The sequence below is a fragment of the Miscanthus floridulus genome, chromosome 11 (assembly GCF_019320115.1).
Source record: "Miscanthus floridulus cultivar M001 chromosome 11, ASM1932011v1, whole genome shotgun sequence".
NCBI classification, from domain to species: Eukaryota; Viridiplantae; Streptophyta; class Magnoliopsida; order Poales; family Poaceae; genus Miscanthus; species Miscanthus floridulus.
Genome location: NC_089590.1, coordinates 99,812,519 through 99,952,714, shown reverse-complemented (window position 1 = coordinate 99,952,714; position 140,196 = coordinate 99,812,519). Strand labels below are relative to the sequence as shown.

At 45.0% G+C, this 140,196-nt stretch overlaps 11 protein-coding genes and 2 pseudogenes across 18 annotated transcripts; 4 read left to right on the top strand and 9 right to left on the bottom strand.

Moving 5' to 3' along the window:
* Nucleotides 1-40,834: 40,834 nt before the first annotated feature.
* On the bottom strand, nucleotides 40,835-41,649 carry LOC136492546 (uncharacterized). The gene is made up of 3 exons (XM_066488524.1): nucleotides 41,454-41,649; nucleotides 41,083-41,381; nucleotides 40,835-41,041 (listed from the first exon to the last, which is right to left on the bottom strand). The coding sequence occupies exons 1-3, from the start codon at nucleotides 41,647-41,649 to the stop codon at nucleotides 40,835-40,837; spliced, it is 702 nt and encodes a 233-aa protein (XP_066344621.1).
* A 4,174-nt stretch (nucleotides 41,650-45,823) lies between these two features.
* LOC136492545 (uncharacterized) lies at nucleotides 45,824-46,619 on the bottom strand (annotated as a pseudogene).
* A 35-nt stretch (nucleotides 46,620-46,654) lies between these two features.
* On the bottom strand, nucleotides 46,655-47,985 carry LOC136494215 (stem-specific protein TSJT1-like). The gene has a single exon (XM_066490382.1). The coding sequence runs from the start codon at nucleotides 47,850-47,852 to the stop codon at nucleotides 47,055-47,057; it is 798 nt and encodes a 265-aa protein (XP_066346479.1). The 5' UTR covers nucleotides 47,853-47,985; the 3' UTR covers nucleotides 46,655-47,054.
* A 2,597-nt stretch (nucleotides 47,986-50,582) lies between these two features.
* On the bottom strand, nucleotides 50,583-52,266 carry LOC136494213 (protein ALP1-like). Its single transcript, XM_066490381.1, has 2 exons — nucleotides 52,211-52,266; nucleotides 50,583-52,131 (listed from the first exon to the last, which is right to left on the bottom strand). The coding sequence occupies exon 2, from the start codon at nucleotides 52,129-52,131 to the stop codon at nucleotides 50,779-50,781; it is 1,353 nt and encodes a 450-aa protein (XP_066346478.1). The 5' UTR covers nucleotides 52,211-52,266; the 3' UTR covers nucleotides 50,583-50,778.
* A 625-nt stretch (nucleotides 52,267-52,891) lies between these two features.
* Nucleotides 52,892-53,773, bottom strand: LOC136492544 (glutathione S-transferase T3-like; annotated as a pseudogene).
* Nucleotides 53,774-65,503: 11,730 nt separating this feature from the next.
* On the bottom strand, nucleotides 65,504-67,225 carry LOC136494212 (rubisco accumulation factor 1, chloroplastic-like). Of its 2 annotated transcripts, XM_066490380.1 has the most exons (2): nucleotides 66,750-67,225; nucleotides 65,504-66,707 (listed from the first exon to the last, which is right to left on the bottom strand). In XM_066490380.1, the coding sequence occupies exons 1-2, from the start codon at nucleotides 67,182-67,184 to the stop codon at nucleotides 65,790-65,792; spliced, it is 1,353 nt and encodes a 450-aa protein (XP_066346477.1). In that variant the 5' UTR covers nucleotides 67,185-67,225; the 3' UTR covers nucleotides 65,504-65,789. The 2 variants fall into 2 exon arrangements, with proteins under 2 accessions (XP_066346477.1, XP_066346476.1); XM_066490379.1 differs by having other exon boundaries at nucleotides 65,504-67,225.
* Nucleotides 67,226-68,640: 1,415 nt separating this feature from the next.
* On the bottom strand, nucleotides 68,641-70,090 carry LOC136490724 (CBS domain-containing protein CBSX5-like). Its single transcript, XM_066486924.1, has 2 exons — nucleotides 69,627-70,090; nucleotides 68,641-69,526 (listed from the first exon to the last, which is right to left on the bottom strand). Exons 1-2 carry the CDS (start codon nucleotides 69,941-69,943, stop codon nucleotides 68,641-68,643), a joined length of 1,203 nt encoding a protein of 400 aa, XP_066343021.1. The 5' UTR covers nucleotides 69,944-70,090.
* A 6,335-nt stretch (nucleotides 70,091-76,425) lies between these two features.
* Nucleotides 76,426-78,747, top strand: LOC136494211 (E3 ubiquitin-protein ligase AIRP2-like). 2 transcript variants are annotated; one of them, XM_066490378.1, is made up of 6 exons: nucleotides 76,426-76,845; nucleotides 77,233-77,378; nucleotides 77,492-77,558; nucleotides 77,664-77,901; nucleotides 78,206-78,407; nucleotides 78,497-78,747. In XM_066490378.1, exons 2-6 carry the CDS (start codon nucleotides 77,271-77,273, stop codon nucleotides 78,524-78,526), a joined length of 645 nt encoding a protein of 214 aa, XP_066346475.1. In that variant the 5' UTR covers nucleotides 76,426-76,845; nucleotides 77,233-77,270; the 3' UTR covers nucleotides 78,527-78,747. The 2 variants fall into 2 exon arrangements, with proteins under 2 accessions (XP_066346475.1, XP_066346474.1); XM_066490377.1 differs by having other exon boundaries at nucleotides 76,430-76,845; nucleotides 77,228-77,378.
* Nucleotides 78,748-79,492: 745 nt separating this feature from the next.
* Nucleotides 79,493-84,052, bottom strand: LOC136494210 (tetraspanin-19-like). The gene is made up of 6 exons (XM_066490376.1): nucleotides 83,617-84,052; nucleotides 82,459-82,558; nucleotides 81,959-82,039; nucleotides 81,754-81,858; nucleotides 81,102-81,296; nucleotides 79,493-81,009 (listed from the first exon to the last, which is right to left on the bottom strand). The coding sequence occupies exons 1-6, from the start codon at nucleotides 83,781-83,783 to the stop codon at nucleotides 80,998-81,000; spliced, it is 660 nt and encodes a 219-aa protein (XP_066346473.1). The 5' UTR covers nucleotides 83,784-84,052; the 3' UTR covers nucleotides 79,493-80,997.
* Nucleotides 84,053-85,555: 1,503 nt separating this feature from the next.
* LOC136492833 (general transcription and DNA repair factor IIH subunit TFB2-like) lies at nucleotides 85,556-93,648 on the top strand. 4 transcript variants are annotated; one of them, XM_066488884.1, is made up of 17 exons: nucleotides 85,556-86,009; nucleotides 86,444-86,534; nucleotides 86,657-86,797; nucleotides 86,872-87,039; nucleotides 88,147-88,215; nucleotides 88,822-88,915; nucleotides 89,084-89,184; nucleotides 90,162-90,207; nucleotides 90,285-90,344; nucleotides 90,437-90,505; nucleotides 90,888-90,971; nucleotides 91,043-91,126; nucleotides 91,288-91,373; nucleotides 92,361-92,451; nucleotides 92,886-92,966; nucleotides 93,046-93,120; nucleotides 93,233-93,648. In XM_066488884.1, the coding sequence occupies exons 3-17, from the start codon at nucleotides 86,685-86,687 to the stop codon at nucleotides 93,365-93,367; spliced, it is 1,356 nt and encodes a 451-aa protein (XP_066344981.1). In that variant the 5' UTR covers nucleotides 85,556-86,009; nucleotides 86,444-86,534; nucleotides 86,657-86,684; the 3' UTR covers nucleotides 93,368-93,648. The 4 variants fall into 4 exon arrangements, with proteins under 4 accessions (XP_066344981.1, XP_066344980.1, XP_066344979.1 ...); XM_066488883.1 differs by having other exon boundaries at nucleotides 86,431-86,534; XM_066488882.1 differs by having other exon boundaries at nucleotides 85,557-86,009; nucleotides 86,621-86,797.
* A 3,977-nt stretch (nucleotides 93,649-97,625) lies between these two features.
* On the top strand, nucleotides 97,626-106,915 carry LOC136492831 (bystin-like). Of its 3 annotated transcripts, XM_066488877.1 has the most exons (10): nucleotides 97,626-98,133; nucleotides 98,232-98,358; nucleotides 98,544-98,595; nucleotides 98,680-99,007; nucleotides 99,374-99,453; nucleotides 99,536-99,583; nucleotides 99,885-100,031; nucleotides 106,058-106,130; nucleotides 106,232-106,304; nucleotides 106,441-106,915. In XM_066488877.1, the coding sequence occupies exons 1-10, from the start codon at nucleotides 97,756-97,758 to the stop codon at nucleotides 106,518-106,520; spliced, it is 1,386 nt and encodes a 461-aa protein (XP_066344974.1). In that variant the 5' UTR covers nucleotides 97,626-97,755; the 3' UTR covers nucleotides 106,521-106,915. The 3 variants fall into 3 exon arrangements, with proteins under 3 accessions (XP_066344974.1, XP_066344975.1, XP_066344973.1); XM_066488878.1 differs by lacking the exon at nucleotides 99,885-100,031; XM_066488876.1 differs by having other exon boundaries at nucleotides 98,544-99,007.
* Nucleotides 106,916-107,718: 803 nt separating this feature from the next.
* Nucleotides 107,719-110,094, bottom strand: LOC136494345 (uncharacterized). Its single transcript, XM_066490514.1, has 5 exons — nucleotides 109,805-110,094; nucleotides 109,630-109,683; nucleotides 109,231-109,334; nucleotides 108,284-108,322; nucleotides 107,719-108,159 (listed from the first exon to the last, which is right to left on the bottom strand). Exons 1-5 carry the CDS (start codon nucleotides 109,878-109,880, stop codon nucleotides 108,028-108,030), a joined length of 405 nt encoding a protein of 134 aa, XP_066346611.1. The 5' UTR covers nucleotides 109,881-110,094; the 3' UTR covers nucleotides 107,719-108,027.
* A 5,646-nt stretch (nucleotides 110,095-115,740) lies between these two features.
* LOC136492830 (probable allantoinase) lies at nucleotides 115,741-126,334 on the top strand. The gene is made up of 16 exons (XM_066488875.1): nucleotides 115,741-115,927; nucleotides 116,086-116,182; nucleotides 116,364-116,481; nucleotides 116,698-116,771; nucleotides 117,019-117,095; nucleotides 117,188-117,224; nucleotides 117,332-117,417; nucleotides 117,705-117,764; nucleotides 117,844-117,989; nucleotides 118,281-118,407; nucleotides 124,719-124,874; nucleotides 124,973-125,083; nucleotides 125,307-125,417; nucleotides 125,575-125,673; nucleotides 125,775-125,910; nucleotides 126,059-126,334. The coding sequence occupies exons 1-15, from the start codon at nucleotides 115,835-115,837 to the stop codon at nucleotides 125,901-125,903; spliced, it is 1,521 nt and encodes a 506-aa protein (XP_066344972.1). The 5' UTR covers nucleotides 115,741-115,834; the 3' UTR covers nucleotides 125,904-125,910; nucleotides 126,059-126,334.
* The last annotated feature ends 13,862 nt before the right edge of the window (nucleotides 126,335-140,196 follow it).

Below are 140,196 nucleotides of genomic sequence, written 5' to 3'. Positions count from 1 at the left end.
ACCTTGTTTATTCTCTTGTGGGATATTTAGATTAAGTGCTTGTTTAGTTCCCAAAAAGTTTTTCAAAAAGTACTACAGTAGCCATCACATCGAATCTTGCGATACGTGCATGGAACATTAAATATAGACGAAAAAAACTAATTGCACAGGTTGGTTGGAAATTGCGAGACGAACGTTTTAAGCCTAATTAGTCCATGATTGAACACTAATTATCAAATAAAAACGAAAGTGTTACGGTAGCCGAATTCCTAAAATTCACGAACTAAACACGCACTAAGAAAGAGAACAATGTATACAATAGAAAACATTTAACCCCCCTCCCTCCATATTATAAGTAGTTCTGACTTTTTTTTACATCTATTTTGTTATGCATCTAAATGTAATAAATGTTTAGATACATAGTAAATTCTATGTAAAAAATCAAAATATCTTATAATTTAAAAATCAAAAGAGTTGCGAGCGCCACCTGCGCGGGAGAGGCGGGCTTGGCGCGTGGGGAAAAAGACGACATGCGCCTGCTACCTGCGGACGTGGGCTTGAGCACCCCTACGAAGGCCTGGCCGTGGGCACGCTAGGTCGCTAGCCGTGCGTATAGGCGCCAACAACGAGCGTGGGGTTGAGGCCCGGCCGTAGGTGTAGGTGGCGACAACGAGTGCGGAGGAGAGGCCCGGCCGTAGGTGCAGGTGCAGGGAGCCTCCGTGACAAACAGGACAGAGAGAAAGGATAAGGAAGAAGAAAAGAAAAGAAAAAGAATTTGATGAATGTGTCCTTGCATATCGATGATTGATCCTATTTTCAAGTGTAACCAAACACAGAACAAAGATGATCATGTCCCTCACAACCAAACACTAGAGAGACCATTCTATTTCGCAAAACTATGGCAAGAGTGTCCCGTTCTACTTAGTCTCTGAACCAAAACCAACCTAAAATCTAGCATCCTTCTCTTACTTATCATCTGAGTCTCACTATTGGAGTGCATGCTATCGTACTGGCTAGAGTTTCTCGGCTGGGCGCCGGGCACGCACGCCCGGACACCCACGCGCCGCCCAAAACCAAACCCAAGCCGCGCCTGTGGTGACCCATCGCCCATCGGTTCGTTCCACACTCACCCAGCAGGAATGCAGGCCGCGGCCCCGCATCCGGTCGTGGTTGTTTCACAGCGCTGCACATGGCGCTCCCGTTGCGTCCGTGTGTGTTTTGTAATGGACTCCCCCTCGCGCTCAATTCCCAGATATCGCAGCAGCCCACGTTGCGCTCGTGTGTACTAAATACTGTATAATACTTATTCCTCGTTATGGATAGTTTATAACCCGTTCGTTTGATCGTTTATAAGAGAAAAACACTATATCATAACTGATAAGCATGGTTGTTACGATCACGTGAACATGATGCATGTTGGTCACGAATATTCTTCTCCGGACTTTCTCACGTACAACGAGTACTCGTACTCGTATTCGTAATCCCCCGTTTGATCGGAAGGAATTCAAAATGAATGCATAGTATATTCTTATTATATTATATACGGATTCCTCTGACCTCTGTGGCTTCTGAATCTTCGGTAGCCACTGATTGATTGATTTTTCTTCTTCTTCTGTATAATGTGTACTACTGTACAAACGGTGGTTGCATACGCACCAGCGGCGACGACCTGGTGCGTTTTGAACTTTTGATTTGTCCATCCGTGGGCCGTGGCCACGCCCCCGCAAGCGCCAAGCGTGCTCACCAGTCAACGCATGGATGGATACTGACCAGCCAGCTGCCTCCATTCCCCCCCGGCTGATGGATCATAGATGTTTCCTGTGTGTGTAGTATGTTTTTTTTTGTTGACTTGTGACCCTCCCCCGGTCAACTTATTCCTTTTTACTGTGGCGTTCACACGCCCCCTCTCATTGGTCCATCACTCTTCTAAATAAATACTGCCATGTAATACGAAGGATTTGTACTTTTGGGCGTGACCTCATGCTCGCGTCACAGCTTGCCAGGGATGATGTCACGACGAGAAGGGCAGCAGCGTCAAATACTACTGCTCGGTGGGCCCCAACACCAGGGAGATGCCGATGCCGATGTCCGGTGTTTGTTTGTCTTTCTTCAAAAGTTTCTTGACAAGACCCCTTATGAGTTGTTCAATGGGAAGAACCCGAACATCTCATTCTTCTGAGTGTTTGGTTGCAAATGCTACATCTACAAGAAGCGACAACTCCTAGGAAACTTTCAAAGACGTTGTGATATTGATTTTATTGTTGGTTACTCATCAAAGTTCAAAGCATATCGAGTATTTAATCATGCCACCGGCTTGGTTAAAGAAACATATGATGTGGAATTTGATGAATCTAACGACTCCTAAGGAGCATATGAGAATATTGATGATGTAGATGATGAACCATCGAGGGAGGCCATGAAGAACTTTCCGGTTGTAGACATTAAGCCCAAAGATAATGAAGATGATGTTCAAGTGATTGATCCACCCTCTTTATCAAATGTGCCATAAGATGATGATAAAGATGTAAGAGTAGAAAATAAAGATACCCATATCTCTCATGACCAAATGGTGGCACAAGCTCAAGATGTTGATGCTCAACAACCTCCTCTTCAAGTGATTGATAGAAGAAATTCTCCTATACTTCAAGCACATCCACAAGATCTCATCATAGGGAGTTCTTCAAAGGGTGTAATGACTCGGCCACAAAAAATTACTTTCTTTATTGAACATCACTCGTTTGTTTCCTATATTGAGCCTAAGAATGTAGAAGAAGCTCTCCAAGATCCGAATTGGATAAATGCCATGCATTAAGAATTGAACAACTTCACCCGTAATAAAGTTTGGACACTTAAAGAGTGACCACAAGATGTAAGAGTCATTAAAACAAGTGGGTGTTCCACAACAAGCAAGATGATCAAGGCATCGTTGTGAGGAACAAGGCAAGGCTAGTTGTAAATAGGTTCCCTCAAGTTGAAGGGTTGGATTTTAGAGAGATCTTTGCACCGGTTACAAGACTTGAAGCCATTTGTATCCTTCTTGCATATGCATCTCATCATAAAATAAAATTATATCAAATGGATGTTAGAAGTGTATTTTCAAATGGCTTCATAAATAAACCAGCCTATGTTGATCAACCTCCTGGGTTCGAAGATCGTAGATATCATAATCATGTTTTTAGGTTGTCCAAGACGCTATATGGGCTAAAGTAAGCCCCTAGAACTTGGTATGAGCGTTTTCAGAATTTCCTCATTGAAAAGGTATTTATCATTGGGAAGGTCAACACCACACTATTCACAAAGAAGCTTGATAGAGATATCTTCATTTGTCAAGTATATGTTGATGATATCATATTTGGCTCATCAAATGAAGACTATTGCAAAAAGTTTGGTGAATTGATGTCAAAGGAGTTTGAGATGTCTATGATTGGAGAGCTTACATTCTTTCTTGGCTTTCAAGTCAAGCAAATGAGAGAAGAAATTTTCATCTCTCAAGAAGTATACCAAGGATTATCTCAAGAGATTTAAAATGGATGAATGTAAGCCAATCAAGACACCAATGCAATCTAATTGACATCTCGACCTAGATGAGGGAGCTTAAAAGGATCAAGATGCCCAAGAGGGGATATGAATTGGGCTAATTCTAAAATTCTTTGCAATAATTAAACTCTACACTTAGCCCACTTCACTCATTGTGCCTAGAAAGTGTTTCTAATGTTCTACCGCATAAAAGTTTTGCAACCTAAGTTCTAATCCTACTCTAGCATGGCAATTCTATGAATGTAAAGACAAGAATTGAATTGCTCAAAGTAAATGTTTAAAATAAAGAGAGAAGAAGGGACGCGGCGATGTTTTACCGAGGTATCGAAGAGCCGCCACTCCTCACTAGTCCTCGTTGGAGCACCCGCGCAAGGGTGTAGCTCCCCCTTGATCAGCGCAAGGATCAAGTGCTCTCTACGGATTGATTCTTCGACACTCCATCAGGGTGAATCACCCATAACCGCTCACAACTTGAGTTGGGTCATCCACAAGCTCTGCCGAATGATCATCAAACTCCCAATTACCACCAAGCCGTCTAGGTGATGGTGATCACCAAGAGTAACAAGTAAGAACTCTCACTTGACCACAACAAGCGTAATGAGAAGGGTGGATACACACTTGCTACTCTCTTTTCACTAATGAGGCCTCTCTCCTGGATTCTCAAATCTCAATCACCTCAATAGGACCTTGCTCTCCTTAGCACTCTCAAGGGTGTTTCTCAGCTGTTAAAATAAGCAAAACTAATCCCTTGAGTGAATAGAGGAAGTATTTATAACCCCTCATTCAAAATGAACCGTTATGTGCCACTGCAGGGTGATCGGACACTCTGGTCAAGTTGACCAGACGCTTCGGTTAGTTCTCCCCACAACCGAGCAGTTAAGTTGTGACCGGACACTGACCAGCGTCCGGTCAGTACTGACCGGACGTGTCTGGTCATAAAAACTTCTCTCTGGAACCTTACTGATATTGACCGGACTCTGCCACCCAGCGTCTGGTCACTTTGCTGCTCAGCGTCCGGTCAGTAGCCGGAACCTGACCAGCGTCCGGTCAGCACTGATCGGACACGTCCGATTAGGATTCTCCCTCTCTGGAACCTTACTGGAGTTGACCAAACTCTGGCACCCAGCGTCCGATCATATTTCACTAAGCGTCCGATCACAACCAGACGACTTCATCTTAATCAAATGAACTGATCGGACTCTACGCCAGCGTCCGGTCACACCGGAACCAGAGTTCGGTCAGCATTTGACCCTCCATTCACTTCCAACTCGTAATCATATGTGAATAAAGTTTGCTCCAATTAATCTTAGGGCTACTTAGGAGCTACCTAGTGCTAGATTTTACAAGTGTGCACCACACCTAATCCGTTAGACTCACCTAGGTCAAGATACCCATCCATACCCCCCTTAATAGTATGGCCAAAGGAAAAACAAAGTTCTAAACTACTCTAAGTGTCTCTTCAACACCAAACAACACTTAGAACTAGTCCATCCTTAACCTTATCGTCCATCCTTTGAAAATCAAAACGATTTCCATCATAGGGGCATGACAACCATGATTGCCCAATCAATTGCCATTACCATGACCTAACTTAATTGCATCTATAAAACACACGTTAGTCACAATAATCTTGTATTGTCATTAATCATCAAAACCTAACTAGGGGCCTAGATGCTTTTAATCTCCCCCTTTTTGGTGATTGATGACAATACAACCTCGAGTATGTAAAAGAGATGAGGTTTTCAACATGCTTGGTCCATATAAGCTTTTGACAATAAGAACAAAAGAGTTAGGCAAGCTTATATAACCCAAGCCAACATGATGTACTCAATAGATATGAAATAAGTATGAGTACAAGAAATAAAGCTCATTTGCATCAGAGTAAAAACGAGGAAGCAAAGCAAATAAGCATAACCAAGTGACATGACATATATAAAGATCAAAGTAGAGAGCACACATGTCATATATCACATAAATATCAATATCACATAAATATCACGATCACATTAATATCACACATTCATAGTTCAATACATGAAGGTAAACATGAATGCATAATAGAGTATCACACATAAAAAGCCAAATGTAATAGATAAGCTCCCCTAGATATATCGCTCCCCCTAAGTCTATCATACTCGATCCCTCTCCCCCTTTGGCATCAAGCACCAAAACCTAAGGGTCGGTCGATGGGGCTACAGCGGATGAGTCGGGCGCTGAGGTGCGATGAGCGATCTAGAACTATGCAACATCATTATCTAATCCTAAGCTCTGGGCTATATGACCCTCTATCACTGGAAGTGACGCTAAAGCGGTCTAGGTCAGATCTGGGACTCGTGCGGCTTGTGACTCTACAGGTATCACTGAAGCAGGCAGCTCTAATAATGCAACAGAAGAAGGGAGTGTCTCTGTAGTCCTAGTAATAGGAGCAACTATGGAAGGACCAAGGACATGTAGATCTAGCGATGTAGACTGCCCTGTCAACTCACTAAACGTAGCACCAAGGCTCCTAGAGACTAGGGTGTTTGGCACAAGCATCGATGAACTCTGAGCCGGTGTGAAGTCCGTATATAGCGATGTGAACTATGGACCCTAGGCTATCACTGACAAAGCAAACCACTGGGACACCTACTTTATAGGTAAAGCAAACTGGGTAGCTATCTATCCCTAACTCTAAAGCCCACTAGGCTGTACAACTAGAGTCTGTGAAGTGGTGGCAGGCTGGCCGAGCTGAGGTGTAAACTATGGCGGTGGAGCCCCAATAGTAGTCACAACATGCTACATGAATCTAAGTAACTACTATTGCATGAGGAGCTGTTGTTGCTGCATGGCCTACTACTACTACTAGATAGCCTACTGCTGTCGCTGAAACTCGTCCTGTCTAGTCTGAACCTGTGCTAGAGCAGCTGCTGTCTCCTAGGCCTAGCGAGCCTGATCCTGCCTTATCCGCTCAAATATAGCAAATAGAGCGGGGTCTGTCTGTGGTGCCTGTGGTGGAGCTGAGTTGGAGCCACCGGCCTCACTGTCATGTCGCCATGGAGGCATCCGAGGGATATCCGAATAATCATCATCTGAGTTGTCACTGGGGTCGCTCTCGACCATACCCTCCTGCTAAGCATCTAGCTCCTCCTCCTCTGTCACTGTAATGCTCCTGATAGTCTCATCCTGCTAGGCTGCAGTCTTTGGCACCTCTAGTCGACGACGCGACTGGCTAGGTGTCCTCGCTACACTATGGTGAAGCATCTAAGTCATGTTATATGCTGGAAACTCTATAGTAGCATCATAATACTTTGCCAACATCTCAGGAGGCCTCACTGTGACTGCCCTATGAATCAGAAAAGTGATCTAGTGAGCATACGATAGCTGCCTATGACCTCTAAATCCCTCCATAAGTGTATCCTCCATCTCAGAAAGAATGGCATCCCATACATCAAACACTGTCTGCTGCATTAGAGCGTTTAGTAGCCACAACTGAATGTGAGTCAATCCCTTGTGATACCCCATCCTCGGTAGCAGGGTGCTCCTCATGATAGCATCAAGAAATCTAGTTATAGGAGTAAGATCTTTGGGTGTCCTGCTTGACCCCTCGCTGAATGGATCTATGAAGCAAGGTCGAATGAGATCTATGGGAGGCACAAGACCACCGTGCGGGTGTCTAGGAGGCTCTGTGTGTCCATAACAAACCTCGTGAATGCAGATGGGTGACTCCTATAACCAAAGAATCTCTCTAACCCTAAAGCTCATCAGCCTATAGTCATGACCTTAGAATGCAAAGTGAATGAATCTGTGGCCTAGGTCAATCCAAAGTGTAGCATAGAACTCATGAACCCAAGATGGTACATATATATCTATCCATCCAAGTAAATCTGTCAACCCTAGCAAGTAAGAGAGGTGAGGACGGATTTGCTCTCTTGCTGCTACAACAATGGCCTTAATAGAGCATACTCTCTGTGATCTGAATGCAACCCCACTGTTAAGATATGCGTTATAAAAATCCACCTGCAGTGGTGTATAGAAACCCTCTAAAGTATGCTCGTCCCTCCTCAGCGGGAACCAGTCCTTGAACTGAACAAATCTATGCTGCTGCACCTGCTTGGCTGTTGTGGCCCTCAAATCCAGATGAGTTACTAGAGGCAGACCCTGTGGTCTAGGAGGTTGACCCCTCTTCTATGTCTTTGGCCTCAATGTCACCTGGGTACGAGTATGACTAGAGCAGCAAAGCTATGGCTGAGATGCCAACTTTGTCTCCTTAGTCTTCTCTCCCTCTTGTGTCTGCTCAACACCCTCTGACTGCACTGGTGGTTGTGTCTGCTGCTATGGCTCCCCTGAGGCTGAGTCTCCTCCAAAACAACATGATGTCCCTCAAGCATAACAGTCCCAGCTGGATTACCATGACGACACTCAACATGCTCAATGGCTACCCTCTGTGCTAGTGAAAGCTGATCTGTGATCTGGACTCCACTCCAAGCACCTCCTCTCTCTGCACGCTCTGCGGTGGTTGCCACTGCTGCTGCTCTCGCTGTATCAGCATCTGCATACTTCCGCTTCTTCGACGTGATCTTCTTCGTCGCCTTGCCTTTCACATCAGCAGGCAAGCGAGGCAAAGGCCTTGGATCCTCATCACCTGGACCACCTCCGGCATTCTTGACATGAGCCATTGCTGGATCTAAAAAGATCAACTACTACTAACAAGAAACAACTGCCAACTATCTCTTCTGAGGCTTGGCCTCGATCCTTACTCGCGAGCTTGGCTCCGAGTTATCTAACAACTACCAAAGTGATCTCAACAACACCGACTTGCTACACATGATGGAATAGATTAGATATATGAATAATTTCAATATACATCTAGAGATATAAAAACCTAAGAAGCAAGCACTAGATACGAAATTAGAAGCGAGGGCTTGCTACCTGACAAACCGGCGAACCAAAGAGTAAGGAATGGATCACGAAGGACCACCAGGTGGGCAACTTGACATCTAGGGTTAGGGTTGCAGCAATGCGGTGTGGATCGGCCATGGAGGTGCAATGGCGATAGTGGCATGAGCTAGGGCAAGAGCATGTGGTTGTAGGCATGGCGACAGCACTAGAGCAGGGCACGGTGGTGTGGGAGTGCTATGGGCACATGGAGCAGTGGCATGGGTGAGCTGTGGTGGCATGGGCGTGGACGACACGGGCATAACAGTGTGGTAGGCGACAAGGCATGGCTATGTAGCTGCGGAGGCGAGCGTGGTGGCACAAGGGTTATGGCATGACCCATGGGAATAGGAGCTTGACAGCAGGGGCTGCGATGACATGAGTGCGGGCACGGCAAAGTCAATGCGATGGCAGATGGGATGCAGCCTTAGGTCAAGCCTGACGTGGTTATTTGGTGGCCCCTAACGTGATTGAAAAGGAAATGGAGAAGAGTTCAGATCTTGTACGATTTCTACTGACCGGACGCTCCGGTGGCAACGACCGAATGCTACCACCTAGAGTCCAGTCAGCTCCAGAGAGGTCCAAATCCTCTCGAGTCATGACCGGACATATCCAATCACCACTGATCGGACACAGCCAGAGTCCGATCGATCCTTAGATCTTCTTCTTTGCTTGACCAAACATAGGGACGTCATCTGACCGGTCATAGGGAAAGAACTGTTTCAGGATCCGGTCACTCCTTTACAGTAACGGTTCACCTCCTATGAACTGATTGGACACTAGACTTCAGAGTTCGGTGTAGCGTCCAGTCACTCTTTTTCAGCAAATCTTCAAAGTTCCTTCGCGCTACCTGTTTCCAATCAAGTCCTAACTTCAATAAGATCCAAATAAACACTAATTAGGACTGATGTGAGTGAGCTCTCTCAAACCCTCAAAATTTTCAAAGTATTTTGTCTTAGGCTATAATTCTTTTTAAGAAAATAGGCAATAAAAGGGTGATTGAAGAGAAACGACAAAACAACATACATGCATATGCAATGTAATACTTTAAAGTAATTTTAGTTGCTTGTCAAGTTTGATCCAAGGTTAAGCTTCTTCACACGTTTTTTGGTGGTTACATTAACCATGTTAGATAAGCCCTAAATGCATTACCAAAAAGTAAATATGTTGTATATTACAATGCAATGCAATGCAATGCAAGGGACAACACAAGCTCATTTTCTAGTGAAGTTACTAAAATCAAGCACATTGAGCTCATTTCTCAACCAACAAAATATTGCCTCATCTAGCGGTTTAGTGAAGATATCCACCAATTAATCCTTAGTCCTTACACCTTCTAATGATATATCATTCGTAGCAATATGATCTCTAAGAAAGTGATGGCGGATATCTATATGCTTGGTGCGAGAGTGTTGAACTAGATTGTTAGCAAGCTTTACCGCACTCTCATTGTCACACAAAAGTGGTACCTTTTCTAGAACTACACCGTAGTCTAGCAAGGTTTGTTTCAAGTAAAGTATTTGTGCACAACAAGCATATGTGGTAATGTATTCCGCTTTGGCGGTGAACAAAGCCACACTATTTTGCTTCTTGGAGGACCAAGACACAAATGATCTACCAAGCAAATAGCACCTTCTGGATGTGCTTTTCCTATCAACTTTGCAACCGGTATAATCCGAATCAAAATAGCCAACTAATTCAAATCTAGCTCCTTTGAGATACCCAAGGCCAATGCTTGGTGTATGCATAAGGTACCTAAGGATTCTTTTAACGGTAATTAAATGAGCTTCCTTAGAATTAGCTTGAAATCTAGCACACATACACATACTAAACATGATGTTGGGCCTAGATACGGTTAAATATAATAAGCTACCAATCATAGAGTGGTAGAGAGTTTGATCAACTGTTTTACCTCCCTTATCTAGGTTGAGATATCCATTAGATGGCATTGGTGTCTTAATTGGCTTATATTCATCCATATTGAACCTCTTAAGAAGATCCTTGATATATTTTTCTTGAGAGATGAAGATTCCTTCTCTCATTTGCTTGACTTAAAAACCAAGAAAGAATGTAAGCTCTCCAATCATAGACATCTCGAACTCCTTCGACATCAATTCATCAAACTCTTTGCAAGAATCTTTATTTGATGATCCAAAGATGATATCATGAACATATACTTGACAAATGAAGATCTCTCCATCAAGCTTCTTGGTGAATAGTGTGGTGTCGACCTTCCCAATGGTGAAGCCCTTCTCAATGAGGAAATCCCAAAGGCGCTCATACCAAGCTCTTGGGGCTTGCTTAAGTCCATATAGCATATTGGACAACCTATAAACATGATTAGGATATCTAGGGTCTTTAAACTTGGGAGGTTGATCAACATAGACTAGTTCATTAATAAAGCCATTTAAAAATGCACTTTTAACATCTATTTGATATAGTTTCATTTCATGATATGATGCATATGCAAGGAGGATACAAATGGCTTCAAGTCTTGCAACAGGTGCAAAGGTCTCTCCAAAATCCAACCCTTCAACTTGAGAGAACCCCTTTGCAACTAGCCTTACCATGTTCCTCACAACAATGCCTTGATCATCTTGCTTGTTGCGGAACATCCACTTCGTTCTAATGACTCTTGCACCTTATGGTCACTCTTCAAGAGTCCAAACTTCATTACGGGCGAAGTTGTTCAACTTTTCATGCATGATATTTATTCAATCGGAATCTTGAAGAGCTTTTTCTACATTCTTAGGTTCAACACAAGAGACAAAAGAGTGATGTTTAATAAAAGAAGTAAGTTTTTAAGATCGAGCCATTACACCCTTTGATGGACTCCCTATAATGAGATCTTGTGGATGAGCTTGTAGTAGAGGTGAATTTCTTCTATCAACCACTTGAGGGGGAGGTTGTGGAACATCAAAATCTTGTGCTTGTGCCACCATTTGATCATGAGAGACATGAGTATCTTTATTTTCTACTCTCCCATCTTTATCACCATCTTGTGGCACATTTGATGAAGAAGGTGAATTAATCACTTGTACTGCATCTTCATCATCTTGAGGCTTGATGTCTCTAACCGGAATATTCTTCATGGCCTTCCTCAATGGTTTATCACCTACATCATCAAGATTCTCATGTGCTCCTTGGGAGCCATTAGATTTATCAAATTCCATATCATATGTTTCTTCAACCAAGCCGGTGACATGATTAAATACTCTATATGCTTTGGACTTTGATGAGTAACCAACAAGAAAACCAATATCACAATGTCTTTAAAACTTTACTAGGTGTTGCCGCTTCTTATAGATATAGTATTTACAACCAAACACCCTAAAGAAGGAGACGTCCGATTTCTTCACATTAAACAACCCATAAGGTGTCTTGCCAAGAAACTTTTGAAGGAATAGGCGGTTGGATGCATAACATGCGGTGTTGATAGCTTCCGCCCATAAAGGTTTAGGTGTGTTGTACTCATCAAGCATTGTTCTTGCTAGGGTGATAAGTGTCCGGTTCTTTCTCTCAACTACACCATTTTATTGAGGAGTATATGTTGCGGAGACCTCATGCTTGATTCTAACTTCATCATAATAGGCTTTAATGTTTGTGTTGTCAAACTCTTTGCCATTATCACTTCTAATCTTCTTGAGGTTCTCTTCAAACTCATTTTGTGCTCTCTTGACAAACTTCTTGAAGCATGATGCAACTTTGGATTTGTCATGAAGGAAGAACACCCATGCATATCTTGAGTAGTCATCAACAATCACAAGACAATAAAGATTTTCTCCCAAACTCTTGTAAGTTATTGGTCTAAATAAGTCCACGTGAAGGAGCTCTAGCACTCTTGTGGTTGATATGAAAGCTTTTGTAGGATGGATGTTTGCAACTTGTTTGCCGGCTTGACATGCACTACAAAGCTTGTCCTTCTCAAATTTTACATCCTTCAACCCTCTCACCAATTCATTCTTCATAAGCTTCTTGAGTGAACTCATTTCAACATGAGCAAGTCTTCTATGTCATAGCCACCCAAGTGATGTTTTGGTGAATAGGCATGTCTTCAAGTTAGCATCTTCAAAGGTGAAATCCACTAGATATAGGTTGTTGTATCTAAATTCTTTGAATATCACTTGATCATCATCCTTCTTAGATACAACAACTTTCTTCTCGGTAAATAAGCATTAGAAGCCAAGATCACATAATTGTCCAACAGATAGCAAGTTGAAACTCAAGGAAGCAACATATAGCACATTGGAAATAGAGTGATCATTTGATATTGCTACTTTGCCCAATCCTTTGACTTTGCCCTTTGAATTATCTCCAAATGTAATTCTTTCTTGGCCATCTACTTTTTCATCTAGTGAGGTGAACATACGAGGATCACCGGTCATATATTATGTGCAACCACTATCAATTACCCAATGACTTCCACCGGTCTGGTAGTTAACCTACACATAAGAGATCAAGCTTTAGGGACCCAAACTTGTTGAGGGCCCTTGACTTTCTCAACAAGTGACTTTGCTACCCAAATTTTTTTAGGCCTATTCTTGTTGGGAGGTCCTAAGAACATAATTTTCATCTTTCTACTAGAGTCTTTTCTAAGCATGTAATAAGCTTTGAAAGCAAAGGGTCTAGCATGCTTGGGCAAGGGTTGTGGTGGTGGAGTTTGATACTTATAGGCAAAGTGACCTTATTGTCCACACTCAAAACACCTCTTTGGCTTTGGCTTTGACTTGTGTTGTTGTTGTTGAGCTTGAGCCTTCTTCTCTTGATTTGCCAAATATCCAATTCCACTTCTATCCATCTTCATGATGGTGTTCATTAGTAGCTCAGTTTGAAGATGCTTGCCTCTTGTGAACTTGCTCAAGCCAATCTTGAGATATTCTTTCTTCAACTTGAGCTTCTTGTTCTCTTCTTTTAGCTCATCATGATTTTTCTCCATCTTTAGTTTCTTGTTTTCTTCTTTGAGTTTCTCGTTCTCTTCCTTGAGCTTTACATCATAATCATGATCAAGATTCTCTAACATAATGGTGTTTGTGGTTGATAGCTTCTCAAGATCTTTCTTTAGCTTCTCATTCTCATTCTTGAGCCTGACATACTCATCATAGTCATCGGACTCAACCACTTGCTTGCCTTTGCTACTAGAACCTTGCTCAATGCTCTCAATGATTAAATCATCACATGATGTAGCTATATCAATCTTAACATCGTTAGTAGCATCATGTGGCTCATTGGATAAAAACTCATGAGAGATAACAAGTTTATCATGATTAACCTTGAGGTTTGTATATTCTTCTTTTAGCATGTCATAGCTAGTGATGAGCTCTTTATGTATCCCCTCAAGTTTATCATGTTTATCTTTAAGCTCTTTTTTAGAAGATTTGAGCTCCTTGAGTTTGGATGGCGTAGCATCATTTGCTTCTCTAAGCTCGACACTAACCTTTTCCGCTATGTCACATTTATCTAAAAGGGAGTCATTTTTAATCTCAAGCTTTTCATTCTTAGCTCTTGACTTTCTAATGATCTTAGTGTATTGATTTAGCAATTTAACAAGAACAACATATGAAGGTGATTTAAATTCATCATCATCACTATCACTGTCACTATCATCATTGTTAGCATGATCATTGCCACTACTATCATCATCATTTGATACCTTTCGTTCACCCTTGGCCATAAGGCATAGGTGTGTAGAGGATGATGGCGGTGGTGTTGGTGAAGATAATGAAGAGTCAATCACAATAGCGGCCACCTTCTCGTTCTCACTATCATCATCGAATGAGCAACTTGATGAGTCAATGTCTGTGAGACAATCATCGATGATGTATGCCTTCCCATTTTTCTTCTTTTTATGGAAGTCCTTCTTCTTGCTATCTTTCTTCTTGTATGGCTTGTTTTTTCTTCTTCTCATCATTATCTTCATCACTTGAGTCATCTTTCTTGCCCTTGTAATTCTTCTTGTACTTGTCTTTCTTGGGCTTGGGGCATTGATGAGCTAGATGACCAAGTTCTCCACAATTGTAGCAATTTATCTTGGAGATTGGCTTCCTTCTAGTGCTAGTGAAGAATTTCTTTTTCTTGACATCAAACGGCCATTCTTGTTGAGCTTCTTTAGCATCTTGGTGGTTCTTCTTACCATGAGAGCAAGACTTACATCATTAACTTTATCATCATTTGAGCTCTCATACTCAATTCTTGCTTTGCCCTTCTCTTGGCTAGCCTTGAATGCTAAGTCTTTGTCTTTCTTCTTGGTAGAGGATGAGCCATCTTGTGGTGTGATGTGCATGTACATCTCATGAGCATTGATCTTTCCTAAAATTTGAGTTGGTGTAGCAGTGGAAAGATCACCTTAATGAAGCACGGTCATAATATGCCCATATTTGTCAATGGGAGGACACTCAAGATTTTTCTTACAACATCGGATGGTTGCATTTGAGTGAGTCCAAGCCCATTGACTTCCTCTACAAGAACATTCAAACGTGAGTACATTTTATTAGCGCTTTCTTTTAGAAGCATCTCAAAAGAATTAAGCTTTTTCATCACAAGATAGCATTCCTCACGCTCGCTCTTAGTTCCCTCATGGAGCGCACAAATGTCCGACCATAGTGCATGGGCGTCTTTGTGGTTCCTCACCCGGTTAAACACATCTTTGCAAAGGCCTCTAAAGATGGTGTTTCTAGCCTTTGCATTCTATTTTGTGTAAATCACTTCATCGCCTTAAAGGTGCGTGGGATCCTGAGGTTTTGGGAAACCTTGTGAGGCGGCTCTAAGTATTCCAACATCTAGAGCTTCTAAATATGCCTCCATGTGTATTTTCCAATAAGAAAAATCATCTCCCTCAAAGATAGAAGGAGGTCCATCCCTGTGAGACATCTTTCACTAGGCGGTTAAGCCTAAATACATGAGCACGAGGCTCTGATACCAATTAAAAGGATCAAGATGCCCAAGAGGTGTGAATTGGGCTAATTCTAAAATTCTTTACAATAATTAAACCCTACACTTAGCCCACTTCACCTCTTGTGCCTAGAAAGTATTTCTAATGTTCTACTGCATAAAAGTTTTGTAACCTAAGTTCCAATCCTACTCTAGCATGGCAATTCTATAAATGTAAAGACAAGAATTGAATTGCTTAAAATAAATACTTAAAGTAAAGAGAGAAGGAGAAACGTGGCGATATTTTGCTGAGATATTGGAGAGTCGCCACTCCATACTAGTCCTCATTAGAGCACCCACGCAAGGGTGTAGCTCCCCCTTGATCCATGCAAGGATCAAGTGCTCTCTACGGGTTGATTCTTTGATACTCCATCATGGTGAATCACCCACAACCGCTCACAACTTAAGTTGGGTCATCCATAAACTCCGCCGGATGATCACCAAACTCCAAATCACCACTAAGCCATCTAGGTGATGGCGATCACCAAGAGTAACAAGCAAGAACTCTCACTTGACCACAACAAGTCTAATGAGAAGGGTGGATGCACACTTGCTACTCTCTTTTCACTAATGAGGGCTCTCTCTTGGATTCTCAAATCTCAATCACCTCACTAGAACCTTGCTCTCCTTGGCAGTCTCAAGGGTGTTTCTCACTTGTTGAAATGAGCAAAAGTGATCACTTGAGTGAATAGAGGAAGTATTTATAACCCCTTATTCAAAATGAACCGTTATGTGCCACTATGGGTTGACGGATGCTCTGGTTAGTTCTCCCTGCAACCAAACAGTTAAGTTGTGACTGAACACTGACCAGTGTCCGGTTAGCACTGACCGGACGCGTTAGGTCACAAAAACTTCTCTCTAGAACCTTACTGATGTTGACCGGACTCTGGCACCCAGCGTTCGGTCACTTTGCTGCTTAGTGTCCGGTCATTAGCTAGAACCTGACCAGCGTCCAGTCAGCACTGATCGGACACGTCCGATTAGGATTCTCCCTCTCTAGAACCTTACTAGAGTTGACCAGACTCTAGCACCCAGCGTCCGGTCACATTTCACTCAGTGTCCGGTCACAACCAGATGACTTCACCTTGATCAAATGAATTGACCGAACTCTATGTCAGCGTCCAGTCACACCAAAACCAGCGTTCGGTCAGCATTTGACCCTCCATTCACTTCTAACTCGCAATCATATATGAATAAAGTTTGCTCCAATTGATCTTAGGGCTACTTAGGAGCTACCTAGTGCTAGATTTGACAAGTGTGCACCACACCTAACCCACTAGACTCACCTAGGTCAAGCTACCCGTCCATACCCCTTAATAGTACAACAAAAGGAAAAACAAAATCCTAAACTACTCTAAGTGTCTCTTCAACACCAAACGACACTTAGAACTAGTTCATCCTTAACCTTGTCATCCATCCTTTGAAAACTGAAACGATTTCCATCATAGGGGCATGACAACCATAATTACCCAATCAATTGCCATTACCATGACCTAACTTAATTGCATCTGCAAAACACATGTTAGTCACAGTAATCTCGTATTGTCTTTAATCACTGAAACCTAACTAGGGACCTAGATGCTTTCAAAGATAAATTGGTTGATCAAACTCTCTACCATTCTATGATTAGTAGCTTGTTATATTTGACTGCATCTAGGCCCAACATTATATTTAGTGTGTGTATGTGTGCTAGATTTCAAGCTAATCCTAAGGAGGCTCACTTGGTTGCCATTAAAGGAATCCTTAGGTACCTTATGCACACACCAACCATTGGTCTTTGGTATCCCAAAGGAGCTAGATTTTAACTAGTTGGCTGTTCTGATTCGGATTATGCCGGTTGCAAAATTGATATAAAAAGCACATCCGGAGGGTGCCATTTGCTTGGTAGATCACTAGTGTCTTGGACCTCTAAGAAGCAAAATAGTGTGGCCTTGTCCACCGCTGAGATAGAGTACATTGCCACAGGTGCTTGTTGTGCATAAATCCTTTACATGAAGCAAACTCTTCTAGACTATGGTGTAGTTCTAGAAAAGGTACCTCTTTTGTGTGACAATGACAGCGCGGTAAAACTTGCTAATAACCTGGTTCAACACTCTCGCACCAAACACATAGATATCCATCATCACTGTCTTAGAGATCATGTTGCTAAAAATGATATATCACTAGAAGGTGTGAGGATCGATGATCAATTAGCGGATATCTTCACAAAACCACTAGATGATGCTACTTTTTATCGGTTGAGGATTGAGCTCAATGTGCTTGACCTAAGTAACTTTACTAAAAATTAGCTTGTGTTGTCCCTTGCATTGCATTGTAATATAAAACATGTTTAATTTTTAGTAATGCACTTAGGGCTTGTCTAACATGGTTAAGATAACCACCGAAAAACGTGTAAAAAAGCTTAACCTTGGATCAAACCTGACAAGCAACTAGATTTTCTTTCAAGTATTGCATCGCATATGCAAGTGTGTTGCTTTGTCATTTCTTTTTGGTTATTTTTTGAGCATCCGCTGTGTTCGTCAATAAATAGAGAGAGCATTTGAGGCTCCTATTGGTTATAAACCCTATTGAGTTGCCACATGTTGATCCTCGACTCTCTTGTTGCCTATTTTTCTAGAAAGAACTATAGCTGAAGGCAAATTATTTTAAAAAAATTGAGAATTTAAGAGAGGTCTTTCATACCTGTCCCAATTAATATTTATTTGGGCTTTATTGAAGTTGGGACTTAGTTGGGACAAAGCGTCACGAAGAAAGGTAGAGTAAACGTAGCTGAAGAGGGACCAGATGCAAGGACCGGACACACCCATTGCAGCATTCGATTAGTACATCAGGATGAGATACAGTAACTGAAGAAGGAACCAAACGATCAATAGTGTTTCACGCGTGTCTGGTGATAAGATGAAATTCATGTTCGGTCAGTGTGAGATGGAACACAGGATTGATTGGACTCAGCTCTACATCTGGTCATACTCGATGTCTGCAGCATTCTGGAGCTCTTTGTTTGTGATCAGACTCTAGAGGAGTAGCGTCAAGTCTTTTGCGTCAGCGCGTCTAGTCGCAACTATGTTCACGAGCTCTATTTCAAAATCCGACTGATGCGTGGGGGCCACCCTCTTCCTTTTCTCTTAACCGTGCCCATCCTTTTCTCTCTATATGTCGCGCCACCACTACCCTAACCCTAACTGCCGCCATTGTTGCACCTCTCTAGCCACCGTGCTCTCTCTGGTCACCATGCCTCCCTCGTCATGCCCGCACTCGCTGTGCCCACGGACGCGCTACTTTGGTCACCGCGCCAACCATCACTGCTCACGTAACCCTAGCCGCCATGCCTACCACTTCGGCCATCGCATGCCGTTACTAGCTCTAGCCGCCTTATCCGTACACCCATGCACAACACCATCACCATGGCTGCCCGTTCACCCTACGCTCACTCCACCCTTGTGCCCATGTTCTGCCGCATCCCTATTTACCGCGATGACGACAGTCACCACCACCTCCAAGATCCACTACCACCGCGAACCATGGTAACTTAGTGGTCGTGTTCTTGGTGTCTAGAGCTCCATGTCCAGTGTTTCCATGGTTCACTGCCGATTTATCTAGGATCCCTTGACGTGATTGTGTGGTGCCCCAACATGCTCAGTTCTCACCTTTTCACTGGTCCCGGCTATGATCTAAGTGAGTTGGGCAGTGAGGCAGTGGAAGTTGAACAATGATAGATAAACTTAGGGCCAAGCCCACGAGTAAGGATTGAGGCCAAGCCTCAGCTAGTGTCAGTTGGGAAGTGATTCTCAGTGCTAAGGGGAGTCAGTGATAGTTGCCCTTTGTCAGTGGCAGTGGTCATTTGCTCATCAGTTGTGTTCTTTGTAGTGTTAGTTATGGCTCATTGTAGGAATGTCGAGGGTGGCCCCGACGATGATGAGAGGTGTCTGCCTTGCTTGATAGAGTAGGAAAAGGGAAAGGGGCCAAAGAAGATCACTACAAAGAAGAAGTGCAAGAGAGGTGACGTAGAGGCAGAGAGAGCAACAATAGTGGATGCCGCCGCAAAGCATGCTGAGAGAGGTGGCAGAGGCAGTGGTATTCGTATTGGCGATCAATTGTCACCAACTTAGAGGACCGCAGTCGAGCTACTTGAGGCCAGTCTTGGTAGTCCACGTGTGTAAGGTCGAGATGGCGGACTAGAGGGGGTGAATAGTCCTTTCTAAATTTAATCACGTCGGCTAACCAAAACAAATGTGGAATTTAAAATAATCGGTCTAGCCAAGACTATACCCCTCTATTGAAGTTCACAAACACCTTATAAAGATCATAATTAGGCAACAAAGGTGCCAAGCTAGCTAGAGCTCACCTAACCAATTCTAGAAGCAAGGTCGCACAAACCTATACCACTAGTACTTAAAGCAACGAGGGAGCTCCTACACAATTCTAGTAAGTAAAAGCACAAAGCTCCTAAGCTCACTAGCAATACTCAATAATAAGGCAACCAATGCTAAATTAGAGAGCACAAATATTTAGCTACACAAACTAAGCAATGTGACTAACAAGGTTACACAAACTAAATTAGCCACGCAAGGGAGCTACTTCTATGCTACACAAGCAAGAGGGTAACTAGTGAGCTACACAAGCTAACTAATTACAAGAGCAACTATACAAGCACAATGTATATGAAAGTAATTACAAGTTTGTGTAAGGGGATTGTAAACCAACAGAAATACAAGGATGACATGATGATTTTTATCCTAAGGTTCACATGCTTGCCAACACGCTAGTCCCCGTTGAGACAAGCTCCAAGGTTGCTGTCGGTCCTCTTGCTAGTGGTGACCCGCAAGTCACACTCTCCCATGTAGAGTGCCTACCACAAGCTCTAGCATTTGACCCGGCCGAACCACTTGTCGCCCTTCACGTCTTGCTCTACTAGAGTTGCTCTTTGTGGCTCCCACGGGGCAAGCACAATACCCCTCACAAAGCTCTTCTCCAGAGCACCACACAAGCTTCTTGTGGGCTTCGTCGGAGACCACCACCAAGCCATCTAGGAGGTGGCAACCTCTAAGAGTAATAAGCACCACCAGCTTGCAACTCGATCACCTAGTGCCACTCGATGCAATCTCACAATACAACGCACTAGAATCATACTCACTCATAATCGATTCATACTCTTGCAAGTACAAGTGAGTTAGAGGGCATCCAAGCTATCGTCACAAAAAACGTGTCAACATGCAGCAAGCTAGAAGGATCTGCTTGATACAGCAAGGCTAGAGATCCGCTTGGCTTCAACGCAGGACCAGTCGATCCTATGAATTCCCAAAGGCGTGCCAGTCAATTGGACCTATAATTGACAAGGAGAGAAAGTTTATCAGTAATTTAAGGTGAAATATGCTGGTTTTGCCTAGACAGTTCCAAGTGTGCCGCTTTGGAAGCGGCCAAACGGGGAAATCGACTAAATAGCCGATACGAGAAAAAATTAGCTTTTAAGGACTGCGATATTCATGGGTCATGATTGATTTTACAGTAACGAATACAACACACCCATTTATAAGTAACATCATCAGCTAGATAAATATAACCAGTGTAAAGTATTGAGCCAATAAGTTCAACGAGAAAGGATGTAACATGCGAACAGATCGACTGTCTAGTATAAATGGATCTACAAACACTCTGAATCTAATCTGTTACCATCAACAGTGACGTTCGACCAGATTAATGTAGCTATGATGATAACAACAAACTAAAGCCAAAAAATCCATAAAACCATCTATATATTGATAGGTTTCTGAAAGACATGCTACATATGTGAAAGCACAGGCGAATCGGCTGAAATAGCCGATTCCGATAGAAAAAGGGTTACAGCATGTGAACAATCAACTATTTAACATGGACAGGTCTATGAATTCATCAGATCTAACCCATTATCCTTATCAGTGGGGTTCCACCGGATCGATGGCAGCAATAATAAAGATAACAGATTAAACATTTAAAGTAAACAGATCTATTCACATTTAACAGAATCATGAAGACACACCATAAGTGTTAAAGTACAGGTGATCGGCTATTTAGCCGATGCAGGCATAGCAAATAGTCAGGGTCATACCTGGTCAAAAGTAAATCTACCAACTAGCATCCTCTGATCTAAAGTACTAACAGTGGGGATCAACCAGATCATTACATCCATATTAGCGAGTTATAGATCAGATTCAACTAGCTAGTAAACCTTCTCAAGACCAGACATGCCTTAACCATGTACTATTCATGATCAAGATCGAAGTAGAATAGCCGATAAAACATAATCCATCGTTTAAAGTAAGAACCAAGGCAATGTGATAAAATAAACGATGGACTAAAAGGATGTGAGGCCGATCTAGATCGATCTTGATCGGGCGGGTTGATATTGCTGAAACTAATGACAGTAAGAACACCAGCAAGATCGGTAACTTAATAAATCTACTCGAAGGATGCCACCCTTAGGTAGAGCTGATAACTTGACCTTAATCTAATTTAAGCAGTGGAGGTTGAACTTAACCAATGCAGCCGTACTGAGGATCGATAACTAGCTTATACTAGAGCTCACAAGAGGTCAGCCGAACTGATGCAGCCTTACAAACAGAAGTATATGCCATGACGGTACTTGCAAACAAGCCGGAGGTTGGTCGGACCGATGTAGCCCTGCTTGTTGAAGAACTCATCGAGATCTACACTACTAGTCCTAAGGGTTGGCGTAAAGCCAAAAAAGTAACTGGTATTGATTAATTGGATTCCTTTTTTTCCAATAGCCGGGGTCCAATATTTATACCTAGAACCTAAGCATGAATCCTACTCAAGTATGACTCATTATAATCTTTGGTGTAAAGGAAAATATTCCTAACTTAAGATAACTTAGACCCTAATCTTTTCCTTTTTGTAGAGTCCAACATGTCTTTCCCGATGCCAACCGTAGCTCATTGATGTTATCTGCTAATGTCATCCGAAGAGAGCCGATCCCATAGGAAAAATTATGTATTGTGATTTGTGCTAAGACACATGTTGAGCTTTGTTAATTGTGATTTCTGCCATCACACATACATAGTTGTCCTTGTCCTTTCATTGTATTTGTTTCTTAGTTGTGTTATGTACCTCAATCTTTTGATTTGGGTTTACACTTATTGAAATCTGATAATTGTTTATTGTATCTGTTTTATTTCTAACTTGTCAATACATAGAGATGCCTAACACTATATCTTTTCTAAATATTTACATGAGCCTGGAAAGATAGAGGATGAATTTAGCATGGCCCCTATGTCAGTCCTAATGATGAGTGTTAAGAACAACACCCATGTATTTTGTCTTCTGTTTTAGCACACACATGTTTGGGTACTATAAGTGCTAACTTGAAATCAATTTTTTTTTGTTTTCTAGAGTTTAGGAAGCCAGTGATGCAAATTGTCTGCTCTGCATATATTGTTGGTGGTACTGAAGATGTAATAGTAAGTTGGTGGTTCTATCTGTGTAGGTTCTAGTGCAGCCAATCTTTTTATAGACCCTTGAAGACTACTTGTCAGTTCTTCTATGACCAGAAGAAGGTGAGAAACAACTGCAATTTTGTGTTTGGTTGTTTGGTTTTGTGTTGATCACAATTTTGTTGTTCTGAATTATACATTCTTCTTGTATGCAAAACATGGAGGTATCGTCTTGAGGCACAAAGTGTAGTTCACCTATAGATTAACCAAAAGGGTAATGACGGGGTATGTACAACTATTAACCAAAAGGGTAATGGTGAGGTATGTAATACCTGCCCACACCTCTTATTTGTCCTTGTCCTTTCATAGAAAAAAATTGTTTGTCTTGATTTATGCTAACACATATTTGATCTAGACTCTTGTGATCTGCCTTCTAGAAATGGCTGGTGGACCGAGGAGGAATCCACTATCCTTGTGCTAGGTGACATCATCAGTGTGAAGCTTGGGGATATCATTCCAGCTGATGCTCGTCTCCTTTGAAGGGGATCCACTAAAAATTGATCATGTAATGCAAATTAAAGCTGCTCCTCTCTTTGTGAATTAGGTTGATGTTAAATTGAAGTTGGCCATTTCCAGAAGGCAAGCTTCTAATTCTGCTTTGCAGACTTGCTTACTGTTTTCATTGGCAAATTTATGATGTGAGGAAGTAATGCAATATGACCTCTCTAGTTTTGTTCTTCATTATTAAATGTCAAAGGCTTGAGTAGGAAGTAATGCAATTGATATCACTAAACACGATTTTTTTTGTATGAGTTAATAGTCATTTATGCATCTAGTGGTCGTGGTTAACTTTATATAATAGTCACCAACATGTGTATCATCCCCTTTTTACTTGTGATTTGTGCTAGCACACTGTTTGAACACACATCAGTTTTTTGTGATGTCTCTGCTGCTTTTCTATAATTTAGTAAGCTACAGGTTTAGTAAAATCTGCTGTTGTTCAAACCAGACAAATAAAACATTTGGTTACACAATTACAATCACTAACAATGTAATTTACAGCTACTGAGTACTGCGATTTTAGTTCTTAGCATATGCAATTGTAGTTCTAGGCATAATTTAATTTAAGATTGTAACATCCTGTTCATTAAATAAATTACATAAATTAATTAGCCACTGAATTTGATTGCATCCCTCCTTCTGATTGATAAATTTTGCTTTCCATCTATTGATCATCTTTGATTACCGTGTCCTCAGTGTTCTGTTGCTTGGTGATCAATGCTACCATTTGATGTTTTCTTCCTCTTCTTTCTTATTGGCTTCACAGGGGAGCCTACAAAATATTATTAGTTCACATAAATAAGAATTTTTGTATTTGAATCCATATTCTATTTGTATGTACTGAAATTTTATTTGTATGTCCTAAAATTTTTTACCTGCACTGTCTGTGTTATTTATTTTCTTCTTTTCTGCATCCACCATTTTCTTCTTTATTTTTTCTATATGTGTCTTCATTCTGATAGGTTTAGGTGGTCTTTCCTTTCTCTGAATTCTTTTTGGATCATCTATTTTAGTATGTGGATCTCCAGTTTCTGCTGCTATAGTTTCTCCTTCTTCATTTCCTCGCTGGTCATTTTGTGCTTTACCTGTTTGCTGAGCATATAACATTCTATCTAAATTGATTTCCATCTTATCAAATTCTGCCATAAGGTATTCCATGGCTTCCTCATTTTTTGATCCTTTTGAATTCAATATTGTTGACTTCTTGGATAATATGTTGAATCTCAACAATGAGCTTGTTGCAATTGTTTTATCTTGTCTTTCAACATGTACCTTCATATCCTTTTTCTCCACCTATTTAAGAAGTATTTGTCTTGAATTGTGTTGATTTCCTTTTCAATGACTATTTTTAGGATATGAGAGCAGAGTATCCCATCTTTGCTGAATTTTACAAATATGTAGGTCAATTCTTCTTTGCCTTTTGTTAGGTCAGTGTTTACTATATATCTCCTGAACCTATGAACCTCCTCAATCTGGTTACTTTTTTACCACACCTGAAATGTTTTCCCATCTTTGGTTTCCCTATAGTTCAGCCTTGATGTTGCCTTCAGTTGTAGCTGGAACTTTTTGAATATATTTCTGTTGTATAGTTGTTCCTGCTGCTCTATTCTATAGCCGAATATAAATTCCTTTGGCCTTTTTTGCTTGCTATAGTTGTCATCTAGCCTTTCTGCTCGATTTATGGTATCAACAATCCGATTGTACTCTTTCAAAAAGCTAATAATACTATAGGTTGGCCCTACATTATCTTTGAACCTAGCATTTGTTGCCTCACTCCTGGATGTGGTCTGTACGAAAGGCAAGAAGTTATTTTTGTAGTAGACCGGGATAAACCTTTTTCTCATTTCCCATATTTTGGAAAAGTAGTGATTTCCGTGAAGGTTTCTTTCCTCAATCCTTCTCTTCCAATGTCGCTTAAATTCTTCCACTGTTTGACTATTGTTCACTATATATTCGAAGTCTTCATATAGTCCTTCGTTTGCTGCAAACACTTTGACATTCTTATTGTAGCATTTGGTCTTTATGTGGAACAAGGAATTTCTGTGCTTTATGTTTATGAAGACTTGCTCTATTACTGATTTCATCGCCATGTCTTGGTCTAGGATGATCGTTTGAGGGTGTTTTCCTCCCATTGCTTCAAGGAAAGTTTGAAATACCCACTTAAAAGTGTCCACTATCTCATCATGCAGGAAAGCACATCCGAAAAAGCAACTTTGACCATGTCCTATGATTCCAACAAATGGTGCAAAAGGTAGGTTGTATCAATTGGTCATATATGTCGTGTCAAAACTTACACATTCTCCATAATCTGCATAATATTTCATAGAAGAACAGTCTGTCCAGAACAAGTTCTTCACTCTCTTGTCCTCATCTAAATCAAACTTGTAAAAGAAAGATGGATCCTCAGTTTGTTTCTTTCTGAAATAATCTAGTACTTGTGTCATATCTGATCCTTTAACTTCTCTATTTAGCTTTGTCCTATAGTTGATGATATCTTTCTTTTTTATCAGTAGAGCTGTAAGCCCTCCTCTCAGATACGATAGAATAGAAACCATCTTTCTAGTTGGGATATTGTTATCGTTCAAAGTCTTGATAAGTTCTTTTTCCATTTCTATCATATACTTGTGACTAGAAAATAGCTGATCCCTATCTCCAGGGCATAGCTCATGGTTATGCTCCAAATCAAGAGTTTTAATCTTCTATAAACCTCCTTCTTCTTTCACCATCATAACACAAGGACAATCTGACTTCTATTGAACATTTGTTTTTCTTCTCCTTACCGGTTTCTTTCCAATATCCTTGTCTACTTTAGCTTTTCTTGCTCTAAAGACTTTGGTTCCTTTTCTTTTCCTTGACGATTGTATTTCATTATCACTTTGACTACCTCATTATTTCTCTTCTTACTTTGAGTTCTTGTCGTATGTGTTATGGCAACTTGAAATCTGGCTAGGAATGCATAGAAGTTGAAGAAATGGTGAGCATCATCCCTAGTCTTAAATTCCATCGATAGTTGTGTGGTGTAATTGCTGTTGATTGGTGCATTGTTACCTTCAGATGCTGCAACCTGCTCATTTTTTATGAATTATTCAATCTCTTCCTCCGTCAGTTCCTGGCTGCCATTTACATACTCATTATCATATGTTATAGCTGATGTAACATCTGAACTTGTTGGTTCTATTGCTATGATCCTCAAGTCATTTTCTCCCATTGTTGGTTGATCATCTTGATTTTCATGTTGCACCTGTAAATATATCAGCAGCAGTCTTAGTTTCTGAGTAATGTCATTTATAATACAAATATTTTTTTTCAGCGTGGACTGAAATAGTTGAAGAGATCATTTTTTATGTACCTCATCAATGTCCATGTTATTGAATACATCAGTTTGCCAATGATATTGTTGAATTTCAAATCTATCATCATTAGCTATGCTTGTTGTTACTCCATCATCATCAGCGACGATTGCCATTTCTCCATCCTGTTTTTGCAAAGATAAGTTTTACTTTGATGCCAGTGTATATTTGTATTGCTTATAAATGTAGTCAAATTGGCTCAGCTGTTTGTATCTACCTCATATAACATTCTTGACTCTAATATTGACCAGTCAGTTTGTAGTACAAAGATTCTATCCAGATCTTCAAGGCTCATATTCTGTTTTATTTGTTTGATAATGAGAATGATTACCATTTGTAATATAACACAACTAGTTTGACAAGCATATATAATATAGTTTTATCTCATTCCTGTCATTTCTAAGTATCATCTTTGTTAATGATCCTTGCATCTCTTCATGTTGCTGCATAGTTTATAATGAACCATTGAAATTACAGTCCTGTTATGCTAAATTTACATTGCACCTATGTGTGTAATTTGCATATGTCTGAATTATAATTTTTGTATACTGGTATTTATAAATTTTACCTACGTATTCCTGTTAGTCTGATTATCCTCCTGAGAGTTCATCATCTGTTTCAGCATAAGTTCAGTGTAGCCTCCCTGCATTGAAATATATTTTAGTCTAAAAACAACATTTTTATCTTGGCTTTCTTGGGAGGAAGCAATGATTTTGCTCACCTTTTTGTATCTGTAGAAACGGTCAGTGAAACAATTTGTACCTCCAAATACTTGATATGGAGCTGACTGCACTGCCTTCATTGCTTATGTACCATGTGTGTTCATTGATGTTGGATAATCATCAACTCTACTTGTTGTCATATACATACTATTCTACTTCATATAAAAAAAGAGCACCTGGGTACTTATTTTGCTTTTTATCAGATCTTCTTAATTTTTTATTGCATCTATGAAATGTATTTTTTTTACCTCAAGTAATTGATCAAACTAGACTGGTGCTTGTATCAAATGCATTAGGGAACCAAATAAATCCTGCAGCAAAATATAGAATTCAGTAGTTGACATATTTTAATTGTTTATGACTGCATTTTAAATTAGGAGTTATTTTACCTTATACATGTCCTTGGTGTTGACATCATTATTGTTGTATCCTTGTACTTTCTCATAATTCTAAATCTGATGTTGTGGCTCTGACATTTGCACCTATCTTGTATCTCTTCCTTTGTTCTTGTTCTGTTAAAACATCTAAAATTGTATAAGATATAATTTGTTGCTCATATAATCACCTATAAATAGTTAGAATCGGGACTGTTGTAATCAGGGTTGTTAAAACATTGACTAGGGCTGTTGTCAGTAGTTAGAATCAGTTATAAATAGAAAGCATAGTTTGCCACATTCAGAGTTCACAGCTACTTCCTGCAGCTCATTGTAGTGTGTTTGGGCTGTTCTCACCCCCTTGGTTGCAACATCTAAAAATGCTTGTTTAATCAGTATAATTATATTAGCAGCAAATACCAGTTGCACTATTTGAAATGTGCAATTTGTTCTTTTGGTATTCTGTATTTTTGTTTCCCGAGTTCCTTAATTTGTGAATCTGTAATTCCGATTCCTGAATTTGGTTGCAGCAAAAACTAGTAGTCTTGGATTACATCTTTATGAGGAAGTTGGTGTGCTTACCTTGGTTGTTGAGGTTAGTGGTTCCCCTTCAATCTGTTGGTTGCTTGCCTCTTTCCTCTGCTCTGCTTGCCCCCACGAAGAGGAGATCTTCATCTTTGATTTGCTGGTTGTTTTCTCCTTTCCCCTGCTTTGCGTGGGGGATCTGATCTGATTTGCACGTAGAGCAGTGCTCTGCTTGCCCCCACGCAGAGATCTGAACTCCACTCAGGGCAGAGGATTCTCCCTATTTGCTCTGCTTGTTTTTCAAGTATATCGATTATTGTTTTGGGGCTTATGTATTGGCACATCTTTAGTGGGCCTCTCTGTCTTCTTAGTTACTGGGCTCTGAGCTAACTTACTCTTTACTTGACAGAAGACAACAACAAAAGACAAAAACAACAAGTCGTGGGTCTTGTTTGCCTGATAGAATTTGTGTGTTACATTCTCCTAAAACACACGTTTTTTCCGTGTTTCAATTCGTGTGTTTCTTAGGCATCCAACAACCATGTGCTAGCTAGTAAAAAACATATGATTTTCCTGTGTTGTAATTTGTGTGTTTTACATGCAATCAACAATCATGTGTTAGATTGTGCTAAAACACACGTTTGTAGAGACATACTTCATTTTTAATGTATGTACTGTAATGTAATGTAATCCAAGTCAAAGCTTGTGACGCCGGCGAGGCAGGTGCGCAATGCGGCCGGTGGGTTTTTTTTTATCATTCTCTGCATATTTGGGAATATAGGTAGCGCATCAGTCATCACCCACGCCAACCAATGGGTGGACTAATCTAAATTCTAGGCTGGAGATCAATAGGTGCTTGGGCATGGGTTTCAAAGAAGTTTCATTCTCATTAAATGAGATGATACATTCAACAAATCAGTTTATGTGGCGAGGTATCTATGAATTGAGAGAAGAGAAGAGTTTTATCGGGACGATGAAACCCAATTCTCACAGTTACCTAGGTGATGAAACTCGATGAAACGTGCATTGAGGCCGAGAGTTTCATTATCCGGCGCTCGCACGGATCCCCTGCGTCGCACGAGTCGACGCATCGTCTCCTTTTCAGTCAGCAGTTCAAATGTTGAGTATCTGATTTGGCTAGTACTTGAGAGGACGGGACACGACGGTGCATGGAGTAAATTTTCTACCCTTACGTGAATGCATGTATGACATGATATTTTTAGCTGGCATGTAGTGCGAATTAGAATTATATATTAATATATGCGTGCACTCATGAATATTGGATTAACTAATATATTTTATTTTACATGATTATTTGTTGGCATGCAATATATTGTAGTTATCAAAGTGGCTATGGTTTTCTTTAGACATATTTTCAAATGGCTATATAGTTTATATGGCACATAGGATCAACATCATGCGAAAATTAATTGTTGCAACTTGTCTCACAAACAGTGAAATGAAACCTCCTACTGAGAGAGCCAGTTTTATTTCTTAATCCAAGTCTACAAAACTGATGTGGCAGTATCGGAAGCTGGGAAATGAAACCCACCATTGAGACTGGCCTTAGTGTGCTGCTCCCTCTGGTTTGGTTTATATAAGGCCGCATGTATATATCTTAACTAATAGATCTTAACTATTGTGGCCCTGTTTGTTTCTCTTATAATCCGTTTTTTTCGGGTTATTTTTTTAGCAGGAACATTGTTTTTCTCTCACAACAAATCAGCCGGAACAGTGATTCGGCTTGTTTTTTCAGCGAAGCGAACGGGGCCTGTAATATATAACTTGGTTAGATTTATAATAAAATGTAATATCATATGATAATAAGCTTCTAACCTAAAAATATATAATATAATAGATGGGTAATATGTAATTTAGTAGCCGATCGAGTAGCTGATTTTTGTATCAGTCCACACGTCCAGCAACCAGCCACACGGTTGAGTACCAAGCTGGGATTTCTCCTGCTCCTCCTAGTGGAATCGTGGAAAGATATGGGTCATATTCGCTTATCTTATAAGTCGTACTATTTCAACAAACGGATATTGTTTTTCTCTCACAATAAATCAACGAACAGTATTTTCAGTCATGACTTTTCAGCAAAACGAATAGAGCCATGGCTCATCAGATGTTCTGGTCAGTACTTAACATGTACATGGCGCTACCTACCACACCTCTTCTTGTCTTCAAAACAACCAGGAAAAAAATAGTAATACGCCATGTAATATTGTACTCCCTCTGTCGATAAAAGAAAAGAGTGCAATTCTATATTTGAATTTGAACAAGCTTAATTAAGTTTATAAAAAATAGTCTCAATATTATTAGTATCCAAATATGTTTTCTATAAATACATGTATCATTATTAATCTAATAATGACATACTCGCTCTCTTTTTTCTGACCGGACGTAGTATTACCGTTACCTCCCTTTCTCTACTCAGTTTCATGTATTTTTAGTAACGTATAAAGTACGTACGCATGACAAAACTTGTGGCGTTTTCAGTCCTTGCATTGCGTTCCACGGTTCTAGAGACAGGACTGCAATAAGAATCTTTGCACCAGTCTCATCAGTTTATTCGATCTACTTACCGGGGTGAAAGCGAAAGTGAAACGGCCGAGAAAGCACGGCAGCTGACGATGAAAACCGGGGGCCGGGCAGGCCACCGGCCGGACATCAGTAATGAGACAGGTAGTAAAAAAAAAAAAAAAAAAAAAAAAATATATATATATATATATATATATATATATATATGATTTGGTATGATTAATATATCTTAGAAAAAATATATCTTTTTATGGTATTAAAAGAAGATATTTTTATATAAAAATTATACGAGATCTACAATTTTTTAGTTTTAAGTTTTTTCATTTGAAGTCGTTAAGATTCTTAAAAAAAATTAATGACATATTTAGACTTATGGGTATTTTCGACTTTTCACGCTTACGAGATTATAGTTCTACTTCGGTTCCATGTGACTACGTCTTTGTTCAACAAGTTCGGATACAGAAAAACAGCAGAAGTCGTCTGTGGTGAAATAGAATCATCAACGGATTGTGGGTGCTGACTTGTCGGAACCGCGCCGCACGCGTGTACGAATATCTCCACCAGACCTCCACCTGCGTGCTGCGTGCGCGTGACTTTCGGTTACGCAGCAGTACAGTTTTGAAGCGGAATATCGTGCGCGTGACAAGTTTGTGGTGTGCGTCACTGCGTCGGTTAGTTGAACAAACTAAATTAAATATACGATATCCGGGGTCAAATGGCTAAGGTTTGGGGAAGAACGGCCAATGATTTCGGCGAGTTTTGAAGCGATCTAAACCAATATTGTGGTCTTAATCTGACTTTTTGTATCAGTATTACCTCTGGCCTTGAAGAAAAAACAAGGTCGTTTTGGGCTGCTCAAGTGCTGATGGTAGTAGCAGGACCCAACCAACCAAAAAATTAGCATTTCCTGTTTGACAAGGTCGTTTAGCCTGGGTTACCGGTTGTCCTGGGCTGCCATTAGCCATGGGCCCATGGCCCAGGATCGCTCTCTCTTCATGGGTCCATCGCGTGTGCATGGTTTCATGAAGGAATTTCACCAAAATCGATCGTACATAGTACATCTCACGGAAATCAGTTCAAATCTAGACACAGGAAAACTGTAGGTACGGGGATATTTTGTCTTAGGTATTAACCATGTATTAAGAAAAGGATAGATTTTTTTTTGTCAGTGCAGAAAGTGACCAACACGTAAATATTTGTAGTTTTGTCGTACGTTGTGATCGGATGTGGCCTAGCACTCAATGACACATGGTTTATACTAGTTCAGGCAACGTGCCCTACATCCAGTTTGAGTCGATCGGTGACTTTTATTCCTAAGCCCAGGTGCTCGAAGTTTTCTGTGGGGTTACAAACAGAAGAGAGTAAGATGCGGGGTGCAAGAGGTCCGGTCGAACCCTGGTCTGGAGGGCCAAGAGTGACAAGAGCTCCACTTGTGCTAAGTGTTCGAGCGTTCGCTCTGTGTAGCTTTAGAGTGTCTAAAGCTAGTAGAGTGTGAATTGATGTAAGTGAACTGATGGATCCAGTGTCCTCCTTGTTGGAAGAGAGCGCAACCCCATTTATAGATGAAGAGGACGGCTTTACAAGCGAGAGATAGAGTACGTATGCTACTAAGTCTTGTTACCCAAGCCATCGGGTAAAAGATGATTGTAGGCACCCACAATATTGTTAATGTCAGACGTATGTGGGAGGTTTTCACCGTGGTCACCGGTACGATAAATACTGGCGCCCACAACACTGTGGATGCCCAAATGCATGTGGGAGGCCTTACCGCGTTTGTCTGGTATGGGAATTGATGGCGTCCGCAACACTGTAGGGTAAATATCGACGCCCTCAATGTTGTTGGGCTTCTGACAAGCCTGAAAGATTGCAGGGCGCTAGTCGGAGAAGAGCTATAAGCAGAGGTTCGGTGCATCCCCGGTCGGAGACGCGGGTCGGAGTTAGAAGCGAGGCCTTCCGGTCAGAGAGACGGGCCAGAGTCAGAAGCGAGACCTTCTGGTCGGAGAGGCGGGCCGGAGACGGAAGCGAGTGTTGTTCCTCCTTAGCGAGGCCTTCCGGTCGAAAATTAGATCGCCCTTCTGGCCTGTCGTTTAGGTATTCTGGTCCGGCCCAGGAGTTGCGCGTTGTTCGCGACGTTGTCTGCTGGGCTGAGCCTTTGCTGGAAAGCCGGTCCATGAGGGACCCCGGGTTTATGAACCCGACACATTTCCTTTTGGGATTACTCTAGGAGCATAAAAACTGTAGAGATCAGTTGATAAATGTTATATATTGCAAAGATTGTTGTATCAACTTTATGTAATAATAATCTTAAATTAATAAAATCTTTTCTTCATAAAAAAACATATATATGGTGTAGATCTTAAAAAACGATCACCCTGTTCGCTGATGCTGAAATTTAACTTATGTTGATGCTTATGCTGAAATGTTATGAGATGAAAATAATGAGCGCAAGCGAACAGGACGGATAAATGTTACTCTCTCTGTCCGTGAAAGGAAGCAATTCTACCATCACGAGACAAACTCAACAACTTTGGACAATTTTGCATGTACCCCAGGGGTGTTGACACTAAAAAAGCCTGCAACGTGCCATGGGGAGTGGAGACAAGGCAAGGAGGGGGCAATATGTGGATATATGATCATGCCAACGAGTGGGTGGTTCACTATTTTTATAATGGGTCTAAGAAAAGTCACATTACAGGCCTACAAAACTATCTATGCACATGCTAGAATTGCATGCTTTCTTGGACAAAAGCAACATGCTAGAATTACATGCTTTCGTGGATGGAGGGGGCATAATGCACCCCCTCTGTTCCAACAATATAGGTTTAACTTTGTCCAGATTTAAAGCTAAAATTATTTTTTTCTTAATAGAGGGAGTAATTCATAAATTTGGAACATGGACCCTTGTTGAGAATGGGGTCGCGGTGGTACTTTAGGGATGCGCTTCATTCACGGTGTTGCGGCGGCGGAGGTACAGTGACGCATCCCCGCCCATCCGTGGTGACATCGACGGCCGACGGTGACAGCCGCCGGGTCACCACGGGCGCCGCGCACCACGCATGCGCCACGGTGCGGTGGGCTGGTGGCCGAGGTTGATGCATCCCTGGTTCCCTGCAGCCTACAGCAACAATGCCTTGACTGTTACAAACACACACACGTGACGTGTTGTTTCTTCCTCCATTAAAAATTTAATTTTAGTTTTTAAAATTTGTTTGCTATATATATCTAGATAGTAGATATAACCTACATCAAGGTTATTGTACCTAGAAAAGCAAAGCGATTTATAATTTAAAACTAATGGAAGCAAAATAATATTCTAAAATGATTTTCTTTCAAACTATATTAATTCTGATTAGATTTATATTAAAAATATTAGTTGTTATCATTGCTAAGTAATTATCATTATCATGGAATATATTTTCACAACATATATCTATTTGAATTCTTAAACGTAGATATATTTCTCCATGGAAACAGTTAAATTTAAGTTAGTTTCACTCTTGACAGAATCACAGAATGTAGAGTTTGTATCGTTTCTACAGTACTTTCTAGGCTGGGGGTAGTATATTATTTGTGTCGGGTGTTTGGGACTCTGGGCTCATGTTCTCTTTCCCCCTCTTCGTGGGTCGTGGCCACGCGCATTTGCACCCTTTTGTCAGGTCCGTGTCGTCGTGGTACAGCTGTTCTGTACTACTGGCACTGTATAGCAAAGGTCGCATACGATAATAGAGAGTGCAGTGAGTACTGTATACTTCAGAGTCAACTTTAGAGTGCGAGACACGCTGCTTGGAGCTAGAACAAAGCGAGGTGTGTTTTTCTCTGTGGGTGCGAGGGTTTGCAATGTGGTTGAAATTTGAGTCTTATCACTGTTCTTCGAATTTCCACTAACTTCACTGTAGCTCCGACCATGCTGAGCTCTACGTGTACCGGTGAGTACTGCGTCTCCTTCATCCCCCATTGAGACGGACGCCGATCAAGAAACGCTCATCGCACGCTTTGCTCGTACCGTTGCAGTACACACGCACGGTCGCAGCCGCATCTGCGTCGTCTGTCCTCGATGTCCATCTTTTTTTCCCGTTCAAAAGCAGCCGTGTGCCCGTGAGTCTGCGACCACACACACGAACGGCGCCATGAAAATATGGGGTGGTTTGGCGGCCTGTGGTCCGTGAGTGCTCGTGCCATGCAAGTCAGCAAGTGCAAGAATCTCGTCGTGTGTTCAACGCATTGCATGCAACTGCTGCTTTGCTTGCAATTACTATTATAGTCCAAAAGAAGTGGCGCTTGCAGATTTTCTATACCAATAATGTATATTTGTAACTGTAATCCCAAGTCAAAGCGCGCGTGACGCCGGTGAGGTGAGGTAGGTGCATGCGGCCACTGACCGGCCGGCTTATTCTCTCATTGTTTGTACGTACTATATATCCTCGATCGATATGATCGCCCACGCGGCCATGCCAGCCAACCGGAACCAGCGGACTAATCTGAATTCTAAGCTGGAGATTAACAGCTGTTAATGTACTACTAGTCCAACCAACAGAGACCCAACCATGAGCGCATTTTTATACGGGGTAGTACGCACGGTCACATGGCACGGACAGCCAGACAGCCATACATCAACGCACAACCTCGATCATCAGTCACAGCTACCACTAGCTAGCTGCTCAGACGAGCGTGCTCGGGGTCTTTGATCACCTAGGTGTCTCATCGAATGATTGAGATATGCATGGAGTATTAAATATAGATTATTTATAAAACTAAATGTACAGATTGAGACTAATTTGCGAGACGAATTTATTAAACCTAATTAGTTCATGATTTGACGATGTGGTGCTATAGTAAACATGTGCTAATGAAAGATTAATTATGCTTAATAAATTTGTCTCGTGAATTACTGACGGATTCTGTAATTTATTTTTTTATTAGTATCCAAACATCTCCTGCGACACCCCACATGATATTCAATGTGACACCTCTTAAACTTTAGTCCCTGCATCAAACACCCCATATACAACAGGGTATCCCTCAAATGTGTGTGTATTTAGGAGTATCCACGTGCATGAATGTTTGCCTTGATGGAAATTTGGGACAGGCCCATGAGCTGCAATCGGATGTGTTTGTTTCCCTGGAGGCTGCTCGCAGGCTCGCAGCTGGCGGCGGCGTGGTGCCGATGCCGCCTGTATCTGCAACGCTAGGGCCTCAGCGCCTTAGGTCCACGCTCGAGCTCCGTGGCGCAGCCTGCATGGGCACCGTGTCCATGGGGAGATGGCGGACAGGGTGCTAGGGGTCCACGGTGAGGTGGAGGTGTTGGTCCCTGCGGGTAGAGTGGTTTGTTCCGGCGCTCCGACCACCACCAGCGCAGCTGTAGTGCAGGTGTTCGATGATATGCCCAAATGATGAGAGCAGGGGTAACTCTACCCTGTGCTACTCCAAGGTGACTGTATCTAGTTGTGCAGCTAAACAAACAGGATCCCTAACGAGCCTGTCTTAGCAGAGAAATAGAACCAAACACAGCAAGTTATACCTACTAGGTCGGTCTCTTCTCACCCTGGTCGAGCTCATACAAGCCAGCTAAAATCATCCAGGCAAACAAATAGGCCATGTGTGTCATGCATGCATTGCCAATGTGAAATGTCCCCAACAATAATCACAAGAACCAAATTCAACATATTATTCCCAGAATTCAATGGCTAGGACTCAGATTGGAAAGCAAAGAAACTAGCTAGAGAATGGTAATATACAGCATGACACAAAAGGTATTACTGTTTTTAGGAAGCACCGTACCGGAGCTTGGAAATTAAACCTACTAGCCAGCTAGTTACACCATGTCGTCGCTCGAATAAGCATCGACATCATCATGCTGTGCAGGAAGAGGAGGAGACCTTGTGATTGCAATTGTAGCCACCGCACAAAACACAAGCATAATAAAACAGAGCACCCTTGCAACGTTGTCCTCGTCGTTCTCCGTGGCTATATACACCCAGATAGCCACCACCATGATGCAGGTAAGCACCAATACCTGAAAACGGTATTAGAAAATAATTAAAATATCTAATAAATGTATAATTTTATCGACAGCTATTGCTAGCTAGTGTTTAAAAAGTTTGACCAAACAGGGGTGGTGGAATTTAAACATACATACCCTGAAGAAGAGCGTCCATGCCGAGCAAGTTGTTGTGCTCGTGGTCGTAGGTGATGGCTCGTAGTAGTCGTCGTGGTGCCTCGCGGGCCTTGCGCTCTCCATTATGAGGCTGAAGAGCATATGATCGCCCATGGCGCAACCGGCCCGGCCACCGAGGTGACCAGAGATGGTCAATGTCCGCTCGACTGATCGTGGATCCACGACGCGTCGACTAGCTTAACCCGACGCCCAAGGGTCGGCGTCGGTACTGCAGAGCCTTCCTTTTTCTATCTTCAAGGCTCTATTCGGCTGCTCTCATAAGCCGGCTTATGAGCCAACTTATCAGCCAAGATACAGTGTTTTTCTCTCCCAACAAATCAGCCATACAAATCAGCACAAACGGCTTATAATCCAGTCGAACAGAGCCTTGGATTACATGGGGACGGGGTGTTAGCCCTAGAGATCTCTGGCACGGGTGAGTCGGCCACTCACCACCGTTGCCGACCACGCACTGTCATTGCCGACCACACACTATGGCTAGAGGTAGAAGAAGGGAGAGATAACAGAGCACACACACAGCATAAGCACCAACGTTGGTCAGAGCTCTACAGAGGAGATGGCAGAACTAAACTCGCTCTCTTTACTGAGTTGCAGTGGCAAACTATATATACAACTCTACCCATCTAATCTAGTACATAGACATGTCAGGCTGTCATGCTGCTACAGCAACTAGATGTGACAGCAAGGCTGACTTTGGCGCCTGCCCCTACAGCTGCTACAGTGCAACAGCAGGGAGACCTTTTCCGCGGCGCCTGTCCCTGCCGTGTGTTCACACAAAGAGAGCAGCAGATTACTTAACAATGCTTTCCTTAATCCTGTTGCTAACCCTTGAACCCCCATGTCGATCATCTTCTTCAGCGCCGTGAGACGAAGACGGCCGAGCAGTTTGGTGAGGACGTCCGCGAGTTGCCAACCAGTTTCGACGAACTCGATGACGATCTGTCATCCATCGATACAGTCCCTGAGGAAGTAGAACTTGACGTCGATGTGCTTGCTCCGGTCGTGGAGAACTAGATTCTTCGCGACGGTGATGGTGGGCTGGTTGTCCACCATCAGTGCTGGTGGGTGAGCTTCCACACCGGTCAGCTGTGGCCGCCGCCACGTACTCTGCCTCGCACGTGGACAACGCCACCACCTTCTGTTTCAGCGACAGCCATGAGATGGGGGCCGACCCAAGGAAAACGAGCACGCCAGAGGTGCTCCACCGTCCGTCGTTGTCCCCCACCATGTCTGTATCACTGAACACAGTGAGTTGCAGCCTACTCCCGCCAGTTTTAGAGAAGACGATCCCCTGATCCACCGTCCCCTTAACGTAGCGCAACAGCCGCTTCACCGTAGCCCAGTGATCTTCTCAGGGATCCCCCATGAAGCGACTGACGTAGCCCACGGTGAACGTAATGTCCGGGCTCGTGTGGACTAGGTAGCGCAGACCAACGACGATGCTCCGGTAGAGTGTTGCATCTACCTTCACCGTGGTACTGGCCTTCGTCAGCTTCAGACGCTCCTCCATCAGAGTCACGCACGGCTTGCACTCAGCCATGCCGCTCTGCTCCAACAGCTTCGAGGCGTACATGCTTCGACCGAGCGTGAACGCCTCCTTCCTATGTCTCACCTTGATGTCGAGGTAGTAGGAGAGCGTGCCGAGATCGCTCATTCGAAAACGAGCCGCCATCTCGCGCTTGAAGCTATCAATGTCCTTCGCACGCGCGCTGGTGACGATCAAGTTGTCCACATACACATCGATGACGAGATCCTCCTTCCCCCGTCACCATGTGTAGAGCGTGTGCTTGGTTGCGCACCTTGTGAACCCAAGCTCACCCAGCGTGGTGTCAAGCTTGGCATTCCACGCTCGTAGGGCCTGTCGTAGACCGTAGAGCGCCTTGCACAGTCGAAACACCCTGTGCTCCGCTCCCTTGATGGCAAAACCCAGAGGTTGCCTGATGAAGACGGTTTTCGCCAGCTCGCCGTTAAGGAAAGCCAATTTTATGTCTAGGTGATGAACACGCCAGTCGTTTGCTGCTGCTAAAGCCAGAAGTAGTCGGGCAGACTCCATGCACGCTACCAGCGTAAAGACTTCCTCGAAGTCGATGCCCTTGCGCTAGACAAAGCCTCGGGCGACGAGGCGCACCTTGTGCATGACAATGGCGCTATGCTCGTCTCGTTTGACCTTGTACACCCACTTCAAGCCGATCAAACGACATCCAAGAGGTGGATCGATGAGCTCCCAAGTCTCATTTTTCTCGATCACCTTCATTTCCTCTAGCATCACACATCGCTAGTTTCCATCACGCTCGGGCAGTGCGAACATGGGTGGCTCCTCTTCACTGATGAGGAGCAGCTCTGGGTCATTGAGCAGCTGACCTACTAAGCCTAAGGGCCCTGTGTCGACGATGTCGTTCAGCCTACAAAACCGCACCTTTCTCACCATCGTGGAAGGCATCTACGAACTTAGTGATGTCGCTTGGAGGTGAGGCGAACTCGATCAACGTCGATGGAGTTCTCTGTTCTGCCGGAGTGGTCTGCACAACACCTAGACGCTCGGTACCTCCAGCTGCAGTGCTCGGCACTACTCCTGGACCGCTCGTTACCACTCTTAGAGTGGTTGGCACCATTGTAGGAGTGCTCAGTACTAGTCTTGGAGTGCTCGGCACCACTGCAAAACTTCTCGGCTCTACTACAGGAGTGTTCGGCACCCATCGTGGAGTGCTCGACACCACTGTAGGACCTCCCGACATCACTCCTGGAGTACTCGGCACCCCTCCCGGATGTTCGACACCCCTCCTCGAGTGCTCGGCACTGCCTCAGCAGTGCTCGGCTCTATTACTGGAGTGGTCGGCACCTCCTCTCTAGCATCTCCACCACTATGGATGACCAAGTGCTCAACGACGAAGGTGCTGGTGAAGCCGCCAGCTTCCCCCATGCTCGAACTGTTCCAGTCTCAGGCCGCCTTCTCATCGAACACAACGTCGCACGAGACAAACACCTTACTTCCGCGTGGGTCATAGAGCCGGTACGCCTTGGTACCTTCCATGTAGCCTAGGAGCACCATCGGTGTGCTCCTATCCTCTAGCTTGGTGAGGACCGGCTTTGTCTTCCTGATGTGGCCGATGCAGTCGAATGTCTGGAGGAATGACACGCTCAGCTTGCGCCCATACCAAGCTTTGAACGGTGTCTGTGTCTTGCCCTTCAGGGTCTTGGTGGGTGCGCGGTTGAGGATAAACACTGCCGTGGTCACCGCCTCACCCTAGAACCTTGCCGGCATGCCCTTGGCCTTCATCATGGATCGAGCCATGCCGACCACTGTCTAGTTCCGCCGCTCCACCATGCCATTTTGTTTTGGCGCGTACGATGTGGTATGGTGTCGCACCACAACCTGATCTACGTAGTACGCAGCGAACTCTACCGAAGTGAATTCGTCGCCGTGATCTATCCTCAGCACGTGCAGCTTCTTGCCGCTCTCTGCCTCCACACGTGCCTTGAACTTCTTGATCATCATTGTTGCTTCATCCTTGCTTGTCAGGAGCTGCAGCCACATATAACGACTGTAATCATCCACGAGCAGGAGGAAGTACCACCGGCCAACGTTTGTGGCTGACGTGATTAGCCCATAGAGATCACCATGGATGAGCTCGAGAGCGTCCTCCATGCGAAACTTGGCCGCCTTTGGAAACGGCAGCCTCCTCTGCTTCCCGGCCAGACAGCTGTCACACAGCTCACCTCCGTGCTTGATGTGGGGCAGCGCTCGGACCATCTTCTCCAGCCGACCGAGCGCGTCAAAGCTGAGATGGTCGAACCAGGCATGTCACAACCACGGCTCCTCGATGTGCCACATTACCAGGCACACCGGCTGCTCCACCTTCAAGTCGAGCAAGTACAATTGGTTTCGGGACCTCTTCACCTTCGCAAGGAGGCGCTGCTCCTGGTCCCTGATCCTGAGGACACCGTCCTTGATCAGTACCTCGCTACCGCGCTCATCTAGCTGGCTAATGCTGATGATGCATGAACGCAGCTGCGGGATGTAATATACATCCGTTAGCGCGTGGCGCTCACCGTTCTGGCACCTGAAGTGACGTGCCCTCGGATCGCCACCCTTGAGCCGTCATCGAACTTCACCGTACCGGTCATGTCGTCATCGAGCTCGGAGAAGGCTGCCTTGGAGCCCATCATGTGGTTGCTAGCGCCAGAGTCCAGGTACCACCGCTGCACCTGTCCGCTACCCACATGTCCGAGATGGACTGGGGCGTGCGGTTTGTCGAGGTTGATAGCCTTCAGAGCCTTCTCAGGCCCTTTCAGCACCATCACATCTCCCTTCTCTTTGGCCTCAACGTCGTGCAGTGCACAGAACGTCGCTATCAGGAGAGTGGCCTGATCATCATCATCAGCCTATGCCAGCTGAGCCTCAGCCTTCTTCTTCTGCTTACGATTTGAGCACTCCTTTGCCCAATGGTCCGTCTTCCTACAGCACCGGCAGACGTTGGGGTCGACTTTCTTCTTCTTCTCTGAAGAAGCCTTGCCACGGCGCTTGCCATCGCCACCGCGGCTGGAGGAGGCTTTTCTAGAGTTCCTCCGAGCAGCCCACTCCTCCTCTGTCAGGAGCAGCTTGCCGCTGTCCTTCATTGTCGTCACTTGCTCCAGACGCTAGTCCACCGCTCGCAACCGACCAGTCATATTCTCAATAGTGAGAGTGGACAAGACCAGCATCGTCTCTATGGAAAGATCGATATGAATGTACTTTATTGGTATGGAGTGGAGGTACTTAGAAACCGCCTCTTCTTCATCGATGGTGACGCCGTGGCTCCTCAGCTTGCTGATGAGCGTCTGCAGGTGGAGGGAGAAGTCCTCCATCGATTTACCATCCTTGAACTTAATGTTGGCGTACTCCTACCAAAGAAGCTGGGTCGTCGCATTCTTTGCGTGGTCGGAACCGACGCGCATCGCTGCAATGGCCTCCCACGTCTCCTTAGCAGAGCTCTTCGCCCCTAATGACTCCCTGTACTCTGATGGCACAACAACGATGATAGCCTCCAACGCTGATATGTCGTCTTCTTCGTTGTCGATGCCCTTATCAACATCATTCTGGAGCCGTCGGGCTCTAAGCTTGATCTTCATGGTCACCGACCACTCGCCATAGTTGGTGCGAGTCAGCATCGGCCAACTGGTGTCGCTGACCTCCCGTACCATGCGCACAACGAGCTCCTATCGTGGTTGGGCAGCCACAGCAGCACCGCTGCTGTCGTCTATTTTCAAACCGTCCGTCATCGCTGGTGGTTAGTCCGATGACGGCCCTTGTACGGCTTCGATACCACTTGTTAGCCCTAGAGATCTCCGACACGGGTGAGTCGACCACTCACCACCATTGCCGTTCACGCACTGTTGTTGCCGACCACACACTATGACTAGAGATAGAAGAAGGGAGGGAGAATAGAGCACATACACAGCACAAGCATCAGCGTTGACCGGAGCTCTACAGAGGAGATGGCAAAACTGAACTCGCTCTCTTTACTGAGTTGCAGTGGCAAATTATATATACAACGCTACCCATCTAATCATAGTACACAGACATGTCAGGCTGTCATGCTGCTACAGTGACTAGAAGAGGCAGGAGGGCTAACTTTGACGCCTGCCCCTGCTGTGGCTACCGTGCGATAGAAGAGTCATTGGACATCTACCCCTGTAGCTACTACAGTGCAACAGCTGAGAGTTCTTTTCAACGCTGCATGTCCCTACCGTGCGTTCATTAAAGGGAGCAGGAGATTACTTAACACGGGGCCGCCCTTTTATGGATCCAATCCGACCAAGGCTAGCTAATGTTTACCGACTCGGAGTCAGATCAAGGAAAACAAAACTAGCTAGGACCAGGACTGCAACCCCGACTCGGACCACATTCCAACATCACCTCTGACCTCAGCAAACTCCAATAAGAAGATGCGTACACTGATGAATCTGGTTTCCCATTCACAGCAAGCCCACCAATCGTCGAGCTCAGAATCCTTCACCGCCGGCCATCTCCGCGAAACAGCAGCACAACATCGCTCAAACCGCCATCTCCGCGAAAGAGCATAGGAAGCCCATTCAAGAACAGTCGTCGGCCGCAATCGATCGACATACTCGTCCAAGAGGCAAGAGCATGTAAGCAAAGTTAGGCAGAACTGAAAAACTGAAAATGCTCCTGCTCATAACATCGTATGTCATCATCCATCAGACCATGCACCACCCTCACCGTGACAAAGTCACACCCTCAGCAAGGACACCATACAGATCAACGCGTAAGCCCTGTTTTCTTGTTCATTCATCCCTACATCTCGGCGACCCCAGTGAGATCCGCGCAAAGAGAATGGAGCGCGCTTGCGCACCAGCTTAGTAGGTCTTTTGCCCGTCGTTTTGCCGGCCCTCTCCGCCAAATCAGCATCTCCAGTGATGATGTCGTCCGCTCTGACGATACTCTGCAATGGCAGCAATTGAACGTTGGTTAGATGGAAAAGGCAGACTTATATATTTCAGTGCATGCAGAACATTGAAAGGCATGCATGGAAGGTATGCGGGCAAATTGGATGTGCGAGCCTAGCGAGAGGGGGGGCTCTGCTTTTATTCGGTGTCTTGGGGAGAGAAGGAGAGGGGACGGGCAGGATGGAGGAGGCGGTGGCCGGTATTCGGTGGGGGAGGTGCAGCGAGGAATTCCGTCGAACACCCGCGCGGCGCAGCGGGAGGTTTTTGTTCTCTGTTTCCGTTGGATTCTGGAGGGAGAAATTACCGTCGCACCGACCTGGCTGGGCCTTTGCGATGACGATCGGCTAGTCGCTAGCAAGGTTTCGGCCTTTCGGGGAGGGGGCGATTGAGAGGGGACTGGGGAGGCGGCGGCGTGCGGGCGCGAGGCGGCTTGAGGCAGGCAGCGCGAGTCGGCTTGCAACAGGCAAGGATGCGGCGGCGGCGTGCGGGTGCGAGTCGGCTTGCAGCAGTCAAGGATGCGTCAGCCACCTCTGGGCGTGCTCTTGGTGTTTCATGGTTTTGGCCCAGGTCACAGGCTTCATCCACTATATGCAACTCGCGTTTTCTGCAACTCGCCATGAGTATGTATGTATGTGTGTTTTATGCATTTTGCTTTCATGTTGCGTTGGTGAACGTGGTGCAAGCCTAATTCATTAGTTTTGGCAGTTAAGTTGAGAGTCACAATGATACCAATTGGTGTGCAGCAATTAGCAGAGGATCGCGTCGGCAGCTCTGTGGACACTCTCTGAAGATGTTCGGGTCAGAGTTTACGTCCTTTATGGTGTTTGTGACCGTGTGGTGAGAAGGAATGCAGAGGAGAATGCAGGTGACAGTTAAATCGGCTTCTGTACTTGAAACTATTCTTTTTCTACCTTAACTGACGTTAAAAAAAAGACAGTTAAATCGGGTTCTGAATTGCCATAGAGCGCAGGGATGCACATTGGAGTCTGCTGATCATTTGGGTGCAACCTGTCTGTCCATGAGACAGTGACTCAGCCCACTAATTATCAATGTGTATACCGATTACAGTACTTAACTGGTAGGCCATTAGAAGAATGGATAGATTTAAGACAACACAGCTAACCTTCCACAGAGAGCCTGCATAAAATACTTCAGCCGAATGTTTCACCTGACCATCAGCAAGACTCTGCACATCCTCGAACTCAACCCTCTCATCTAGATACAAGGTGCCCGATTTGTCTGAGGTTTGATGGAGGAGGAGGCCACTGTTTTTTGAAGTGCAAAGGCGTGCTGCAATGCTGGAGGAATCTGAATTTAGAACATATACGGGGAATACTGCTAGCAAAGGAAAACTCGAGGGAGTTCGTCGAAGGTGTCGATCTTCGAACAGGATCTGAATTCCAAAATATTTCTGCTACTATGGAGATGGTGGGGTATGAGAAACAAAGTGAATCCTGGGGAGCAACAACTGTCGTGCTCAGTGGTGATCAGAGACGTACTCGCCATGTTAGAGGATCAGAGAAAAGGCGTGGAGATTAGAACGGTGATCAGCAGAAACAATGCCTGGAAAGCTCCCGAGGGTGATTGGCTGAAGATCAACTTTGATGGGGCTTATTGCCCATCGTCGAAGATTGGGTCCTGGGGCTTCATTGCTCTGGACTGCCAAGGGGAGGGTGTCTTAGCAGGAGCAGGCAATGAGGGGCATGCTCTCGATGCTCTGATGGAGGAGTCTGTTGCTTGCCTGAAAGCGCTGGAGGTGGCGAGACATCACGGGATTTCACACATTGTGCTGGAAACTGATTCAAGCTTGCTGACAAATGCGATCCGGTCTACGTCAAGGAACCTTTGTCCAAGTGGGTTGATCTTTAAAGCGAGATTAGAGAGCTGTTAGTTGAGCATTTTGTTGTTTCAAATATCTTCAATGTATCTCGCCAATGTAATAATGTTGCGCATGAATTAGCTGTCTGTGCTAGAAGTTGGAACCCGGGGCAATGCCATGCCTGGGAGGTGGAATTTCCAAACTTTGTAAATGTTGCAGTAGCTCACGATTCAGCTGAGCTAGTTGTTCATAATATGAGGCCTTAGAGCCATGTTTAAGTTTCAAAAAAAAAAAAGAAACAAGGAACCACATCCCATATACGATAAATGTCAGACATATTTTGGTTGATTAGTCTTATCAATTTTTATCTTGAAATTTCTGATTTCTTTTTTCGTTCATTGGCAGACTATCAACAAGGAATCATCCAACAGGTAATCCAAAAGTAAACTCTCGGGGGGAAAAGTGACTTCAAAGATATTACTTGCAGTCAGGTAAACAACATAACATACTGTTCGATGAGGGGTCCTATACTGCTTTTTGATGATAGAACCGCAGAAACAGATATATCAGTAGTCTTACCCAAAGCGGAATGAATGGAAAATGACTAAGTAGTGTTTTCATGTCTAATGATATGGTTGCATCCTCTGCAGTTTCCCGATCTGACCCAAGTTCATGCTCCTTTGACTCCTGCATCTGGACAGATGAACCACCTGGAGTGGTAACGGATGAAACACTACAATATCTTGTCTGCATGCCTGACTCACGTAGATTTTCTGCCTGCTGATGACCAGCGTGGTTTTCTTGGCTAAGATTAACCAATGCAGTCAGACCATCTGCTGAAATGTCTCCATTGCGGGTGCTGATTCGTCCTTGGCAAATTGCTGACCATTTCTTGAACCGAGCCCGTAAGGGACACGGGAGAAGACGTAACGCGTAGGAGCCCAAGCTGCAGCAGGCACATTACATTTGAGTTCCCTCTCCCAATACCAGCAAGTCCATCAACTGCTCCTCTTACGTTAACACGCACAGGCCCAAGCACACCATTCCCACCACCCTGGGCATCCGCAAGCGCTGCTCCGGTCATGCTCCTGCCTGTAGTGTGTATGTGAGCTCACATATGCTAAGCACAAGAATTACTTGTGTATCAGCGAGATTCTCCTTGCTGTCACAAGAGAACCAGATCGGCTCTCCGGGCTGCCATGCATGTCGTGGCATGCGCCATCTAGCCGAGGCGAAGAAAATGTGACGTGTTCCGAGGTGGCAATGTTAGATATGAATCGAACAGGCCTTAGTCAACCAACTAACAGAACCTGTATTTCATTTTTGTCGGAACAGACAATAGCGATGCTCCACAGTCCCGGAGCTTAATTAGCAAAGTTCTGAAGCAAACTCTTTCTTATTCATCATGTTGAAGCCAAGTCCACAAGCCACAAGCACTGGAGAAACTAATGTACAAATGCCAGGATAAGGAAAAGGCAGGAAACAGGGAAAAAGAAAACAAAGTTCTAGTAACAAGGTAGACTCTTCCATCCTGTTTCTCTGTAGCACTAGCACTGGCCCAGTCGGAATGATGGAGCCCTCTAGCTGGTTTCAGAAAATGGATGGATGCAAGTCTTGACTTGTGCTTGGAACTAGGTAGAAAGACCACGGACAGGGGCAACGGCGAACGGGAGAGAGGGCTGGGCAGAGGAGGTTGCAGTGCAGACATGGGACATGGTTTGGTTGGTGAGCAGAGCAGAGCCGTGGACATGTCGTCCTAGATGGCGTCGTCCCAGGCGGCGGCCCAGTTGGTGGCGCTGCCGACGCGCGGCATGGAGTTGATCTTGGTGAAGGTATCGACCTTGAAGGTGGCGCCGCACATGGCGCCCTCGCTGTCGACGCGTGGCATGGCCTTGAGCCTGTTCATGGGGTGCTCGAAGCTCTTGAGCCCGCCCTCGCTGTGGAACATGCAGCCCGCGGGGAAGGGCGCGTACGACTTGCCGCACCCGCGCTTCACCACGTCGCGGTCGTCGCTGATGACCGCGGACCCGTCCGCCGCCACGCCCCAGTACAGCGGCACGGAGTCGCCACCGTCGTTCCCGCCCAGCGCGGCGAACACGGCGCCGGAGCGGTTGTCGAAGACGACGAAGGCGAAGGCGCCGGCAAGGTCCTTGACGACCTGGTCGGCCGGGTACGGCCCGCGGTCGCGCAGCGTGCGGTAGGCCTCGATGACCAGCAGCGCCTCGTTGGTGGACCGCCCGCACAGGCCGTACTGCCGGATCAGGCCGCTCAGGTTGTCGAGCCGCCCCAGGAAGACGCAGTAGATGTCGTCCAGGCCGCAGAACATCCGCTGGTAGCCGCCGGAGGAGGCGGAGGCGGAGGTGGGGCCGACGCAGGCGAGCGCGGCGCCGCCGCCGAAGGAGGTGGAGAAGGCGTCGGTAGGGTGCGCGGCGTGGAAGTCGCGCAGGATCTCGTCGGGGTTCCGGGGCTTGTTGTTGGACGACGCGCCGCCGCTCCGGGGGCTGTTGAGCTCCTGCGGCGCGTGCGCCACCTGCTTCTGGAAGATGGCCAGCATCCTCGTTCTGCACTAGTAGTGCACTGCAGGGTCTGGATGGAACGGAACGGAGAACGGAGTGCTGCTTGTGACGTGGAGTGCCGGATCTGGATCTGAATTGGATGGGAATGGAATGGAATGCAATGCAATGGAATGGAGGCGGGGATGGAGATGTGGCGCGCCTTTTATAGCAGGCGGGGATGGAGTAATATCCATTCCGTGGACCCAAGGAGAGCGTGGAATAGAGTAACGTGGGAGTGAGTGCTGCTGCTGACGTGTAAGGGAGATGGGAAAAAGGCCCGAGAGGATAAGATCATCACGTAGTAATGCTGATGTTACAGCAGCACTAGTGCCGGTAGTCGCTTCCATTTGGGAAACGTTATCCGGTGGGCCACGTGCAACAGCGGATTGCCATCTTTTGATACCGCCTGTTTTTTTTTTCCTTTGCTCCTGCCGTGCAAGGGCTACTAGCGTTTTTTTACTCCAAGTACCATGGATGGATGTGATTATTTTTTGGGGTAACTAGCAGTCCATCGCATCGAGTCGCTATTTCATCCGCGCGAGATATGGACATGGGCGGATAAGATAACTGACGGCGATGCGTGGCGGCTAGCCGGCTACCCACCCACCGGTGCTGGCTGGGCGAAACCAGCTGCCGCGGAGGCGTCCCTGTGGGCAGCAGCCGTCAGTTTGGTACGGCCCACCACCATTCGCAAGGACCCAACCCAGCAATTTGTCAAGAAAAAAAAAACCCAACACGATGCGTATAGGTGCCGCGCAGCACGCCCCCCTCGCCCTCGCGGTCGCCGGCTCGCGGCAGCAGCCTGCTGCAGGCAGGGCGCGCGGCACGTCACGACACGACGCTTGGTCCATTTCCAGCGTGTCTGACACGGCCGCGCCCGCTGCTCCCCATGCTGCCTCGCGTCGCGTGCGTGCCTGGCGGTGGGCCGTGGGGTGGGTGGGAAAGGTGGCGCGGCTGGATACGCTACGCCGGCGCCGCGTGCGCACGTCTGGTTGGGGTGGTCCCGCGGATCGGATAGGGATAAGAGGCTGGCACGGCATGGCCGCCGGGGACACGTCACCGTGCGTCGGACAGGCCCTCCGCTCCGTTTTCCATTGGCGTCCCCGCGGACCTGGACCGGACTTCCCGGCACGGGACGAGGACGACCCACCCATGACCCACCGGCGTGAGCGGCTCAGGTGTCCAGCTCGGCCCCGGCTCACCTTTTCTATCTATATCCCCAAAATCTTCCTAGCTCGTGTGTTGGTGTTGACCACTCCTCGGTACGTAAGTGACAGACGGGATCGACGGTACTCCCTCCCTGCCACGAAACACGTAAATCTCATTTTTTTTAAGTTTAATAAAAGTGTGAAATTACGTATGTGCCTGTTCTACATCCTTCTTCGTTCAAAGTACAACATAGGATGGGTTGGTTTTCCAAAAATATAATGTTTTTTTATTGATGGATCCATCTGAAAAGATAACCTGAACTATAGAATTACAAGAATTTTGGGACATGATTACATGTTCTGTGGGACGGAGGGAGTAACTGTTAACTCCTCAGCTTGTGGCCTTTGTTTATCCTATAGCATTGCAATTAGCAAGCACGTTAGAGCATCTCCGAGAGACTCTCTAAAATAGATCTTTAAAAACTATAATTTAGAGGATATGTAAAATAGATAGCCTTCCAAATAATTGAAACACCGCAATAGTCTCTTCAAAAGTTCAGCGGCCGTCTATATTTGATTGGATCATGTTAAAGGATAAGATTTTTTCCGTCAAAATCGGACGCAGTCATGCAGACACGAATGGCCGGGGTGGAGGCGGATGGCGAGCGGCGCCTCCTCGCCAATTCTATCGACCTACAAAACCGGAATAGAGGACTCGGCACTGTGGAAATCAAACGTAGCGATACTGTTGGAGGCGTTTTTTTTTGCCCCAAAACTCAAAATCGGACTGCATATAGAATTTTACGGTGTCTCTTGGCCTTAGAAGGTCGACTACTTGAACTGCCACGGGATGCTGTCGGTTGGCGTCCGCTAATCTTGACAGGATTAGGCCAGTCTCAATGGCCAGTGTCATTGCACAATTTCCAAAATTAAAACGTCATCAAGACTCAAATGAAACCATCCATGAAACAACCCCAACAATGCAGCGTTTCACTTTGATGTTTCCAAGGCTAAGAAAAGCATTTAATTGCTACAGTTTGTTGGGATCATATGCACTCTATAATCGTGTAGCCATTTCTACTCGGCAACAACCATCAGTTAAATAGCAGCAAACATTCCGGCCGGCAGCACCAACCATCACTGAGACGGTGAACAAAAAAGACACAGATTCAATCGGATGCACATACCAGCACCAGTTGACCAACCATCAGTTCGACAAGAGAGATAACTGCACCCCAGGTACTCTGAACAAGCATTCTGTTAATAGAATGACAAGCATCAAAATGATCATATATCCTATTAAACCATAGATATGCTGAAGATAGTCATAGATAACATACGACGAGTAGCAAGACTTCAGCATTCGCATAAAGCAGTTCGGCATGCACTGGAACTAAAGATAGTAAACTAAGATAGAAACAAAATTCAGATAGCCTTCAAGCATGCACTAGAACTAAAGATAGTAATAAACTTAGATAAATAGAAAAAAATTAGATAGCCTTCAGCCTTGCAAACGACCTCTCACTGGTTCTTCTCACAAGACAGTTAACCTTGGGTACTGCAGGATCAGATAGAGTGCAGGATCAGATAGCCGTCAGCCTTCAGCCTTGATTTCATCCTGCAGAAACAAAAAAAACAGTTCAGCATGAGCTCTCAGAAGAATTCAGTAGTGCAGGATCATATCACAAATATCACATATAAAATACAAATGAAGTGCAGTTAAATTTTTAAGGTTAGATAACTAACTACAATAGATAACCAATAATGCAAAAGATAGTCACAAAGTACCAGATGTATGTGCACGACCAACAAACTTATTCCAAATATGTTCTACCAAATCATCCTTAAGTCGGCGATGAGCCGATCGATCTCGAATAGTAGTATCTTTTTCTAAAGCTCTCTCTAACGGAACATCTTGATCCGGAGAGAATTCCGGTTCTTGAACGGTTGATGAACTAGGAGGCACATTTAGATCTAGATTTTCTTCAATAATGTCTGGTTCCTTCTCATCTTCAACTATCATATTGTGAAGTATGATGCAAGCTAGCACGACATCACGGAGTACAGCACGGTCATATAGACGAGCTGGTCGTTTTAAGATGCAAAATCGACGCTGCAATACACCAAAGGCTCTCTCGATATGCTTTCTTGCCCCTTCTTGTTCTTCTGCATACTTCTTCTCCTTCTCAGTGATAGGGAGTCGTATTGACTTAACAAAGACTGCCCATTCAGGGTATATTCCATCAGCAAGAAAATACCCAATGTTGTGTTGATTCCCATTTACCATGTACTGAACTCTAGGAGCTTGTCCTTTTAGCTCATTGATAAATACAGTAGACTGATTCAAAACATTAATATCATTGTTAGAACCCGCTACTCCAAAGAACACATGCCAAATCCAAAGATCATGTGATGCCACAGCTTCAAGAATCAACGTCGGCACTTTCTGATCACCCCGAGTGAACTGACCCTTCCATGCATTTGGGCATCTTTCCCATTGCCAATGCATGCAGTCAATGCTGCCAAACATTCCAGGAAAACCTCGTTTCTCACCAAGTTTGAGTAGACGTTCAGTATCTTCCATAGTAGGGCGCCTCAGATATCTCTCACCAAATACTTCTCTAACACCTTTGACAAAATTCTTCAACGCCTCCATTGCAGTAGTCTCTCCTATCTTCAAGTACTCATCTAGTTCATCTGCACAACTACCAGTAGCCAATTGGCGAATAGCTGCAGTACACTTCTGTAGTGGACTGAGCCCTTGCTGATTAACAGCATCGACCCTCTGAGTAAAATAATCAGACCAATGGCCCAAGGCATCAACGATGCGTTGAAAAAGTGGCCTAGACATACGAAATCTTCGACGAAAAATATTGTAAGGGTAAAGAGGATTTTCTGAGAAATAATCATTCTCTAGTTTTTGATGTGCTTCCTCTCGTGGCCTCTTGATGTGCTTCCTCGGATTGTATCGATGGTCAGAAGCCTGTTTTTGAAGACCTTCGATGGTGGACTGTATGACCACCGTGGCTTCATTGAGAACATCATCTATGATCTGACCCTCAGCAAGGAACTCATCCAACGAGTTTAGAGGATTTTGACTTCCATCAAGGTTGTCATTTTCCTCAGACATCTTTGCATAAGAGAAAAAAAAGTGAATACAAGAGGTGAGGAAAAGAGACAACGCAGAAAGTTCAAAGATGACAAGTTACCTCAAAGCTGTGCACTAGAATCTATAGAACTCGATGCCAGAAGAAAAGAAAGAGAGAAGGCCTTCGTGTGAGAAAAAGAGAGAAGGCCTTCCTGTCTATATATAGGGTCATGTGCGTCCACTAGATGTGAAACTGCCTACCAAGTGCAGCACTCACACGTACATAGGGCTGCATTCACACGTACATAGAGCTGCATTGCCACTAGATGTGAAACTGCCATGCGTCTACTAGATATTGATAAATATAGTACAACATTAAACCTGAAACATCTTTGCTTGCTTTGGCAAATTTGATGACAAAAGCGATCAAAGGCTCTGTCTCACCATTTGCATTGGTTATAAGAGGCAGATGCCAATTCGATGACAAAGTTAGAAATGCACAGAATGCTGGATTCAAGGCTGCTGTAGTATATGACAATGAAGACAACGGCATCCTTGTTTCAAGTAATGATTCAGACATCATTTTTTTTACCATAGCAGTTATATGGAATGAGCAGTCAATTAGTTAAAGCAATGCCAAGTCTTATTTTCACAAAAGTGCAAGAAGACAACTGTACATCAGCAACATGCGCCATTTGCTTGGAAGACTACAGTGTTTGAGAAAAACTAAGAGTGCTACCTTGTCGACACAGTATGTTTCTTACACATCTATTTAACTGATATAGTGTTGTCTAGATAGATTAATGAACTAAAGTGAACTAAAGTACTAGATTCATCAAGGAAACTACTTTCACATATATAGTGCTGTCTAGACAGATTAATGAACTAAAGTGCTGCATTCACACTAAAGTGCTGTGCAGTAGCATTCAGGCTGTGGAGTAGACAGATTTGAGAACTAACCTTAGTCAGCAAACAACTTTTCCTCAAGCTTGCGTAATGCCTTGTCTCGGCTAGCCTTTTGATCTTCAGACATGTGACTTGTATGTTGATTAAGTAGGGAATTGTAGACCTCAAACATCTTTGCTTCCTTTTGCTCTTTTGCTGCCTTCAAATTTGCATTTGATATCTGAATCTGTGCTTCCGTGACCTTTTCGCGCTCAACCTTCCGATCTTACTGCACCTTGATAATTTTCTCAATGTTGTCCCCAAGGATGACAATTCCTTCCATAACATTATCCTTCTTGCGCTTTCCACTGCGCTCAGCCTTCGCTGCTTCTCTACCAATGGGACGTGACTGTTCTTCTGGAACATCAACTATGTTAGTCTTGTCTTTCTCTTTTTCCTCAAACTGTGCACACCATTTGGGCTCCTCTTTCAATATCTTCCACCAATGCACCAACGAAAAACGCTTTCCAAACCTGTTTTCATATATCTTCTGTGCCTCTTCCTCTAGCATGTCATCGGAGTATCCGCTTGTATGCATTTGAGTTATCTTAGTCCAAGCGTCATTGAAATCAGTGATCGATGACTTCAGGCGTGACCAGTGAACCTTCAGTTGGTTTAGTTCCCTTCTACGCTTCCCATTCCCTTTCCTGTTAAACTCCTCAGTGATTTTCTTCCAAAATGTATCATATTTCTGGTCATTACCCCTAATTGGGTCTTTCGAAACATTCAACCAAGCACTGGCCTACAAAATACGAAATAAAAAGTATGAACAAATGAAGTATTGTACCAAACACTGACCTATAAAAAGAAAAATAAATTTATTTGTTAAATGGTGAATACATTTATTTGTTAAATAGCTTTACTTTGGGGATGTGATGTTTAATTTGATTGATGGAATACACTATGTTTGACAGCCCCAATTACTCGGGCTTGCCTCCTTGCACATACTTAGAGGTGCATACGTAATGAATATCAATGGCTAGATACAATCATGCAAATCACTTTGAAGCGGCTGTTCCCTTTCAAGAGAAGTCAGTAGATGACTTGACCCCACTACAGTCAGGTTGCAGACAGAAAAATAAAAAACACTGGCCTACAAAAAGAAAAAGAAAAAATTGATCAGTGATTACCAGTCTCGTTTCCTCGTCATGAGTCCAATATCTTTTCTTTACTGCCCTGTTTGCCTCACTATTCTCCCCTTCCTCAATGTCAATATTCACCGTCTCCTTTGCTGAAGTGCCTCGTTTCACAGTTTGGGATGTTACTGTTCCATGGGCACTTGGTGGTGCTGGTGGGGATATTGGGTTGAAGCTCATGGTCTGGCCAACAAAATGAAAATTTTCTCCTTGCATGTGTGGGTGCGGCGGATACTGTGGTCGTTGAAGGAAATTCGTAAAACCACCTGGTGGATAAACCGACCTGACATTTCCAAAAACAAGTTAAGTCCTCCTCAAAGCAGTAAGACATATTGCACATAAAGAGAAAGTACATGCTTTACTATTATATAACGCTATATATAGCATGTAGTTCCTGTCTAGTAAGGAATTGATGCCCAAAACAGTGATTAAACTGTCAGACTGTATGTCCTGTACAGAAAAATTCAGTCACTTTCATATGCATATGTGTGTGCTATAGTAGGTACCTACTTGAATATAAAAATTCAGTCACTTTCAAAGATGTCTGAGAGATTCAGTTTAACTCTAAACCAAGTCTTGGACATTTGAATCCAAATAAATCAGATCTACACATGCTCTGAGTTGCAGTAACAAAAGATAACATAGTAGCATGAAGGCTCAATAACATTTAACAGAGCACACAAACGATATATCATACAAATTGCAGATTAAATTGTAGAGATCAAACAAATCACTATCAGTTCAAACACTTGCAGGCATCAAAATCAACTACTTCTAGGCATCAAAATCAACTAATTACAGGCATCAAAATCAACACATACCATAGATTTGGGGCTTGCTGGTTTCCTTGTGCATATGGAAAATTTGGGGGCATGGCACCCAATGCTACTCCTTGCGTTGGCCTCGGCGGCACTCCTACTCCTTGCGGTGGGGATGAAGACGACGCGGTAGGGGCTGGCGCAGGGGAAGAAGATGGAGGGGCCGGCGCAGGGGAAGAAGATGGAGGGGCCGGCGGCGCAGAGGGGAAAGTAGGCGGTGGCGGAGGAGAAAATGAAGAAGCCGGAGAAGCCGGCGGCGTAGGAGAGAACGCCGTCTTCATTCCAAGGCGACTGCCTCCGCCCCCTTTCCCTCCTCTGCCTCGCCGTCCGGAGCTACGACTAGGATCCATGGCGCTGGATCTAGCGGCCAGGGCGGGATGGGGAAGGAGAACAAGGCGCGCACGGGAAGGAGATTGGCGCGCAGGGAAGGAGGAAGAAGAAATCGCGCGGGAGGCGAGAGGAATCGCGTGCGCGGCTGGGGAATCGGGCGGGAAGGATCGCATCTTCGCGCGTGGAGCACGGGATCGGTGATGAAACTCTTCCCCCTCAGTGCGGGTGTCGTGCGATTACCGAGTGGTTGGAAACCGAGCTCGCGAGTGTCGTGGCCATGAAACGAACTTGTTCTCTCTCCTCCTCGTTTCATGTAAAAATTGCTCTGGTGCTGATGTGTCACCCTAATTAATGTACATGACACTCCCATGACCTCCCCATTGAAACTGGCCTTAGTGTGCAAATCACGTTTCCTAGCCTCTCGTTGTTAACTAATGCTAGTATACGAAATGGCACGACACCGTGACTGTTCCTATGCTTTATCGAGGACGACTGATGACTGCTATAGCTAGGAAGGCGACGTCGTCACTGCTTAGTCGAGTGTTCGGTTCGGTTTATTCGGTTCTTGAAAATTTCGGTTTCCAGAGACTACAGACCGATCGGTTACTCAGGAAGTCACAAACCGAGGAGTTCTGTTTCGGTTTTTAGTTTGGTTCTTCGGTTTTTAACCGAACAAACCGATGGAAGCACAGGCGTTCGAAGTCCACGGCCGCGACGCTCCATTGCCGCGCTCGTGCCGCTCCGCCGTCATCCTGCCGCCCCCGTCCCACATCCGAGGCCCCCGTCCCACCTCCATCCCCCTCCGGCCTCCGGCGTGTCGCGCCGTCGCCGGTCGCCACTGCGTCGGTGCCGCTGCTGCCGGGTGTTCCCTCCGTGGCTCCAATCGGGATAGGCTTAGGAGGGGCACAGACAACGAGTGGTGCTGGCGCGTGCTTAACTGGTTGTGTCTTTGGTGAGGCAACTGGGGCTGGGCTACCTCCTTGGGCCTTACTGGGCTGGGCTGCCGGCCTGCCGCATGCTGCTCAGCTGCTGCGTTGGCTACTTCCGTGCACGCTGCTGAAAGCTGATCGGTTGCTCGCAGTGGCGGAGTCAGAATTCCAAACTTTGTATTCCCACTTCCACGTAAAAATAATTGAATCCATAGGTATCCCACAAAGTGGGCTAGTCTGGGAAGGTGGAAGTTTGGAAAGCAGACCGAAAGGCCGTTCATTTGTCGGGCTGCAATCAACGAAAATAGTGCAGAATATTGCAACATATACATTTATATATAAATACATACACATATATACATGAAAGTATCCAAAAAAAAAAGTTGGGTATTCCCGGGAATACTGGGGAATACCCTTAGATCCGCCCATGGTTGCTCGGTGCTTCGGTTCGGTTGCACATGGAAACCGAAACCGAAGCCGAAGACCGAAGCTCACAGATTCTGAAACCGAAACCGAAGATCGAAAAACCGAGATTTCGGTTCGGTTTTCGGTGTAAATATGCCGAGGCTGAGCACTGCTGCGTACCGTGAAACAAGTCGTGAGTGATACTAGACTAGTAGATGTTTGCTTGCTTGGATTCGTGCAAAACGGACTGGCGACTGCTTCCATTCGCTTCCCCTTCCGCCCAAACAATCACTTGCCGTCCGCCACGGCATACAGAGTCCTGCTTTTGTCTTTGCTCTAGATAAGCACGCGGTCGCGGTTGGATTTCTTTCGATCTAAGATAGATCGAGAAAATAAAGTGGGAACAAGACAACAGTGGTCGCTTTCGCGTGAGTTTTTCTTCTTAAATTAATTACACTGCACTACGGGCCTGTTTGGATGGGGTAGGATTTTTGCCGGTTTTTTTGAGGGCGCCGTTCCTAAGGAAAGGAAGTACGTGGGTGCGTTTGGAACAAGGGAAAGGAGATTTCCGTTCCGGAGGAAAGGAAACGAGCTACGAGCATTTCACAGGAAAAAAGCATCCGGTCAGAACCAATGGAAATCTCTCTGGCGCTTATCATGGCTGCATGCGCTCTTCCCGCTTTGGATAGAGAGAGCAGATAAGAAGATAACAACATCCAGGAGAGAGAATGGATGTAGTTAATGAATACAGTACACCTGCTAAAGTAAAAGATCGACGAGCAGGAGAGCAGATAAGAAGATAACATGTTACAATTCCTATATTTATAAATTCCTGTGTTCCAAACAGCCTAAATTTTCTATTCCTATGTTTTAAAATCCCGTAGTTTTTCACTTTTCATCATACCTTATTTCTATGTTTTTTCCTATCCCTGTGTTTTGGATTCCTTCGTTCCAAACAGACCCTACACTTAGGAGGATCGATCTGTCCTACGTTCTAGCATTGTAACAGTACATGGGTGTACATACGTGCGCCCAATATTTTTTTTATCCAAAAGTTATGCTCAAATAAATACACGCATATTATACTTTTGGTCGAGCTTAGAGCAACGACTTTGCCCTTAATTGCTCATTTTATATTATTTTTGTTTAAGGCCTTCGAGAACACTAGGAAGGCAGTCCACCAGGGCGTCTGTCCGTCCGAACGCCCCTTCCTGAACTTATATACCATCCCAATAAACCCATCCTCTACGCTCACTCGTTTTTTATTAGGTATCTGTGTCCGTCTCTTTCGTTACGCCAGTTGGATAAGGAAAGGAGAAGAAGACGAGAGACATGCTCCACTTTGCTCCGCATGTCGACGGTGACCCCGCCTGCTCCTCCTCTGTCGCCCACCCCGTTGCTCCTGCTCTGTGACCCGCTCCGCCGTTGACGGTCACCCCACGCTGCTCCTTCCCCTGATACACTTCGGCGCTCCGCTATGCGGCTTCTGCTTTGCGGCCCGCGTCGCCTGCACACGTGGCGACCGCTCCCTCGGCCGCCAGCTAGCCACTAAGGCCGCTGCACAAGGAGAAGCGTCGTGCCCTGGTGCGGAAGCCCTCTGGCCTCATCTCCCGCTACGGCTACGATGCCCCGATGCAGACAACAGAGGAGGCCGTACCGAGATACGATGCATGTTGCAAGTGTATATTTCAAATGTTTCAGATGTTTTAGAGGTATATTGTAATTGTTTCATAAGGATGTTGCAAAAGTAGATCGGGATATTGCACATGTTGCAATGGGCTATACACGTATGTTTCAAGTGTATGTTGTAAATGTTTTATCTCTTTCACACGTATGTTGCAAGTTTTTCATTTGTATGTTGCAAAACTAGATCGGGATGTTGCATATATATATATATATATATATATATATATATATATATATATATATATATATATATATATATATATATATATGTGTGTGTGTGTGTGTGTGTGTGTGTGTGTGTGTGTGCGCGCGCGCGCACGCGCGCCCGCGCAAGTGTTTCAAGTGTTTTCATACGTATGTTGCAAGCGTTTTATCTTGATGTTTACATTTGTTTACAATGGCTACACACGTGTTTTCAAGTTTTTCTGGGTGTTTTGCAACGTATGTTGCAAGTGTTTCACCTGTTTCAAATATATATTGCAAGTGTTTTTATCTGTATGTTGCGAAAGTAGATCTGCTGTTGCATATGTTGCAATATGCGTGAGAAGCAGAAGGGGGCGCGAGCGGTCCCTACGCGTGGTCTGGCGGTGTGGGTCCCGCGTGGGCGCGCGAAATGCAGGTCGGACTAGAGCGTGCTAGTCCGAGCGCGGGCATCGATCTAGACGTCTGGGCGCTAACATTGCCGTTTATTTCTATATTTTTTAAATTTGTTTTCTATGTAAATATTTTGTCCAAATACGAAAAAATACAAAACTACACTACTGCCGCCCGGTTCAGTTGGCGGAATCTTCTTTTCTCTCGGCTCATCATAGAAAAACAATACTTTTATTAAGTATGAACTTAAATGAAGATAAAATTATATGAAAGTTGTAGAGAAAGAAGCGATCTATAACTTTTGTATCTACAAAATTGATATAATATTCAGATCTACATTTCTAGATCTAAACATTAAAACGATTATTCAAACGGAAATGATGTGAACTATAATGTTGTAGATTTTCATCCTTTAATACAACTACTAGGTAGCGTGCCCGTATGTTGATACGGGACAACTAAATCTTTTGTACTAAAAACACATGAATCACACGATAAGATAACAATACTGTTAAATTAAATACCGATGTTAAAGTGACATTTAATTCAAAAAGCAAAGTTCGTGAAATTAACACAGTCACGGAGAGCGCGGCGTCGCAGGCTCACAAACTCTACTATATAGATTTTTTCGTGATATGGCTAAAATAATATTTTATATCGGCAGAAAGAATTCTTGGATATCCATTTCTTTCATGCGCCAATAAATCCATGAATAAGTTCTGCTGCATCTCTATATAATCCTATATACACAGGTTCAAGTATATATGTAAATATTAGTGCCTGTCACATGGATAATAATGTGTCTTAAAAAATCTCTCATAAATTTTTAAAACAAAGTATGTTATACTCACCATATAAATATGTGTGGCTTTAGGACTATTTCACACAGACATATATTATAGAATAAGGTATCCACTTGAGTGTGTGTTCCAAGATGTTGAATTAGGTGTTGTAATTCTTAATTTCGACATATTTTCATGTCAAGGCAACCAATGGTGAAACTTTTTTTAGTGGTGCATAAATTTATGGTGCACCTCTTGACTATTTGAGTAAGGATATGTTAACACTGTAAAGGCTCAAAAAAGCTGCTGAGAAGGCCAAGGTTGAGTTTTCTCCACTATGCATACTAAAACTTATGTCCCTATTTGTCATTGCTGACGCTTTTGATGTAAAGCAATTCAACATTACCATGATCAGATATAAGTTTGAGTCTCTTGCGAGCAATCTCATAGAGGGACTCTCATTCTTTATGTGATCTACCTTAAGGATATTGGCAGGACGATGGACCCATGTTGGAATGTCACACCAAAAAGTGTCCACGTTTTGTCCATGATTTATTTTCCATGAATATATGTGGGTATTATGATAACACTAACTACACCAAATGAAAGATTAGAGAGAATTTGCATTGCCTCCAGAAGGATTTATTTATTAAGTTCTTTGGACTCTACAGGTAGTTTTGAAATATCTGTTTGCATGTCTTACCTCATATCCTAATTCAAAATTTTGTAGTTTAATTAGAATATTTATGTGATTGTATATATAATATCCAATACAATAATAATCTATGCATGATCTTCTTGAAAGATTTATGCAGTGTAAAGACATCTTCATTTTTCATGCATGCCTGTGCTAACGCGCTACGGTAAAAACAAAAGGACAATATATCAATTAAAAAATAAAAACAAAACTCATGCTCAAAGTCAAAGAGATAAATTATGGATGCTTGAATTTTGTCATCCATTATCTACCGGCGTGCCTATAAAATAGACTGAATAAACAATTAAACATAAATAGAAAACTAAATTAATGAAATGATCATTGCAAGACATCAATCATCTCATAACTTCGAACAATATCGCAAAGCTACTAAAAACTGTAACCGTGTCCTCACCTCAAACATTGTCCAGATGAACGGATTATAATGAAAGAAATGGATATAAGAGATTTCTTCCTGCCAATATAAAACATTATCTTAGCCGCATCACGGAAAGGTCTATAAAGTAGAGTTTGTGAGCTTGCGACGCCGCGCACTCCGTGACTGTGTTAAATTCATAAACTTTGCTTTTTGGATTAAATGTCACTTTAACGTTGGTATTTAATTTTTACAGTATTGTTATCTTATCGTGCGATCCATGTGTTTTTAGTATAAATTATTAGTTATCCCGTAGCAACGCACGGACATGCTACCTAATATACATATATAGAATAAAAAAGATGACAAGAAAGATTGGCATTAGGCCAACTCCTTTTGATTCTTTACAAACACATCTGAAGTTAACATGTGGGCTGTGGGCTGTGGACATCAAATCAAAACAACAAAAAGAACATGGATTCGACCATAAGTAGCATTTGCTCTCCTTTTTTTTGAAAAAAGAAAGGTACTACAGAGTTACAGGATTGTCAATCTTATCAGCATCATCAATTTTTGGCAATTATAGAACTCAACCAAGACACCCATTGAAGTGCTACATCCCTAGCTCGCAACCCAATTAAGAGTAAGTTCTCGCAAGCCTAACTCCCCAGCCATTATTAAACTGCATGAAGAGCTCCGAAATAAAGACCACTATTTGAAAAAAATAGTAAATGATTATTGTTTCCATTCATGCATAATTGTTTCCTTCCATGCATGATTATTGTTTCCTTTCATGCATGATTGTTTCCTTCTATGTATGATTATTGTTTCCTTCCATGCATGTGGCATCAGGTGATCGATTTGTTTCCTTCAAAGCAGGCGGGGATTACAGGGATGACAGTTTCTTTTTCTATCGCGTGGGGTATCGCACGGGGTGGGCAGACGGACGAACCAAAATAAATGTCGCACCAAAAGATGTCCACGCTTTGTTCTTTTTAGTTGTAGGAGATTATATGAGTTTTATCTACATATATGACTATATGAAAAAGGTTATAATTTTTGGGAGGTGTACTACGTATGGGTGTGAATAAATTGCCTCAATCTATCCAGTAGCTAGTGTAGCATATTTTAGAAATAAAAAATTTCTGTTGGCTGTAGTTGATCAGTGGATGTGAAAGCGGAGCCCAAATTATTGGATTTACCACTCCGAGTCCACCAAAGTTTCGAGCCAGCGGGGTAGGCTGATGCAGCCCAATAAACTGAGGCCTCACAGGCTCACACGCAAGGTCCGCACGGAAGTGTCGATACGCCAATACGGGCTGGTAGTGGTGGTGCGCACCAGAACCACGACCCACGGGCTTACTGATTGTCCGCCAAGGAAGGTGGATCTTGTCTTGTGATTCTTGGTCCTGTTCACTTTTCTTATAATTCGTCTTTTTTCAGTTTGTTTTTTCAGTTAAAATTAGCTAGAACAATATTTTGGTTTATTTTTTTAGTTAAGCGAACGAGGCCAAAATCGGAAGCACTGCTCGGGATTGCACTGCGCCTAGAAAGGATGCCTGTGTAGTGTGTACTGCGCCTAGATGAGATGCTTGCGCACCTTTGTGAGAGTCTTTGCAAAATTAAAGCAGCTAGCTAGGGCGAAGAAATGTGGGAGATTAATTTTTAGGGTGCTTTTGGACAATGGGTATCGCAAAAGCAGCACTGAGTGTTATGTGTAATGTTGCCAACTTGAATTGACACACCAATCAGTTTGGTTGCAGCGTGGAGTGGCTGCCAAAATTTGTGGCCGCCACAATGGACTGATGGGTCAGATTGCGAAGGCTGGTTCATGGCTGTCATCAGAGAAGGCACCAAGGCTGCGCACTCCCTAGCCATTCTCACCTTGTGGTGCATCTGGAAACAACGTAATGCAGTTGTATTGAGAGAATCAAGACGCACGCAAATGCAGCATCCATGGAAGTCGAGATGTTTGCTCTCTTTAAGCCTTTTCGCTTGTTGGTTTCAGCCAGAGCTTATCAGTCAGTCAACAGTATGTTTCTCTCACAACAAATCAACACCAATCGGACTTATCAGCCCAGAAACCAACCAGAGAACAGGCTCTTTGGTCCATGGCTGACCGTCTCAGGCCCCTTTTAGATCGTGTGTTTTTTGAGTACTTAGCTTCGAGCTCTCAACCACTACAGCGGTCTGCTGTAAGTGGGGGTCACCTGGTCCCCGAAAACTCTCTCTTCTTAGTCGATGATAAGCCGGGCAATCGGATCTTTCAAAAAAAAGTAGAGATGGCCATTAATTGAGCACCTAAAATGGATTAGGAGCAACTGCGGCTCCAATTTCGAGAACATAATGAATGAGCTCCGGGCTTGTCTATCCACATCAGCCAGTCTTCAACATGTATGTGACAAAGATGATACGATATTTACACTCACAGAGGCTTGTTGATGATGCTAACCCATGGATGAAGTTAATGGAAATTTATATGCTTGAATTTTAGTTTTTCAAATTAGTACATCCACGTTGTAAAGGGGGGAAGAATGATTGAGACTATTATGTATACAGTCTGATCAGGCAGTCACAACTTTATTAGAGAAACAAGATCTACAATGTTGCAGTGTTTAGGCCTATCAGAAAATGGACACATTACAAAAGGCACTAGAAAATGTGTAACGTAACCACCGCCGGTTTTCCTAACAAGAAAATGTATCGTGTTTTTAACATGCCTCTTCTCCTTTTTACTAGTTTCAGCCAAAGTGTTCCCCCAAAAAAATGAATCCAATTTTGAGAATTATACCATGGGACGGACATATGATCGATCACATATTTAGTTTATTCTCATTGCAGGTCTTGATCCACAGTTTATCTCCATAGTCATCTTGGAAGATTTTATCACCGTCTCTGGAATCCTGGATGACTACAAACTGCTCCAATAGTTGTTGGAAAGTTGGGTTTGTCAGGTTCTTTGATATAACACATACTTATCTCTTGGTACATGCTCGACTTACCATAACACATGTTTTTTTTACTTTACGTTTTTATATTTTTCTACTTTACTTTGTTTGAATGTCATAATAGGAAATTAAAAAAAAAAAACATGTAAGGCTAACTGGCTAAGCCTTAGGGACTACAGAATGTCATAGTAGAAAATTATTTGGGTTTATACAATCATGTAGAATTGAAAACTAATTTGTTTATTGCCTTATTTTGACTTACCTTTCATCACCATGATGCCGCCATAATCCTCTGTGTCTAAGTTCTATCTATATGTTATATCTCATCTCCCTTGTTTTTTTTAAAGAAAGTGGCGGGAGGCCTTGCATTGAAGTAAGGAAAATAGAAAGTTTTGCCTCAATGGCAGACACGCCTCAACAGGCTACAGGACAACCACAAGCTCTTGAGAGGGCCATCCCGCAAAGAAACGAAAAAACAAGATGAAAGCCCCCAAAACTAAACTAGTTTTGAAAAGCACGTTGTCGTTGATCAAAGTCCTCTTTTGTACGTAGTGCAACCAATACAGACGTGGAGCTATCATTTTGGAAAATCAGTCGATTCCTTTCGTTCCACAAATTCCACACGACGTAGATGCATAATCCATTGAAGTGTCCTCTTTTATCATTTGGTATTGTCTTTACGGCAGCTTGCCACCAATCTTTTGGTATTGTCCTCTTCTCCCTTGTCATTTTTCGTTTGGGCTCTGAATGCTGTTCCTTTGGATGGTAGAACAATAATGCCCCTTCTGCAGAATTTACCAGTTATTGAAATGTAAAGTGGGATCCTGGGACTATCCAGTGGTTTAGTCACGTGCACAGTGCACTAGAGATAGCTGCTGTGGAAGCTTTATCTTAGCATATGGCTTAAGGCTAATTGCCATTACTTAACAATAGTTCCATCCTCCATGGGTACTTCTCCATTACGATGTATATATGTAAATTAAATTTCATTAATGATCTTGACCAAGGAGATACATATAGTGATTTTTTTAAAGCGAAAACATTAGGGGAAGCCCCTGTTATTGCAAATATTTATATACGAAAACAAAAGGCAAAAAAGCAAGCAGGCTCCCTTAGAAAATAGAAGAACTAAATATAATGATTATTATTGCCCTGATACATATAATGGTTATTGTCCTGATGAATCCATTTTCTCATTCAGTTGTTTATTAACCTCACTTGTATTACACCCATTGTCCACAAATTCAATACTGTGACATTTGAGGGTGCTGAATTTGCACAGCTCTTGGTCAGGTTTGGGCAGGTGACTCCTAATTTATAAGTTTGTGCATAATTTAAGATTAAAATTTTTGAGCAAGGGGCATCCCAAAATGGCATTAAACCACTCATAATCAACTGTCAATGTAGAATTGGCACTCATAAGACTCTTATTTTAAAAGCGATAGTTCATCAAGGGAAAGGGCCTCGAGATCAGACAGAAATGGTTCTTAATGTTCTTGGTGCATCTTTTGCCTAGTCGGTGGTCATAGGGATAATTTTTCGCCAAAAGAAGACTTGCCCCTGATAGCCTTTTGGATTGCTGCTTTGATTTGATGATTTCTGAACCAGCCAGGTATCCATGTTGTCCCGCTTTCCCTGACTCAAAGTCAGTTTCAAGATAGATTGTATAGTGTCCTAACCGGTGCTAGTACACGATTTCTTTTGGCTATTGAGTTCAGTTCTTGGAAAAAAAAGCTAGATTAGACAGGTGTTGCCATTATCAGTAATGTCATATGAATGATGTATTTGATCATATATATATTATTTTGCAAATATAATGTGTGGGAAAGAATAGCCAGCAATGCAAGGCTAAGGCTAAGGGACTACAGAGTACAGTTCCTATGGCATTTACCGAAACAACAGAAGGAGGTAATTCGTTCCTCTTATTCATCGATCCATCGACTCGAGACTGTAAAGAAGAGAAGAGGAAAGCTTTACCACCCAATGGAAAAAGAGAAATTGGCATCTCCAAAACCAAGCAAAACCCTTGATAAACCTCCTCTCCAGATCAGTGATCAGTCCCACTCCTCGTCGCTCATCATGCCGTCCTCGTCCTTGGGCGGCCGGACGACGATAACCACCTCGGCCGCCGCCGCAGCTATGCCCTGCTCAGCCAGCTTCTTCCCCCTCTCCACCACAAGCCGGCCTTCCTTCTCGAAGATGTATATCCCCTGCTCCACGACCTCCTTCTTGCTCCGGTTGGCAATGACCAGCACTGGCTCCTCATCGGCCGTCCGCCACGGCAGCCTCCGGCCGTCGGCCAGCTCGATGACGACGGCGTCGTCCGCTGCCTCGGCCACGGCGCCCCACCCGGGCACCACAGCCCACCGCGCCCACGCCTTGTCTACCTCCACAATGCCAAGGTCCACGTCCGTCTTGGTCCGCCTGGGCGCCGACTCCATGGCCGCGACGCCGTCCGTCTCCCTGAGCACCGGCAGCATGAAGACGGTGGTCGCCTCGGCGACCTCGCCGTACTGGAGCCGCACCACCGTGACGCCGGGCCGCGAGGCGGCAGGGTCCTCCTCCTCCTCCCCCTCTACCTCCCCGGCCGCCTTCTTCCTGGCGCGCTCCAGCTCGAGCTCCACGCGCGCCCTGCCGGACTCGGTCTCCACCACCTGCAGCGCGCGCTCCAGCTCCGCGATGCGGTCCTCCACGTCGATGGCCTCCCGCGACTGGCGGAACCGCGCGTAGGCGAGGCAGTCGGCGGGGGAGTCCCTCCCGAAGGCCTCCCAGCCTTCCTCCCCGCGCCAGCGCGGGAAGCTCTTCATGGCGCGAGCCAGCTCCCGCACGCCCTTGGGCTCGAGCCTGTAGTCGATGGCGTGCCTGGCGGCGTCGGCGCGCTGGCGCGCGTTCAGGAAGCGGAGCTCGTACAGGAGGTCGGGCCCGCCGTAGGAGTCGAAGTACGGGAGCAGATCGGGCGGGAACGCGGCGACCTTGTCGTCGAGGAGCGAGTCGCGGACCTGGGACGCGACGACGAGGCAGTTCTGCTCGACGCCCGAGATGCCCGTGGCCTCCTGGATGGAGGACGGGTTGAAGCCGTCCCGGGAGAGCGAGGAGATGAGGGGCGCGTACTCGTGCCACAGGCCCATCCTGTCGCGGAGGATCTGGAGGCGCTGGGTGAGGTCGAGGTTGCGGAGGCTGGGCGGCAGAGGGGACGGCGGCGGGTGGAACGGCTGGTAGAGCTGGCCCGGCGGCGCCATGGGGGGCGGCGTGAAGGGGAGCCTCCGGTCGCCCGGCCCGCCCCCGCCGCCGGTGCTGCCGCCTCCCGGAAGCAGGATGGCGCTCGCGGCGATGTGGCTGGCGCGACGGCGGCGCCACACGGCAGTAGCGGCGGCGACGGCGCGGGGCGTGCGCTGGCGGCGCGGCGCGGTGGTGGACGCGGCGGGGTGGGGATGGGAGAGTGACAGCATGGTGGCGATAAGGGGATCGGGGAGGGGAGAAGAGGAATGAGAGGGCCAGGGAAGCACGGAAGGGAACCCAGGGCTTTATCCTTGTCGTAGCGTGCGCCACGGGCGCTAGCGACGCGCACTCCTGTTTTTTCCTTCCGTTTCCCTCTCCGTCAGGTACTTTCCGTTTGCTGTCGCGCTCGCTTCTGATTTCTGAATCAGGCACTTGTTTTCTTTCTCCTTTCTCCCCGCTCAACCGGTGCTTCTCTTCTTTGATGTGGAGGCGGAAGCTCCGTCGACGCCGCCGCCGCAGCCATGATTTGTGCGCCACCTACTGATCTTCACCGTCGATGTGGAGGCGGAGGGGACATATTCCAGCAGGCTGTGATGGCCGTCGAGTCAAGTGCCCGTCCAGATTCGAAAGGAGCGAGGGGCTCCAGCGAATGGTAAGCACAACATTCAACATGTAGGAAAGGGTTTTAAAATTTAAAAGTTTTCAAATCTGATGTGCAAAGGGTTTTAAAGTATATAATTTGAAAGTTTTGAATTTCCATATATAAAAATTCAGATATGCAGCTTGATAGATATTATTGTAGCTTGTAGGAAGTTTTTCTGAATATATAATTCTGGAAGTTTCTGAATACCAGTTCCAAACTTTTTTATATGTAGTAATCTGAAAGTAGATATTAAGGGAGTTCTGGACTATATAATTTGTAAGGTTCTCAATTTGAGATATAAATGTTTGCAATAAATAACTAGAAAGTTAGATTTGTTCAAGGTTTTTGAAATTCTATTTTCATATAACTTTTTTTAACTGCCGCGTGAAGTTGATGCACAGTTTAACATAACTTTATATTACATTTTAATTTGTTTATCTTATCTCGTTGTTTCTTCGGGGTATTAATGACAACTATAACTGAAAACGAACATATATATCTCAGCATAGTGCAAGATAACTTTGAATTTCTATTTTACATACCAATTTTTCTGTATAGATTGAAACAAGTAATCAAATACAGAATTTTATGGAGCGAAAGACCACCAAATTTGATTCTACATCCATATAGAAGGAAACCATCCTCCGTCTGTTTCAACTCCCACATACCCGTTTTCCAAAAGAGAGAGAAAAAAAAAACTCGTAGAATCCAAATAGTAGCTTGTATGGGTTAAATCTAGACAGGAGAAACATGAAATGAAAAAAAAAGTAGATTGATTGGGCTGCAGGGGCTAAAGTTAGACATGAGAAGTAAGGAAAAAGTCTGCTTCGCGGCCCATATATCACACGCACGCCAACCCACTACCGTGTCAGGAATATACGCGCTCCTCATCCTACTGGCACATCCTCGCCGAGTACGAGGCACGAGCAAATATTATGTATAGATATATATAGATATAAATTCAGAGAGATTGATATAAGGTTGAATCATTTATTTACCAATGGAAATTATTTGATTTGATCGGTTTATACTACGCTATGGGATCAATCAAGATCAGGATGCATTCCACATCCACTTCCAGCGACCAGGTGGTGCCTGAGCACACGCAGCACGTCGAGCAGGCCGACCACGCCCACCAGCTCTCGCTCCTCCACCACCCACACGTGCGTCGCTCGGTGCACCATGGCCTGCACCATCACCGCCACCAGCGAGCTTCCCCTGTGGCACACGGTTGCCTCCTCTGCCCGTCGCCTCCCCAAGAACGAGCTGCCGTGTCTGTGCGGCGATGCTATAATCAGCTTCCTCCCGTTGGCGTCGACGATGTCCTCGTCCTCGTCGGACGACGAGGAGGATGACGACGAAGCAGAGGAGGAAGAAGACGACGACGACGACGCGTCGGTGGTACCGCCATAGAGCAAGTCGAGCATTCCGAGGAGGTTATGGCAACGGAGGCGGGAACGGACGGCGTGGAGCGTGGCCGCGGGCGGGGCGCCGCCCCAGTCCAAGAACGACACGAGCTGGCCAGCCGAGAGCGCCGCGATGGCCGCCACGGACGCGACGCCGCCGGAGCGGAGCGCGGACGGCGAGATCTCGCCGACGAGGCGGCGGGCGGGGGAGCCGGTGCCGGTGCCGGCGACGACTGCTACCGAGGCGTGGGACGCCAGCGCGGCGCGGAGCAGCGGCACGGCGGAGAGCGCGCTGTCCCCGGCGGCGACGGCGAGCGCGGCGGGGCGGACGGCGCCGAGCTCGGTGACGGACCGCGAGGCCGTGGCGGAGAAGACGCCGACGGAGCTCAGGAGGAAGCGCACCACGTCCTCCACCGTGAGCCAGCACAGCTTGCCGCGGTCGGCGGCGGCGTGCCACCTCTCCCTGATCGGCACGGCGAGCGTGTGCGCGCCGCCCAGGAACGCGTCCACCGCCTCCAGCACGCTGCCGACACCAAACGACCGACCCCATCGTCAGATAACCAAAACACTCGATTCGGTCCGGAAAATTTATTTGATGCACACGTGCAAGTGCGGCAGGCGACCTCGCGTCCGGGTCGATGCGTCGGACCGCCTGTAGCGCGCCGGCGGCGAGCAGGTCGGAGAGCGTGGCCTGGAGCGCGGCGGCCAGGGACGCCAGGTTATCGTCGTCGGCGCAGAGGAAGAGCAACGCGTCGGCCATGCACACCCTACCGGCCACGTCGGACCCCTCGCTACCGTCCCACACCGCGACGGCCGCGTCGTCACGGCCCCCTCCGGCCTCCAGGTCGGCGATCGTGGACTGGGGCGGCAGCCACCTCAGCGCCGGCTTGCCGATGCAGAGGTCCGACACGTGGTGCGCCTGGAGCAGCCGCTCCGCCATGTGTGCGCGTGCATGCACCGGCGGTGCGGTGCACGACGTACAGTGAGCCGGGACTGGGAGCGGGCGGTGGGTGATGGGAAAAGGGAGAAGCTGGCGTTGCTCGATGAGCGGCGGTGGATGGTGGTGACTGGTGCGAGGTACGGTGGCGAGCTGCAGCTCAGAGAAGAACAATGCGGCGCGGGTTAAATATGCAGGAGGTGTTTGTTGTGTGTGCTTGCCGTGGCAGTGGCAGTGGGTTGTGGAATGTGGCCGTGGCCGGTGAGGACACAGGACAGCGATGGAAGGGGAGACGTGGCAAGGCAGTGATGAAAACCTGAAAAAGAAACTTTGTGCCCGTTATTTTCCTTTCTCTGCTGCTTTTAGGTACTCCGGTTTATAAAAAAAAATTGATGACTGGTTTTCTTTTGGTTATATCCTGCTGGCTTTATTATAGGAGTATTTATTTCATCGTGAAATGCAACACGCCAACACGTACTCCCTGCTGAACAACTGACTAACTGTCGGACGTTAAAGTTGCTCGATCGTCCGGGGCTTCGGGCCATACATGCCACTTTGCTGAATAGCCGTCAGACGTTAAAGTTGGTGAACGTACAGCTCCTTCTGGTTTCTTGCCACGGGAGAGAAGGGCAGCGTGGCTGTGTTAGCGTAGTTGTATACGTCTTCTATACGTATGTGGCTACCTAGGTGTCGTCAAGGTCAAATGCTAGCAGCTAGCTATCTTCATATCCTCCGTCGATGAAGCTACGACTGCCCTGATAAGAAAAGAAAAGAAAAAACCACTAGATCGAAAGACGTGTCACGTACGCGCGGCACGCGAGTATACCAGTCCTGTACGTGTTTTGCATTAATATGGTCTTGTTTACTGTGTTTAGTATACGACGAGATCATCCTCACCTCACGGTAAGTCGGTAACCGTGTAAGACCGCCGGTTGGTACCTACGTATTATTACGTGCATGCCACTTGTTGTTCAACGAAAGTGAGGTCAGTGTAGTACTATATTGCATGGGCTGGCAAGTACGTGTACGTACGTACATGTTATTAACTACTACTAGGAAGACCGTATCCAATATAATGACGTGGCAGGGGAGCGGACCCACAAGGTCGCTCGCGTAAACGCACGGGTGGTGAATGTGTGTGGCCGCGCTGGTGGTCCGTGGTGGACAGCGTGGCCACCGGGCAGGGGGCGCATGCATGCATGCATGGGCCTGCACGCAGGCAGGTGTGCGACATGCATGCGCGCGGGCGGAGCCGTGGACACGCGCGGAGGCAACAGCACCAGTCACAGTCACGTACGACCAGTCCACCACGCGCCGCGCGAGCTCAGGCAATGAAGGGCTCGCTGCGCCGCCCGCCCGGATGCGGTGCGCGCGGACGGTCGGAATCAACTACAGGAGGACGCACACATGCCGCAACCGCATGCCCGGCAGGTTATTACATACTCCGTACTCGAATATGATATGATGACCAATTGACCACAACATGTAGATAAGGCATCCCATAAACAAATGTTTAACTCCGTCGTCGTTATATATTATTGCTACCTTTAACTAGTGCCTAATTACCGCTACACTGTGTAGTGTTTGCTAGAAGCAGCATAGGCCCACAGACCACGGTGTGATATCGATACTCTGAAAAAGACCATCACTAATCAGGGCCCAGGGGCGCGAGGTCGACCAGTCGAGTGGTAGCTTCTCATTCTCTGTCCTTTATTTGTGCTGACTAAAGAGAGCACATGAATAATCTTGTCAAATAAGCCACTTGGTAGCGTTATGATGGCTTAGGCCCCGTTTAGTTCAATCCAAAAGCCAAAAATTTTTGCATAGTAACCGTCACATCGAATCTTGCGGCACATGCATGGAGTACTAAATGTAGACGAAAAAAAAAACTAATTACACAGTTAGTCGAGAAATCGTGAGACGAATCTTTTAAGCCTAAATAGTCCATAATTGAACAATTTTTATCAAATACAAACGAAAGTGCTACAGTAACCAAAAGCCAAAAAAAACTTGGAACTAAACACGCCCTTAGCAATGCATTGCATTTCGTATAGTTATTTTATTGAAGGGTGCCTATCCATGTGGACAATCTCATATAAACCGTCAATTTTGGATCCAGTTCGTGATTTCCGGCAGGAATTAGAATCCAAAGAATGTACTGGTGGTGAGCAACCAGGGCTATGGGCCTGTGTGGGCTTTCGGCACGACCACCTGACCTCAACACTGCACCCCCCGCAGAGCCCACTATGCCGTCCCTGAATGAAAAGATGACAAAGCTTAAGGGGTTTTGGGACTGCTCCGCTCCACATTTTTCAGTTTTGCTCCATATTTTTTAGTCAAACGGTTTCAGCTCCACACACTCTGTTCGAGGAAAAAGGATAGAGTTGTGAGAGCACCTAAAGAGATACTCCACGAACTCTAGTTTTTTATGGAGCTACTCCACAGTGAAGTTTGTAGAGGAGAGTTCGTGGAGCAGTCCTAAACACCCCCTGATGCGCGAATCCCAAAAAAAAATGAACGTCCTCTAGGCGGGGCATGCTAGGGACCGGTCACTCGGACCATACCGTGCGCCGGCCGGCAGCGCGCCAATAATTTCCCGCCCAGGTAGTGCGTGCGCGGGCGGACGTCATGGTTGGATGATGTGGGCCCTGCGCCATGGAGTATTATTGCGTTGCTTACACAGAACTAAAAAATGTCATACCCGTTAAACCAAGCATCCAAATTAAATTTCGATTACAACATTAATTTCTTACAATAAATACTTTAAAACAAGATCTCACATAAATACATTTAGATAAAATTTCATTAATGAACATTTATCTTATGAAGATAGAACATTTTCTTTTATTGAGCAGAGATAACGTTCTAAGTTTAGAGAACAATATTCCTTCTTCGTAAAATGAATATTCTCGGTTTAGAAAAAAATATTCTAGTTTTAGGCTCATAAAATATATTGTAATATAAATAAAAATACATAAATACATAACATAAATAATTAGTATTATAATATAGAGCAAAGCGTAAGAAAAATAATAAAAACATGTAATAGAGAATATTTAAAAAGAACATCAGCTATATACTTTTCAAATATTCTAAAATATACAATAGAACATGAATATTTAAAAAGAACATCAGCTGTATACTTTTCAAATATTCTAAAATATACAATAGAACATCACATGTATGCTAAGTAAACATGACTAACTACACCATATAACATCACTAAGTATATTATAGAACATCGCATATATATTACACGAACATCACTAATACTTCATAGACCATCACATGTATACTAAGTAAACATAAAAAAACATCATAGAACATGTATACTAAGTAAACATCACATGTATACTACATGAACATCACATATACACTACGTGAATAACACAAAAAAAATCATAGAATATTATATGTATACCACATGAACATGTCAGAATATAACATAGAACATTAAATGTATACTACCGTGAACATCACATATATATAGAAAATAAAAAATAAAAAAAATAAATTATTAAGACAATTAATTAGAGTAAAACAACAAAGAAAAAAATACACATAAACATATGATTACTAATGATAAATATATAGAATAATAAATAAATGAATAACTTAAATAAGATGGAAAAAATAAAAAATAAAATAAAAATAAAAAAAGATAGAAAACTTAAAAAAAAGAAGAGAAAAAGGGAGAATAAATAGAAGCAAGGAAAAACAACTAAAAGAAAACAATAGAAACAAGGGTAAAAATAAATAAGAAAAGAATAAGAAAAGGAAAGAAAATAAAATAAGAATGAAAACATAGAAACTAAAAAGAAAAAAAGAATAAATAGAAGCAAGGAAATAAAACAATAAAAAGAAAAGAAAAGAAAAGAAAAAGAAAGGAAAGAAAAATAAATATAAGAAAGGACAAGGAAACGTCCGTACCTGGACACCCTCCCGCCGAGTCTCCCGCGCCACACAGTCTCCGCGTACAGTTTCCCGCGTACCGTTCCCGTGCAGTGTTCTGCGGACGGCTCCGCTCCGGCTGTTCCGACCGGATGATTTCCGCCTCTAGGCTAGTCTCAGGTTTGACAAAAATGAGTTGAACAATAATGCTCCTGTTTTATTTCCTATCCACACACGAAATTTTTTCCCCAAACATGGCCTGCTTCGGTGAAAAGCCAAGCTGAAAAGTATTCTTCGTTGATTTATTATGAGAGAAAAATATTATACCATGGCTGATAAACCAGGCTGATAAGTTCAAACGAATGGAGATAAATAGGCTCTCCCACGAATACATGCTCACGCGCCTCCGTAGAGATTAAGCCACAAAATCTTAAGATTGTGTGTATGTATAATGGAGGAACTTAGAGGAGGTGTATTTGTCACTTGCACTTGGTGCATACTCTATAAAAGAGGATAAGATTCTTAAGTGTGCTACAAAAGTCAAGTAATAAAAAGCCAAGGGTTCTTTTTACCACTCAGCGCTTATAGATAGGTGGTTGTTGAGTGTTGATGCGAATGTCCCTATTACTGGTTAGGGATGCAAATATATCTGATATGGACGTATATCATTGATATTATATTTATTTTTATATTTGTATTCGAATTTGAATTCTAATGCGGATAGTATTAGATATGTCGGATAGAATGCAAATGGATATCGACAACATAAATATAAGATTTGAGTATTTAAATGTGGATACAGTTAGCCTGTTCGGCTGGGATTATACAGTCGTAAACGATCGTAAATTTCTAGCCGGAACAATATTTTTCTCTCACACCAAACCAGCCAGCAGTACTTCTTCACGATCCAGCAACGAACGAGCCCAGCCAAACGAACAGGCCGACAATCAGATGTTGAATATCCGGACTCGGATACGGACATATCTGAACTTCTCTATACGAATTCGGTGTCGTATACGGTCGGAAAATATCCGTACCATTTGCACCCAGCCGAATGAAAATAGTTAATGAATTATGCTAATGAATTACGTTAGTATAGACTAGTTTTATCTTCATGAGACTTGTTTTACCACATGAAATTTGTTCATCTCTCTTCACTAATATGGTTCCATGTTAATATATTTGCTAAGTTGGCAACCTATTAAATACCTATAAAACTCTCATGAAACCTCAACTGAGGCTAACCTGAGTAGTTTTTTTTATTAGTTTTAGTTGATTATCCATGTGTCTAATGATGTCGCAACGTTTAGTCTCTTTAAACACACATAGTTAATTAATAAAGCTTATTACATCATACAGTACTCTAAGAAAGTTACTAGGACAGTCTTTATATAGGAGTTTTCATTTGCATTTAATAGTTTGCTACGTAAGAATTTTTATGACATGATGATGTTTTAAAAAGAGAGATAATATATAAGTGAGTTCTACGAAGATGAGACTCTTTTGGCTCGGTTTTCCAATTCTAGATGTGTCATGAAATAAAACAAAAGAAGAAAACTTTACATTAAGAATGATTGCTTCATCCATGTTTCATTGCGTTATATTTTTTCAAAAAGAACGTCACGATAACGAGACACGTCATCCATTACTAAAAGAAACAACCTCGTTAATTTAGCACGATTTTCCAAATCCTAATTAATCCCGGTTAGACATAAGTAGGTAGAGTACACGGACGCCCGTTGCATGCCATGCTAGCTAGCTATCGCTAAGTTCTCATCGCGCAAGAAATGATCATCATACTAGAGAACTGTTTTGAGCATTATATATACATATTATATTATATATAAAGGGAAAAAGAGTGTAATGAATCAGATGGATGAACGAAAGAGACGGGTGGGGTGATCCGCCGTCCGCGCATCCAAGCTGTTCATCCGTGTCTGGACTGGAGCGCTCTCGCGAGGAACAGGCCCGTTCGTAACTACCGCCAACGCGTGACGGCAGCGCCGCACCCACCTGAGTTCCGTCACCGCCTAGCCGTTCCGTTCGGTGCGCCTGGTCTATGTGCCACACAGGCCCCAGGGACAGAACACTGACTCCTCGTTGGATTATTATTAGCACCGACATTTATTACTACTAGTGTTTATTGTCGGAAAGAACCCGTGCTCGCCCGTCGCCGCCTTTTCAACTTCATCCAGCCGCCGTGCACGCTCTCTCCAACGTCCCCACCGCTGTCCGTCTCCCTCTTCCACCGCCGGGGCCCGGCCGGCGGCCGACGGGGTCGTCGGCGCATAGACGGGTCCTACGTGACGTGAGCGCCGGCCGCCTCTACCTCCCTCCAACAGTACAGCTCCAGCCGCGGGCCCACATGTCACTCAGACTCCCTCACTCGTAGCTCTATCTCCAACCGAACCACCGAGCCACTCTTGCTGACAAGCCGCCCCGCGCTGGTCACCTGTCCCGCTTGTCAGTTCCTGACGGGTAAGCAGACGGGCCGCGGCCGCGCTGTCCCCGTCTGGGCCCCGCGGGTCAGTCGCGGCTTTCTCGCGTCGCCCCCGGACCCGGGCTCCTCCGTCCGCTCGGCCTCCTCTCCTCTCCTCTCCCAGTCTCCCTCCACCCACGCAACGAATACAAACAGAGGGCAGGGACGACTGGGAGCGAGCGGGCCGGCGCAAAGGGGAAGCAGGGTCAGGGAGGCGACGCCAAGTGGTGCAGTGGAGCTGAGCCAAAAAGCGGGCGGCGGCACCGCAGGGCGTGCGTGGGGGTGGGAGTGGAGCGAGCCTTGTTGCCATCCGGCGGCTAGGGCGGCTTCGCGCGCGGCTGCTCGCTACTTCTTCCATGGTGTGGCTGTGGCGATAGCTGAAGCGTGAAGCGGCGGGTGGTGGTGTGCACGAGCCAGACGGAGCAGCCCGCCACGGCGAGACCGAGGAGGAGGAGACGGTCGTCTGCTCCATGCGCAAGTCGTTCAAGGACTCGCTCAAGGTGCTCGAGGCCGACATCCAGCACGCCAATACCCTGTGAGTACCCCCCCCCCCCCCCCCCCCCCCCCCCCCCCCCCCCACCCCCACCCCGCGCACACACACACAATCCCCTCCTCCTTTTGCGGGGCTGTTTCCATCACGGCCGGCCCGATTTCACGCTCGCGGATGCCGCGCTTCGATTTTGACGCCGTCCCGCGCCGCGCTCCGCCCAATTCCGGAAGGAAATCAGGGCGGAATAAAAGTTGCCTTGGTGGGCGGATGCTATGCTACAGTGCGGTTGAGCTCTCATGTCGTGTCACGCCGCGCGCATGAGGGAGCGGTGGGTGCCGACGCTCGGCTCCGCGCGTGCAGCGTGCGTGGGTGATGCCGCTGCTGCCTCACGCGTGCCCTTGTGCTCACTGCTCAAACAACTCGACAGGGCAGCGGATTTCTCGAGGGACTACGACGGGGCCTGCCTCCAGATGCGCATGTCCTACAGCCCCGCCGCCCACTTCTTCCTCTTCCTCGTGCAGTGGATCGACTGCAGCCTCGCCGGCGCGCTTGGGCTGCTCAGGATCCTAATCTACAAGGTAGTTTCTGCTCCTCGATCAGTTCCTGTGATTTGGCGTGGTGTGGTGTCAGGATTTGATTCCGTTTTGTGCCGTGCTTTCGCTGTTGTGCTCAAGGAAACTTTGTTGCGCAGGTTTATGTGGATGGGAGTACCACCATGTCCACGCATGAGAGGAAAGCAAGCATCAGGGAATTTTATGGCAAGTGTTCTGCAACAACAACAACTGTGGGAAAAAAAAAGAGCATATGTTTGCTTGTCTGTAATTGGGTCTTGTGATATTGATGCGCATTGTTGCTTGTTGCAGCTGTTATATTTCCCTCCCTTATGCAACTGCCCAAGGGTATTAGCGACGTCGATGACTGGAGGCAGAAGGCGGTGTGTACGGAGAAGTACCGGAGGAGAGACGAAGACGAGGGCAAGAGGCCGGTTTCCGAGATCGACATCGAAAGGGAGGAAGAGTGTGGCATTTGCATGGAGATGAATAGCAAGGTGGTGCTACCCAGCTGCAGCCATGCTATGTGCATGAAGTGCTACCGTCAATGGTGAGAACTGAACATATTTATATTTACATGAACAGACTAAACAAGTTACTGTGTATTCGCGTTGGATTGAATGTTCCTGCTAATAGTATAGTCTTTAGAACCAGTGATCAGACCTCTCGCCCTGTTCGTTTGGGCTGTTTGGGTTATAAGCCATGGCTGAAAATATCGTTGGCTGGTTTAATGTGAGAGAAAAATATTGTTCGTTGCCTGATAAGCCATGGCTTATAAGCCAAATACAACCAAGCGAGCAGGCTGATAATGATCGAGCCATGTGCTAATGTGCTATCTATCCTTGTTTTTGCAGGCGATCAAGATCTCAATCCTGTCCCTTTTGTCGGGACAGCCTCAAAAGAGTAAACTCCGGCGACCTGTGGATGTTCACCGACTGCCGGGACGTAGTTGACATGGCGACAGTGACCAGAGAGAACATCAGGCGCCTGTTTATGTACATCGAGAAGCTGCCTCTCGTTACGCCTGATAACATCTTCTACGCCTATGATTCTCATGTAAAATAGCTCGAGCTGTTGTAGCACACGATGACTTGCTCACCATTGTTTTCTGAGAATGATGACGCATGGCTTATTGATTCATGCAGAGGATGTTCCTCGTCCTAGGATGTGGCTAAAAGCTTGGAGCAGGGTGTGGACTCTGACAAGAGACATCGAGTCTAATCTAACTGGGTGTATAGTCTGTTCAGGTTTCTGTAAATGTTTGTGCATATTTATGGCGCAATGGAAAACCTTCAGGGAAAACCAATTGTGTTCTGAAGTATGCAGGCTCTAATTGTGACACACTTTGGTGCATGTATTGGTTTTAATTTGAATGCTTTGTAGTTTAAGTTGGATATTTTTGTGTATCGAATGTTTGCTTTTATTCCTTGCTTCCTGTCGGTGCAATGCAATGATGCTGATCTTTTCTGGATGGAATGCTTAACCCCAGTGACAGGATGCCTACCGTTCTGCCTAATGCAAGTGCATATACATATATGAATGGACCCAACGGTTTTTGGTTGAGACATCATCTGCTACTATACATCACTGGTCCTGCGCCAACCAGGGTAGCGTTTAGTTGGCGAAATTTTTGGCGAAATGGTACTGTAGTATTTTCATTGTTATTTGACAATTAGTGTCCAATCATAGTCTAATTAAGCTTAAAAGATTCGTCTCGTAAATTTCGTCTAAACTGTGTAATTAGTTTTATTTTTTATTTATATTTAATGCTTCATGCATACGTCTAAAGATTCAATATGACGATAAATCTTAAAAAATTTTGCAAAATGAGGCCCACGAGTGCTGCATGGAGCATCTCCTTGAAGTAATTCGTGGTACAGTACAGAAACACAACACTAGAGAACAGCTTTATTATTGACACTCTGACCGTACTGCCCGATATTTATGGAGCAAGCATCGCGGCTGGTGAGAGCAACCGGTGGCTATAAATTAGCAGGCGCACCGTACTTGCCGTACCATCACAACAAACAAGTATGGCAATTATGCAGGCCGTAGCATTAGGTACTCACACAGTCACATGTCATATTTCAGATATTATTTCATTTTTCATCCTCCAGCATTGACAGGTGATGCAAATAGGAAATCTGACAGCAGACGAGCAGATTAGTTACTGTAGCACCACGTGGTTGAAAATAGGCCCGTTGCCTTCTCTTATAATTCGTCTTTTTCAGCTTGTTTTTTCAGCCAGAACCGTGTTTTTCTCACAACAAATCAGTCAGAACAGTGTTTTGGTTTCAGCGAAGCGAACAGAGCCTATAGACTAATTAGGTTTAATAGATTTGTCTAGTAAATTAGTCTCAAACTGTGCAGTTAGTTTTATAATTATTCTATATTTAATACTCTAAATTATTGTCTAAACATCCGATGTAATAAGGACTAAAGTTCAGTTTCATGCTTCTCAGCCTTGCACTGCAGCAGCAGCAGCGTGGATTGACGATCCCTGGACCTCCAGGTGAAATCTAACGTCCCCGTCCACCTACAGTTTACGAGGTGTCACATCGGGTATTTAATACTAATTATAAAACTAATTATAGAAGTCATGACTAATTTACGAGACGAATCTATTAAACCTAACTAATCAATCATTAGCATATGTTTACTGTAGCACTACATTATCAAATCATGGACTAACTAGACTTAATAGATTCGTTTCGTAAATTAGTCTTAATCTATGCAATTAGTTTTGTAATTAGTCTGTGTTTAATACTCTAAATTAGTGTCTAAATATTTGATGTGACAGGAACTAAATTTTAGAAGAGAGAACCAAACACCTGGTTGTGTCTGGATCCAGGGGCTAAACTTTAGTCGTGTCACATCGGACATTCGGATATTAACCGGGAGGACTAAACATGAGCTAACTATAAAACTAATCGCACAGGAGTAGATTAATTAGCGAGACAAATCTATTAAGCCTAATTAATCCATAATTAGCAAATATTTACGGTCAATTAATGGACTAATTAGACTTAGGGAGTGTTTGGTTCCATCTTCTAAACTTTAGTCGCTGTCCCATCGGATGTTTGACACATGGAGTATTAAATATAGACTAATTACGAAACTAAATACATAGATTGAGATTAATTTACGAGACGAATTTTTTAAGCCTAATTAGTCCATGATTTGACAACGTGTGCTATAATAAACATGTGCTAATGACGGATTAATTAGACTTAATAAATTCGTCTTGCAGATTACTGACGAATTTTGTAATTCATTTTTTCATCAGTATCCGAATACCCCATGCGCCACTCCATGTGACATCCGATGAGACACCTCTTAACTTTAGTCCCTATATCCAAACAACCTGCTAATAGATTCGTTTCGCCAATTAGCCTCAATATATGTAATTAGTTTTATAATTAGCCTATGTTTAATATTCCTATTTGGTATTAAAGATTTGATATGACAAAGCTAAACTTTCGCCAAAGGAAACAAAGTAGACATTCAGAACTAAGGATTATTCTATCGCTTCTGCTAATCATCTCTCCTCAAGAAGAAAAAAAGGGTATAATCTTATCGTCCTTCCGAAACCCTAGGAGCAAAACTCTTTCCTGAAGGGTCTGTTGTATGAGATCATTATAAGATCTTAGTTGTTGACCTGAAATGAAAGGTCGCAAGGCTTTATTAACGGTGAGCACATTTAGAATGTAATAAGCTGCAAACGGAAGTCCCTGTTGGGAAACATCTTACCTTGTCTAAAATCCGCAATTTCCATGAATCACTCCTACGAGATGTATTAGGTTCAGCATAGTCTGAACCATGTTGGGCCTGATTTCTCAAGAGAGGCAGCCTCGCAGGTACAGTTGTGTCATCATCACTGTCATAGTCAGTCTCACGGTCAGGCCCAAGGGTCCTGAGTACCATCCCCAGAATGATTGATAACACCTGAAAAACTGAATATGTTAACAGAGGGTCACTCATGCTCAAAAGTCTAGTTTTTTCTTCAGAAAGTACAATTTTGATGATGCAGCTACTCAAATTAAACAGAAACATATGTCAATCAAAATTTGAATCCCCCCAAAACAGGATGCCAGCACCTGATTTCATTTAGAAAAATGATTATTAACAATTTTAAACAAATGAGGTGTAATCATTGCACCAGTCATGTTTGGTTGTTTCTAACATTCTTAAGAAAGCATATGCTAGAGGCGATTTGTTTCTAAGCATTCTTCAAAGGCAGAATGTTCAAACCCCACCACACTAAGTTGCACATACTAGTGTCAAGTGTCTTCTAACTCCATTCACAAGAACTTGTACAACATTTACTAGTCATATGCAAGGTAGAATTCTACAATAATGAACAATTGCCTTTTACTGCAGTGGAGATACAGCAGAATCTAACCTGAGCAGCCACCACTGAGAGGCCTACCCATTCACATATCTCAAAATTTGATCTCACAAAGTCCTTGAAATCCTCAAACTTGCCTGATGGGTCAGAGGGGAAATCCTGAAGGTTTTGAGAATTATCAAATACTCTGTCAGGACATAAAATAGCAGATATAAGGAAAAAATCATAAAGTATCAAAGTTCACAGCTGAGCTCCTTACCTCTTCCCAGTTGCTATTCAGAAATACATCCATAGTGATTGCGCCTTCCATTATAATAAGCACAAATACGATGGCCATGTACTACGTGTGGGGTTAAGGAAAAAGAGACCCAATATCATAGTGAGGTCGCACTGCACTAAACATTATAGAACTCAAAAGAATGTAACTGCAATTTGAGGCCTGCACTCTCACTCTCAATTCAGTTCTTTTTGGGTTTTGGCATCTTATGTCCAGATAATTATATAGCCCAGGAAAAAAAGTGTAGTTTCTGCACCTAACCGGAAACCTTGGATAATCAAGCAGGAGCTTCTAACCACTGATTCACTATGGGTAGTCAACAAGCAAAACCCAAGTGATGGCAGCTGGTATGGTATATCAGATAACATGTAACTCCATGTATCTAGCAATTCAACATAGGCAATCGGCAAGCAAACACAAGCAATGGAGGCTGGTATATGAAACAACATCGAACTCCATGTACCTACCGACTAAAAGGATACACAAGAGAGGCAGTGACCACTTGCAGATTCAGCAGCAATATGCCCAGAGCAAGTCAGCAGGCACAGAAAGATCCCCAGGCCAAGAAATGTGTAGATGAACCTGCATGACCGGTAATTTTTTTTCTCAGTAAAACAACCGGTTCCACAGTATATACTCTGAAATATTGAAAGGCATAATTTTTCAACATGGTGCTCAAAAATCAGATTTAACTACTTATTCTTAGAGTATTGGTTCCAAGCCGCACTAACATTTTAGATTCGTAATGGCAGCAAAAGCATGGGCGCTTGGCTCATTTGATTAATACTACAGTTGTTAGGATGAGGAAAGCCATTTGATTAATATTAATACTACAGTTGTTAGGATGAGGAAAGCGACGGCTAAACATGCTCACTATTTGGTTGTTTAACATCAGCATCGTCATTCTTTGTATATTCTTCATCAGTGCTCTTGCCCCACCAATCAACTAACTGCGGATCTATTTTTGAGTTAGGCCGTCCATTGCATCACATCATGCGTCCCGATCTGACGCCACATTGCAGGTTACAGCCGCCACCTAAAATCCTCTCTAAAGCACAAGTCCAAAACAGCAACACGGAAGCCGATCACCGTGCCCACCGAATAGCACTAGCGTTCACTAGAAGGATAGGACAGTGGTTTTTCTTCCTTGTCATGCGTCACTAACTGTAGCCAAATCTGCCGCGATAGTGGCATGATGAGACGAGGCCGTGCCCATCACCCCATCCGAAACGAGTAGCCTTTAACTGCCACGGGAGAATTAAAAAGCGCTTTCGGCGGTGGCTGGGTAGCTTCGTGTTGTACGCCAGCGCTTCTAATCTCTCATTCTTGCACGGCATCGTCGATTGGTCGCGGAACTACGTCTAATTCTAATGAAAAAGGTCCGATGGAACAGTACGGTAAATACAGTTTGCTACGAATTCGGCCTGAAAGCAAACGCATTTCACGAAGCGAAGGACAGGTTGGGAGAAGAAATCAAGAACAGCGAAGTTGCGGGCAACAACAGCTGCAAATCTAAGACCTTGATGACTCCTAGAGCGCGCGCGCGAGCGGAGACAGAAACGGAGGCCGAGATCTGCCCACAAGCAGGAAGGAGGAGGATGAGGGGGGAGGGAGGGAGATTGGGAGAAGCGGTTGCTGACCAGGGGACCGGGAGGCGTTGGTGGAGGTGGAGGTCGGCGACCTCCCTGTACCAGGCGCGGAGCATCCAGAGCGCGTAGAGGATGACGGCCATGCCGGCGAGCCCCACGACGGAGTTGGCCGCCTTGAGAGCCGTCTGCACGCAGCTCCGCACCATGCGCCCCGCCATGCCGATGCCGATGCCGCCGTGGCTGACCGGAGCAAGACCTGCGCGGCTCCGACAGCCCAGCAGCGCCCCCCTGTCGTGGGCTCGGCTGGGTCGTCGGTCGGTCCGGCTCACTTTTTTGTTCCGCGAACGAAGCGGGCAAGCGGCGGTCGCAGGATGGAGGCGGCAGCAGCCTGCGCGTGCGGGAGAAGCGGAGACCGGGCGGGTAGCTAGAAGCTAGCGTTCTCCGCGGCCGGGTTTGGTTTGACGTGGGGTGGTGGTGGATGAGTGGAGCCCCGCCGTGCAGACTGCAGAGAAAGACAGGGAGAGAGAGTGGGGTGGGAAAGGATGGCGGGCGAGGCGTGACGTTGACCTTGACAAAACGCGGAGAAAATGCGGGGGTGGGGAGTTTCCGACGGCCGACGGGGACGGGTGTAAATAAACGTTGGTGCTTGGTCCTGGTATAGTCGACGCCTCGCCGTCACGTCCGGCACCGCATTGGGTTCTACTTGTAGTCTTCTACGGTTCTGCTTGTATACTTTGTCTCGGGAGGATGGATGTCTTTGTGTTTCGTTTGCTTTGATCGTGTGTTTGATGATTTTTTTTTTTGAAGGTTATCGTGTGTTTGATTCCTAGACGTGGACGGATGTACTAAAGCCGGCTGAAGCTGTTTTGTTGTGAGAGAAAAATACTGAGCGAACAGGCCCGGAGATTCTTCCTGCCACGGCCCACGGCTTGACGTTAACATGGGCAATGATGTGTTATGATGGGTAGATGGGTAAAGACATGACGCAGTGACTCGAGTGAACAAAAATGATCGTGTCGGCACCGTCCAAGTGAGATTTTCGTTCTCATCTTGTGTGCGTGTGCGCCTTTTCTCTCTCTTTGAATTACTTAAATGGCCCTCTTACTCTTGGTGGTCTCCCTCTAAGTTTTTGAAGGAGAGGAACGCTTAAGAGCATCCCCATCACAACACCGTGTCCACATACCTCAACCTCCACATTAGCATGGATCGTCCATATAAATTCGAACAGTGGTTTGGTGGTCCGTCATAGCTCCCTGCAAAAGTTGCGGTTGCTTCACCTGTTAAGAAGGGGGAGGCAATGGTTGAGGTGGGCGTTGGCAAAAAAAGAAGAGGAAAGTGACAATAGCACGTTGCGTTGGGGGGTTTAGAATGCCTCAACACTTCATGTCGACATGGTGCAAAACTTTAAACTGGAATCACTACTTCTATTGGTTTACGTTGGCCATGCCCTAACCCTAAGATGTTATCGCTAGCGAGTTGAGTGCGTAGCATGGGAAATAGTGCCGATTAAGTTGTGTTTGTAGAGGTATGTCTTTTTACCTAGTACGAGACTGAATCTTAAAGTCATCTGATGTAAAGTTGCGATCGTCACATAGGAAACATGGCATGAATCTTAGGCAAAAGCAAGTCTCACGCGTGTTTCTCATGGAGATTTCAACGTAAATGTCTAGTTCCCCAGGGATCCCAGACGAAGGAAGCCTAGGAGAGCCGTCATCAGTGGAAAATTTAAAGTAAAATAAAAATAAAAATCAGAAAATAAAAAAAAGTCAGTAAGTAAAAATACAAATATAAATAAAAAATAAAAGAAAAAAGGAAAGGAAAAAGGAAATAGAAAAAAATGAGGAAAAACGCAATACCTGGAACTGGGCTCAGCGTGGAGTGGCTACGCGCTCGAAGCTCCCTCACGTGGGCCGGCGCTCGAAGCTGCCTCCGCGTGAGCCGCCGCACTCTCCTCGTGGGCTGCTCGCTTCTGTAGTCGGCGGAAGGCAGGGTGCCGACGGGTCGCACCGGAAGTTTTCCGGTTTTCCCTTCCCCGTTGCCACGACGGCCCGCGCTCTCCCGTCTCCCCAGTCCCCCGTCGCTCGCGCCGTCGCTCCCCTCCCCAGCCGCGAGCGCTGCCACCGCCCTGCCCAGTCCCACCGCTGCCCTCCCCAGGCGTGAGACTGAGATTCAACACCCGCGACCGCGAGGCCTTGACTCTGGCAGGCTGGCTTCGTACTAGCGGCTCGCCTCGCCTCGCTTTGCGCCGCCACCGCCCACTATCCTCCGCTCCTCTGTGCGCCGTGCTGCTGTGCCCCGTCTTCTGCTCCTCCTCCCCTGCTCCGGGACCCGGTCGCCCGCCGTGCCCCGCTCCCCGCTCTGCCCGGCCCGACGTTCTAGGGATTCAGCCGCTGTGGACATCCCTTTGCAGACTGTAGCACCTTCTCGTCTCGTCTTATTCAGTGGTGAGCACTGAACATATTTGGCATTTTAACTAGGCAATGGGCATGCTATTTGCTATAACGTTGCTATTTTGTCAATTTCTTAAATAGAGCAGTACTGAGCATATTCGGTGGAGAGTTAAATTCATTGCAATGTCATGCCAGTTTCTAGTTCACTTCATATTGGGCTTAATCTCGTGTCAGCTTACCTACACACTGCAATAGTTGTCACATAGTAGAGGCATGAAGCATGTAAATGATCGTTTTATCTTAGAACTATTTACACCGTGTTCTGTAACTTATTTTGTTGAATTTAAGATACCAACGGGACCTTTTAAATGTGTATCGTGCTTTTGACAGTCGCATGTCTGTATGCCGAATTTCTTACAAGTATCGTATACGTATTACCGAATTGTGAATTTAGATTATACTCAACTGCATACAGTAAATTTTGCTAGGACTACCCTGGGTCAAAATCCTGGTTCTGTCTCTGGTGTGAGCAGCGCCTCCCTTTTTTTGGGCACTTCATCAGCGACGACCATCCTCCTGGTACACCCTTCCCTACCCGCTGTGCAAAGCATCCCCACCCTAATTTCTTTTGCAAAAAAAGTTATTGGTTGTATGCAATTTCGAAGGAGTCAATTTTGAAGTAACGAAGATTTGGAACCCAGCCCTCTGTTCTCCACCAGCGCTTCGAAGATGCCGCAGGTAATGGTGGTGGCACGGAACTTCATGGATATGGTGGCTGCTCTTCCTGCGGGCAAGCTCGATATGCTCTATGACTCAGCCTTTATCTGTGAGGCGGTACTCAGGTCCAGAATCCACAATTTTTTGTAGTGCATTATTCGTTCTTGCTTTCCTCATCTTGATTCAGTTAAGTTCACAGGTCACTTCCCCCACTGGCAAAGAAGTATGCACTGCAGATGTTGTATGTGCTGGCACCGGTGACCGCTGCAGCAATGGAAGAGTGGGTGCTAAATGAATATGCTTCCAAGCACAAGGTTGCCATTGATAAGCTTCTCCAACTCAGGGTCTTTGTCGAAGTGCGCGACAGGTAAGAAATCATCCATCTCCATGAAATTCTGGGTATTTATAGCTTGAAGTATCAGCAGACTGTAACTGACCTGGAGTAGATCAGCTATTAATGAATCAATTTCATCTCAGTAGTGTTAACTTTTTTATGCATTCATGGGAGCTTAGTTTTTAACAGTTACCAATGCTAAAATTTTACCAAAATTGTTTTGCCCTATGGCAATCAGTAATGCATTTGTTGTTCAGAGCAAGCAATAATTTGCATTTCAGCTGTTATGGCTAGTGGGCTGGGACTGGCCAGGACTATTAGTTCCGCGGCACAGCAGATTAGGATTAGTTTGTTCAAGTATGTTAGCAGATAAGATTAGTTACTTGCATGGATACGATTTGTTACTTGTTAGTAGGTTGTTAGGCATGCAAGTAACAAATAGTAACTAATCTTATCTGCTAACAAACTTGAACAAAATAATCCTAATCTGCTGTGCTGCGGAACTAATAGCTCTGGCCAGTGCCAGTCCACTAGCCTTAACATAAGCTGTGCATGTTTGACACCATGTGTGGTTGTAGCAAGCTATTAGGTTTTGACACCTCCTTTATTTATTTAGTCAGCCAACCTTTTACATGTTCATGATGAAATGACCAGTAATCACAGGAAATTTGATGGCTGTGTTGCTAAATTATCATCATGAGATGGCCATGTCTTTGGAGTTTGGATGCAAAAAATTGGGTGCTGATTAGGGTTGTTGAGCAATCACACTTATAGATTTACATTTTTCTTTACTTTGGCTGAAAGAGATTGTCTTGTATTTCTTGAAAAAAATGTCTTGTGAAATATACTTCTAACATGTGAAGGTGAATGGTACGCTTGTATACATGGCACATGGCTTAGTTTGAATGCTTGTTTTTGAAATATCCATACTATTTTATTTAAGGTGGAGAAGCGAGAATTTGTAATGATTGATTAATCATAGCAATTGACTCTTTATTGTGTACTTCTTTGAGAATCCTGTAACTTATTATTAGCTTTTGCTGCTACAATGACTGACTGCTGTGCTTAGCACTGCAAGCTTGCTGGTGCATGATAAATTAATCACTTCCTAGCTCTCATGGTTTCGGTATGCATATGTAGACGACGGGACGTGAGCTACAAGATGAATCAGAAGTTCCAGGGAAACATGCAGAAGTATTTGGTTGATGGGTATGATTTTCTCAACCGCCTACCCCAACTTGCTTGGGACTAAAGGCTTTGTTGTTGTTGTTCTATGATTTTCTCAACTACTCTTTTCTTTGTTTCAAAATCACATGGGCCATCCTTTCTCAAACTTGGAGCTGCTATGATGGCATCAGCAACACAGCATCACTGATGTGCTCCCCAGTCTCTATGTTATGTATATACCAAGTGCGGAATGATTATTCTGCCTTATAAAACTACCCTGTGCCCTGCTTGTATCAATATCAATTGGGAAAAAAACTTACCCATATGGTGTTTTTTGAGGAAGAAAATAATTCACTCCTACAGATGATTGTATTGAAGAAGTGTAGAAAGTACCATTTTGTACATGAAATGAAAATTGTTGCGTAATGGTGATACTGTTCATACTATTTGTTTATTTAAAGAAACAATCTAACATGGCATAGCTCAAGCTGGTGATGTTCAACCTTCTTATTCTACGAAAATAATGTAGCATGATATATGTCAAGCTGGTGATATTTAATGTTTTTGTTCTGAGTTCTATTTGTGGAGCACATTAATCAGTTGATCATATGACTTTTACATTTCTTTTCCTTTTTACTTTTATTGCAGTGGAAGTTTACCAAGGGAACCTTTACCATTAAGTGTCACTGGTCGATTGCCCACACCAGCAGATCTGGAATCCTATGCTCTTGATCAATGGGAGGTTAGGATGCCAAAGCTTAGCTCAGGACGTGTTTACCATGCCTCCCTGTTTTTTACTTTTCTTTATAGTATCTTCACCGTCTTCTTGTTTTCCTCTTTGAATCCTGTGTTGGCATATATATATATATATATATATATATCATTTTTCTATTTCGTGTTGGGATTATAGTGCTTCTTGTTGCAATTGATCAATTCATCTCAAGTCGAAAAAGGGACAAGTTTTAGCTCCTCCATGATGAAGACATTTCAGCGTGGTCTCCTGAGTTCAAGGTTCCATCTAGTTCCCTTGTCTTGACAGTTAGGTTAGTTTCTTATAAATTAGTGATAGTCAAATATTGTTTGAAGAATAATGAATTGCCAAGTTGCTGCAACTCTTTATTTCTTGTAGTACAGTTGGATAATATATCCTGTGGCATTCTCTAGAATTCTACATGGTAATACATACACTAAACAGTAAGCAGTAACTACTCCCTCCATTCCAAATTATAAGACATTTTGGCTTTTTTAGATACATAGTTTTTGCTATGCACTTAGATATACACTAATCAAGCTAGCGTTGTCTTCGGCCCTGTTCTTTCAAGGGGTGCTGTCTGCTTTTGGCTTCTTTTCTGTCCGCTTATCTTCATTAAACTGTTGGGTGCAAGTTCTGGCTAGGAAAGTCTTAGCTCTTCAAGAGAGTCTGTTTTTTTATGTCTTTTCTGTTTTGCTTAAGTTTCCTCTTGCGCTGGAGGTCAAGCGCAGTCTGGTATCTGGGTAGATCCCTCTTGCGCTGGAGGTTAAGCGCATGTCTGTGCTCTGTCTTGACTCTTTTCTTATTTCTTCTTCAAACTCTCAAATGCTTGTATTTCCATTCAGTGAATGGAAATGGGGACATCCTCGAATCTAAAAAAAAATAGATATACACTATGTCTAGATACTCAGTAAAAGCAATGTATCTAAAAAAGCCAAAACATCTTATAATTTGGAAAGGAGGGAGTAGTAAATTCAAGTTGATGGGGGCTGACAACAAATGCTGTTAGTTGATTAACTGATTATCCTAGAAATGATTCAGTTCAGCTGAATGTTTTTTTTTTGGTTAAAATAATCAAGATATTTGTAAATCGTGTCTGATATCACCAACCATGTACAACATTTAAATCATATTTTGATTTGTTGCTGTATGTTGACCAGCTTCGCTATATATTTTTGATCGACTGATATAAGCGATAATTTTGATGATATGATTTCCTGATTTGGTGTGCTTGCAGGGATGGTGAAGCTTCAAAGTTAACTGAGAATGGCTTCCAATTTCTTGTTAGTTCTCTGTTCTCAGCTAATACGTTAACCGACAGATTTCCGTCTTTGCCTCTTAATATTTTCTATGCTATCAGCTGATGGAAACAAATGCACAACTTTGGTACATAATGAGAGAATACATTTCATCTGCAGAGGTATTGGTGGCATATCCTTGTAATATTTCTGTTGATTTACGTTGGTGACTTTGTGTTAAACTCTTTTGCTGATTATTTGTGTTATCGAATAGGAACGTGGAGTGGACCCTACGGAGCTGATATCATTTCTCTTGGAACTTAGCTTTCATAAATTGGGAGCGGTAAAGTGATACTACTTTCAGAACATCATGTTAAGCAAGTAGCTGTACACAATTTTCTTGCCAATATGGTGATGTCTGTGAAAGCTCCTATATTCATAGCAACTTGTCCTTTGGCAACACAATGCATGAATAGGAAAAATGAAGTTCTCATAAGTGATATCAGATGAGCATCTTGAAGAAGCTGTAACTATTCCAGGATATTTTACATGGTAGGAACATCAAGCTTGCATGTCTGATTAAGAATACTTGAAAAAAATTTAAAGGCACTGCAGTCTGCATCTAATAAATGAAATTAACCTGCATCTTACGTCGAAGTCTGTGCCTGGTATGTTGGTTGAGAAATTCATGGCCATGCATTCTTTCTGCTTTGTGCATGTTTCAGGCTTATAGCTTGAATACTCTGACTGATGTCCAAAGGATTGCCATCAGGGATCTTGCAGAATTGGGACTAGTCAAACAGCAGCAGGTAGAAATTTTATCTTTTGTTCTTTTGCCCCGACCATCTTTCTGATGATAATAGCAAGTTTTGAATTTCAGGGTCGAACGGATCGCTGGTTCATTCCTACCCAACTGGCTACTAATCTCTCAGCAAGCTTGTCAGATTCGTCATCTAACAAAGAGGTTGCATAACATTTACATTCCTTGCTTCTGCAATTATTTATGTTTTTCCAAATCTTCTCTGTAACCTCAAACAACTTGTCCCCTATAAGCAAGCAGTGATCATGATTATAAAACATGTAGTGTGTTTAATCTCAGAGTTGATATTGGTATTGTTGTCGCAGGGATTTGTGGTTGTGGAGACAAACTTTCGAATGTATGCATACTCTACCTCCAAACTACACTGTGAAATTCTACGCCTTTTTTCAAGGTACATGAGTATCTTATGACTGTTTTTTAATTAATGCTATGGTATCATAGCAGTCAGCATATAGCTCGCTAGCTCCTGTCAGAGAACTACATTCTTCTGTTTATTAATGTGCTACATGCTATATGTCGCATGCAAAGAGGGCAACTAATGTGTCATAACTCTGTGGGCTCTGTACCAAAGTTCGATTACCTGGCTGTTATGTCAGTATATTTTAATTCAGTTAATCTGACATTACTAGAAGGGCGGGCCTGGTGCAAGCGGTAGAGTCTTACCGCCTGTGACCGGAAGGTCCCGGGTTCGAGTCGCGGTCTCATCGCATTGCACAGGCGAGGGTAAGGCTTGCCACTGACACCCTTCCCCAGACCCCGCACAGAGCGGGAGCTCTCTGCACTGGGTACGCCCTAATCTGACATTACTACTAGATTGCTCAGTGGTCACCACTGTTGTGAGTTCCAGATAGATGCCTGTTTAGATTTTTTTTTTTTTTGGCTTTCATAAATTAGACTGCATAGGTTAAGCTTCTAGTGTAATTAGGCAAACTCTTGAATTACTTAAGTAAGCCATCTGTAGACATTTCTTGGAGGTGGTAACACTTTGGAGTTGTGTTGCTGTGGGTGTCTTGCAGATCTTGCTGTTTGAACCACCTGCATCTGAAAGTATTGTTGTCAGCTGTGCACTTTTGACTGTATTGTGTCCAGATGGTGCTTTGCCACCTTGTGCTAGCTTTGCAACGAACATGGCAAGGTGAAATTGACTTTTGTATCCTACTACTGAGGTTGATTAGAGACTCCAAGATTTGAAACTGAAAACATGGTTTTGAATGAGTTTAGTTGACAGGATTTGTTCTTAGGTTTCATTATATTGGCAATTTGACGTGATTAGTGCTGTGATATTACTTTGTGTGATGCCAATATTTTTATCTTTGTTGACGCGCTCATTTATTCTGAAAGAAAAGTATTCAGTGTTCACTTTGTGTTTTCTTTCAAGGGTGGAGTATCAACTTCCAAACCTCATCGTAGGAGCTGTTACAAAAGAAAGTATCTATGGTGCTTTTGAGAATGGAATAACTGCTGAGCAGGTACATCTCTGTAATACAACCTCCGTTTACTTGTAATCTTAAAACGTGCACAGCCGATCTTCTAAAACTGTGGCCACTATATGCATCAAAGTATGGTAGATTGTATTCATGTGAAATGAGGAAAATGTATAGGTATATTTGTTATTAAAAGTATTGACACATATAGGTTTATTGCGGAGACTGTCAACCAAACTGGCGAGTCATAGACAGTGTGGGTAGTATGTTAAAATCCGTTATGCATTACCTATCAGAATTTACAGTTTCTTTGTTAGACATAGTGTGAGTTTCAGTAACGGATTTTGTCCACCAGCTTAGTTTCTATTCTTTTTCTTGTCATGAAAAGGCAGTTGTAGGGTATCTGTAAAACCAGTCGTACATTTAAGATCTAGCTTGCATCTTGTTTTAACAAGACTGGTTATCTTCTTGTTTTTCAGATAATTTCATTTCTTAGACAAAATGCTCACCCTCGTGTTGCTGACAAGATACCCGTAGTCCCGGAGAATGTCACAGATCAGGTAAGAACCGTGACCATTCAACACTTACTATGCTTTATTATTATACAGTACATTAGTAATTCGATGCTCATATATTCAGATTAGGCTGTGGGAAACTGACCGCAACAGGGTTGAGATGATTCCATCACATCTGTACGAAGATTTTCCTAGCAAGGTAAACACATATCTTTACCATGCATCTGCCCAAAGGGTATCTGGCAAACATATACTACTCGCTTACTTTTCTGGTATACTGGCAGTGTATTTAATTCTACTTCCTCATGCAGGAATGGTTTGAACAATGCTGTGATTATGCAAGGGATAATGGGTACTTGCTCTGGGAGGACTCTAAGAGAATGAGACTGATTGTACGAGGGGAGTTTCACCCTGAAATGAGGGAGTTCCTCCGCAGGCAAAGATGAAAAAAGACCTTGTACTTGATGGACCCTGCTGATCCATTCCTCAAACCGAGCAAAAATGTTAGGAACAAGATGATGGATCACCGTATTTCCCAAACCAACCAAACAATTACAGCTTTTCGGTAGTGTTGTGATTAACCTTTTGATTTTAGGACTAGGGTGCTGTTTGGTCTGGTGCTGGCAACGCCAACGGTAATGCAACCAAATCCCGCACCAATCGTTGCAGCGGAAGGGATACATGCCTTTTGGTTGGCAGAGCAACGCGTGATAAATTGACGGGAGCAGTTACCGCTCGGTGGGGGGTGGGAAACTGGGAACATGTCACGATCTTGAAAGGAACAGGACAGGGAAAGGGAAATCCGGGGTAGGAATCAGCAAGAACAGAGCGGGAATTGGAACGGAGGACGTTGGGGAATAGTTTGGGTTTCTGTTATATTGGTTCAGCCGGTCACTGACTTACACCACTGGGTCGAGCCCCTACTCCTATCTGGGCCAAGCCCACTCAACCAGTCTTCATAGCCTTCCTCATCATGTTCGTGACAGGGGCCGGATCGTTTCACGCCCTAATACGTTAGGGCTGGACATCCCAAACAGAAACTTACGTTACCCATTTACGCTGTGAACGGATCACGCTCACGGGGTGAAAACGTCGAAACAAACGGCTCCTAGGTTCTACCAGGCTGCTCGCTGCTGCCGGCTTGTGTCCCGAGCTGCCACCGTAAAATAAAGTATCTCGTAGGCCACTGCAACATGTATTGTTGAGAATGAATAACCAAATAAAGTATCTCGTAGGCCATTGCATACATGTAACATGTATCAAGATGGAATCAACACCACTTCATTAGTTCCCCTTCAAGAAATAGATGCAGATATGTAAACGTATACACTTAAACCATAGATCCAGTTCAACAGATCAAGGATGCTAGCTACTAGTACTGCACGACCAATAGATCGATCAAAACATGAACAGTTCAACAGATTAAGGATGCTATTAGTACTGCATGACCAATACATCGATCAAAACATTAACAGTTCAACAGATTAAGGATGCGATCAAAACAGATTAAGCAGTGGCGGAGCATGGCTCACCAGCAAGAGGGGGCCAAATTTTTCATTTCAGTATCAAATCATAGTGACATATTGTAGATATATACAGTTCAGCTACTATAGGTCTATAGGCCATTAAACTTTTGTCAACCAAGGGGGCGGAGGCCTAGTTTAGCCTCCACTACCCTCCGCCCTTGAGATTAAGGAGGCTACTCCCCCCATCCAGAAAAAAATATAACTTCGGGTTACGTGCCAGCATAAGTGGTTTACGTTTGACCAAATTTTAAGTAAAAACTATTTATAGTTATGGCTCAAACAATTTATTATGAAAATACACTAATAATATTTATTTGATATCATAAATATCAATACTTTTTATCTATAATTGATCAAACTTAGGATGCTAAACTATGATACTGTACTAGAATTGCATTCTTTTCTAGACGGAGGGAGTACTAATGTGCATAAACGGCCTCAAGTACAACTACCTGTTACTCTATGTGAATAACCCATTTCAAGTACTACTAGGTGTTAGTACTCTCTCATACTGTTTACACAGGAACGCCAGTCCGCCGGAGCATCTTGCAGCTCACACTCGGCTGGCGTCACCGGAGCTGTCGACATGGGATTGCCGCCCTCCGGTCCCGACACCTCCTCCCCGGTGCCAGCCGCCGCTAGTGGAGCAAAGGTAGCAGCCGGTGATAGGACACCAGCGTCAAGGGGCTTGGAGTCCGGCACTGCGTCGCTCCCGCTGTTCGGCTTCAGTACCACACCATCATTTTCGTGGGAGCTAGCACACGGTTAATGGCCCTTGCTGTCTCCGCCATGACCGAGGAGGTATGCACGCGGCAGGCGGCACGGAGCGGTGGCGGGATTGGCCTCTCTTGTGCTGGCAGGCTTTGGAGTTTTGGAGGAAGATTACTGCATATGGGTGGATATTTGGCCCCTCTCGTGCTCTAAAGCAGGCTCTGCGGTTTTGGAGGAAGAGAAGGAAGAAGAGCAAGGTGAGATACTAAGATGGTGAAGCAACTAGGTTTTTATAGAAAAGTGATGTTGGTCTCAACCTCGAATTGGAGGATTGTAGAAGTTTCTCGACGATCCACACACGTTCAGGCATAGTAACTAGCAGGATAACACTGATGATGGAAGACTATATTACAATACTATATACGATGTTAAATCTAAGGAACGTAGAAGTTCCCCGACAATCCACCATATAGACTACTATAATTAATTAGGCTTAATAGATTCGCCTCACAATTTAGTCTCTATCTATGTAATTAATTTTATAATTAACTTATATTTAGTTTTCCTAATTAACATCCAAACGTGCGACGTGACAGAGACTAACAACTACTACCAGCATACGAGTGGCTCTGGGAGGGAGGGGTGGAGAGGGGCGGTGGAAGAGAGGGGTGAAGAGATGGTTGAAGGCGTGATCCACCATGATATACTACACTATAAACTACCATAATTAATTAGGCAGAGTATATTCGTCTCATAAATTAGTATGTATCTATGTAATTAGTTTTATAATTAGCTCATATTTAGTTTTTTTAATTAGCATCCGAACGTACAATATGGCAGGGAGTATAGTTAGACGAACCAAACAACTACTACCAGCAGACAAGAGAGAGACGGGGGAGAGAGAGAGGGTGTGGAGAGATGGATGAAGGCGTGAAGCGACAGGAAGTGTTCGACCGATATGGATTATTTTACTGTTCATGCAGGGAAAAACACTGATCATGCTGGAATGTTGTGAGAGAAAAAAACTGTTCCGGCTGAAAAAAATAAGTCAAACAAGCCGGCTTCTTTCCCAGCCGAACACAGGGACTCTGGGAGTCTCTTTTATAGCAAGAAGTGACGTTGGTTTAGACCTTGAAGTTGGCATCTTGTCTTGTTATAGTTTCACCCTTCCCTATGTCTTACTTTTCGTTTTAGTGGTGAACTCGAGCTACTACAGGACGGCTTGGATTTTGATAAGACCGAGTGTTTCTGTAACATTTATTCCGAGATCCATGAAAAGAAAAGTCATAACTCATGTTAAATTTATTTAAATCTATTTAAAAAAAATCATCTCTTATTGGTCTCTAAAGAAAATTAGATGGATTTTTACAAGCTTTGATAATTTTGAGGGTGGCAAAAGAAAAATTAACACACCGAACCAAACCTCATATAAAAACTTGTTTTTTAAATAAATGTTTGCAACCAATAAAAAAATGCAGGGGTGTAATAAATGTTTGGAATCAATAAAAAATAAAGCAGGGGTGTATAGGGAACGGAAAAGCTACCGTTCCTGTGATTGGGCGCAACGGAAGGGATGGGACACATATTTGGGTGAGATTGGGGGAGTCCGGGGCTCCTTTTTGCATTTTCACCCCTTGCCTTCATTATTATTTATTATTGGTGTGCTTCTTTTCCCCTAACCCAAGAAGATCCCAAACACAAAAGTTGCCCGCGTGTAGATATTAGCAATAGCATGCCCAAGCACCCGCCACCCCGTGAACATTGAACATATAGTTTTTGGAGTTAAAAAAAAGTTTCGTGCACCCGGAGAGAGAACTTGATGGCATAGTAAAGGTATACAGACATGCAAGGTGACCTTTATTTTTATATTCTCTCCTAGAACGCACAAAGAACTTATTTTTATATTATCTCCTAGAACGCACAAAGAGCCTTTTTTCAAAAGTTTTTTGTTTCTCTTTTTTTCCGGATAGCCTTTAAATCTAGCTTAGAAGTGACCATTAAACATACCTTCAAACACACATACGTAGACTCTACCCCTATGAGCATCCCAAAGGACTGAGCCGGCAGATCTTAAGATTCAAGAAGTCAGCACAGGCACCTCGTTGTCGACGGGGACGTCACCTCCTGTGCTAAGTCGAGGACTTACCCTGAGTGGGTAGGTTCTACTATAAAAAAACCTAACCAACTGATCTATGATCAGTTCGCATAATAATGCTTTTTTAGGTGTAGAAGAAGAGATAGAGATATAGATAAATATCTCTCAGCGATTAGTGGATTGCAAAAATATTGAGCCGAAAGTATACTTGTCTTGGGTCTCACGAGGCCCGGCCCGTGTCGTACCAGCGGCCATTGGTGCGAGACGACGGATTCGTGCGCACCAGGGAGCGATCGGCTCGGCTTGTCTTGGCCATGCCCATTCCTAACCAGGAACAAAAGCTGTTGTAAAAAAAAAAAAAAAAAAAAAAAAAAAAAAAAAAAAACCAGGAACAAACCGCGCGCGCTCGGCCGGACTCCACTAGGGTTTTAGCTCTTCCGCCGCCGCTTCGACGCTTCCCTCCTCCTGCGCCGCCGGCAACGAGCCCGGAGTCCGCGAAGCCATGGCGGGGAAGAAGCGCAAGTCCGGCTCCGAGAAGCCGGCGAAGCACCGCCTCCCGCTGGGAGCCGATGCCGACGCGGTCGCCGATGCCTCGAAGCGCCGCCGCTCGGTCGCCGCCAAGCAGCACCAGGAGGACGAGGAGGCGTCCATCCCGCCCTCCCTCAGCGCCAAGATCCTCCGCGAGGCGCGCAAGCAGCAGCAGGAGGAGATGCGCGCCGACGACTCCAGCGACGAGCAGCGGCCCTCTGCCGCCGAGGCCGCCGCGGGGCCCTCCACGTCGTCCTCGTTCCCCGTCCCCACCGTGGATGGCGAGGAGGAGGAGGACGATGTCGACGAGTTCGACGGGTTCGACGCGCTGAGCGAGTACGACGGCGGCGAGGTGCGTGGCTTGCAAGACTAAGAATGGCTGGTTAATTTATTTCCGCTGGCTGAGCTTGTGACCGAGATGCGAATTCGCTGGCTTTGTGGCGTTGGTAGGTGGAGATAAACGAGGAGGACGAGCGGGCCCTCGCTGCCTTCATGTCAAAGGACAAAGCTGCCGAGCGCACCCTTGGTGATATCATCCTCCAGAAGATCATGGAGAAGGACGCCGAGGTCGCAACTGGTGCGTATGCTCTCTTAACTGTTATATCCCGTAATTGGAATTGCAGTCCGTTCACCAAACCATGAGCTATTTTGAAATAGCTTTAACTGCAATTTTGGTATGAGTCGAGTTAAATGTGTTGTTGAATGCTGATAGACAGCAATTGTTGGTCGGACAATTCCTGATTGCTGTATTTACTTGAACAGAAGGACGACCTCGTGTAAAATTGGACAACAGCATTATTGAGCTTTATAAAGAGTATGGGACTTTCCTCTTTCTTACTTTCTGTAATGTGAATAAGCATTGCATATTTCTATGCAGTACTGAATTTTTCATTTGTAGGGTTGGGAAGTTCTTAAGCCGGTACACGAGTGGGAAGATTCCAAAAGCCTTCAAGCGCATACCATCACTGGAGTGCTGGGCAGATGTTGTGCAGCTAACGGAGCCAGAGAATTGGTCTCCTAATGCCGTGTATCAAGCAACACGCCTCTTCTCTTCGAACATGAACACAAAGAATGCTGAGCGGTTCTATGAAGCCATTTTGCTCCCTCGTGTTCGTAATGACATAAGGAAGAACAAGAGGCTGCATTTTGCACTCTACCAGTCGCTGAAAAAGGCCCTTTATAAGCCTGCGGCATTTAACAAGGGAATTTTGCTGCCACTCTGTCGGGTAATTGTTCTCTTCAGAGATCAGCATTTAATTGAACATAGGGCCTATCCGTTTCCTTTGTTCTGATATCTCAAATCTTTGTTCTGATGGTGAATGGTTGCATCTCTTTTATGGTTACATAATGTTGTTAATATTCTTGCGAATAGCATTCCCTGATGATTTGCTATTGAAAGGAGTTAGATGTAAAGCATATCGTTTTGAAAAATTCAAAGATAGATTGATAGCTGTTTCTTCTTCCCACATATTATGTTTTTGATTGAGGCACCTTTTGTCCATTTTTCCTGTCGTCATATTTTAGTCTTGACGCACAAATTGTACATAGCTTTCCCCTTTTCTTGTCCACTTCTAAGCTTATCCTAATCACAGGAAAGGAATTGCACCCTCCGTGAAGCAGTGATTATTGGGAGTATTATCCAGAAAGTTTCCATTCCATTTCTCCATGCAAGGTCAGCTGAATATTAATACTGTAGGATTCATTTCCAAGATTGTGAGTTAGTGTCTTATCTTCTACTGTGCATTTTGATGCAGTGTAGCTCTAGTAAAACTATCAGAGATGGAGTACTGTGGTACTACAAGGTGTGTGAGCCACAACCAACTTCTTCTATTCTCTCTGCATTGATTATTAATATTACCACATCCTTTTGTCCAGAGATTGTTTTGCTAAACATGCAAACTTTTCATCAGAAACTATCGGTTATCTATAATGAAATTTTTGTTTAGCTACCCACATAATGTGTTGACATAGCATCTGACATCTTTATTACAGCTTTTAAAATGTGTATGACGCAGAAAGTTCACAGTAGTTCTAGTCGTATGAATATACTGTATTAGTAGTTCTTGTCACCTTGAGAATGATGTAACCTAATCTCTCTTGCAGTTACTTCATCAAGCTATTTCTAGACAAGAAATATGCTTTGCCATACCGCGCGCTTGATGCAGTGCTTGCTCATTTCATGCGTTTTCTTGATGATGAGAGGATCATGCCTGTTATATGGCATCAATCACTGCTTGCATTTGTGGAAAGGTTAGTTATGGATGTGTAGACTTTGAAGCATGTTTTCTTTGATTCGAAACACATAATCCTTTTATTTGTGACATGCTGCAAAATAACTTTCATGCTTCAAATATGAAAAGTTCTCTTTGAATTCTCTCTCCCATCATTTGCACGTTTTTGTATTCTCTGGAACAAAGTAGTTGCCCCGAAATTTTTCTTGTTTTTTTGTGTGGAGGGAAACCGGAGCTTCATTAATCATGATCAGGATTACAATCACGGTTTATGATGTCCCTAAGTTCAGGTGGGGTTATAGGCCACTCCACCACCTGAGAATTACGGGACACCAGCCGAGCACAAGCATGAGCTAAATTATTACATGTTCTACTAATGAAGCAAAGACTAAAATTCTCAAAGCTCCGGCTAAGGTCTTCTAGCTGTCCGATGAGAGGCGAAATCTCCGAATTCTGGTGTGATCGATTGACCCACAAGTTAACAAGTACTTGGCAATCTGTCTCCAAACAAATTCGCCGAATGCCCTATTCACGCGCGAATTACAGGCCGTCACAGCATGCCCGAACTTCAGCAGCTAGTGCACTCATACAATGCTCAGACCATTTAGCTGTGCCACCACATGTCCTCCCATCTGAATCCCGAAGGATAACACCGGTTGCTGCTGAACGATCATCATCATAGAATGCCGCATCCACATTGCACTTAGTCCAGCCCGGAGCCGGTCTCTCCCAGCGCTTCAGAGTAGCTGCTGCGGCCTTCTCTCTTTCTGGGTGTACTATTTGCCAGAGGTCAAAGGCTATATGTCTACAGCCCATTGAACTGTAATTCTCACCGGCAGCGGCACCCGATCATGGCGTCTGTCATTTCTCGCCATCCACAAGGACCACATACCACATAAAATCACCGCTGCATCTCTAGGCGGGAACAGGTTGGGATCAAGCAAATCATGAGCCCAAGTAAGAGGATGCAGGGGTGGAATTTTGATGCCTGAAAGCACCTTTGTGTGGTTCCAGAATAACTTTGCCACTGTACAGTTGAGTAGGACATGCTTAACAGACTCCTCTTCTCCACAAACATCGCAGTTAGGCACTGGTTCTATATGTCTTTGATTCAATATCTCCTTAGCTGGAAGGAAATTGTTAAGCACCCTCCACCAGAACACCCGGACTTTGGGTGGCACACAAAGCTTCCAGATTCTATCCCAAGTAGCATCACCAGAGGGGGAAGCATGGCCCGGCTCTAGCTGCCGCCACTGATCATCAAGCAACAGACGATATGCCGATCTCACTGAGTAAGTACCATGTCTCTCCAGTTCCCAAGCCCAACTGTCATCCCCAGCGCCTCTGGTTGGCAAACTCAGAATGGCGTGGGTGTCAACATCAAAGAAAAGTTGCTTGATCAGTGCCGAATTTCATGCTCCACTTGTAGTTAGTAGATCCGACACCGTCTCAACTAGCAGCGAGGCTGGAGTGGTGATCGGCTTCCCGCCAAAATGGTTGGGTTGCCATCGATCATTCCAAACACTTGTCGTTGTTCCATCACCAATTCGGCGCAGAAGACCCATGGACAGGACTCTCCTGCCCTCCAAAATAGCCCGCCACGTATGACTTGAGTGCTTCTTCCTCGTGGCATGAAAGAAGTCAGAATCATGGAAGTACCTGCCCTTCAAAACACGAGCACACAAAGAATCAGGGTTTTGGATTAGCCGCCACCCTTGTTTACCCAACATGGCCAGGTTAAAGAGTCTCAGATCTCTGAAACCCATGCCACCAGCAATTTTGGGTTTTGTCAGGAGCTCCCAGCATTGCCAATGTATGCATCTGCTATCCGCTGAGCTGCCCCACCAATAATTCGCGATCACTGATTTCATTTTGCGACACGTATCCTTCGGGATCAAGAAGCAGCTCATAGGGTAGGTTGGTACAGCTTGAGCAACAGATTTAAGAAGCACCTCCCTCCCTACACAACTTGCTTCACGGCCACTCCAAGTCCCCACCAGGTTTCTGATCCTGGTCGGCATGAATTCAAAGGTGTCCTTCGTCGCCCGCCCTAAGGCAGTGGGAAGGCCCAAGTATTTTTCCGCGAGAGCTTCTGTATCAATATGAAGGATTGATCTCACCTCTTGCTTGCAATTATCATCACAATTAGCACTGAAAAAGACCGCTGACTTGTCCCTGTTGACCATCTGCCCCGAGCCCCTGCTATACGTCTCCAATATATCATGCAGCCACTCGGTGCCCCTCTGTGAGGCTTCAGAGAACACTATGCAATCGTCAGCGAACAAGAGATGTGAAATCCATGGTGCATGAATCCCAACCCGCACACCCCTGGATAGGTGTACCGGGCCAACTGACCGCAGAAGGCTGGAGAGTCCTTCAGCGCACAGTAAGAAGAGGTACGGGAATATTGGGTCCCCCTGACGGATACCCCTCGATGGCCTGAACGGGTCTGTAAAAGAGACCGAGGTGACACATCTCATGACAGTATGGACAAAACTCTCTGTGAAACCCAATCTCAACATTATGCCTTGAAGATAATTCCATTCCACTCGGTCATAGGCCTTCGCCATGTCTAACTTGATCGCACACGCACCTGATTTCCCTTTCTTCCTCTTGAGATAATGGGTGCATTCAAGGCTACCAGCACATTTTCTGTAATTAGACGACCGGGAACAAAGGCGTTCTGTTCTGCAGAAATAATCTCATCTAGAAAAGAGCGAAGTCTGTTGGCCAGCGCTTTAGAACATAGCTTATAACTCACATTGCACAACGAAATCGGTCTGAAATTCTTGAGGTCCTGCGGGTGCTTTACCTTGGGAATCAGAACAATCGTTGTTTGATTAGTGGCCTCCGGTAGCTGCCCACTGTTGAGAAAATTCAGAACTGCATTTTTAACACTCGGGCCAACTGTCTCCCAGTGGGTTTGATAGAAGTCCGCAGTGAAACCATCAGGACCGGGGGCTTTATTGGCTCCCATCATGAACAGCGCCCTCTCCACTTCTTGGCCTGTATAGGGGTTTTCCAGTGATTCATTCATCATTTCATCGCACTAGTTACCCGTGGTGGCACATGGGCCAGGATCCCATCTGGCTCTAACACCGGCTGGGCTGTAAACAAATCTCCATAGAAAGTTGAAGCCATGGCCTCCAACTCCGCTTGTTCAGTCACCAGATCACCATTTGGAGCACGCAGTGCCGAGATGTGGTTGATTTTGGTACGTTCCCGCGCACGTGCTTGGAAAAATTTGGTGTTCTGATCACCCTCTTTCAGCCAGTTTGTCCGTGCACGTTGCTTCGCCATAATTTCCTCCCTTGCTAAGAGTTCGGACATCCACACCATGATCTGTCTTTCCCGCCTCGTCGGGCCAGAAAAGAGAGAGTATCGCCTTTCAGTTTCCAGTTCTTGGCGCAGTTTAGCCATCTCCTTCTTGACTGAACCGAAGACCGACTGATCCCACTCCAGAAAGGATGAACGCATTCTCCCCAACGAGCAGTGTAGTTGTTGCATATCATGGATAGCGCTCGGGTCCCCCCAAGTATCCTTCACTAAGCTTACGTAGGAAGGTTCCCTTCTCCACATGTTTTCATATCTGAACATCCTCCTCCGCCTGCCTCTGCTCCTCTTGGAGTGATTACAATCAATCAATAAACAGCAGTGATTGGATTCGGTTGTCTGAACATGGGAGACCTTGATTTCCTTGTACCGATCTGCAAAGGGTGCATTCGCAAAGGCTCTGTCCAACCGAACCTTAATGTTGTGAGAGCCGTGCTGCCGGTTGTCCCAGGTATAGGGAAGCCCAGAAAAACCAAGATCAAAGAAATCACACGATGACACAGCGTCCCGGAATCCATCCATCTGCCTTTCCGGTCGCTGCACCCCACCAAACTGCTCTCCAGCTTCAAGTATCTCGTTGAAATCCCCGGCACATAGCCAAGGAGCATTACTTTGGATGCTCAAAAACTCCATGAGTTACCAGCTCCGATATCGAAGCTCTCTTCTGGACTCACCGTAAAATCCGGTAAATCTCCAGTGTTCGGCGTTCGAGACCGGGTCAACCACCATTACATCTATATGAAGCTTGTCATATGACTGCAACTTCACACAGATCTCATCAGATCACAGCAGGGCGAGACCCCCACCACGGCCAAAGCTGCCAACCCCCACACCATTAGAGAAGCCCAAACTCCTCAAACCTTGAACATCATTAGAGAACTGTCGTGTTTCCGATAGAAACACCATCATGGGGCGGTGTAGCCGCACAAGGCTACACACTTCTTGAACTACCTCGGACCGCCCCAGGCCCCGGCAGTTCAAACTTAGTAGTTTCATTGTGCCTGGCGGGGGCTGCCGCTCGCAGCCTAGCATCCACCTCTCCACCACTCTTACCCAGTTGGTTCACTCTCTCTGTGACCAGTCCCGCCTGGACTAAAGCTGCTGATTCCGGAGCCGGGACGTTGAGATCCGGCGTCACAGACGGGCTGAGGACCGAACCCTTCTCTTTCCTCTTCCGCAGCGCTATCTGAAAGTCATCCTTGTTCTTGCTCGGGAACAATTCGCGGCTGGCCACTGCTGCCCCCATAGAACCACCGTCCGACTTCACTGGAGGGTTCTTCAGAGGAGAAAGGACTTCCTCCTCATCATCCCTACCAGCTCCATTCTTGGGATCCGATCTAGGCATCGAGCTCCGAGATTGTTTTGAGGCAGCCGAAGAACCACTGCCAAACGACTCTGCAGCGGCTTCAGTAAAACTCTGAACTTTCTTCTTCACCACCTCCGGAGCATGGAGCTTAATATCATATGGAAGCTTACCCGACGAGCTGCGTATCACCGGCTTATCACACTCCAGCTCCGAGTGACCCATGATGCCGCATGATAGGCAATAGAAAGGAAGCTTTTCATATTGCAACTCAAACCATTCCGGTTCTGCCTCACGCTTTGTCTTCAGTAACACACCCCTTCTCAAGGGTTTAGCTATCTCAATTGCCACACGGGCACGTAGAAAGGCGCCGCTGGCTTTCCCGTCTCTGTCCACGTCCATTTTCTTCACTGCTCCGACCAGACCCATGGCACGTTCACCACGGTGACGGTTCATCCAGCCTAGCGGGAGATTCAAAATGCGAATCCAGATATCCATGCAGTCAAACTTGATCTCTGATGGCCTAACTGACTCATCATAGGCCTGTAACAGTAGGGCATGCCGCCCAACCATCCACGGCGAGCCGCCGAGTGCCCGCTCCATATCCTGTTGCAGGTTAAACTCCGCAACGAAAAGGTTGTCCTGCTTCTCCCCTATTGATCTGATCTTTAGACCATAGTGATTTCCTCAGGCAGGTTTCATAGCCCGAAAAATTGTGGTAGGATGAACTACCGCCGGCGAAAGTACCTTGCCAAACAGTGCCCACTCCACCACCGGCGAGGCATCAACATCTTCATCATCACTGAACTCTGCGACATCCCCCTCTTCCACCGTTAGGTTGAGGTTCTGCAACAGGTCAGCGACGCTGGCATCCGGGTCAACCGGTGATCCACTCCCAATCGCGGCCATGGCTTCGATTCGAGGGGAAGAAAGGGTGTGCGGCGTACACGGAGTAGGCTCGCACCCAAACACGATCCCAAACCCTAGGGTTCCTAAGCGGCGCACTCCTAGCGGGAAATCTATGGTCGACGGCGCCGGAACGACTAACCGTCGATTTGCGGGTGGCTGCCGACGACTGGACGTCGAGAGCAGGGTGTGGACGCCGGGACCCACCGGCGCCCCAGACCGAGGATGGGATCACTATTGCCTCCTGGATCACCTTCACGCGAGCTCCGGGAAATCCGGACCTAACATTGTTAGCGTTCCGCTATTCATGAAATTTTTCTTGTTGAAAGTGTGGTTATATACTGATATGGTTTGAACATGTTCTTTATTGTTCGAGGCCCAAGCCTCATTGTTGTAGTTATGAGCTCATCACTGAATTGATTGCTGGTGTACATTTACCAAGTCTCCTTGCTCACTCTTTCACTGCTTTGGTCATGTATTTTACACTAAAAACTTCGTGACAGATACAAGAATGAGTTAGAGAAAAAGGATAAGGAGAAACTTGCACGTTTGTTGGATCACCAGAAACACTATTTGGTATGCCACTTTACATACTCATGAATATCAAAGCACCATTTACTGGATTTTCTTGGTTATCTGACATGTGCTAATGCTTGAAACATGAACCCTCTAAACAGGTTACTCCAGAAATTCGAAGGGAACTTCGAGGGAGCTGCAACAGGGGTGAAAAAGATACGAATTTGCAGACTTATATCCTTGCAGTGCAGCTTGTTATAATCTTTAGCTTTCATACATATACTATATTAACTGAACAAAAAAAAATGTTTCAATTAATGCAACTGGTATTTTGATTGAAGTCTGTTATTTCCTTAACATGTTTTCTTACTATCACCTATCTCCGTCATTACCAAGCCAATCGAGGAAGACAAGTGGGACATACCACAAGTGCCAATGGAGGAAGATTAGCCACATTCTCCAGCATCGATTTTTACACTTCAATTATATTTGGAACAAATTTCTAAATATATTGCTGTAATTTTTTGGGCATAATTTTTTAGTGCCAATATTGGGGACGATAAAATGGGTGCCCAGTAGATTGGCCCCCAATGTTCTAAGAAGGTATTTTGCAGTCACAATGCGATTCACACACAAGTTTGTTTTGATTGGAACTTGGAACCTGAAGATCATTTGGAGCATTTTAAGGGGGCATTCATCATGGATATGTAGCATACTGCCTTTCTCAGAGGTGGATAAGGAATAGTTGGGTTTTTCCGATCCTGGTACTTTGTAACCGTGACAGAACTAAATTGTACCGTACTTGAACCAGAAATGAAAATGAATAACCAGGAGTTCGTTTGACTTGTTTAGGGTCTTGTTGCCTGCATAATCCCCTATCTAGACCCCTGTAGTACAATTTGTCTCTATTTAGTTACCCGCACATTCTTTTTTGTTCTCAAGGAATGATATTAACTCTTATTTATTTATTATCTATGTTACGCTATATGTTCTATGGATACAGGCTATTTTATGACCGTGGGAATTCTTCTTTTAATATGTATCTTTTAACTAGTAATAGGAATTTGTATTTTTCCAGATTGTATTCTCTCGCTATCCATTAACAGGATAGAGGTTCTATTATCTAATTATTATATTAAATAGTTAAATGCACTAGAGGTCTCTTAACTTGTAAGCATGTTTTGGTTAGGTCTATCAACATTGAAAGTTAATTTTTAGGTTCATAAACTTTTTAACACTTGGGCCCATACCTCTCCACATAGCCTTTTCGTGCTGATGTGGCGTGATGACTAGCTCTTTGAACCAGCTCTTTACCAAAAAGAAGCATGCTAACGGATTTGTGTCGGAGTGATTCAATAGTCACCATTTTGCTTATCCTGCACTATAGATTTTTGTCCAGGAAGAGTCATCTTTTAATCTGTACCTGATTGGCCACAATAAGCAAGTGAAATGATTTTTTTTTTCGGTCAATGTCATTGCTAGGTGCTGGCACCCAAAGATAACTGAACTGAAAGATACTAAATCCATCCCAAATTATAAGACGTTTTGGCTTTTATAGATATATTGATTTTACTATGTATCTAGACATAGTATATATCTATGTGCATAACAAATACAACGTATCTAGAAAAGCCAAAACATCTTATAATTTGAAACGGATGGAGTACTTCATTATCGTGAGGCTATGAAATGTCTGTCATGCATGGAGTAGAAACTCGGACTCCGTTACTTGTGCACATTACATCGTAGGATTACTCATCAGGCCATTACCTCACCACCAATGCGGTAAATCATCACCCAGGTCCCAGGCCATCACCTCTCACCACCAGTGTGGTAAAACTTTGCCCTAAGCTAGATAAGTTTCCCGTGAGTTTTCCACGGGAAAATAGGACGAGTAGGAATACAACATGGAGAAGCACATTGGCTTTACAAAATTTGAGGCACGCCAACACTCAAACTAGGCTGACGTGCATGGCACATCTTCAGTACAATCTGCATTCCTAGCTCGCTTCACTTCAGGTTCAGGAGCTGATGGCTTGGATGGCCTATTGGGTTTGATCTCTTCGACCTTCTCCGTTGGGACGTCAAACTGCAGTGCAACAACAGAATATGACTACTTAGATTCCTCATGGGTAGTGAAAACATAATGATCGACATAGAAGCCAAGATGCAGCACGCATAAAAGATATGGTGCTTTTGAATATTTAACATACCCTGAATCCGCAGCCAGACACACAAGCATTGAAGCATTCCTGCATGGAAAACTGAATTTGTCAAAAACTACATTGAATAACTGAAACTTGTCAGTATGCCACAGACAATATGCAATGCAAACAATAATTTACAACATAAACTTGATTAGTATTCCCTTGACAAATCTCAACAGCTATGGTTGTTGCGAATCGACACCAGAAAAGTTTAATACCAGCATGGAAATATATGCAGGGCATCAAAACATAGGAATTCACAGGCACTCTATATTTCTCCAAGATTTATATTAAATTGGGTTACCTGTTGTCACCAAATTATCAATAAATCGACATATAATCGCTAACATAAGCAAAAACAAAGTTCATCAGACTGATATTTGTATACCACTCAAATTATTTAACCAACAAATCTACTAGTGAACTCTGGTTTGTGACTGGACTGGAATATCAGAATTAACTACATTCTACTGGCATTATGCCTGTAAATGTTGAAACATCGCTGCATTTATGCTTTTAAAGAAAGTAACCACTGTTTCATGCTTCCACTCAGCATATAAATTTTAAAATGTTGATCAAATAAAGGATTACATGACCCCCGTCACAAATACCAAAATTAGTTATAGCCTTACACGCTTTACACTAAAAAATGCCTCTGGTGCCCTGCTTATGCAGATCAAATAATAACAAGACATCAAAAAATAACTATTTTAGGCCAAGAACAACTCCAAGGAGTGCATAGAGTAGTTCAAAATGATATCAATTATCTATTTCTTCCTAACCATGCGCTCCTCTAAACTTGATTCTGTAAGGAGCATGTTCAAAGTATGATAACAGCCAGAAAGATGTAAATGTAGAAGTGCAGCAATAACCATAATAGACGGTAAATGTTTGGTTTATATAATAACTTCTACATGATGTAATCAGAACAAACAGTAAAATGAAGGACTCACCAAAGAGTAACTATCCTGCCCTGGAGATCGATCAATATAGGCGCTCCACTGGCGATCTTCTAACACCGGATCTTTGTAGCATATTTCGGTACATTTTCCTATGCCTGAGGAGTTTACAGCAAGTAAGTTGCATGCACACTGCAGATACAGCGTCTAGAAGACGAAATACCATAATTTTCATAAATACGACTATACGAGCATACACGTTAGCAGAGGCAGACAGACACGACCCTATGACAGGAGCCAGAGAGACCTAGTGCTAAAAATCAATTCTTAATCGATAGAGAAACTGAACAAGCTATTCTGAAATCAAACAAATTTAGCTCCAGGAAGAGCTCAATCCAGGGGATGACACGCAGCAACAGCCATTCATTCAGCTTCCACATCAAGTATACTCACACTCGTCCCAGGTGTCGCCGTCCGCGTTGCACCCCTTCTTGCAGAACACCCTCCCTGTAAATAAAACCAAATGGCAGAAAGGAAAGGAGAAGATAAGGCCCGCTAGCTTGGAGTGATTGAGTGAAGCAAAGCAACCAAATGATTTCGCGGGGGCAAGGTGGACCGAGGCACTGACATGGGATCTGCACGAGGCTCGCGTACTTCTTGGTGCAGCAGCTGCCGCACGGCGGCGTCCAGTCGCCGGAGAACATCCCTGTCTGCCTCCGGCGCCAATCCCTCCCGCGTCTCGCACGGAAACGGATCGGTCGGCGAAGCGAGCGGCAGCGGGACCGCGGCGGCTGCCGAGGAATGCTGGTGGGCGGGCCCCGGTAAAGGGGGAGGCGAGGGGCAGGGGCGGAGGAAATGGAGGTGGAGAGGGAGCGACGGCGGCGGCGCGCTGTTCGGTGCGGAGCAAATTGGGGAGGGGTTTTTATTGCAGTGATGAAAATAATAATGGAAATGGGAAAAAGTTTCTATTTTTTTCCGCGAACCGAGCCTAGCTTACCTCGGATGTCGGATGGTTAGATTCTTGAGACAATGGGATCTGTCAATCCGTATTAAAGTCTTCTAGTTGACTGGTTGTTTATATTGTGCTAAATTTAGTTTAAGATTTATGTTCTGTTTAACATGGTTCCACTTCGTCCGTGAAACTACTCAATGAACACTTTTATTGGGTAGCCGGAGCCGGTTTACTGGTTTTATTAGGCCCCGTTTGGCAGGGCTTTTTTATCGGCTTCAGGAGTCGTTTTCTATCAAATGAGGTAAAGTAAAATAGTTTCACTTGTGAAGCCCCTAAAAACATGCTCTCACAGTGATTTGGGGTGGGATGGAGCCAAAAAAAGTGGCTTCTCCCGGCTCCTCCTCCAGGCCCCTAAAAACATGCTCTCACAGGGAAGCCATTTTGCCAAACGGTTTACCAAAACCGCTTCAGCTCCACCGGTGGAACTGTTCGTGGAGCTGAAGCAAAAAAAAATGGCTTCACTAGTGAAGTGAAGCTCTGCCAAACAGGGCCTCAGTGGAGCTGGAGCCGTTTTGGTAAACTGTTTCACAGAATAAGTTTATATATAGAGCTTCTTAAAATATGCCCTCACTGAATCTCATACAAGATCTACAACGACGAGGTGAAGCTACTATTTTCGTCTCCACCCTTTATATATTCTCTATGAGAGCATAATTTTAAGGAGCTCCTTGAATGAAGCCGTTTGATTTTATCCCATTTGACACAAACCAGCTCCAAATGGCTTCGGGATATGGTGGAGAAGTCGTTCCAAAGGGGGCTTAATATACTTTGTATTTTCAGTAGTATAAGCAACATGCTTGTCGACTTATAAAAATATCTATAACAACTTTGTCGACCTCGAGATTCGTCAAAGATATTGATACAAATATGATGTGTCTACGTTAGACCTAATTATGGACCACCTGACTTGTTCAAAATAAAACTTGACTCAACCCACCAGTACGTTGGGTCATGATTTCTTGATCCATGACTCAATCTAACTCGAAAAAATCTGGCCTTAAGTAGAAAATAACATGTGATCCGACCTGATCTGTCAATGCATCGGGTCAGACTTGAGTTAAAGATTTTGTCTTAACATTTTTTCTTGGACTGGTACCTAACCCGACACTTGATCGGATCCAACATGTGTCCATAGGAGTAAGTATGGATGTAGATATGTGAACATCTATGTCTATAATATTAAATGAAAAGTCTTATGTTTCATATGCCCTACCTTAGTCTCTCTCTTCCCACATAAGATAATCTCTCTGTCCATGCACTCTACACAACATTTCTCTACATCATTAAGCATATAGGCAGTATCACTTATTTTTTCTAAAAGGGCGCCTATAAATTTATTGCAAACTTACTAGGAGAACAAACAAAGAGAAGTTTCACTCCAGTTTTTTTGAGCAAAAATAAGCCAAAGCCCATACAATTAGGGATGACGCGTCACGCTTACCTTGCAACTAGGTAGGGAGCAGTATCATTACTCAGCGAGCGCGTGTTTAGTTCCAACTCTAAATTCCCAAAAAGTGCTACAGTACCCATCACATCGAATCTTGCGATACGTGCATGGAGTATTAAATATAGATGAAAAAAAACTAATTGCACAGTTTGGTTGGAAATTACGAGACGAACGTTTTGAGCCTAATTAGTCCATGATTGGACACTAATTGTCAAAAAAAAACGAATATGCTACAGTAGCCCAAATTCCTAAATTCGCCGAACTAAACACGCGCTCAATATCCACTTTCAGAAGGAAGGACAAAAAGTATCGTAGAATTTATTAAATGATAGAAAAACAAAAGGAGGAAAAAATATTAATCAGTGTCTATAGAATTGTGGTAATTGGTTACATATGTGTAAACGTAAATTCATTCTATAGCATGATGGGTTTGAGACGATGGAAATAAAGCTTTTGATGTGGGATATCAAATACAGTTTTGTTTATGATACTCATGCATTAACTCGTTTTGTAGGAGAAGCTGACAAAGACATCTACCACTTAGAAGCGATCTTGCAAGGAATCCATGGGTGCGGCGTCTACCACATGCGCACTCGGTGAAGAGCCGCGTGCATCGCCAAGCTCGCCGACAGGGAGCCAGGCAGCGCCGTGCTGCTCTGTATATTTATTTAAACAAGGAGACTATTTAGAATCGTCTGGAGTACGTACTACATAAAACAGGAAAAACTTTATATAACTAAAAGTTCGAATGCACTTGTATTCCTTGTACTGATGATTCAAGTGTCGGTCCTAACAAAACTTCAGTGCTGCATTTATCTGCTCACTCTGTTTCATAAGCTAACAAAAATTTTACCAAGCAAGATAGAGAAAAAACTGAAAAAAATCATATTTCCTCGGCAAATAGACACATCATCGAGTATTGCATCACATGCTGTATATCATTTTTTTTAGATTTACAGTAACCGAAACTGGTATGGGTAACCAAGATGTTTAACAATATCTTTCGATCGAACAAGATGCCTGAGGAGTGAAGAAGAAGCATATTTGTACCAATCTATAAGAACAAAGGGAGATATCCAAAGTTGTACTAATTATCGGGAAATTAAGTTGATGAGCCACACTATGAAGTTATGGGAGAGAGTCATCGAGCAGCGCCTGCGAGGAACTATGTAGATATCAATAAACCAATTTGGTTTTATGCCTAGAAAGTCAACCACAGAAGCAATCTTCTTAATAAAACAGGTTATGGAGCGGTTTAGAGAGCAGAAGAAGGACCACCACTTGGTTTTCATTGACTTGGAGAAGGCTTATGACAAGATACCAAGAAATGTTATGTGGTGGCCTTTGGACAAACATAAAGTCTCATCAAAGTATATGACCCTCATCAAGGACATGTACAACAATATTGTGACTAGTGTTCGAACAAACGATTGTAACATATATTACTTCCCGATTAAAATTAGACTTCATCAAGGCTCAGCCTTAAGCCCGTATCTCTTTGCCTTGGTAATGGATGAGGTTACCAGGAACATACAAGGAGATATCCCTTGGTGTATGTTGTTCGCTGATGATGTAGTATTAGTGGATGAAAGCTAGGCGGGAGTAAATAGGAAACTAGAGTTATGACGACAGACCCTTTAGTCTAAAGGTTTTAGATTGAGCAGAACTAAAACCGAATACATGAGATACGACTTTGACGGAGTTGTACTGGAGGAGGGAGATGCGAGTTTGGAAGTTCAAGTAGTGCGTAAGAACTAAGAAGGATACCTTTCGGTATATGAGATCGATGCTATAGAGGGATGGACATATTGATGTGGACGTTAGCCATAAAATCAAAGTAGGGTGGATCAAGTGGCGACAAGCTTCTGGCATTCTCTGTGACAAGAGGGTACCATAGAAGCTAAAAGGCAAGTTCTATAGAACGGTGATTAGACCGGCTATGTTGTATAGAGCAGAATGTTGGCCTACAAAGATTCGACATGTTCAACAACTGAGTGTTGCAGAAATACGTATGTTGCGATGGATTTGCGGTCATATAAAAATGGACTGAGTTCGGAACGATGATATACGTGATCGTCTAGAGGTAGCACCAATTGAAGAAAAGCTTGTCCAACATCGGTTGAGGTGGTCTGGCTATGTCCAAAAGAGACCTCCAGAGACACCAGTGCATTGTGGAGTCCTAAGCCAAGCTAATAATATGAGGAGAGATAGAGAAAGACCAAAATTAACATGGGGGAGACAATAAAAAGATATTTGAAAGCTTAGGATATACCTACATATCTATGTTTGAATAGGAGTACTTGAAAAATAACTATTGAAGTGCTTGAACCGTGACTTGGGGCTTTTGGTGGGTTTCAACTCTAACATACCCTAACTTGCTTGGGGCTGAAAGGCTATGTTGTTGTTGTACGGTAACCGAAACTGCTTATTTTCCTTCTTCAAGTTGCCACCTGAAATCTTATGGACACATTGTTTGAATCTTATGGTCTAAAGTTTAATTGACTACTAAACTTTAGTACGCTAAGCACACTTGTGTTGTGTTATGAATTAATATTTTTTAGATTGATTAAACTTTAGATGATAATTCAGATTATCTATTTGGAGTCTGGAGAACTAGCTAAAAAGGCCCCGTTCAGCTTGTTGAAACTTGGCTGAATTGGCTGAAAACACTGTTCTGGTTGAATTGTTGTGAGAGAAAAATACTGTTCTGACTAAAAAATTAAGTTGAATAATACGGATTATAAGGTAAGTCGAACGTGGCCTTTGTATACTCTAAAATCCAAGGCCTAATAAGTTGGAAAGATGCGTAACTTCTGCCGGAACGCATGCATTCTATTGTGTTTATGTGTGTGCCTCCTTAATTAATTTGCAAAGATGCCAAGCAAATGAAAAAAAGGTACCGACCGCATAGCGTGTCATGTACTGTATTTAATTTCGAGGCTACTTTTCATTGAGCAACATGTTTAATGTTTTCGGTATACTTCCACATAACACTAGGTTTGTTGATCGCCTTTCGTTTAAATTTATATATAATAGCCTCCCTACATGTTTTTTGAGCGAACATGAGCCGCGTGCACGCTCAAACTACATACAGAAGTAAAATAAATTCGGACTACACGTTGGATGCAAACACGGAGAGGCGTGGCGTATATAATAATACACTGTATTCTTTTGTGTCACAGGAATCTCTCTTTATATTTTATATCGTGACGTGTGTAGTGCGAAACGTATAGGTGGGTTTTTTTTTTTTGGGTAGCCCTACCATCAAAGCACCTCTGTATTGACATACACTAGGCAAGTACGTATGCTCGATGTTTTTGTTAGGCCTAGTAGGTAAGCACAGCTTGTGTTGTGTTGCGTGCGACGTGACAGTGCACGTGGAATCTGGGCATCTGGCGCGACGTGAACCTGTATCCATGGGAAAAAGAAAGCAAGTGCCGCAGCGCAGCACGTAATCCAAGCTACACGTACGGTGCACCCCGTTTTCCTCCCAAAGGTCCTGTTCATTTATCTTATAATTTATATTTTTCGATTTATTTTTTAATTAAAATAATATTTTTCTCTTACAGACAAATCAGTTGAAAAAATGTTTCGCTATGTTTCAGCGAAGCGAACGGACCTCATCAACGTACGTCACGGTTTTACTTTTACTGATGGTAGAGGTAGAGGTAGAGGTAGAGCTACTAGCGTGGAGTCGGCGAGTGCAATCCTCATCAAGCGCCGGTTGGGAGCGGGGGCAGCCAATGGCGACCCACCGAAATCGAAAGCCGCGTCACACTCACTCCAACAGCTCCGCACGGACTAAACAAAGAATCTCCAATTTATTGCTCCGAAGAAAAAAAAACAAGAATCTCGAACTTCCGATTTTCCCAAAAGGCTCCAGAGATTCCCAAAGGTTCATGGCGACCCCACAGGCCACAACGCGACAGGACTACCTTGGCCCACAGGGGCGCGCCCCGTGCACCCGGTCCAGTGGAACACGCCACGGGACGTCCCACCGACATCCCGGGCCCGCAGCAATCCACGAGCCCACGGGTTGGGTGCTCCGGATCCTCGCGACCACCGGGTGCCCCCCGCGTCCACGGTTCCACCTCAGCGCCGAGCGCAGGATCCCACGGGCAGAAGCCAGAAAGGGACGCAACTCGACTGCGAGGAGGGACAGGACAAGGGAGGCGCAGCCGCGCAGGGCAGGGCAAACCATGGTGGCGTCGGCCAAGGGACGGCTCGTGTCCGTGCTCGCGGTGGCGGCGGCGCTCGCCGCCGTGCTCCTCTACCGCGCGCCCTTCTCCAAGGTCCCCGGGATTATATTCCATTCCATCCTGACAGCAATTTTTGTTTTTCGTTCCATGTGTCTCTTCTCTGTTCCATCTCTCTCTCTGTCCCCCTCGTATCGAATCTGTGGCGGCGGCGGCATGACAGCTGAAGCCGTGCGCGTCTCTTGTAACTGCAGAGCTTGGGCGGCGAAGGGTGCAGCCTCCTCCCGCACGACCACTTCTGGATCGCCAGCGACCGCGTCGTCACGCTCGGCCGCGTCGGCCCCGCCGCAGGTACGTACGGCCACCGTTCCATTCCATGTCATCTGACCTCGCCGTCGACCCATCGTTGATCGTTGTTCCACGCTGCCACTGCGGGCTGCGGGCGCAAGTGCAAACCGACGGCTAGAGCATGCGGTTGAGAGTGGAGCTTTCTGATGCCGATGGTTGTTGCGTGGTTGATTGGTGCCTGCAGTGGAGGTCAAAGGAGGGCTCATCAACGCCATCGCCGTCGGGGACTACCGGAGCTTCGTGCTCCGCCGGCCGCTCCTGGACTACGGGGACGCCGTCATCATGCCCGGCCTCATCGACGTGTAAGCATCTCATCTCATCTCATCTCATAGTCATACACTCATACTTAAACTTAATACTACTATTAACCTGCCTAACTGAATACTGATCAACTGATGGAGGGAGATTAGGCATGGCCCATATCGTGTTGTGAACAGCGATGCCTGCTCTAAACTCTTCCAGTTTTAATTTCTTTTACCCACTGTGTGATCGATGATCCTGATGATTAATTTCTTCAGGCATGCCCATCTCGACGAGCCTGGACGTGCCGAGTGGGAGGGCTTCTCCACTGGTACAAGAGCAGCTGCGGCAGGTGCAAATTTACTTCAGCCCACAGCTAACTGGTTACTCCTACTTACCACTACAGTATAGACGTATAGTTATGGCAGTGGTTCTCGTGCACCTGTATGTACACGGTACACCCTTATGGAGCTTGGGCATGGCCTCAGGATCTCTCAGTCAAGAGCATGCAGAGCAAATAACAAGTTTACAATGCACAGTTTCTCTCAACAAGTTTAATTTCTATTATAAATCGTGTGGACCATTTTCGTTTCACACAGGTGGGATAACGACGTTGGTGGACATGCCACTCAACAGCTTCCCATCAACAGTCTCTGAAGAAACTCTCAAAATGAAGGTAAGGTTTCTCTGTCAGTTGCAAGTACCATACACCGTTGCTACCTGCTTCATGTCTGCGATTGACACTGCCATTACATCACTGAAATTCAGCTGGAAGCAGCTCAAGATAAGCTATATGTTGATGTGGGTAAGTTGACCGACTGAAACACTGAAACAAAAGGTTTTCTTATTTCTGGTTTTCCAAATTGAGACACCGTAAAAAATCTGACTACTGTGTGTGCTACTCGTATACAGGGTTCTGGGGAGGACTTGTGCCAGAGAACGCCTTCAACCCAAGTGCTTTGGAGGGCCTCCTAAACGCAGGCGTTTTAGGACTCAAGGTTCGTTTCTCAGCTTGCAGACAGCACTGCAATTCAACATGTTGTTACATGTAAGCACTGGGTTTTCGACATCGTTTCAGTCTCCGTTCCTTGTTCCTTGTTTTCACAAGGAAGCATGCACAATAGGACATTAGGACAATAGTAGTACCAGGCAGCACAGCAAGTCCATTGTTTGGAGGTTCTTGGTAATTAGGGGTTGGGCCATGTTCCTTTTCCTCCTTTTAACCAGCAGACATACTCAGTTACTCACAAACTGATTGCCTCTCGCTTTCATTTCATGGTTCTAGTCTTTTATGTGCCCGTCAGGCATCAACGACTTCCCCATGACAAATTCAACTCATATCGAGGTATGCTGCATTATTTCCTTATTTTAGATTGATTCTTATGGAATCTCTGACGAATTTCCCTTAATGTTTAACACTGTAGGAAGGATTGGTTACACTGGCAAAATACAAGAGACCTTTACTTATCCATGCAGAACGTATACCTGAGGCTGAGGGTGATGATGTGCAAGAGGATGAACTAGATCCTCGATCCTATATGACGTATCTAAAGTCTAGACCACCATCATGGTAATTCTTGCCCTTATGCTGCAAGGAATTGAATGCTAGTCTCTATCTTAGGTGCTGGGCTTCTATATCTTGATTTTTATGGGATCCTAGAGTACATACCTCAAAACTTACTATTTGAAAAACATGCATAAACAACAGGTGTGAGGAGCTGTAGTGTCAACTGCGTTTTGTACAATTTAAACTGTACTAGGATCAGTGTTAATTGCATTTCTGTACAACTTAAAATTGTGTACGATAAGTTTTACCATAAGTGACCTCACTTTATAAATTATGCAATCTCTTTACAACCAGGGAGGAAGCAGCTATCAGAGATCTACACCTTGCAATGAAGGATACGGAGTCGGGGGGTCGGTCCGAAGGAGCTCATATTCACATTGTTCATCTATCAGATGCAAAAACTTCCTTGGAACTTATGAAGGTTGAATGACATCATATGAAAAATGTTGTGCAACTTTCCATGACTTATCTAAATTTATGGTTTTAAGTTTTAACGTCCTAAAAGAAACTCAACATCAACGTATGGAAGGAAGATTCACTGTTAATGAGAATTAGACATTGCTCCTAATATGTGCAACTATTGTTGCGGACAAGCTCACGCATATGACTGTTTATCTCTAGTTACTTTTTTTATTTTGATCAAAGGTGTTTTTTTGTTGGTTTTACTTGATGGATAAGTCTGGCTGCTGTGGTCTTTGTGGGGCTGTTGTGGTCTTTGTGAGGCTGTGCTGTTCACATGGTCTTTGTGGCGGCATGGTCTGTTTTATAGGACAACATAGGACAGCATCTTAGACTAGAGGACAGCATCTAGGACAACATCTTAGACTAGCATCCAGAGGACAACATCTTAGCATCTAGGACAACATCTTAGACTAGCATCTTGGCATATGCTTGGCTAGCTAACAACCTATAAATATGTATCCCCAACCCTTTGGGTTGGTATGGCATTGAGAAATAAACCAGAAAATTGTTTCAACTCCTAGTGTCATCCTCTCTCGATGAGAGTATCAGTTCTGCTACTACCAAGAGCGAGAATTCAACGACTAACAACTGGTATCAGAGCCGTATTATCCTGTAGCCTAAGCATCTCCAGCTCATCTCCTCTTCCAGCCACACAACAGCCCTAGCTGCGAGCAGCAGCTCCGGCCGCTCCTGCTCACTCCTCCCCCGTCTGAAGCAGCCCTCTCCCCACGCAGCAGCCCCCGGTAGCGCGTCATGTCCGCAGGGCAGTCTCAGCGCTCGGTCGCCTCGAGCACGCGGTGTCGGCAGGAGGCCGAACTTGCCGCGGCAGAGGAACGCGAGCGAGTGGCGGCAGAGACCGCTGCGGCAGCGGCAAGGGCGTCGAGGCTGGCAGCGGCGGAGCTGGCAGCAGCCAGAGCGGAGGCGGAAGCAGCGGCGGCGGCGAATGCAGCGCGTGCGGCGGCAGTGGAGGTCGAGGCTCTGCGCGGCAGCATCGGCAGCTCCATTTCCGCTGACGACACCGCCGACGCGGACCTCGAGCTGCTAGAGAGGGAGGCAGCGCGAGCGCGGGTGGCGCAGTGGGCAGCCGCGCACGCCCACGAGCGTGACGACAGCCCAGACAGGCGCGGACGCGCTGGCGGCACTCCTAGAGCAGGCGCGCACGGCGGTGGCGCTCCTGGGGCAGCCGCGCACGCCCACGAGCGTGGCGGCAGCCCAGACAGGCGCGGACGCGCTGGCGGCGCTCCTGGCGGAGGCTCGCACCACGGTGGCGCTCCTGGGGCAGCCGCACACGCCGACGAGCACGGCGGCAGCCCAGACAGGCGCGGACGCATCGGCGGCGCTCCTGGAGGAGGCGCGCACGGCAACGGTGGTAGACGGGTCGATGGAGAGCGCGGCCTTCACAGACAGCGTGACTCTCTCTCCCCGGATCGGTACTGACGGGTCGATGGAGAGCGCGGCCTTCACAGGCAGTGTGGCTCTCTCCCCGGATCGGTACCGTGGTTACCACGGGCTCTAGGCTGTTGTCAGGGACGTCGGTCCCGGCGATGGGTGGCCTACCCTCACCAAGACCAACTACGTCGAGTGGGCTGCAGTGATGAGGGTGAAGCTCTAGGTGCGGCACAAGTGGGAGGCAGTCCGATACGGCGACGTCGACTACGACCTAGATCGACGGGCGCTGGATGCCCTCATCGCTGCAGTCCTGCCTGAGATGCAGTTCTCACTTACCAACAAGCGGACTGCCAAGGAGGCTTGGGACGCCATCGCTGCGGCACGCATCGGCAGCGACCGCGCCCGCAAGTCCACACTGCAGGCACTTCGCAAGGAGTGGGAGAACCTGGCCTTCAAGCCAGGGAGGACGTTGATGACTTTGCTCTTCGTCTCAACACTCTGTTATAGAAGATGGTGCAGTTCGGCGATGACACCTACGGCGAAGAGAGAGCTGTCGAAAAGCTCTTTCGCTGCGTCCCTGAGAAGTATAAGTAGATGGCTTGCTCGATCGAGTCCCTGCTGGATCTCTCCACAATGTCGATCGAGGAGGCGATAGGTCGCCTCAGGGTCGTCGACAGCGATGAGCCACAATCTCTCTCGGGACCCATCACCACTGGCGGGAAGCTCTTTCTCACTCGCGAGCAGTGGCTTGCCAGCCAAGGTGACCGGAAGAAGGGGGAGCCTTCTTCTGCGACAGGTGGTCGCAAGCGTGGCAAGCCACGCAAGGCGCGCAGAGATGCCCAGGCCGGGGCGCGAGGACGTGCCGAGGGTGATGTCCATGCAGGCGCCCAGGGCGGCACCGCCGGCAGGCACAAGTCGGCACGATATGACGCCTGCCGCAACTGCGGCCAGCTTGGCCATTGGGCCAAGGACTGTCGACAGCCACGACGCGGCCAGGCCCACGTCGCATAGGCGGAGGAGGGGAGCCGGCTCTGCTCATGGCACATGCAAGCATCGAGCTACCTCCAGCGGCACCGGCCGCAGCGGCTCTCCTCCACCTTGACGAGCCAAAAGCACACGCCCTCCTCGGCGACAGCTCCGGCAACGACAAGACTGACGGGTGGTGCCTCGACACCGGCGCCACCCATCACATGACCGGTCAACGGGAGTTCTTCACCAAGCTTGACCCTAGCGTCCGAGGCTCCGTCAAGTTTGGGGATGCCTCCGGCGTGGAGATCAAGGGCGTCGGCTCCGTCATCTTCACCGCCGTGTCTAGTGAGCACAGGCTGCTCACCGGAGTCTACTACATCCCCGCGTTGAGGAACTCTATCATCAGCTTGGGACAGCTGGATGAGAATGGTTCGCGCGTGGTGGTTGAGGATGGAGTCATGAGGATTTGGGATCGTCGTCGTCGCCTTCTTGCTAAGGTAACCAGAAGCACAAATCGACTCTACGTCCTCAACGTGCAGGTGACATAACCCCTCTGTCTCGCTACTCGTCGGGACGACGAGGCGTGGCAGTGGCACGAGTGTTTCGGGCACCTTCACCTCGAGGCCCTGAAGCGGCTCAGTGCCACGGAGATGGTGCGAGGCCTGCCGTGCCTCGACCATGTGGAGCAGCTCTGCGATGTCTACGTGTTGACGAAGCAGAGGCGACTCCCCTTTCCCCAGCGGGCAAGCTTTCGAGCCAAGGAGAGGCTCGAGCTTGTGCACGGGGACTTGGGTGGCCCGATGACACCGGCCACACCGGGAGGACGACGCTACTTCCTGCTGCTCGTCGACGACCTCTCCCGCTACATGTGGGTGATGGTCCTCGGCAGCAAGGGAGAGGCTACGGACGCCATCAGGCGCGCGTAGGCTGCTGCGGAGGCAGAGTGCGGCCGCAAGCTGCGCGTGCTGCGCACCGACAACGGCGGCGAATTCACGGCGTCTGAATTCACGTCATACTGCGCTGACGAGGGCATTCAGTGCCACTACTCCGCGCCGTACAGCCCGTAGCAGAACGACGTCGTCGAGCGGCGCAACCAGACGGTTGTAGGGATGGCTCGGGCCCTCCTCAAGCAGAGGGGGATGCCTGCTGTCTTCTGGGGAGAGGCGGTGGTGACAGCCGTCTACATCCTCAACCGCTCGCCTACCAAGGCGCTCGACGGCAGGACGCCGTACGAGGCTTGGCATGGGCGCAAGCCGGCGGTCTCCCACTTGCGGGTCTTCGGCTGCATCGCGTTCGCCAAGGAGCTTGGCCACATCAGCAAGCTCGACGACAGGAGCACTCCGGGAGTGTTCATCGGCTACACGGAGGGCTCGAAGGCCTACCGCATCCTTGACCCGAAGACACAGCGTGTACGCACGGCGCACGACGTTGTGTTCGACGAAGGGCGAGGATGGGCGTGGGACAAGACGGAGGACGACGGCTCGGTTCCGACGTACGACGACTTCACTGTCGAGTACGTCCACTTCGAGGGAGCTGGGGGAGTAGGCAGCTCTTCTTCGACGAGCGCGTCTACCCTAGTCCCCGAGCCTCCACCGACCTCAGCGCCTGCTACTCCGACAGCACCACGCTCTCCAGCCAGGACCTCGGCTGCGATGAGTCCTTCGCCGGCTCCACCACAGCCGGCAACGCCACGCACTCCAGTACCGATAGGCACCTCTCCGGGCACGTCTACTCCAACACCAGCTCGTGTCGAGCACAACCCAGTTGAGCTCGCTACTCCGCTCTCTCACGACGAGGAGCGCATCGACGCGTACCACGACGATGAGCCATTGCGGTACCGTATGATGAAGAACCTTCTCAGCGACCAGCTGGTGTCAGGACTCATGCCTCACGACCCGGAGGACCTGGAGGCGCAGTTGCACCTTGCATGTGACGACGGCAAGCCCCGGTCGTTCGCAGAGGCCAAGAGACACGCGGCATGGCGCGCCGCGATGCAGTTGGAGATGAATGCGGTCGAGAAGAACCGCACCCGGGAGCTTGCTGACCTTCCTCGTGGTCACCACGCGATCACCCTTAAGTGGGTGTACAAGCTGAAGAGGGATGAAGCCGGCGCCATCATCAAGCACAAGGCTCGCTTGGTGGCACGAGGTTTCGTGCAGCAGGAGGGGGTCGACTTCGACGACGCCTTCGCTCCCGTGGCACGGATGGAGTCCGTGCGACTCCTCCTTGCGGTAGCTGCCCAAGAGGGCTGGCGTGTTCATCACATGAACGTCAAGTCGGCATTCCTTAACGACGACTTGAAGGAGGAGGTCCACATGCCCCAGCTGTCGGGATTCGCGATCCCTGGCAAGGAGGGCAAGGTGCTCCACCTGCGCAAGGCCCTCTATGGCTTGCGGCAGGCACCGAGGGCGTGGAATGCCAAGTTGGATTCCACGCTAAAGGGGATGGGCTTCGAGCAAAGCCCGCACGAGGCGGCCATCTACCGACGGGGCAGTGGAGATAATGCTCTGCTGGTGGGTGTCTACGTCGACGACTTGGTGATCAACGGCACCAAGGATGCGGAGGTGGCGACATTCAAGGAAGAGATGAAGGCCACCTTCCAGATGAGTGACCTGGGGCATCTCTCCTTCTACCTGGGAATCAAGGTGCAATAGGATGACTCCGGGATCACGCTTCGACAAACTGCCTACGCCAAGCTCGTCGTTGAGCAAGCTGGGCTCACCGACTGCAACCCAGCTCTCAGTCCGATGGAGGAGAGGCTGAAGCTGAGCCGCGATAGCACGACGGAGGAGGTGGACGCTACGCAGTACCGGCGTCTTGTGGGGAGCCTTCGCTACCTCGCACACACACGGCTGGACTTGGCATTCTCCGTCGGCTACGTTAGTCGGTTCATGCAGCGACCGACGACGGAGCACCAGCAGGCTGTGAAGAGGATCATCCGCTACGTTGCGGGGACTCTCGACCACGGCCTCTACTACCCTAGGTATCCTGGGGCAGCACACTTCGTCGGGTACAGTGACAGCGATCACGCCGGTGACATCGACACCAGCAAGAGCACGAACGGGATCCTCTTCTTCCTCGGCAAGTGCCTCGTTAGCTGGCAGTCGGTCAAGCAGCAGGTGGTGGCCCTGTCCAGCTGCGAGGCCGAGTACATAGCGGCCTCCACCGCTTCGACTTAGGCGCTCTGGCTCGCTCGACTACTTGGTGATCTCCTCGACAGAGACACTAGAACGGTGGAGCTCAGGGTGGATAGCAAGTCCGCTCTGGCCCTGGCAAAGAACCTCGTTTTCCATGAACGGAGTAAGCACATCCGGGTGATGTACCACTTCATCCGAGGCTGTTTGGAGGACGGGAGCATCATGGCGAGCTACATCAACACCAAGGACCAGCTTGCGGACCTGCTCACCAAGCCCCTTGGGAGGATCAAGTTCCTTGAGCTCTGCTCCAGGACCGGGATGGTTCAACTTTCCCACAAGACGACGCACAAGACTTAGGGGGAGAATGATGGATAAGTCTGGCTGCTGTGGTCTTTGTGGGGCTGTTGTGGTCTTTGTAAGGCTGTGCTGGTCACATGGTCTTTGTGGCTACATGGTCTGTTTTTTAAGACAGCATAGGACAGCATCTTAGACTAGAGGACAGCATCTAGGACAGCATCTTAGACTAGCATCTAGAGGATATCATCTTAGCATCTAGGACAACATCTTAGACTAGCATCTTAGCATATGCTTGGCTGGCTAGCAGCCTATAAATATGTATCCCCAACCCCTTGGGTTGGTATGGCATTGAGAAATTAACCAGAAAATTGTCCCAGCTCCTAGTGTCATCCTCTCTTGATGAGAGTATCAATTCTGCTACTACCAAGAGTGAGAATTCAACGACTAACATACTTACTACAACTGTCTTTGCTTGTAGGATGCTAAACGCAGTGGTGCAAGTTTATCAATAGAAACATGCCCTCATTACCTGGCATTTTCATCTGAAGAAGTTCCAGATGGAGATACTCGCTTTAAATGTTCTCCTCCCATACGTGATGACACAAACAGAGAAAATCTTTGGAAAGCTCTACTTGTATGCTATTTTTGCCGCTTTCTATTTTTTGAAGTGAACACTTAATAAACTGTTCTATTAATATGCTAACAATTGGTTTATGGCATAATTAATATTAGGATGGACACATAGACATGCTAAGTTCAGACCACTCACCATCAACTCCTGATCTCAAACTAATGGAGGAAGGCAACTTTTTAAGGGCATGGGGAGGCATATCATCCTTGCAGGTTAGTTTGTGTACAAAACCATTTGCAAAATCATGCGAATTATTAGTTCAAGCTCACTAACTTTAAAGTTATCAATTGAAGCATTTTTGGTATCTTAATTAAGTTGTAACAAAGAACAATACCTCATAATGGAAGTGGAAGTGTGATGCTAAACTCATAAAGGAAAGGTGTTTTGCAGATTCGATGTTTTTGCATTAAATTAATTTGGCATAACTATTTGTAGTTTGTCCTCCCGGTGACATGGTCATATGGGCGAAAGTATGGCATTACTCTGAATCAGCTAGCCTCATGGTGGAGCGAAAAGCCAGCCAAGCTTGCAGGCCAAAAGAACAAGGTACTTAAAATTATGCACTATACACTGTTCAAAATGATGGCAATACGTTCAAGTCAGACACCAAAGAATTATGTTCAATTATCATTCTTCATGTATTCTCCAAGAAATATCTTGTAGATGAAAAATGCATCTCATGTGTTAGTACTGAATCATGTAGGGAGCCATTCTACCCGGATACCATGCTGACATAGTAGTATGGAAACCCGAAACCGAGTTCCAACTTGATGACAGCCATGCTATATATCATAAACATCAGGTTTACTTCCTTCCTCAAATGACCCTATAATAATTCAGCTATTTAAAATGCTATACTCTGATACTTGGCAAATAACAAGTAATTTCATTATCTTTTTGCAGAATATTTCGGCGTATCTAGGAAAGCAACTTTCTGGTAAGGTCCTGTCAACTTTTGTGAGAGGAAACCTAGTGTTTGCTGAAGACAAGCATGCAAATGTTGCTTGTGGTGTTCCTATCCTCGCTAAGTAACATGCAGGTACAGTGGTGGATATCTTTCTTTTTAATTAAATATCATACCTTTTTATCACTACATATACTACACACATATAAGGAAATTATGCATGCAGAAGTAGCTAGCATGATAAGACAGTAATATTCAGTGTTTATTTATTCTTTTGTTTCAGGTGGATCCAGAGCTGCCATTGTTGATCCATAGTGTATACAATCGTATGCACTATGTCAATTTGTAGGTTGCTCTTGTATATAACTGAACTGTCATTGTTGTATAGTAGCAGTCTAAAGGTGCATTTTGCCTTGATCTCCAATTAGACTATTTGTTCTCTCTATTGATATGGAAGAATACACTTTGACCATTTTCACGTCTCTTTCTTATGTTGGTATAGTGTTAATGGGCATTTGGTGTAGTGTAGAGGTGACTATTCATGGGAAGATGAGTAGATGGTTGCATCCTCAAGCTTTGGTTGCCTTTACTCATAGAAGATTCACTCTGACACTTTGCTTTATATAGCGAGATAATTTTATCTCCATGAAACTTTTTTTCGCGAGCATGCGTTTCACTAAGAGGAAGAAGAAATGTTCGTGCACGGCCATAGCCAGAGGTTGCTTGATTGTGAGGAGCAATTGAGCCTAAAACCCAAGGCCACCTACAAGAGGTTGCTCGATTGCGAGGAGCAATTGAGCCTAAAACCCAAGGCCACCTATAAGATCACAAGACTGCTAAGTTACAGGGCAAATAACAAGGGAAACGAGTCAAACGACCAACCAAAGACCTTAAGCTGTTAAGCTTCAGTTTGGAGCACTACGGCCAACGACGGTTAGATGAAGTGATCCAGGACCAGGTTCAGGCCATGCCTGCTAATCAAACCACAGGTTTTTTTTAGTATTTGCTAGATAAAAAACAAGCCAACGATCTAACCAGTCCCATGACTTAAAAAAAAACATTCGTATCGTAATTTTCTGACCAGCTTGCCAAAATAGACTTGGGGCTCTGGCTACAAAAATAAAACTTTACACGATAATGCTACGCGTCTTACGTTCGACACGAACAAATCGTCGGACGCTCCCGTAGACCCACCACCTCGTTGCTTGCGCTTTTACCCCGCCGCTTGCTCTGCCCGTGAGTTTATTAAAAAAACCACTCATCCTTATCCCTTCCGCTTCCTTCTCCCTTGTTGCAGCGCCTTGTGGCTGCCCCGTCCTGGACGCGCACTCCCCTCGCTGCTGCCGCGCGCTCCATCCGCTGCCGCTCGCTCGCGCCCTATCACGCGTGCCTCTCACCCTCCTCTCGTCGCGCGCGCCGCCTGCCTGGCCGACCCATGCCCGGTGCTGTTGGCGCTGGTGGTGGGTGGTGCTCGCGTGTCACCACTCGCCGCTGGCTCCCACCCCGATGGCTCACTACTAGAAATATCCACTTTTATGACGAATCCAAAATCGTCATAGAAGATTGTTTTTTATGACGAATATTTCTGTTTCGTCATAGATAAATGGTGACGATCCTGCAACCCTCCCTTTTTATGATGAAATCAGGCATCGTCACAAAAAATGTCATAGAAGAGCGTAGGATTTTGTCACAGATCACTCGTGCAACTCATCTATGACGATCCCCTTTAAAATTGTGATGAACATGGCTTCATCATTGAACAAATTACACATCTACGATGATCAATATTCGATTTGTAACAAACAGCTTCATCATAGATCTCCACACGGTACTTTCTCCATCTGTCGTGTATATGTGGGACCTGCAGTTACTCATCTGTGACGTTTATAATTTATCATAAAAGTCTCCGATCGATCATATCTCCATGCGACGTGTACCTGTGGGACCCTTCTTCATCCGACATGTACCTGTGGGACCTACAGTTACTCATTCATGACGCTTGCAATTTGTCATAAAAGTCTTCGCTCGGTCCTTTTTTTGTCCAACGTGTACCTACGGGACCCTTCAGCATCTGACCTGTGGGACCCGACGACTTACGTGTCACGTGTACCTGTAGGACTGTTCTCTATCTCCATCCGACCTGTGGGACCTGACGGCTTGCGTGTCACTTGACGCTTGCAATTCGTCATAAAAGTTTTCGCTCGGTCCTTCTGCATCTGACCTGTGGGACTCGAGGCTTACATATCACGTGTACCTGTGGGACCTTTCTCCATCTCCATCCAACCTGTGGGACCCAACGATTTGTGTGTCACTTGTACCATATGGGCCATCGGGGTTTAATTTCTCATAAAAAAGGTCTGATACCTAGGAGTCGAACATGGGATCTAGACCAAGGATTGGAGCGTCTTTACCATTGCGCTAGACGCTTGGCTGTGCTGACATCTCTTTGGAGTCACTATAGTATCCTATTTGTTGTGTGGATGCCCTACATGTTGACCTAAATTGGATATATCCCCTGCAAGTGGAAACAAATCGGTGCCCGCTGGACTTGCGGCGACGGAGGCGGAGGCGGAGGACCCCGGTCTGCTGTGGTGGCTGTAACACCCTAGTGTTAAGCATTGCATTTAGCATTTGCATTTCATGAGCACAAGCATCATCCAAGCATTCATGAGCATGAGCATATGAAAATTCATTTCATTTACCTTCTCTTTTATCACATGTGATGTTGCTCATATACTTAATTATGCTTGTAATTATGTATGACCAATGTATGAAATGGTTGTGAGGTCATGAAAACACCTTAGACACATCTAAGATGGTAAATGAAATAATTTTTGTATTCATGACATGAACCAATTTTGCTTCAAGTGTTGGTTTACTTTGAAATATCATTTTCATGATGCTAGTTTGACTAAAGTTGAACAATAGTTTAGAGAGCTTGCATGGCTGTGTGACATAAATAAAAGTTGTAGTTCTTGTCATGGGTAACAAACTTTATTTAAGGGTCATGAGCTGAATCAGTGCCTAACATGGTCAAAAATAGCTCCAGAGTAGCAATGAAATGTTGTTTCTAGACTAGGAAATTTTGCTGTCCTAAACCGGTTTACAGTTTCAGAGTACCCTACTTTGGAGCACTGTAGTTTGAAAACTAGCTCAAATTAGGCCATGATCATTATAGCAAAGTTGTAGTACTCACGTAGCTCTACACTTTGTATTACTAAAGTTTTCAAAAATTTGCCACAGATTAGGAGATAGAGGAGAGCAAAGATGGCGGTTTCAGTCGACTGAGTTGACTTCACCGATTCAAATCAGCTGGCCGTCATGGCTGACCATGCCCAGGCCGCGCGCGCCGCATGGCGGCAGCACGCCAGCGTCGGCCCGGCTGGTCGGGCCAGCAGGGGGAGAAAAGGGAGGCACAGCCACCGCGCTCACTCTCGCTCTCCCGCCCTCTCTTTGTGTCTCCTTCACCCGCCAGAGCAAGCCGAGCACCGCGCCATCATCGCTGCACCTTCACCATGCTCACTCACTGCCACCACTGCACCGCCGTCCATCCTATCTCGCCCACTGCTCGGCCATCACCTCCTCCACCTCACTGACCACCCATTGCCTTAACCTGAGCCAAGGTAAATGCCTAAGGGCAAGTTCACCGTAGTCGCGCCCTCGCTGGAGCACCGTCGAGCTTGCGCTCACCATGGCCGTGCTCCACCGAGCCATCTCGCTCATGCGTTCCTCTCGTTAGGGTTAGGTTAGAGCTAGGTCTAACTCAAGGCAAGAGCCTAAGGCCGATGCCACCCTTGTCGGAGCAGAATGTTGTTGTGCTATCGTTGCGCTCACGCCGCCGTGGCGCCACGCACGTGGTCAAGCTTCGCCACTGCTCCACCGAAGCCCCAACTTAACCCTAGATCTCTGCTATGCCACCAGGAAGCCGTAGCCGTGCTCATCAGAGCTTGCCGTGGCCGAAAATGACCGGTGCGCCACTGCAGCGCCACCGCCATCCGCCATGGCTACCGTCAAGTTAGCTCCAACGAGCCTCTGAGCCAACCGAGGGCACCTGTAGATGTTGAATGAGTTGGGGAACACGTTGGTGATGACGTTGCCGTCGGTGACCTCGCCGTCAGTGAGCTTTTCGCCGGTCAAGCTGGTGCTCTGCTCTGTCTCACTGGTGGGTGGGGTCGAGTTGACCGTGGGCCCCTGCTATCAGCCACCGTGGGTGTATAGACCGGGTGCACCTAGCTATAGCGCCTGGTTGGAAATTTAATTTTCTTTATTTATTTTTCACAGATTTTGTTACAAGCTTCAAAAATTTATATCTAGTGCTAGGAGTATCTAAATGGGGTGAACCAAATTTTGTTAGATTTATTATGAAGTGTACTACTTGATAAAAATATGAAATCTATTGCTTAGGGTATTTTTCTGGGAGAATTAAATTGAGCAAGTCGAGTGCTTTTAAATTAGTTTATAACTTGTAAATTACATGTCTTGAGCTACGGAAGTGCAAAAATTATGATTCCAATTTTGTTGGTCTTGTGTTGATATGCTCTAGCTAGGAAAAATATTAAACCTATAGTAAGCATAATTGAAATATGGTCTTCCTATTTAATCTTAATTAATTGCTAGTTTCTAGTAAAATTAAATGGGATAAAAATACTTAACATATGATCATGCAAATTTTTATATAGTATTCTTGTGATAGGAGGAAAGTAATAAAAATAGTAAATCTGTTGCTTGGCACTTTTCACTATGCTAAACTATTTTTGCTAAAAAAAGTATATGTAACTTGTCATTTTTGTAGAGGTAGCTATACTTATCCAAATGGCATGAAATTTGTACCGTAGACTATTAGAGTCATATGTAAACTACTATAATTTTCTCTGAATTTATTGAGCATTAGAATTATTTATCCTATAAATCACCTTATTATCTAAGGAAATTAATAAAGGAATATAAATAAATTAGTTAGGCTTAACCATGATGTTTTCTGTGGTGTTTGTGATGCATATAACCTGTTTATGTTATTAGTTAGGCTTAGAAGTATTTGTTTGTAGGCAACTAGTTAATTATTGCTTTATAATTTAACTAGATGGTTGTATGTATAGTTTCTGTTGTAGTGATGATTCCATGATGGTAATGATCCTTTATGTAAAACTTGTTAATAACAAAGTTGTAGATAACTTACTTATCTACCTTGCGTTAAATTTGATAGTCATAGGCCTTATGGTTTAGGAATTATGGTTGTTAGAAATCTGCTATAAAAAATGCTTGTTCTCTGGATAAATCTAAAATATTGAATTGTTTGACCTAGATAACTTCTGAATTAGATTAAGATGATTAAAAGAAAGTAGTATGCAATTTCATAAGCTTTCCAGAAAGTCTACAACTATATTATTTATATGTGTATAACTCTAGTTATGGTCAAAACAAGTGGTTACTGCCTTGCAGTCCAGATAATAATCTACATAAGTTTTTGTTTAGTTACTAGAGAAGAGATATGCACCTACTTAGTAAAAAAATATAACTTGTTATCACCTTAAGGCAATGCTGTTGAGAACACTTAGGAGGATGCATTTCATCACACTATATCCTATGCTACTTGTCATTATATATGCATCCATGATATCTTATTCCGTGCTCATGCATATAGGATCGTCCGAAGGGATAACTCTGTTGGAGTTCAAAGAAGAGCCGGTGGAACAACAGGAGGCACCTCAGGCCATAGCTTAAGAAAGAGAGGAGCAAACTCTTGAAGACTTACCTGAGTGCCTAGACCACAGTCCAACTTCTTTTATCAAAGGCAAGCTCCGAAGCATTTTAAGCCTCCCATATTTTACAAAATATCACTTGAGTATATTATGTTTAATGCATTAGGTTATAAGAGTTGAATTAGAAACACTTGATGCATAGAACTACCTTGTCCAGATAAATATACCTTTAACCCTATGTAGGTCCAAGATCAAATATATGCTTAGCCATACTTAGACCGGTAGAAGTCGGGTGATTTCCTATCACCTACGAGATATAGGTGGATACCGGAGCACGGTTGTCTATATTTGCTATCATGGAAAAGAATCATAGGGTAATATAACTGGAGGTTGGATGGAGTCTATGCGTAGGTTGACTCATGTGATTCTGTCTGTGCCGATCAAGGATCATACCATTGTTGGGACTTTTATTAAGATTGAACGCATGCCTCTCACTTAGCTGGGTGGATAACTCATTTTGACCATGAAGCTGAGTAGCTCAACTCAAGTCGGGCCTCGTTCTATTAAAGTGCGCACTCTGGATGGTAGTAAGGATGTGCGGGGAGCCAAATGTGAGCCCAAGGGTAGGCCGGGCCTGAATGTTCTGGCAGGTGGTTTCCCTAATTATATGGCGCTAGTCGAACCCACAAAATGTGGACCTGAGTTATACCAAAGGTGACCTAAGATGACCATTGATCTGGTCTGTCTGGGTTTGTGTTAGGAATAAATTCCCAACTGGTTGAAATCGATTCAAATAGCCGTCTCTCCCGGACAGTGAGAAACTTGGCTAGCTCCAACATCGTAGTAAGTGTATTATGGAATGATGGTTATGAAGAACATGAAATTACTACACCGACTATGGTTATTATTGTTATGCTACTAAATAATATACCACATGTTTAGCACAGGTTAGTTGCTAATCTAGAGATGAATAGTTATAATTAACTTGATGACCGAATTATAACTGTATGCTTAAATTGATAAGCTTTTTATGCAAAATATTGTCAAGCTAGCTCCACTTATACAACATTGCATAATCCTTGGAGTCACTTTATTTTTGGTTTATAATGGGTAAGTCTAGCTAAGTACCTTCTTGTACTCAGGGTTTATTTCTCCTTGTTGCAGATAATACGATGTATCATGGCTACTGTAAGAATTGCTTCTGTCCAACCGTGGATGAGGAGTAGGGCCCTAGGCAAGGCATCTCTTGTTAATCCCTCTCTTATGCTTTTGTGGGATTGTGATAATGAGCTGGCACCATATTTGAACAATGATGATAGATGTTGGTTTCAAACTCTATTTGCTTCCGCTACTACTTTATTAGAACTTGGTTTGTAATAACTTTTAATCATACTCTGATGTATGGAATTATATTTGTGAACTTTATGTAACGTGTGACATGTATGTTGAATCATGTACGATCTTGGTTGTATGTTGGTTGAATCGAGACCCTTCGTGGTACTCGACGGACTACCAGGTTTATATGGGCTTAAGTATGACAGTGCGACCGCTTGCGGGCTACTATTATACTTGTGCTCTTATAAATTGGATAGTTCTGCTACAATGGCTCAGGCGTCCTTTTGGTGGTGTGGCGGGGCTCTCCCGGTGGAGCATGGTGGCATTAGCATCTGCGTGATCAGGTGTGTGCCATGGTAGAGGCGGCTCGCAACCGAGTTGTGCTAGTTCGTAGAACAAAGGTATGAGTACCTTCTTCTATGATTATAGGACTCCATTTTTTGTACATGATAAAGTAAAGAACACATAAAGAAAGACTATTCTGTATTAATTTCAATTGAAATCAATGCTTTTGTCACACAAAAATAGAAAACCAGACTATCCCATAGTATGATATGAACAAATGCATAAATTAGTGCTCTCGAACACTATATGCTTTGTTCTAATGCTAGTTTTTCCATTGTCCACCCAATGGTCAAAACTCCAACAGACTTTGCATACTTTTGCTGTAACAGATGGACAGATCCTAGATTCCTAATGGGAGACCATTCTCGCCGATGTTCATCGTAGGAGTTGAAGAGTTCATGGATATGGTGAAACAAAAATACCCAGAGCAAAACATCCCTTGCTCGTGTACACATTGTCTTAACCAGGTGGTTAAAACTTAGCAGGAGGTGAAGGACGACTTACTTATACACAAAATGTCACCCACATACACCACATGAATTCATCATGGGGAAGAGGGAGGAGGTACTGACACTATAGAGCCATCAGATGTGCATGGATCTCATTATGATGGCTGGATTGCGAAGGAGGAGGAGCAGGAAGATGGGGACGATAACATATTACTTGATGATTTAGTTCAAAACCTGTTGACATCTGAAGAACGGGCTTGAAGAGTTCCAAAGTTTGAAAGAGTGTTAGATGAGTTGAAGCAATCAGTTTCTTCTGGATCTACCTTCTCAAGATTCTCCTTTCTTGTTAGGTTGCTCTATATCAAGTCCCACTATCGAGTTAGCAACAACTATTTTAATGCACCATTGGTGTTGCTGTCAGATGCATTCCCTAGTAGCAACGTACCAAAATCATGTGAGGAGGCACGCAAATATATTCAAGAATTAGGACAAGGTTATGAAAGTATCCATGTGTGCAAGAACAACTATGTGTTATTTTGGGGTGATCATGAGGAATTACAAGCATGCTCAAAATGCAAAAGTCTAGATGGGAGGATGCAGATGGTAGCAGGTGGGTTCCTCAAAAGGTTTTGAGGCATTTTCCTCTAATACCGAGGTTGTAGAGGATCTTTGCTGCTCGAGGAATAGCAGCGGACGCCGAATGGCACAAGACTAAGCGAGAGAAGAATATCGGTGAAATGAGCCATCCAGCAGACGGGGAGGCATGGCAGGACTTTGATAGAAAGCACAAAACTTTTGTAGATGATCCAAGGAACTTGATGCTTGTCGTCGCCATAGATGGTTTCAATCCATCTAGCAACTATAGCTCGTCATATAGTATGTGGCCTGTTCTTATAATGCCTCTGAACCTGCCACCATGGGAATGTGTGAACCCATCGAATTGCTTTATGTCTCTATTGATCCCAGGCCCAACCTATCTAGGAAAGGATTTTGATGTATTATCGGATCCTCTTATAGAAGAACTAAAAGAACTATGGAAGGGTGTCGACACTTTTCATGTACTACATCCTGATAATAAGAAAGGCTTAACTCTGCACGCTTCCATGGTTTGGTGCATACACGATTTCCAGCATTGAGCACTTTGTTAGGCCGAACTACAAAATGTTATTATGCATGTATTTTTTGTGACAAAAAATCCATTGTCAAGGAGCCTAAGAAAGAAGCTAGGTTACCTTAGACACCGTCGTTTCCTTCCTAGGGATCACCCTTGGAGGAAGAGCTTGGATTTTGATGGAGAAACTGAGGATCGAGATGCGCCAAAAAAGTTCACCTTACAGGAGGTTCTTGAGGAACTCGAGAAGGTAAAAGATGTCTGCCCAGGTAAGCATGGTAGAAAAAGGAAACGAAAGCGTAGAGAAGAGTCAGTGATTTATAATCAAAAATCTGCTTGGTGGGGGCTACCGTATTGGAAGGACCTGTTGCTACCACACAATCTTGATGTCATGCACATTAAGAAGAACATATGTGAAAACATTCTTTGGACATTACTGAAAGTGGAGGGCAAGACAAAGGACACAACGAATGCTAGGCTAGATTTGCATGATATGAACATAAGGCCTCAATATCACGGCATACAGCAAGGCTCCTCGCTTAAATGTAACACCCTATTACACCGTAAATCATTTACCAAAACATGTTATGAGCATCATGTTTATGTGTAAATGCATGTGATAAAGTGTGAAGATCAATTTCCGTAACTCAAAACGATTAACTAAAATGCAAAACGAACATTGATTCGATAGTCATGTTATATCACTTAGGGTTTAAAACCAATTTTTATTAAGCAAAAATGCTATAGAACATGTATGTGATACTTGAATAAAGTTTGAAGTACAAACTTTGTAGATGACAGTGAAATACTTGCGATCGAAAAATAATGTTACTAGCTGGTATTTCTAATAGTCTAGAAACAGAACTTGAAATCAAATTTAGCTCAAAAAACTTAGAAATTTTCAAGTCTGCCAACAGTTAAACACCGCTATGTTTAGCAATTTATTGTGAGAGATTGGGTTAAGGAGTGGTGTGGTGTTATAGCTCGATTTGGTAGTCTCATGTGCCATCTTGAGCATGGTGAAGACGGTTTAGGTTTAGGAGCAACCGTTTGGTCGTGTTGAGCGCTTTAAAATTCATGCGCGTTACCAGTTTCAGGCTGGTTGGTCGCGTGGCTGCGATCATCGCGCTCGGGCGCTCGGCGTCGCCGCGTTGGTCATGCATGTGCGTGCGTGCGCTGCCACGCATGGTCGGCCGTGGCCGCCTCTAGCCTAGCCAGGTCTCGGCTACCGCTAGCCCCGCCACACGGAGTCGCCGCCGCTGCTGCCGACTGCCCTGTTGAAAGCTCTAGGTTGGTTTTGGTTAATTAATGAAACCCTAAGTGCTAACCTAGTTTATCAAAGTAATTATGAGATAGGTAGCACTACTCCAAGTGATGAAGCAATGGCAAAGATCATGACGATGGTGATGGCATGGTGATGATCAAATGCTTAAACTTGGAAAAGAAAAAAGAGAAAAATAAAAGGCTCAAGGCAAAGGTAAAATTGTATGAGCTATTTTGTTTTAGTGATCGAGACACTTAGCAAGTGTGATCACATTTAGGATCGATAGCCGTACTATTAAGAGGGGGTGGAACTCGTATCGAAATATGGTTATCAAAGTGCCACTAGATGCTCTAACTCATTGTATATGCATTTAGGATCTAGTGGAGTGCTAACACCCTTGAAAATGTTTGTGAAAATATTCTAACATATGTGCACAAGGTGATACACTTGGTGGTTGGCACATTTGAGCAAGGGTTAGAAACTTCACCGGCAGACAGTCCGACGGTGCCACCGGCGCCCTAGATAGAAAAGACAGAGGTCACTGGGAGTGACCGAATGCTGGCCTCGGTTGGACCGGCGCGTCCAATCAGATGTATCAGCGAAGACGCTGGCGTCGGTCAAATGACCGGATGCTGGGTCGCTCTACGACCGGACGCTGGTAGGGTGCGTCTGGTCAATGCTGACGTACACTGACTTGAGGCGCACAGAGGAGACGTCGTCTAACCGGACGCTAGCAGGGTTCGGTCAAGCATGACCGGATGAGTCCGGTCGGCAAAATTCATGTTTGGAACCTTACTGGAAACGACCGGACACTGAGGTCCAGCGTCCGGTCACTTTCTAACTGACGCGTCCGGTCATCACTTGACTGTTGAAATCAGGCGATCGGCGTTTGAAGCCGATGACACGTGGCGCACATCGTACGACCGGATGCTGAGGTCTAGCGTCCGGTCAATCTGACTGGAGCGTCCGATCAGCCTGTGTTCAGTGCAGTGAGGAGCCCAACGGCTCTATTTCATGGGGGCTTCTATTTAAGCCCCATGGCCGGCTCAAGCTCACTCTCTTGGCTATTTGCATTAACATAGCAACCTTGTGAGCTTAGCCAAAGTTCTCCCACTCATCTCCATCATTGATTCATCATCATTGTGAGATTGGGAGAGAATCCAAGTGCATTGCTTGAGTGATTGTATCTAGAGGCACTTGATATTCATGTTTCACTATGGGATTCACTTGTTGCTCTTGGTGGTTGCCACCACCTAGATGGCTTGGTGCAGTGGTGGAGGATTGGCACGAGTCGGTGATTGTTCATGGCCATCTCCGGTGATTGTGAGGGAATTTGTACTTTCTCTGGCGGAGCATCGAAAGATAACTCTATTGGAATGCTCATGTCATTGAGTTACCTCACTTGTGGGTAGGTTCTTGCGGTGTCCAATCGTGTGGACGAGGTTTGTGCAACACCTCTTAGTTGCCGAACCACCAAGTGTTGGTCGACACAACGGGGACGTAGCGTGTTGGCAAGCACGTGAACCACGGGAGAAAATCGGTTGTCTCTTGCCATTTGGTATTCTCCCGGTGATTGATTTAATATTCACTTTGTGATTGGTTCACTCCTCTACACGGTGGTATAATCACCCTACTCACTCATTTATATTCTTGCAAACTAGTTGTGGCAAGCTCTTTAGTGTAATTAGAATTGAGAGCTTGCTTTGTTATTTTAAGTTCATCTAGTGGAGCTCTTTAGAGTAGCAAGTTTGAGAGCTCTTAGTGAGTAGTAACTTTGCAAGTTGTGTGCCTAGGAATCATTGCAACTAGAATTGTTGGATAGGTGGCTTGCAACTCTTGTAGAGCTAGAGCAAGTTTGCTTTTCGCTATTTGTCGTACTAATCAAATTGCTCTAGTTGATTTGTAGATTTTTAAATAGGCTATTCACTCCCCCTCTAGCCATATTAGGACCTTTCACCCGTACGCGTCGCGATAGAGCCATTACTGACACCATCAACTCGCCGTCGTGTCCGCACTGCCGACCCGCCTCGTGTCACGATGCTACCGCTATCGATGCCACTACGACGCTGTGCTGCTGCCGCTTACCTTGTCATAGTTCGCACGTGGGCTGCCCCACGCCGTCATCCCACCTTAATGGCGCTGCGGCCGCCCCTGCCGAGCCTCACCTGGCCGCATTGTCGTGTAGCGGGTGCACAGACGTCGCCTTAAGTCCGGTCAGCCGCATCCCACCAAGGCGTGGACGAGCCGAGCCCACTGTCGCACCTCGTCTCTCTCTCTCCCTCTATTTTCCACTGTCGTCGGGTCACGTCACGGTGAGCCAGAGAGCGAGCACCTCTCATTAATATCCCGTGCTCGTGTCTCCGCCCTCACGTCTCTACGTGCTCAGGCTTCCTCACCGCGGGTCGCCTCACGTGAGTGGACCGGTGCCATGTGGGTCGCACCGCGGGCTGCCGTGTACTCGCGTGCGTGTGGGCCGCGTTGGGCCGAAATCAGTTTAGTTTTTTCGTGGAGAATAGAAATAGCTTTTCATTTATATTTGTGAGCTAAACTTTGGTAAGTAATATAAAATTATGTAGGTATCCAAAAATTGTGAAACCAATTTTGTTAAGTTCCTAAAATTTTGCTCTATCTGTTAGTGTATTTAGTTCATATATATACTTGTTGATACTAGGATCTATTAAATCATTTGAGAGTGCTCAATATTATTAAGTTAATCATTGTATGATTTTTTATGGTAAATTGGTGATAGCTTTAGCTTTAAAAATTTTATAGTAGCTTCATGGTATTATTATGTTCTCCCTGTAATTTTTATAGCCTTAGACTAGGCTAAATACTAGTGTAGTTAGGTGCTCCTTGTGGTAATATAAGTTAAATTGCTAATAAGAGTAAGATTACATTTTAGTTGCTAAGTTAATATCCGTTAGATGAATCCATACCTGTTTTTGGTGGAAATGATAAGTAGTTAGTATCTTAACCATTAGAGATAGCTTAGTGGCTTATTAGATGTATTTTTATTTTAAGAATTGCTGTTGCCTTAATATTAACGTGTTGCATCATCATCGCATGCATGTAGAGAACGAATTGGCGGAGATCATGACCATCGGAGATCACGAGTTCGAGGAGGTGATCAAGGAGTACGAGGAGGAGATCCTTATGTAGGAGGAGGTCCCAGAGTCACCACTGACTGACTAAGCTAACACCGCGCCTACCCAAGGCAAACCCCGGTGCATAACCCTTATTTTGAATAATCACTGAATAGATATACCTATCTGTGAGTCCTACTAGCTTAGGTTGAGTACCTGCTGTTACTCACAATAGGTGATTATTATTATCACTCTCATGATAAATTGGTGAAAAGAAATTGAGACCGGACAGGGATATGATATGGGTATTGATGGGTATAAGAGGTTGTGTCCCACGATCAACGGGGCATAGCTTGGTTACACTGTTTTTCTTGTCCTTGTCGGTTAAGGACCGGTTGTTTTATTGGATTATAGTCAGGTCATAGACTCATTATTCTAAGCACATACTTGTTTATGGGAGCAGGGAAGGCTCGTTGCTCTCTTGTCGTGGATTTCGGCTCTTTCTGGACCGACTGATTGGGGGCGGGGATGGTGGAGGTCTAAGCACCACACTGAGTCCGGGACTCAGGTGTGGGGGCTTAGAGTCCAAGTTTGGACGGGGACCTGGATCCCTTGACAGGAGAGTGGTGGGTTGGTCCTGCTTATGTCTGGGGTACAAGTAGGACGTGTGTTTCAGGATAGCCAGCTGGGCTACATTGATTCACGAATCGCCATATAATATGGTACGACTTGTCTACGATCTAGCACTGTAGTGAGAAGTGGAAGATGAAAGATGATGAATTAGATCTAATTGTTCAACTCTTGCTTGAAAGTAGAACATGTGCTTACATAGAATGGTTAGATAATGAACTAATCATGACTGCTAATAGGAAACATGCATAAGGATGCACAACTAGTAAGGCTTTTTGCAAAAAGGAAACCCAGCAAACCATAAAGCTTATCATATCTTTTGGAGTCGAGAAATTATTTCTACTAGTCGGGTAAGTCTTGCGAGTACATTGTGTACTCAGGGTTTGTTACCCATGTTGTAGGTGCAGCTTGAGGAATGACTGTTGTGTGGAGGATTCTTCTGGTGGGCAAAGATGGATCCTTGTATCTCACCGTTAGATGTTTATTTTAATTCCACTGTTTAAAT

Excerpts from the sequence above, each read along its gene's own strand:
- LOC136492546 (XM_066488524.1), bottom strand. The coding sequence starts at position 41,649 with ATGAAGGACAGCGGCAAGCTGCTCCTGACAGAGGAGGAGTGGGCTGCT. Across the intron at positions 41,382-41,453 it reads GGCAAAGGAGTGCTCAAATC|CGACGTTCTGTGCACTGCAC; the intron begins GTAAGCAGAAGA and ends CTCTCCTGATAG. Across the intron at positions 41,042-41,082 it reads TCACTTCAGGTGCCAGAACG|CTGCGTTCATGCATCATCAG; the intron begins GTGAGCGCCACG and ends TACATCCCGCAG.
- LOC136494215 (XM_066490382.1), bottom strand. The coding sequence starts at position 47,852 with ATGCTGGCCATCTTCCAGAAGCAGGTGGCGCACGCGCCGCAGGAGCTC.
- LOC136494213 (XM_066490381.1), bottom strand. The coding sequence starts at position 52,131 with ATGTCTGAGGAAAATGACAACCTTGATGGAAGTCAAAATCCTCTAAAC.
- LOC136494212 (XM_066490379.1), bottom strand. The coding sequence starts at position 67,184 with ATGCTGTCACTCTCCCATCCCCACCCCGCCGCGTCCACCACCGCGCCG.
- LOC136490724 (XM_066486924.1), bottom strand. The coding sequence starts at position 69,943 with ATGGCGGAGCGGCTGCTCCAGGCGCACCACGTGTCGGACCTCTGCATC. Across the intron at positions 69,527-69,626 it reads CGCATCGACCCGGACGCGAG|CGTGCTGGAGGCGGTGGACG; the intron begins GTCGCCTGCCGC and ends TGGTGTCGGCAG.
- LOC136494211 (XM_066490377.1), top strand. The coding sequence starts at position 76,781 with ATGCGCAAGTCGTTCAAGGACTCGCTCAAGGTGCTCGAGGCCGACATC. Across the intron at positions 76,846-77,227 it reads ATCCAGCACGCCAATACCCT|GGCAGCGGATTTCTCGAGGG; the intron begins GTGAGTACCCCC and ends ACAACTCGACAG. Across the intron at positions 78,408-78,496 it reads TCTACGCCTATGATTCTCAT|AGGATGTTCCTCGTCCTAGG; the intron begins GTAAAATAGCTC and ends TGATTCATGCAG.
- LOC136494210 (XM_066490376.1), bottom strand. The coding sequence starts at position 83,783 with ATGGCGGGGCGCATGGTGCGGAGCTGCGTGCAGACGGCTCTCAAGGCG. Across the intron at positions 82,559-83,616 it reads CAACGCCTCCCGGTCCCCTG|GTTCATCTACACATTTCTTG; the intron begins GTCAGCAACCGC and ends CCGGTCATGCAG. Across the intron at positions 82,040-82,458 it reads GTGGTCACTGCCTCTCTTGT|TACATGGCCATCGTATTTGT; the intron begins GTATCCTTTTAG and ends CCCCACACGTAG.
- LOC136492833 (XM_066488884.1), top strand. The coding sequence starts at position 86,685 with ATGCCGCAGGTAATGGTGGTGGCACGGAACTTCATGGATATGGTGGCT. Across the intron at positions 90,972-91,042 it reads GACTAGTCAAACAGCAGCAG|GGTCGAACGGATCGCTGGTT; the intron begins GTAGAAATTTTA and ends TTTGAATTTCAG. Across the intron at positions 91,374-92,360 it reads ATTCTACGCCTTTTTTCAAG|GGTGGAGTATCAACTTCCAA; the intron begins GTACATGAGTAT and ends TTTTCTTTCAAG.
- LOC136492831 (XM_066488876.1), top strand. The coding sequence starts at position 97,756 with ATGGCGGGGAAGAAGCGCAAGTCCGGCTCCGAGAAGCCGGCGAAGCAC. Across the intron at positions 99,008-99,373 it reads TTTTGCTGCCACTCTGTCGG|GAAAGGAATTGCACCCTCCG; the intron begins GTAATTGTTCTC and ends TCCTAATCACAG. Across the intron at positions 99,584-99,884 it reads GAGTACTGTGGTACTACAAG|TTACTTCATCAAGCTATTTC; the intron begins GTGTGTGAGCCA and ends TCTCTCTTGCAG.
- LOC136494345 (XM_066490514.1), bottom strand. The coding sequence starts at position 109,880 with ATGTTCTCCGGCGACTGGACGCCGCCGTGCGGCAGCTGCTGCACCAAG. Across the intron at positions 109,684-109,804 it reads GAGCCTCGTGCAGATCCCAT|GGAGGGTGTTCTGCAAGAAG; the intron begins GTCAGTGCCTCG and ends TTTTATTTACAG. Across the intron at positions 109,335-109,629 it reads CGGCGACACCTGGGACGAGT|GCATAGGAAAATGTACCGAA; the intron begins GTGAGTATACTT and ends TAAACTCCTCAG.
- LOC136492830 (XM_066488875.1), top strand. The coding sequence starts at position 115,835 with ATGGTGGCGTCGGCCAAGGGACGGCTCGTGTCCGTGCTCGCGGTGGCG. Across the intron at positions 117,096-117,187 it reads AAGAAACTCTCAAAATGAAG|CTGGAAGCAGCTCAAGATAA; the intron begins GTAAGGTTTCTC and ends ACTGAAATTCAG. Across the intron at positions 118,408-124,718 it reads CTTCCTTGGAACTTATGAAG|GATGCTAAACGCAGTGGTGC; the intron begins GTTGAATGACAT and ends CTTTGCTTGTAG.